The 144,179-nt window shown below is 41.6% G+C and overlaps 1 protein-coding gene and 1 long non-coding RNA gene across 2 annotated transcripts; one reads left to right on the forward strand and one right to left on the reverse strand.

The window, feature by feature from the left end:
- Nucleotides 1-11,638: 11,638 nt before the first annotated feature.
- On the reverse strand, nt 11,639-27,176 carry sall3a (spalt-like transcription factor 3a). Its single transcript, XM_086218960.1, has 4 exons — nt 25,722-27,176; nt 14,205-17,399; nt 13,538-13,875; nt 11,639-13,274 (listed from the first exon to the last, which is right to left on the reverse strand). Exons 1-4 carry the CDS (start codon nt 25,801-25,803, stop codon nt 12,843-12,845), a joined length of 4,047 nt encoding a protein of 1,348 aa, XP_086075086.1. The 5' UTR covers nt 25,804-27,176; the 3' UTR covers nt 11,639-12,842.
- A 1,873-nt stretch (nt 27,177-29,049) lies between these two features.
- On the forward strand, nt 29,050-105,917 carry LOC147253702 (uncharacterized). Its single transcript, XR_015118581.1, has 4 exons — nt 29,050-29,123; nt 80,084-80,131; nt 91,790-91,887; nt 104,663-105,917. It is a non-coding gene; the product is annotated as an uncharacterized LOC147253702 (long non-coding RNA).
- Nucleotides 105,918-144,179: the final 38,262 nt, after the last annotated feature.

The following is a 144,179-nucleotide window of genomic DNA, read 5'->3' on the forward strand; positions in this document are numbered from 1 at the left end:
TCGAATCTCAGAGTGTATAAATGTCAAGATTAGGCGTATAATGCATGAATTGAGAGTACTAACTAACGCACGTGTACTTTTCATGTTAACAAAACCTCCCATACTTCATTAAACATCTCATGATACTCAATTATAGGTCTGTATACATCTTGTAGATTAGAGGACCGTACCAAATGACGGAAAAAAAGAAGGGGGGTTAGGCTGCTGCAGAACGTCTAGCTGATTTTACTTTGTAGTCGACTACTAAACTGCTGTAAAGGCACACATGCTAAAACCCCTCTGTTTTCCATCAAGCTGCTGTGTAGTGGCTATGTTAAATGTAGGTGGTAAGCTCATATATCTAATTATACAATAGCCAAACATTTTTTGTTAATGAAATGGAAGGAGCGTAATTGAAAACTTCGGTATAATTATTGCTTGGCGAGTGGCTGGCTTTGGAAAATTGCACGTGTAGGAAGAGGTCTCAGCAGGGGTACCCATGACTTATGAATCAAGCCATTTCAAAAAACTTTTTTTTTACAGATTGGCACATGAACACTCATACTCACACGCCCTCACACGTTATTATTGTTATTGTCATTCTTTAAAAAAGGCAAACCAAAACCAGTACCTTCACTTACAGCATTTAAATTATATATATATATGTATATATAATCTTTAATTTGAGCACGATTAAAGATTATAGAAAAATCATGGTTTCTTCTTGGGTTTAATTGCTACTGCTGCTTCAAAAGGTAAAAACACATTCATAACAGGAGATCCAGTCTTCCTCGGAGCTGAACTGGAATCTTTCTACAAGCAGAGTATGTCATGGGTTAAAAAAGGTGAGGATATGGATAACTTGGGACATCACCTCATGGAGTTCTTGGATGGAGAAACCAGAGCAGCCAAGACACATCAAGCTGGGTCAGAACGGCTTGGCAGTAGTGGTAACAATGTTTGTCACAACCAGCCTCTTTCCATCCCAAGCTTAAATGAGAGAAGTCAGTAAAATATGGGATTACCATGACTTATTTATGACGCTGAAACCCAAGAGGCCCCTTTATGAAATCATCTCTGCTGATTGGCTGTTCTGGCGCTCTGCAGCATCTGATATGATTTCAAATGGTTTAACATCAAAGTCATTTGTGTGAAGTATGAGTAGTTTTACACACATTCAATCAAAATACAGATCTTTATCAGCATCATACTGATTGACATGAGCGGACTGTTGTGAAACAGATACTGTGGCTGTCACAGGCATTATGGATTTTTTTTTCTACTTAAAGATACAGCATTGAGTGTGTTTGTGCGTGTATGTATGTGTGTGTTTGTGTGTGGGGTGGGGTGGGGTGGGGTGGGGTGGGGGTTCTATTCACTGAAATGCTCTTCAGCCAGTAAGAGTGTGGGATTCAGTAACCAGTCCCCATGAGAGCTACGGATAAAAAGCAGTCAATTGAATGGTTACCCTCACAATTTCATGTGATATCAAACCATGAGCGCATACGTCCATTAAAGTGAAGACTTCTGGAACTGTCAGACTCAGGCTCTGAATAAAGCTGCAAGCAGTGAGGAGCGGACTCTCGCCCTCCCCTGAGCCCATCGAAATATGATACTGTTCCACGAAGCGAGAGCGTGGGAAAGCAAATAATATTTGTATTTTGCATGAAGGTGCAGACCATTCTGTGCACTGTGGTGTAAATACCCCTTCCTGCATCCACTAGGTGGTGCTAAAGAACCCTCACTCACAATGTCTTATGTTACTGTACATCAAATAAAGACAGCGTCATGTAATTTTGATGTAAATCGAATATTTGTCATTTCAGGTTTGCCTCCTTTAACTCCTAGGTAGTGCTTAGACTTTTACTTAAATTCAGCTAGTGCTCATCTTCAGACCAGAACTAGCAAATGTATGAAATTTGAAACAACTTTTACCCTGAGTCCGGTTACGAACGCTTCCAGCTCGATGGCAGAACTTGCTGCCTCGCACGGTAACACCGCTCAACAAAACCCTCAGTATTCGCAGTACCCCATCATCAAGTTCTTGTGGCATTTCAGTCCAAATTTGAGATGTGCTTGGTACATCAAAGTCCAATTTTTTTCATTGTGTGTTGACCTGATGGTGCAGTTATTACCCAAAAATGTAATGGATTGTTCCTTGGCCCATACACAGCTCCTGCTAAATCAGCCTCATTATTTTTTCTTAACCCTGCTACCGCCACCAAAAACATAGCCTCCTTGATGGAAGAAATAAAACTGTTTTTTCAAAGACAAAAATCACTCACCATTTACATTATATTCATGTCTGTAGCAACAGTGTTGAGAGCATGCATACATCGAGCAGAGAAATGCACAAGAATGCTTTCGGCCCATAGTTAATTAACTTTCTGACCTTTAGAAAGATGTACACTGCTTAACCAGATTCTGTGTATTTAATAATTCATTTAGCGAGTAAGAGAAGTGAATGGATGAACATCTCTCACACAATATAGTCTGGAATATAATTTTGTCCTGTCTTGGACATGTTATTGCCCTGGCCCAGTGAAGAAACAACTTGTTATGGAGCCGTCTGTTTGTGTAGGTTTTAATAAGAAATGACAGAATGAATCTTGGGCATTTGGCTAATGGTAAAATCCCCAAATGAGGGTTCTGGACAGTTGAAGTCATTAGTGTGGAGAATGTGGTCAGTAAAGTGCCTTTTCGTGTATCGATATTTCTGTTAAGAATGTACGTGGGAGAAGTGGAGGCGGCTAGAGAGGAGTAGCTTGATCTGCCATTGAGATCTTCTGAATGGGATATCATAGGTACATTATTGATGAGTCTCAGTTTGAGTTTCAACTCCAGAGGAAATGATAAGGTGTAATGCAATGGTCTGCTGTGATCATCGACAGTTTTGTCCTACATAATGTATTGCAGGCGTCTAAGGTGGCAACTTGCTCACGCACCAAATCTTTTTTATCACAGTTTAGGCACTTATTAGCCACCCTATAACAAGCCATGTAATGGCTATTCTCACTCCCGTCTTAATAGCCACAATCATTTCCAGGTCCTCAACCTTTCACAAAGACAAAGGGGGACAGACATTATTTCCCAGTAGACTTAATTGACTAATTTGAAAGAAGTGCATGTGAAGTATAAATGTAAAGGCCTATGCATTGGCTGATTGCATCGGAAGTTAGCCCAGTGGTCCCGTTGTCCAGGATGTATTGGAGCATCGGAGTCTTCCCAGGTTGACCAATGTGCATGCGAACTCTTCAGCAATAAGTAGCTGAGCACCTTTGATAAGGGTGATCAAATGTAAACCTGTAAAAAGCAACTCTAAATTGCGTAGCGTTGCGCAATAATTCTGCGGCACTCCAACTTCCCTTTCTCTATTTACATGTTTAATTTGCCTTTTGTTCTTCATGTTCCTGCAATTTACAGATTAACTTCTAGGACAAGGGATGGGCAGAGGTTTTTGTATTCACATTCATAGGAAATTTAGGCAGCAGAAGTATTTGTATTCCAATAAAAGTTGAAATAGGCCTATCATTTATATTTTAACTGAAACGAGCTCATGCATTAACAGTGATAATACGTGGGTGTGTAGCTCCTTATCTTTAATGTAATGAGCACAGTATGTAAAACTTATCTTTTATGTACTTTACTGTAATAACAGAAACTTAGCTGGTGTTTGATGAAGCTCTGAAGCGCTGAAACTGACTCAGCTTCTGAGAATAGCGCCCCTGCAGGTACAAGTGAGCACACAGCCATCAGCAAAGACACTTTCTTGGAGGATAATATGGGTGTAAAATATTTTGACAACGTGGAGCTGAAAGACGTAAGCGTTTATTTATTTGTTTTTTCCAGATTTCTGACTTCGTATAACATCAAGCTCGTTTTAAACATCAGTGATGCACATTTTGCTCAAGGCCCTTTCTGGTTATTGTCAGTCCATGCCTTAGGCCACAGGTGGAGTCTGGTTCGCTGGTGGTCCTTGTTCTTGAACAGTGCTCATTTGCGTGTTGAACATTTCATTGAAGTTTTCAACTGCATCATCTGCCTGTTGGCGGCATGGCTCAGGGGTAGAGTGGCCGTCTAGCAACCGAAGGGTCGCTGGTTCGATTCTCAACCCTGTTGACCATGTTGAAGTGTCCTTGAGCAAGATACTGGGCACATAGTTGCTCCTGATGAGTAGGTTGGTGCCTTGCATGGCAGCCTCCACCGTGAATGCGGTGACACTGTACAGCGCTTTGAGTGCCGCTAAGGTAGAAAAGTGCTATATAAAATTGAGTCCATTTGTTTAGTCATCACCTATCACTGTGTTTTATTTATTGCCATTCTATTTTAATTCATGACGATATCATGCAGGATGTAATATAATACATTTTATTCCTCATTTTGTTTAATGAAAATAAATGAGGTAACATTATCACACTCATAAGCCATAGAATGTTCTTATGTGACAAAAGAAAATAATCAGTATTAATTGTCACTAAGGACAACGGTTACAGATCTGATGAATGTTCCACAGCAGAAAGTTTGACTTTAATTCTTAATTTCACTTATGAATGTAAAAGAATCCTTACAGTTGGAATCCAGATTACTGACCTGAGTGGTCCCATTGATACCGTGGCAACTGGCCTTCCATACTCTGTCTCGCTAACACTCCTTCCTAGCAGCTAGCATCTCTTCCTACTCTTACTACTGGTCGCAAAAAACACATCATCAAATAAACGCCAGTTGTGAGGGAACGTAGGTGTGTTACTAAGTGAACTGAACCCGCCCTCCCAAATCCATAGGGTGGCGGTATTTTGCCAGCTGCTATTAAAGCTCTGACAACAGGAAGAAGATTCTCAACTCCTGACACCTACTCTTTCCTTCCTTTCCCTTCCTCCAACTCCAAAAAAGGGACTCAACCCAAAGGAAGGTGACTGCTAAAGATGTTTGTCAGCAAGCCAGACAACAGCAATCAGTCTCTCTGTGTTGCTCAGGGAACAGCAGAATACTGCATGGTAAACCAGAATGAAGTACTTCTTCCCTTGAGCATCTTACTTCTGCAATTGGCTCATGTGATTGGCTGCCATAATGTGATGTCAGGTTGATTTTTTTTTTTTTTTAACCCTGGTGCAACTTTTCTGGACCAGTCAAGTGCAGCACCACAGCAGTCTCAACCATTTCCCATTCAAACGAAGGTGACAGCACACCTCTTCACTGCAGCACCTGATCTGGTCTGAAATCAGCTTCAGCCAGCCTGCCAAACCTTTTGCAGCAGGAGTGGCCAATGAATATTTGTGTAATGCAAAACATATATGACATCAGGAATTTGCAATACCAAAGAGGAAAGTAGGAGAGAAAAAAAAAACAACAACGCAGTTTCCTAAGGCCACTTGGCTGTTGCTACAGTGTGCTTACTGTGTTTTCTGGGTCTGCAATCAATATCTCCAGGCAATTTTAGTGTGATCCGTTTGGATGGGTTATTGCTTGGCAGGAAGGCTTTTACATTGATCGTCATCATGTCAGTCACTGACTGACAACTCTGAAATCTTCAAATTCCATACATCAGCAAGAGCTGCTTGCATTCTAGCTGCATCAGGGACCACATGAGTAGAGAAGATATCGCAGGATCTGCTGAGGCTTGGTTTCTTACGTTTTAATGCACGCAGTAATGTACTCCACGAAACAATGCAATTTCAGAGCTCTGCATCATTCATTCTTCTTTGGTTCCCCCTCCACCACAACATAAATCATTCTACACTCACTTTAATAGCTTACGTGAGGAATTCCAATCCGCCAATCAAAGATTAACTATGATGTCAACTTGTGATCTCTTGCTGAGAAATTTGAAAAAAAAAAAAAAAACCTGGAGAGCACCAAGCTGAGTAGCTGAAATACAAGAAGACACACATGAAGCTACATATGTTCATGTATAATTTCAGTAGCAAGAGAACCAGCCCCCCCCCCCCCCCCCCCCCGCCGCCACATTTGCCAAGTACTTCTCCTGTAGTAGTTTTACAAGTCTTGTCTTCATTCATCTTGCAGCTACTAGCATGGCTGAAATCACGTCTAATGAACAACAGATAGGAGAGACTGGTTCAAATCAGTGTAAGGAAACTGGGGCTGGCCGGTGAAACACAGAGTGAGTTGTAATATCCTCAACTTCTCCTTGCTGGAGGAGGCCAGGAGCATGTAACTGATAGTGGCCGCATGCATATTTTACACCACAGTCCAGGTGTAAAATTTCAGCTCTTGGCATGGAACTGAACAGATTTGACAAAGGTTTGACTGAGAAATGCAGAATTACCGTATACACAGTGAAACGGCAGCAAGCTTGTGTCTGAAATGAAACTGTTGCTGAGCATTTTGACAGTGATCCGCTTTAGCAACAGAATGCTAGTTTCTTTTTTGTGAGGGCTGCCAGGTGAGTTCTATTTTAGTAAACCATTGTCCATACAGTTTACACTAGCTGTGTATTATTCATATGGAGGAGCATTGATATCAAAGAGGCTCATGGTGCATATGACAACACAACAATTACTGGCAATGCTATAGGCTCCATACACCAATAGCACACTTAAACTAGCCGATTAAAGCTGAAATAAGTCAATGTTTATCACTGTATAACTCAATTTTCTCATAATGGCCTCTGATAATGAGGAAGCTCTCTATGACCATGTGACTGAAGTGGAGCCTAATCATTGGACTGTTACAGTAAGTCATGACAGTTTATTGGCACAGAATTCCATAATGGTCCAGATCAATAGCAGCCCAGGAGGCTCTCCTCTCAGCTGGATTTGACACATTTGAATAAGTACTGCTCAGGGGCAGCAGACTTGTGTTGAGAGGGTTCAATCCCTCACTAGGCAAAGACATGTTAACCAGAGTGATATTCATGTGGCAAGGAACAATCTGTGGATGAAACAAGCAGGTACAAAACCTGATAAAAGCCTCAAAACTTTCACCGCTTCGGGAAATCATCAACAGGCATGGAACCAGTTAGAACAAACAATGCCCATATGCTGCAAGAATAAAAAATACAATCAGGCTCATGCCCGTCTCACCCTTCCTCCTCCTTGGAGATCTCTGTGTTGGGAATAATATAGGGCTTGAGGGAGCAGGTTGTGAGATAAAAGGCCACATCACAATGATGATCTCTATCGATCTGCAACCTTGGGCACACAGAGGAGGTCCAGCATTTGTCACGTCGAAGCTGAGCCCAATAGCTGATGCACGCAAGTCTCTGATGAATTGGCCCTGTTTGCCAAGTTTGTTTAATTGATGACGTGTTCTCTTTCAGGTGGACCACCACTGCGTTCCACAAATTGATTGATTTTCCAAAATGCCCCCACCTTCCCTGTGCTGTTTTTTTTTTTTTTTACAACTTTTATTAAGGAACCAAGATGCAGCCATCTCCATCTCAATTAGACCTCAGCAGTAAAAGAAAGAGGTGTCCTCAATGTTTTCCCACTGCACAAATGCCACCTGGTAATGTGACAAGTTCAAGGTCACAAAAAGTAGAAATTAGCACGGAGCATAGTCACCGTCTCCGTCTGGTTACTATGTTACTTTTCAAATTCAACAATGTCAGACATGTTAGAAGTGTTTGATCGCTGGCTGGGTGAATTTGTGGCTAAATAAAGATGAATTCAGATGGCAAAATGTTGCATGAATTATTGTCAGAAATGAGCAGTGAATTGATATGTTCACCCAGATTTAACGAAAAATGTCTTACTGATGTTGATAAGAGCCAGAGCTAATAAATCCACTCCAGGACATTTGATACGGAACTGACAACCGGTTAAAACCTTTCCAACTGAAGACAAAAACAAATTTTGGTGGGTGTTTGAGGGTAAGAACATTTAAAAAAAAAAAAAATTATTCAGATTTAAATGAATTTACAGCGCCTTTGTTAAGAACGAGTGTATCACCTGAAAAGAAGCTTGAGTGGGGGTCGATTTAACGAAACACTTCAACAACAAGGTGCGCGTATGTCTGATCAGTCTAAGTTGTACCGGCTTGCAAAGACTTTTAAATCAATTATTTGCATCAAATTTTACCTACTTTTTGGAACTCTCTGTCCACTAGTAGTAGAACACAAACAGGAATTGATGTCAGCTGATACCCACAGGTGTTTTATTTATTTAGCGACACTAAACTCCATCAAAATGCCACCGTTTCACCAGCGCTCACGTAGCTGAAGTGCACCGCGCTTCAGCAACTCTCAACAATCCATACAGGAAAGAATTTGAATTTGTAAACGACACAGTCCTATTCCAGGAGATCTGGAGTGCGTAACTTTGTCATCTTGAAAGCCTCCATGAAAACTAACACTTAGTGAAGCAGCCAAGCAACCAGTCAAGCGCTAGGTAGGCAGCTTTTGGCCATCAAAGGGAAATTCCTGCCTAATGGGGTTCCAGACTTTCCAGTGTATCCTTCTACCATCCGCTGCAATCACCTGAGGAGCATTATCACACACACACACACACACACACACACACACACACACACACACACACACACACTCTGTGCCAACACACCTTTCACACTCTCTTAAGTTTGGAGTTAGTACTTAAGGTGGATGCAAAGGCTTTAGAGCAGCAAAAATTAGTTTGGGATAGAATTTGTGGCAGCATCATTACAGGCTTTTGACTTTAACCAGAATAAAGAATAGGTCGCGAAGCGCCTCAGCAAGCTATGGATCGACTCTAGCGCTGAGACATGGAAGGAAAAACAACACAAGCAGCACAGGGAGGCAGAGAAATTGTGCAAAAAAGACACACTTTTGGATTTAAAGCACCTATCTCCGATCCCAGAGCCTTGAGAATGGGATTGGATTACTGTCGGTTAGATTTACTCCTGTGGCTCTTCGCCACTACATCATCATAGGGCCCCCTGCCTCTGGATCAATGGGGATATTTACTGCTCCTGTTTCAGAGAGACTTTCACAGTAGGCAGGGCATTAAACAAACAGCCCCGACAGCCCCGTCCCAATGATGGCCTGTCTGTTCACACTGTGCTATGCCCAAATGCAACACATACTCACTTCAAACAGGTAGCTCACGAACTTCAGTGGGCTGCAGATGAGGAAGAAAAACAAACAAACAAGCAAATTGCTCTGTTTCTCTCTCTGCTCTCAACAAAGAGAAAAGTTGACACCTTTCAAGGAGGATGTCCACAAAAGTTATTTTTACTTTCAGAAAATTACCTTGTTTTTGTTGACTAAAATTCTCCTTAAGTGCAAACAAATTTGTCTGCCTTCATTCCCCCGGTTCCTGTTTTGTTGTTGTTGTTTTTTTTAACGTGAAATAAAAATATCTTGCATTGCATGATGGGAAAAATATATCAACGACAACAACAACAACAAAATCTCATAGTCTGAAATTCTGTTACAGAAATAACAATCCTGCAGTGTTGCACTATATAACCTCATTTAACCTCCTGTTACGTCGGAGACGGCTCATAATTGAAATCACTTGGTATAACAGCCCTCCCTCACAATGTATTGAAGCTCCAGGAACAGCCCATTGAATTATATTATAAATTTGAGAAGAATTGCCATTTAGATTCACAGACAAGAGTCCAAACATGAATGTATACTGGCTGCCTGCAAAATTGTTTGCTAAATGCAAGCACATGAGTTGAAGAATGAACGGAATGCATTTTGTTTCCACTCAAATATGAGCAAAATGAGAGCCTTCATGGTGGCAAACAGTCGGTATGAAATTTCTTCATTACTTGACAATTCCACAAGCCTGTGCAATCAGCTGACGGTGCAATGGAAGACAATGGGCTCATACGATAAGCAGCACCGTGCACTACTGGATCCACCCCAAGAGCTCCGGCAGACGAACGTCAGCTTCATCAGCAGATTATCACTGCTTTTACAAGAAGGCAGTACATCGGCGCAGTGATTCTGGATTTTTCTCCTCATGTAAATTATTTCATTGTGTTGCCTTGAGGTTGGTAAAGCTCAGATAATTCCCATTTCGATTAGATGGAACCGCTCAGGAACACCTGTCAGAGATCATGCTGGCAAATAATGTAATTGGATTTGATGCAATTCAGGATTTTCAACGAATTTTCTAGAAAATCTTCAAACTGTCAGGAAAATGAGTTTAAAATTATAGCAATTGTACATAATCCTAGTCAGGATCAAGGCTTGAGTCACATGTGTTGGTCCAGTTCCTATAGATAAGGACTGAAAACAAGTTTTGGTTTCCAGTGATGAAAGTCAGCATTAACTTTCATCTTGCACCTGCATGTGTTTTTTCACCACAAGGATATATGTTCTTCATTTAGTGAATTCGTTCATTTTTTTTAATGGAAAAACATAGATTGTCTCATACATTCACATGTGATATTTACTTTGTGTGATCAGCAGCCATCACCAGTTTGTTAAGTAAGTTTGAAAAATTGAAATATTCATTTAAAGACCAATGCTGTGTATGGTTTGTTTTTGTTATGCTGAATATTTCCCTAAATAATAAATACTATGCTGTAGTTGTGGCATTTGTAGATGGACTATTTATAAAAGATAAGATTTTTTTTTAGCTGCACTATACATTTATTCCCCCCTAATGTATAGACTGAACTATATACAGAACACAACCCACACACACGCTATGCTATAGTCATAGTGTTTACGATGAATATATTTGATTATTTTTTTGTATTCTAGTTTGCTTTTCACAAACCAATAGAACTTAATGCAGCAACAGCCAGAAAAGTTTTCCAACCAAAATCTGGGAATTATGTTGAAACTTCCAGCAATATTGACACGTTTAAAAAATAAACTGACCTTAACTTAATTCAAACCCTGTAATTTTACTTGGAAGTGTAAACATTTGAATTCAGGGGAAACAATTTCCCATCCGTCCATCCATTTTCTACTGCTTAGCCCATTAAGGGTGGTGGGGGGTGGGGGCTGGAGTCTATCCCAGCAGCCTGAGAGGTGGGATCACCAGTCCATCACAGGACCTACCCATATAGACAGACAACCATTCACACTCACAGTCACACCTACAGTCAATTTAGAGTATCAATCAGCCTCGTCCCCTCTTGATGTCTTTGGACTGTGGGAGGAAGCTGGAGTACCAGAGAGAACCCACACAGGAACAGGGAGAACATGCAGACTCACACAGAAAGACCCCTTTCTTGCTGTGAGGCGACAGTTCTAACCACTGCACGCCTGGAAACAATTTGATTTTACAAATTAATTGAGTGTATTAACAGTGGGGGGGAAAAGTTAAATAACGATTATCAAAACAATAATAACATTTCCAAAGAAAGACATTTCCAGACTTTTCCTCTCCCTTAATCCATCCATCCATCCATCCATCCATCCATATTCTTCGCCTTATCCTGTTAAGGGTCGTGGGGGGGCTGGAGCCTATCCCAGCAGCCTTCAGGTGAGAGGCAGGGTTCACCCTGGACAGGTCACCAGTCCATCACAGGGCCAACACATAGAGACAGACAACCATTCACACTCACAGTCACACCTACAGTCAATTTAGAGTATCAATCAGTCTAGTTCTCCCTTAATCTTGCACCTCAAACACATTGACTACATTTTTGGAATAAGACATAGATGTATTTCACGTTTAATTCATGTAAATTGAAGTGTGACAGAGACAGGGAAAACAGGATGCAGATAAGGAAACCATTCAAGCACACACCTGTTCTCTTTTTTTTATTTACGAAGGTTTTGATTGAGTGATGAGTTTGCAAGAGTAGCACAGATGCAATAACAGAGAACCAACTCTGCAAATTGTAGGAGTGGAACGCTGGAAACAATGAAAACAGCACGTGATAGATAGCTCAGTCAAAAGGTTAACGGTAACTCACAGACAAAACGTCTTGTTTTTAAAAAGTGCATTCACAAACATGACAAATACTCTCAACTCATGATGTCTATCTTTATGTGATACAAAATATGCATACCTGTTTTAGATTTGTCTGTATTTCTATACATAGATATTTCTTCAAAAGGATCACTTCTTTTTTCTTTTTACAAAGGTTAAAAGCAGGGTTGTGGTCATAGCAGCTTCAGATATCTCCAGCCTCTTGTGAATGTAGCCTACATGTACAGAGATACACATAGTCTCAACAGATACCCAAATAAAACCTACCATTTCTCAGGTGTTCAACTCAAATGACATATTGTCTTTATTGAAAGAGATATTCATCATTGAAGCCTGTTTAGAAAAAGAAAAAAAAATCAATAAAATGCTTGGGCCATTAAATATATTTTTGTATACCCGCTTTTTTGTCAATATCATAAATACTAAAGACACAGGACAATATTATAAGACAATGCTGGGAGACTAAATGTAAAGATTAAAATAGTTCAAACATTATTTTTTTCAAGTTTTCTAGTTCATGAGAAACAAAATATCAGGCGAGCACAGAAACACTATACTTCGGTCTATCCATGGGCCCTTTTAATATTTAAAAGAGCACTCATAAACAAGGTTGCCAGTCAAAGGCCAGACTGTCTTTAAACAAATCTCAGTGTCTTTTCTGTTTAGTCCTGTCCAAGATGCTTGCCGTTCCTAAATGAGGCAGAATCCTGGTTTTCAAATGAATTCATAAAAGCAGTCAAACATACTGATAAAAAAAACGTAAGTACCATGCAAATCTTGCAAGACGACGTATTCTCAAACAAGAGACAAATTATTCCTCGTATAGGCGAAATATCAAGTGAACAGGGAATGGGTGAAAGGCAAAGACCTCTAATCAACACTAAATACTATATTTCCAAAACCAAAAATATTCAATCTGTACATAATATAGTATGTATGAGTTTTAGACTGGATCAGCAGTTTCTTTCTTTGTCCTCGGAATCTTAGTCTTTGCTAAACGCCTAAATTGGAGTATTTGCGTTTTTAATTGATCCCAATCTCTTTGTTTTCCTCCATGAATCTGGAGAAGGGGCGGCTGGCCCCGACCTCCATCGCAGCTTTCTCCATACCAGTCATAGGAGGGCTGCTGCCTGTGTGGAGACGGTCTATTCCACCAGGCATGGCTCCCAATGACGTGATTCCTGCACCACCAAGGCTGACGGGCAACTGGGTGATACCTCCATTCTGGATCACAGAGATCTCATTGTTTTTCATTGCCAGGCCATTAGTGATGGCGGCTGCATACTGGTTCCAAAAGCCCGGGTCGACATTCATGGCCCGAGCTGCGAGATCCTTCTGGAACATCTCACTGAACTTCATGGCATCCCCTCCCAGCAAGGCCATTGGGTTCTCCACAGACAGTCGCCTACCCCTTCGGGCTGGTGCATTGTTCCACATGTGTGTTCCCATGTGAACCTAAAATAAGTAAATAAAAGAAAGAAAAATAATTCTAAAAACTGAGCTCAAATCTCTGTTTTTATGCAAAAAATAACTTTAACATGATGTGTTATTAAAAATTACATTTTTTAAATTTGAAGTTCCCAATGTTGTGAGTTTGTTGGGTGGCATACAGTACACAAAAGCTGTTTTTCAGCCAGAATTGATCCCAGCGTTACTTGAAATATCCCATTTAGAAACAGCACTATTGTGTTGTTATATCTACCGTAGTTGGCACATACCTTCAGGTTGCCTTTTGTGGTAAAAGCCCTTCCACAAATTGAGCAGGCAAAAGGCTTTTCTCCAGTGTGTGTGCGCTCATGGATTTGCAAAGCACTCGCTGAAGAAAAATTCTTCCCACAAGAGTGGCAGTTGTGCTGCTTAGGAGTGCGACGTGGGGGTGGGGGAGCCAACATAGGGTTAGTGCTGGGGCTCAGGGTGGTCTGGGGAGCTGCAGCAGCAACCTGGATGCCCATCGACAGGTGGGAATTTTCGCTCAGAGACACTGACTTGCTGTGTCCATTCATTTCCATTTTAATCATGTTTGATGCAGTGCTGGCCAAATTAGGAGTGTTAAGCCCTGAAACAGAAAAAAAAAAAAAGTCAAATTAATAATATTAGAACATTGGAACGTAAAAACTGAAATGTATAATTTTGCAAAGACTTTTAAAATCATATGCTCCCATATGTTAATTTGGTACTATGTTTGTGAAATAAAAAAAATAATTTCCACTGTATAATTCTTTTTTGATTATCAAAGACATCGCTCAAAGCGCTTATGATGACAGTTTCATCTTGTCTCTAAGTATGTTATTTTTAGAAATAACTCCACATTGAACCTGTTCACTGTACATTTCAAATTCACTTTATATAATTCATTCAGTACAAGTGCATTTTGCACATACACACCTCGATCTCTATTTAGAAACAGCATATTGAAGTGGCTCTCCTCCTTGATAAAGTGCCTGCCAGGTTGAGTGGCGGTCAGGTCAAGGGCCCCATTGCCCTCTGTTGCAGAAAGCGGAGATGGGGTCTCTGATTTTTCCGACTTCACTGTTGCCAAGCCAGCTGTATTGTTCTCCTGGCCCTCTTCTGCTGTCATGGCACTGCTGTTGTTGTTATTGTTGTGTGTGGCTGGGGACTTGGATTGCTGGCTCTCAGAATGGCTGTGAGCTGGGGACAAATGCTGCAGAGAGCCAGAGGACTCTGACAAAGCGGGACTCCCCAAGCTTCGACATTCTGCATCTGCTACTGCAGACAGACAATCCGTGGTAAAGCATTCATTCTCGCCTCCAAAGCTACTGCCATTTTGCGTGGGCTTTTGACCAAATGAACGGGTCATATTGGCAGTGGAGTCAATCATCTTCATCTGGTTCTCCATCGCAGCAATGCTGGAGATGATGGATGTTGGTGGGGAGCTCCCAGGTGAATAAGGTTTTGATGGGTCCATTTCTCCCTCTTTTAAATCAATTTCATCATCCATAGCCTGCTCCATTTCATCCAGAAGATCATCATCATAATTACTCATTGCATCTAAGCTCTTCTCATCAATGGACAGATCAGTGTCCATCTCCTGGAGGCTTTCAGGGACTGGGGTGTTGGGGATCTGCCCTCCCATGTGCATACGGATGTGCTGCTGCAGAACAACAGCGTTAGTGAACTTCTTCTGACATATAGGGCATGAGTGCTGGACTCGGAGTGGGGGTTTAGACCTATGAACACCAAAATGTGTTTTCAGATTTCCCTTTGTGGTGAATGCCCGCCCACATATCTTGCATTTGAAAGGCCTCTCGCCAGTGTGGATGCGGTAGTGCATCTTGAGGGCACTCTGGCAACTCAGAACACGATGGCAGATAACACACTGGTTGGGATCAGTCATTTTCTTGTCTATGTTCTCAACAAGCTGCTGCAACTTTGATGTCTCTGAAGTTTGCATAGAGTCTAGGAGGCCACCAAAGGGAAACTTGGCCTTAAATTGGTCTGACAGCATGGGGAGGACAGGATGGGAGACTGGGTTAGACATAGAGTTTGGGCTAGTGATGGGTTCAGTAACCTGGGCACTGCTCGACGATGTGGTGGAGGTGACAGAAGTGGAAAGCACCATTTGAGTTACTGTAGTTGTGGTGGTGGTGTTTTCTCCTGGACGGGTAGAGCAGGTTGGAGGCAGGAGGACACCTTCGGGCTTTAGGAGAGGAGGTGCATCACTCCCTAGACTAGGTTTTGGGGATGGTGAAGTAGTGGTCATGCCAGAGTCAATAATAATATTCGGGGACAAAGATGCACACTCGCTTGATGGTGGAGATGGCCTCTGTGGGGATCTGTTCAGTGGGGTGAGGCTTGGAGACTCACCAAAACCCCCCATCATACTCGGTAGCGTGGGAGGTAGCTGGAGCCCAACTGAGGTGGGTACAGTGGGGAGGACAGGTTTGCTGTCAAGCCATGTGGTGACAGGTTTTTCTGGAGGCAATGACATACCATATGGGATGCCTGAGCTTGTGGGCACGTTGTCCAGGTACTCTGGCACAGGGTAGGGGTTCATTTGAATATGGGGGTATTTCTCTTTGTGCCTCTGGAAGTGGACTTTCAGATTTCCCTTGGTGGAGAATCGGTTGCCACATATGTTGCATTTGTAGGGCCTCTCTCCAGTGTGGGAGCGCAGGTGGATTTGTAGTGCACTGTCACTGCCAAACACCTTGGCACAGAACCGACACTTATGCTTGAAAAAGGGGTCCTCAGAGCTAGGCTTAGTGTCAAACACAGACACGTTCGGGGGCTTCCCCTTGCGATGCTTCATCAGAGCAGAGAGGGGGTCAAGCGCATTGGCTGTGGCTGCTATGCTGGCCAGTGGGTTGGGGAAGATAACGCTGCTTGAAGAGCTGTGAGGTATCAGCGGTAGACTGGAGGCCGAGCTCAGGAGGCTGCTGTGGCTGAGTGACGGAGGGGTGGTGGAGTTCCTGGGAAGAGTTGAGCTGCTGCTGATGCCACCACTTCCTGTAACACTACTACTCGTGCTTATGTTCGTGACTGAGGATGAGCAGGAGGGAAGTAGAGATGACAATCCAGAGCCAGTTGGAGGGGGAAACACTGAATTATTTGAGGATGTGTTGGGGAGCGAAGGGTTAGACTGCTGACTTCTACTCTGTTGTGTCTGAGAGAGGGGCCCTTCCATTGTTGAGGTCAGAGGTGAAGGACCTTGGCTATTGAGAGTGGCTGGCAGCCTAACTGGCAGCTGGTGAACAGGGGGAGTGATGAAGTTGTGTAGCTGAAGCTGGCTTGCAACTGGAGGGACACATGAGGACGCAGGCCCCTGGTTTCCAACAGCAGCAGCAGCAGCAGCGGCAGCGGCAGCAGCAGCAGCAGCAGCAGCAGCAGCACTGTGATGGTGGTTGAGTGCAGGCTGTGTGGCAGACTGTCTGTTCATCAGAGCCACTTGACTGCGTATTTGTTCTATCAGCTGCAGCTGGTGTATCTGCTGCTGCTGAAGAGCCATCAGCTGGTCCAGGATCATGGGAATAGCCATGGTGGAAACCCCACTGCCGGCTGCCGCCCGTATGCTCTGTGAAAACTGGGCAACTGCAACTCTGGTCCCATGCAGAGTCTCCAAGGTAACATTAGTGCTTGGCATAGCGTAGCTCGAAACACTGGGGGGGCCAACATCACTGAGCTGTTGTAGGGAGCCGTCTGGCTCAGGGGATGTCACATCTCTCTCTTCAGGATCCATGTTTTTTTCCGGAGAAAGCTCCATCTCCATCTCTTCATCCTCTTTTTCTAAGACGACCCCATTTGAGGTTGCTGTATCAGGGACATCATCCCCCTCACCAGCAGGACTGTGGTTACCCTCCCTGGGGTCCTCGCTGTCAGCCTGCTCACTGGGACAGCTGGGTACAGGGGAGGGTTCTGATGTGTACTCCTGGGAGTGGTTAGGCGTGTCCTCATTGTCATTCACTATAAGCACCAGGGGGTTCTTGGTGCAGCTCTTTAAATGTTCACAGAAGTCTGACCACTTGAAGAACTCAGCACAACACTTCTCGCATACGTGGGTCTCTTCACTGCCACTGCGGCTTTCATTCCCACTGTCGGCATCATCCAGCACATCACCTCGGCCTGAGGGGAGGCAGTCAGGGAAGGAAGAAAATAGAAGGAGGGAGGGGGAGGAGAAAAAAGAAGAATTAATGAATAAATAATCAATAAAGAATCCTCACATAGTTTGCAATGCAGTGCTGCAAAGATTTAACCTTTGATTTTTTTTCTTCTCTTTTAACATAACAAAAATCAATATATTTTTCTTTTTTTAAACTCTCTGCAAATTGCCCTAGTTCACCAATCCTCAAGACCCAGGTTTGTGCATTCGCACCCTGTCCATAGAGCCAGCTAATAATTTTCTTTGTGCAATCCATCAAATTATGAGGGCCTATCAATTGTGGATACTGCCGCTTAATGAAATTCCATAGAACCTATTGATTTCCAATATTTCATACAATTCACAGCTGCCTCATCTGTTGGGTACAAATCAGGACTTTGATGGCCCTATTAGGATTCCCCTCTGCTATCAAGCGCGGTCATTTCCACCTGAATTTCAAATGCCTGGGCCTTTTCATTTAGCATTGCAAAGGTAATTCTTTAGCTCTGCATCCAAGCAAGGGATTGTAATGATATCTGGATAGTAGTTTTTTTTGTTAAAAAGACCATAAATCTGTTTTATTAGTTGCCCTTCCTGCACTTTTCATTGTTAAAATGAGTCATTTAGCAGCCAATACATGTATATTTTCTTTTAAATCTGCACCTTTTTTGAAGTCGAAATAATAAAGAAAAAGATTTTTCTTCAGTCAATAAATTCATAGTGTGACTTTCTGTCTCTCTGCCTCCTTCTCGCATGCTCTCTGAAATACGACTCAACAAATTACATGCTAGTGCAAAGGCAGCAAAGTCTCTGATTAGTTACACATGTTTAATCACAGTTGTAGGAAGCCACTTCCTCTTCGTCATGTAACCATCAGAGTCAACCAAGCCGACGCGTGCTTTGAACATTGACCTAATTCACACCTGATCAAAACCATGTCAAAATGGCCTTCCCTTTTGTATTTATTTAGTTTTTATTTCCTCTGTATGTTTGAGTATTGGTGTGTGACGTGTCCTGGCTGATTCAGACGCCCTTTTCATTACTACTAGCGCTGGGCTCAATCATTTGCCATAGCATGTGACACAGTTAATTTCACCCTTTTGTTTATTCACTTTACCCTGGAAGACCCGGCGTGTATTTGGTAACATGAGAATGAATCTTTACATTTAAACAATTTAGTTTACATTTTCAAAATTTTTTTTTCAAAATTACATGAGCATTGCTGCAAATGAAAAAAAAAAAAAAACGTTTTCACAAACAGAAAAAAATGCAATAAAATTAAAATCAAAACAGGGTAATTTTAGATTTAGATCTAAAAAGGGAGTCAAAATGTGCTAAAACTGGAGAAATTATTGTATATAAATATATGACTTTATAATTAAACGCTAACAAGAAATGTGCCTGAATAAAAACCATTGCTTAGGTTTTTCATTACTGGCTGCACTAATCATAGGAGTGCAGCTCACCCAGGTTGGGCCAGCCTTAGCTACGAATTAAAACGGATAAAAAGAGATGCTGAGGGTGGCATTACCTCTAAACTCCCAGAAAATACTGCACATTACAGACTGCACATGTTTAGTCAACATTAAAGGTCTGACTGTGTTTTGTTTGCATAAAAATTCACAAAGTGCTTACGCTGATCTTGAAGGTTAAAGTGGAGTGAGCCGTGGTGAGGCAGACATGGAGTATTTGGGCAATTACAATGATTCATTAGCAGAGAAATTCGTCACCCCTCCTATAATTTTTGGCCAACGGGGCCATAAGCTATCAAGGTCTGGTGTTTATAACTTAATGAATTGTCAACAGCAAGGCTTTGGACAGGCACCTTGTTTTCATCCTCACTTTAGGGTCGGGCTGACAAAAAAATATATTATTTTACTTCATCACGCATGTTACAGAAAACGCTGCACATTTTCATTCAAGGAGGTTGACTTTGCTATATCAACATCACCTCCCTCCACTGTTTTCTTACCAGCTTTAAATATCAGTATAAAGTCACCACTAAAACATTTTCAGAACTGGTCATTTTATAAATTACAGTAATATACCACTTACTACAAAAAAAGTAAAAAAGATGTCATTCAAAAAAATTGACAAATGAAAAAGGGTGCGAGTGAGTGGAAAAGTCAGCGACACGTGACAGCAGGTTGGAAATCTCCTTAGCCCAGCAGCGGACAGCAGAATCCATTTCCATAATTGAGGGTTGAAAGGTCAACGCAAATGAGTAGGCATTGTGCTGAGCTGATTAGTTATTAGAATGGTATTACTGTCAATCTCTTTTATTCATTCATACAATTACAAGTGGAAGCCTTTGTATGCCTGTGACCTCACAAACACACGCCCACACACACACACACACACACACACACACTCACACACACGCCTGCACTCACACACACTCACACACACACGCCTGCACTCACACACACATGCACACACACACGTACACACACACACACACACACACACACATTTACTGGCACACATCTACTCACAAATTAGGTGCATTTGAATAAATAATTACCTAAAAAATTCCACATTCACACCACTACACACTGCTTTTCCTATCAGCTACAAAGTGTGTGTGTGTGTGACTGTATATATATATATAGAGAGAGAGAGAGAATGCATGTGTGTCTGTATATAAATAAATATATATATATATATATATATATATATTTATATACAGACACACATGCATTCTCTCTCTCTCTCTCTCTCTCTCTCTATATATATATATACAGTACATAGTCTCTATATATACATATATTTATATATGTGCATTCATACATTGTAAAATCTAATTTAGAAAAAATACTGTATGTTTTTAAAAAACTGTATTAAGAATATATTTTAATATGAATGTTTCTGAGTCATTTGATATGTTTACAGTGTAGGAAGAACAGTCTTTGTAAGCATAGTCAAAGTTAAATCGTATTTTTCTTAATAGTCCTAATAGTTTGTAACTTTCAGAATTCACCAATGTAAATGTTGACTCCCATTTTAAACATCCACCAAATCAGAAGCAGATTTGCTGCCTTTTTCGACGGCTTACATATCAATGTTAGTATCACAAAATAATCCACAATAGTGTGCCAAATTATTTTTGTATGCTTCGTATGGAAACATTACTGTGCATGCTCATGATTTCCAATAACAACAAAAACATTCCCAACAACCTTGAAACAAGCAATGTGGTGTGAAGATGTGTGAACGTGATATTTTGTGGTTGTGTTTGCAAGACAGTGTAAAAGAAAATGTGTGTGTGCAAAGCAAAGGGGGGGGGGGTGGTGGTGGTGGTGGTGTTGGTATTGATTTCCCTATAGCATGAAAAAGGAAGGGATAGAAGAAAAAAGAAAAGAATCCAATACGTTTTTCATTCCTTTAAGAGTCTTCATTTACTCAGATGCAAATATTAAGCTGCACACACTCAATAGAGGGATTGTGGACACTGAATCAGTGTGTGTCCACTATCATGCTCTACAATCTTTGGCATGCTAACTGAAACCGCTAATCTGACATATTATATCAGATGAGCTATTCATGCTTTCCACTGATTCTGTGAAAGCCACAGAGCCGTGCGTTGAATAGAGCACCGGACAATTACAAATTCTCTTATTCTTAAGCTTTTCCAGATTCACTTAATGAATAAACACACAGACATTGACACTGGCAACATGGGTTCCATGTTAAGGTAAAGCTATAGATTCATTTTAAATGTATCGTATTCTACTTTTTGGACCTGAAAATCTGCTCACAGTACCACGACGCTCTAGATTTAATTTACATAGAGGCACAGAGTAAGACGTGTAATCTATAAAACCACCTCCTCCTTTTGCTAATTTAGAATTCATTCCTCTCCAGCACCTATAGGCTGATTAACCAGAGATGCATCACTGTAGGTCCAGACCAAGCTGAAGTGTAGGAAAAAGGAAGCCTGCGTTGGAATTTTTGTGCCACTTACATCTAATTATTTCATTGCTCCTCCGATTCTGTCTTGGAAATTAAAAAAAGAAAACCCCAAATAAAAACAATCTATTTCTTATTTTTACCATTCGCACTGGTGTGGGGTTTTTTTTTTCTCATTTTTGCTGTGTTTTACATTTTTATTTCTTTGCGATTGCAGGCAAAGATGAAAAGCTCTACTTTGTGCATATTATTGTGATATTTTTTTTTCAAATGAGATTCGAGATTTACTATCGGTGTGTTTTTATTTCACTGTTCTTTGCTATTCGTGCTCCTTCACACTCGCGTACAGTAAAGTCTCTGTTTCTATAAACGCACATCTCCTCGAATGATTCCACGCATCCCTGCGGAGGCTTGAGTGTCCTCAGCACAGCTCCGAGTGTGTCATCAGCCTGCTCAGCCCCACTGCAGAGTGGTACAGTCATATCTGCGCTGACAGAGAGGCCTTTGTCATAGCCTGCAGATGTGGAGCAGCCAAAACATTAACGATTTGTTTGTGGAAGCATTTGCAATACAGTATTCAATGACAGCATTCTGTCAAGATGCCTGTCTCACTCGTCAAGATGGCTCTCAGTCACCCTGGATCTGAATTTACCAGAGAGCTGGAGATGAGGACGAGGCTTTAGACGCTGGCTCAGGCCAGACCCATAGTTTCAGTGCATTTACAGGCACATTTTTGATGGTTTTGGTTTAGAGGTTTCTTGATTTTTTTTTTTTAATTCTAAAATCAATGAAAGCCAAGCACAATCAATATGCTCTTCTCCTGCAAAGTCTTCCTTGTCGTTCATCTAAAGAGACAAGTTATCTTCAGTTGATGGCTTGTCAGCTTTCTCCTGAAATCTGCTGTCTTGTCTGATATCATAAACACTCCCTCTCCCTTGTTGAGTCCCTCCTCTCAATCAGAATCTGCCTTGTTCGTGTGTGTTTTCAGTGCTGAGTAGTAATTAAGACACGGTCATATTTGAGTGCCTTCTTGAAGACATCTTTGCCACAACTATGTGGGTGGTCCACAGGCCTGCACCCAATGGTAAGAGGGGGATTAAAACAAAAGTCAAACAAAGCCCTACTGCAGAGGAAGTGGCCAACAACCACATTGACACCATCAGCAGGGACCCTCTGGCTTTATTATGTATGTTTTATACATAACCTCATTCAAGCCTCGTTATTCTAGAGAAAGTTCAGTGTTGGCATTCAACTCCGAAAGCCTAAAAAACACCTAAATCTATGAACCGTTCACAGCACCATACAGGGACACTTCCATACATCACGAGGATGCAGGAATTTAACCAGCAACCCTCCGATTTAAAGCCTGAGACACACCTGCCCTCCTGACCCTTTACAGAAATATCAGGACCAGTGTGTGTGACAACGATCAATATCATTTTATGTTACAGTAACATTCAGGATGTAGTTTTGGTTGAAGTAACGCCTACAGATCTCTGTCTATAACTTCCTATAAGCACCAGACCAAGATGGAATCTGAGTGTGTTTGCATGTCGTCGCCCTCTCCACGTGCACATCTTGAGGATGCAGAGGAAGTGCTGCAAAAATGTAAAGGCTGCTCACACCAGTAAGACGTGCTGGCAAGGTCAACGGCATACATGTTCTAATTGTTCCAGGATCTTGACATCTAGTGGTGGGACCTGGCTGGCTGGGCTACACAAAGGTTAAGTCAGCAAGCTTTATAAAAGCACTCCTAAGCAGACCCCCTGCCCCCCCTTCCAAATCCTAACACACACACACACACACACACACACACACACACACACACACACACACACACACACACACACATAACCCCCTTCCCTCCTCTTTGCCTCTAGGGTGGTGTTGGGGGGGGGGGGGGGGGCAACATCCAAAAGGCCTGAGGGGCAGATGATATGCCAGACAAGAGCTTGTTGGCACATGATTTTATTTTTTTTATCTTGTCAGGGATGCAGCACACAGAGGTCATCGCTGAGCTGCAGTGGACAGAGCCAAGGAAGATCGCACACACAAACAATTGGATCAAATTCACAATTCAGAATAAAACCCTGCAGCGTCCTACTGTAAGATCAGAGCTTCCACCTCATGATATTTTCTTGGGTGATGTCTTTATTCACCGCGCTACAGAAAGAGAGCATTTGTCCTTGAGCATAATCTCAGTACCAGTTGGTCGCTTGACTTGTTTTTTTCCCTCTTTATCTCAAACACGAGCCTGCAAAAAAAAAAAAAAAAAAAATCACTTACGACTGGAACTTTTAAATTCCTTTACGCTACGATTTGTCAAGCCAGCGATCAATAGTGTCGTCACGAGCTGCAGCGGAGAATCTGATCACGCTGCAATGATACACTGACAGTCTGACATTGGTGAGGTAGCTTTGGATAAGACATGGTATTATTAGGTTTATCTAAGTGTGTGAGGGCTCACTGTGCTCTGCCAAAGGCTTGGAATTGTTTTGCTGCATGTCTGTCCTGCAAGAAAACAAGTGAGCCACTATAACGCTCCTACAAGGAAGATCATTCCACTGCCACTTTCAGTCTTAAAAAACAATGGCGTACGAACTGCAGGTTACCCAGTGTGTGTGTGTGTGTGTGTGTGTGTGTGTGTGTGTGTGTGTGTGTGTGTGTGTGAGAGAGAGTTTTTACTTTACACCAGGCCCACCTCTATACGTATGTTGGAGGGTGTTAAGATGGAGAAAACACTTCTCCAAAAGAGTGTTTGGGTTAGTCACAATTCTACGCTTATTCCCACATCGTGGGTTCGTCTTCCGAGCGCTTGACGTTTCACAAATTCGCTGTAACATTCGTAAAAGAGCAAAAAACCTACGAGTAAATCTTCCTAGTGGGACGTTTAACGACAGTCCCTCTATAAAGGAAAGGTTCCTTTTCACTGAGTGATCCTACAGGCGAGCAACCTGATGGAAGTTTTACTCCTCTGACCAGTCGCTGCGACCTTTCTGTTTTAAAAAAAAAAATCGCTGCAGAATCAGAAGTCTACAAACCCAAGGGTCATCAGTGTGACCTCCTCTTATGACACACAACACACACACACACCCACACACACATACACTTGTGCAAGCATGCGCACACACACACACACACACACACACACACACACACACACACACACACACCGTTTTTCCCAAAGCAAAGAGAGTTGCTCCCAAGAGATTACACCAGGCATTTCTATTGTAAAAAAAAAAGCCCTGCAAAATGTGTGTGTGTGTGTGCGCGTGGGTGTGTGTGTGTGTGTGTGTGTGTGTGTGTGTGTTGAAACATGACATATTACTCTTCATTTTTAAATCATAGTTGTACATTGAGTGCATGTTTAAATCACATAAAAAGACTAAGTTAATTCATCTCAGAACTCTAGAAAATATGACTGGTCCCACATTCAAACGGTTAACATCTAATAGGCTGATGATGCTGTAGAAATATGAAAACGACGGAAAACAATAAATAATTCTGATTCTATTTCACAGCATTGCACCGAGATTAAAATCTGACTTTACTTAAATTCAATCTAATGCGTTTAAGACTAAAGGATGAATGACTTTTTTTTCTCCCTCCCCACATGGCGAGGACGAGCTGTGACACCCGGGCTTGTCGACACTGTGAGCGAAAGGGAACAAATCAAGTGTGCTAAATTTATGTGAGGGGGGTAAACAAAACCATTTCCATAACAAAACAAGGCTTCGACTTGCAACAGAATTCGCGTTTTACTCCCTCCGGAAAGCAGACAGGCGCTGAGGGACAATCACGCAAATTAAAATAAAACACAAAAGTGATATTTAAATGTAAAACAAAAAATTACATCGTTTGCTTATTTATATCTGTGGAATTAAGAATTTGATTCTTAGCGAGAAAATAAATTACTTTAACTGATCAAACCGTTCGTGTGTGCAGCTTTGAACACGTATTTTATTGCGCGCGTTGGCAGAGTCAATGAGATAAAATTACAAATATGCGTCTCTTATTTCCCTAAAAAAGAAGAAGAAGAGTTTAATCATTTTTTAGTTTGAACCGGGCCTTTCTAAAGGCCTCCAGCACAGGCATGCAAGTATGAAGTGTATTAGATTATTGCCATCAACCTAACATTCACCTCAAAAGCCGTGAAAGTGGGATTTTCTTAGGTGGAATAAAACACGCACACCTCCGAGACCGACTTTTAACTTACTGACATAATAAATTCAATTATGGCGTCCACATATGAGGGATTCAGTTTAAACAGCAAGCTGAAAATAGTTCGAATTAATCCCCAAAAAATATATTAGCTGGAAAGGTCCTGAGAGAAGGTGACGTGAAGGAATACGGCGGAGAGGAGAAGTTTGAACCTGCAGCCGGTTAGGTCTACTCACCGTGCTCGGAGATGACTCCGGTTAGTGCGGGATCCTCATCCGACTTGAGGTGTTGCGGCTTGGCTTGCTTGCGTCGGGACATGCTGCTGCTGCTGCTGGTTGAGACGATGCTGCTGCTGCTGCTGCTGCTGCTGCTTTTGCGCTCCGGGATGTGTCTGCGTTTTGCAGATACATCAGCGACGAGCGAAGGAATCAACACACAAAAAGTTCTCAAACAGTCTGGTAGCGGAGAGGAGGGAGGCAGAAAAAAACAACAACAAAAAAAAAAGGGAAAAAAAGTGAAATTAGCCGGTCGTGCTGTTGCTGTGCGTTGGATTGCGCATGTCGGTGTAATAATTATGATCGTGAATAATGCCTCGCGATTAATGGCAGCGTGTGAAGGTGGGGATGATTGGCTGCAGTCCAGCGGACGCGCATTGGATATGGTAATGAGGGACGGACTAAGCAATTAGCCGCTTCACTCTCAGACTTTACCCGTCTCTTTTTCTCTTTACTATCCAGCCTCCCCCCAACAACACAACACACAAATCTCTTGTTATGCCCAGAACTTCAGAGGAGGGGGTGGCGGTGGTGTTGGGGTCTCTTTTCCTCCCTCCTTCCACGAAGCGCACCGACTCACAAGCGCTGGGGATTCGCTGCTCCTCGCTTCCAAGTCATCTTCATCGCCTTGACTTTTTTTTTTTTTAATGATTTTACCCCAGAACTTCACAAAGCTCATAAAGTCTATATATCTCGAGATCTTGGCTCAGTTCTCGCACTTTCTCTCTCAGTAACTTTTTTGCTGTTGTTGTTGTTTCTCGTCTCGTGTGCGGCTTCAATATCGGATGTTTACAGTCTCTGAGAAGTTTTCTCTCGAGGGACGTCTTTCCAGGGGCTTTTGTGTTGATACTCGGACATCTGAAGCAGCAACTGGACGAGTAAAGTTCTTGACAAAAGCGATAAATTGTTACAAGGGCTGTTGTTTTCTACCGGCGCAGCTCCGCTCTCCAAACTTTGACGCGCGTGTTGCGAGAAAACGCTGCCACGAATAACACTCCTCCTCTCGGTAACAGCATTGTGACCAAAAAAAAAAAAAAAAAAAAAGAAACAAAAACTAACTTGTCCCGAACAAGAGGAGTCGCTTCAGTGTGGCTGATCGCAACGAAGTTCCCATCGTCCTTCTCTCTCTCGCAGTGTTTATCTCCCGGTTGCGCCTCGACGCGCTTCTTCTCCAAAAGTCTGAATATTAGTTGGCCAAACAGCGCTTCTGCTCCAAGCGAAAGCGTCGGTCAAGCTCTTCCATTCAGCCGGGCTGTGAGCTGAAACCGAGGCCAACTTCGAAGTTGTCTTCTGGCAGCTCGCTGGTGTCGCTCTCGCGGTGCAGGGCACGGCTCTGTGTGTGTGGGGAATTGCGCTGTGAGTGAGAGTTAACCCCCAAGCAGAGGTTCAGCCCATTGCTTTCAGCCACCACTAGGATGTACCACCACGTTGCTGTTGAATGGATCGTCCTCTGACTCCTGTGTGAACACCCAGATTTGACCTCCCCATCATATAATATCTCGATGCCAAGTCGCCGCCTATGAGGGGACAGCCTGTCATATTAATCTTGCATTTTTTCGGGTGGTTTTTTTCTTTTCTTTTTTTGGTGGTGGTGGTGGGGGAGCTTTCACTTCTCAGTCTCCGTGGAACGCTGTATGAAAATTTTGCATGTTGCCAACCACCGAGTGTGTATTTTTTCTGCTTTGTGCTCAAAGAAAATGGTCATCCATAGTTCAAAGTAAGAAAATATACATTTAACACAACACTCCGTAAAATGTCTGTTACTGCCTCCACGATGTTGCGCATTAAAGCCAGGTCGGATGAGTATAATAATGAGCTTTTATTTATTTATTTTTTGCAAATTATTTACAGTAAAATCTCAGTAAAACGCTTGCATCTGTACGGAAATACACGCGTTTGAAAGAAACTGACAATCTATCTGGCTTTTTTACGATTCTTTGCATTAAAGAAAACCGATTTCTTTAAAGCTGCATCCTGAGCTTTCTCTAAGAGCAGATCTGTTTCACCCCCCCCTCCCTCCTCCCTCTTGTCTGTTTGACTTGTCTACCCCCCCCATACACACACACACACACACATACACACACACACACACACACACACACACACACACACACACACCAGTTTCCACCTTATATGAGAAATCTGTTGACAACAAGGAAGGTCGTCCTGTGTGCAAACTTTTCTTCATTTTCTTCCTCTCCTTCCATCATCCCCTCTAAGAAGTTACGTCCAAACGGCTGTTATTATCTGGTATTAATAGATGCAGCCCCTGGAAGACAAAATCAGCTATTGATAATTGCAAGGAGTATACGGCAGCTACTGTATCGATCGGCGTGTCCTCCACTCCCCTGCTGCTGAGAGATAAGGAGACACACTCTTTAGAGCAATATAATTTCTTTTGACCTATCTGCTTGCTACAGACTTATGATGAATAGCCAGAGTGGCTGAAGTCCTTTATCACCAAAGTTACCCCCTTGATATAATATTGATTCTTTATAACTAGTTCGCCGCACCAAAAATCAAACTGTCCACTTGGCCATCATCATCATCAATATCATCACAAAGGCGGAGGAATGAAGATCCTCGCACCTTTTTTTCTAAAAGAAAAAAAAAGAGGAGTGAAGACGCGCCGGTACAATCTCCTCTGTAGGCCTAATCCTTATTTTGCTGATGATGAAAGGATGAGGGGGGTGGGGTGTACACGAGGCGAGGTGTCATTTTAAAACGAGATGCCATTCAATCCGGTAGACAGACACACAGAAGAGAGAGAGAGAGAGAGAGAGAGAGAGGTGTGTGTGAGAGATACAGTGTAGGAAACAGCTTGAACTTGATGAATTTGGAGTGAAAATGTAGTGATTGACAGACTGTTGCGGAAGCACACATGAAAAAAAAATTGAAGAAGAAATGCCAACGACAACATGAACTTGTTCAAAAGCTAAATAGGAAATATAACAAAAAAAGGAGGAAAAAAAACGCTTTACGGCATCGTGGATACTCCAGAGGACTGTTTTGCAGCAGCCCCACCACACTGGCTGTTCAAACGGTGCCACTGAGAAAGGGGGTGGTGGTGGAGGGGGGGGGGGGCGCAAGAGGGATGGAGGAAGGGAATGAGGGAGGGAGGGAGGGAGAGCAGAAACGCGTCTAATCACCCAAACAAGCATTTTTACCCGTTTCAGCCCCTCTGGAAGGGTAAGAAAAGACTACTTGGGTTCTCTACTGGCCTTCTCTGCATCCTTAAGTGCCTCGGCTGACTTTCTCCTCTACTCCTCTTCCTCTCTTCCTCTGCAGCCTGCGTGAGTCTGCCTGTGTCTCACTGCGGATACACCGCGAAGGGAAACCGGGCAGCGAAGACAACATCAAAAGGTAAAATAAATAAATAAATAAATAAACAAAATAAATCACGCTTTATTTTTTTTTCGTTTTATGTGTTTGTGAAAGAGGGCGCGACCATCTGCAGGCAAGTTGTGTATTTAATGTCTTTATGAGTGTGTATTTTTGAAGCGTGCGCTCACGCCGCTAAAGCGTCCTCAGTGGCCAATCAGGCATCTCTGCGCCGCCGCAACTGGTGTTAGAATGCATACACGCACGCACGCACGCACACACACACACGCACACACACACACACCCCTCAGGCGGCTGCAGCAGCCTATGGCATACTACTGAGTCTTCAACCTGTACCAATCAGAGAGGAGATGCAACTTTTTTGTTGTTACTACTGAAAAAAAAACCCCACATTTCCATCACTTCAAGACTCCTAAAATATTTGACTCATAACTTGGTTTAAAGTGACATTGCCTGGACTTTATATTTCCCCTTGATCATGAAAATGTGTGTGCAACTTGATACTGAAATCAAGTGACCTATATCTTTAGATAATGTTCTTGCCAGCTTTGCAGTAATTTGTGGATATTTTAGAAGCTCTTGCTGCAGCTTATTTTGTTGACTGTCAGGTGATATGAAAGTGGTCAGATATTGTTTTTTATCCAGTGGTGGTCGATCATGATCATATTTCTGTATATTTATTCCGCTTTTGTCATGTTAACATACAGAATACCTGGAAAATGTCCTGATAAACATTATGATGGCTCTGATTACTCGGTGCATCCTGAGAGGGATGCAAGAACCACACACAAATTGTCACATAATTATGTACATCTCGCATAAGTAATGATTATTGTAGACTATTGTAATGTTGTGTTTTATGCTCACATTTCAGTCTGCTTTTATATATATATATATATATATATATATATATATATATATATCAATATATATATATTATATATATATATATATATATATATATATAGACATTGATATATATCAGGGAACTCAACTGTACATTTTTCAGTCATCATATCATGGGCTGCTTATCTGCTCTCGAATGAGGCGAGCTGAGATCAAATGTGACAGACAGGATCGTACCTGAGATGAGCAAAATTTGATCTGACTGCTCAGATCTCAGCTAATTGAAATGAATTGAATCAACCCATTTCTTCTGCTACTGTAATTAAATTAGTAGCTCGAGGTGTAATTGGACGTCGAGTTGGCGCCGGGGAGGAGATGACAAAATGCTCATTGCTGCCACCGAAGGAGCATGTGTCAGATTCGGTGTGAAAGGCAGCACACCAAATGCTGAGTGACACATTGACGAGGTTTGTGCTTGGCTATAGAAGTGTCTGCAAACAGAACACAGTCTGAAACACAGCCTCGCATGAAACGCCAGCACTGAGTCCAAATATATCACCGACGTTGAAATACGAATCTTGAAAACGATTGAGTTTACAGTTTTTCTCAGGAGTGTATTTCAGGAAGAAACCTCTATCATGTTAGCAGTGAGCTGAACATCAGATATTTAATAAATCTTGAAAACTACCAGAGCCTAACCTAACCCCCCTCAGTTATCTGGAAGACCATTCTTTGACGCCTGTATCAAACATAACACATATCAACTTGGCCCACGTGTGATGGGAAGAGGTTTTACTGCTCCCAGGCCTCGGTCATCTGTGGCTTTAATGCCATTTCCAAGAACAATGAGTAGAAAAGGGCTAAAGCCGCACTGATGACACTTAATCTCATTGGAATTCCTTGTCAGGTTTGACCTTGGAAAGATATTAGCCACTCGACAAGTGACTATGCGTGTGCCTGTGTGTGCGCCTGTGTGAGTGTGTGTGTGTGTGTGTGTGTGTGTGTGTGTGTGTGAGAGAGAGAGAGAGAGGGAGAGAGAGAGTGAAAAGGGGAAAGAGGTGCCTGTGGGTGTCTCTTTAGTGCATGTGTGGTTTATTAGAATAGAGCATTTTTAAGTTTGTACCACAGTTAGTGCAGGATTCTCTGTCTGATTCTGAATGTTGGGATGAATGGGTGTGGGGGTGGCTGTGCATGTTCGAGAGAGCAGTTCAACCAGTGGACTGCAGGGATATGTGTGTGTGTATGTGTGTGTGTGTGCGCCACATTGTTCCATAGAGGCCTTTGAATTTTTAAACAGCATCAGTTTCATACTGTCATTGTTTTGGCACCATTTGCTTTGCTTAATCCTGGTAAGTGCATATCTCCACTGTCTCACTGGCAGTGTTCAAGTCTGTATGTGTCACGAACGAGGAAGTGGACTCGTGCTGTAAGCCGCATCTTGATTGGCTACTGGTGGTTAGCATAAGTGAATGAGCAGGAAGTAGTGCTGCGTGTGTTTTGTTATTAGGAATGTGTGTGCCCTGACGTGTCTGTGCAAGTGTGTGTAAAACTGAACACACAAAACCGTAGATGAGCAGAGTAATGATGTGCATTTATCATTATAAGAAAATAAAGACATGCTTCGTCTGACCAATACCATCAAGGTGAGGTCGACTGCAAAAGGTTAACTTTTGGGGGGGGGGGGGGGGGGGGTAAAATGCTTGAGCAAACCTTTGGAATTTTGGGAAACACCTTCCAAACACCCAAAAGGTTTCCTGAAAAACCTCAAGAATTGTTAACGTCTATGAAAATCTTTATTTCTCTGCCTCCGTAGCAGATAGAAATAGGAACTATATGTTTAAAAATAAACAGACACAGTTGGCTTCAAAGAAATTACTTGCCTTTTTTCCCTGTTCGTGAAATATTTATTTAAAAAAAAATGTTTTGGGAAGCTCACCTGGTCTTAAATGTAGGACAAACTATATTTTGCATCTGGTAAGAGTGACACTGACGCTTGTTATCGGAGTTGATGTGAAGGAATTATTTAAAAAGATTGCAATAGAAAAGGGAGACTAGATTTAATCAAACTAGTTATGACGATTTAATCATTAAAATATAATTTGCCAAGTCGTAAGATGGAAGGAAATGCTTCATCTTCAGCAAATAATCATTAAACATAACATGAAGTAAATACTAAGTTCTGTTTTCCTATCTGTCCATCTACTAAGAGAACAAAGCAAAACGACATGCAGTTTTTCACAGTGGCGACAAAAGAATTAAGAAAACAAACTTCCGACAGAGTCCATGTGAAGAGTAACCAAGATGAAGACGTGAAGTTTTTTTTTTTTAAGCTTATGTTCTTTCATTTAGTCAACAAAGCCACAGCCAAAGATTTGACATTCCTCCATTTACTGTACTGGAAGTGCTGGTCGCTCTAGAGTCCTTCCCTCTTTCTTTCTCCTTGCTCTCCGTCTCCAGGGAGAAATATTTGCACAGTGAATCCTTCTCTGTATAGTTTCTATCCTCCTCCCTCGTTTTCCCTCCTCTGACTTATTTATGGTAACCTGCTAATGAGCTATACGGCCCTTTTGTAGCGGGAGACAGCATGTGTAAACATTTAGATTTTTTCCTTCAAGTACATGCCGAGATCCACCAAATTAAAAGGCGGCAAGGTGAAATGAAATCAAGGAGCAACCTAATACCTGATCAAACACAAGGTTAGCTGTGCAGTGTTTTGTGTTTTGCCGTGTTAATGCCCCATGTTGCTATCAGTGGCGTGTGTTTTGGAGGACTGCCAGCCAGTGGAGGAAGAGCACCTATTTTGTGGAGAGGTAATTGCTACACAGTAGCTTCTGATTGCCAGGATCTTTCACTGGGAACGGCCCCGGCTCCCTTTTCACTTGCACCAACAGCCTGATTACAAATCATCTTATTGATTTGATGAGTGCAAGATGTTTGCTAATAACTGTTCTCATACCATCTGTTAATCTTTGTTGTGATTAAAGAGGTAATCCCAATACCCATTATTCCCAATGACAGGAGCGGGATCGTTCTCTTACACAAGCTTTAGCCTCTCGCAGGCCAGGCGGGGGGGGGGGGGGGGGGGTTCAGGAGGGGAGGGGGTTCAGCAGTAGCAAGGATATCACTGATCTCCGAATGCAATTGAGGAATCGGCTCCACCTCACACACATAACAAACACAATACAAAAAAAAAAAGAAAAAAAAGAATTACACCTCTCGCTAAAAATCCATTACTTCGTATAATCACGCAAAATGATTTTCCTTAAATATGATAATAAATCACAGGCCGGATCAATAGCCTGTGGAGCAACTGCTATGGCCTGATAACGTATCAATCAATATTTAGTATTTAGATTTTAATTAATACCTCGGCGGGGCTTTGAGGCTGTTAACACCGGGAGAAATATAATCGGTGATAAAAATGGAGCAAAACAAAGCAAAGCCGTTAGCATGCCGCAGTTGTTCCTCATATCTGCCATTGATCAGTCAATTGCTTAGTTGTGATTAAGGACCCTTCAAAATCAAGCTCGGTGTGTGTGTATGTGCACACAGGAGGTATGCACGTGTGTGTGTGTGTGTGTGTGTGTGTGTGTGTGTGTGTGTGTGTGTGTGTGTTTACATGGCAACATACTCATCGATCATGCTGGATAGGGGATGAGTTGAGCTTCAGAGGCTGTAAATATAGATGATCAGGGTGTAAAATCAAGCGTTGCGTTACCAATAAAGCGTATCGCAAAAGACTCGCTTCTTGATCATAAACTGACATTTATTAATAAAATATTTCACATTTATTTGGCTTTATACGGCTCTACGGCTGTTTTTCCTCAACTTTAACTACAGTAATCCTAATCTTCACTATTCTGTATACAGGCTGCTTACTTAGCTTTAGGGGGGTTTATAGCAGATTCCCATGCACCATATTGTAAAGACCTGCGATTAATCAGGTGCTGCGAATCTCTGACAGAAACACTTAGGCAAATAGTTTTGGAGTGATGCATTTAAGTCATTGCATCTCGAATATGCACGCAACGGCCCATCTGTAATCTTTTCTTAAGGTTTTAAGCGTTAAACACGGGACTGCCAACTGTTTTTCAATTGGATTGACTCTTGTGGCATTTGTAATTGGAATCCTTTTGCTTTATAAAGAGATTAAAATAGATAAATATTGAAAGAGACAGGCGGAGTTGGAGCATCAAGATCCGCATGGCTGACATAAGATTAATAGTCCACTGATTAATAGGATTTTGAGTTTATCCTCAGTTAAACTGGAGGGTTTGACTCGTTGACTCATCCCCTTCTGCAGTTTTGCTTTGTCAAATAAACAAACACATAATGACATACACGTTTGCCGGATGTCATAAAAGTGACAGAGTAGACTGCAAGGTACACTGAATTTTAACAGTCGTACGTGATGTAGAGATGTTGAATATAACGCTTTAGCCATGTCAAGACACTGGTATCATTGTTGGGATATTGGTGCACTGAGAGGAGGGACTGTGGAGGCGTTTGGCTGAAGGTTCCTGGTACCTGCAAAACATGGAGCCAACCCTGTGAGGACATATGTGTGTTTGTGTGTGTGTGTGTGTGTGTGTGTGTGTGTGTGTGTGTGCTGCTCAGGGTTACGGCAGGATTTAAGTGTCTCAAGGCTGTCTGCTGCTGCTGTCTAACCCAGGTCAACAGGATGTTAGGCCACAGCGAGTGCTGGCCCAGGTGGTTAGTTTCTCTTAAGCTGATCCCTGACACACACACATCCAACATCACATTGGCATGAACAGGAAGGCGCACACATAAACACACAGTGGAGGTCAGCTGAGGCCGTCTGGGTGTTTATTTGGGCTGTGTAACACCCTTTTATTTCGAGGTTAATTATTGTTTTTAATATAATTTATGCTGAATTAAATTTCTTATTAATAATCTTTTCTAACATACTTTAAGTGAACATGTCCAACGCCTAGTAATCATAGTCACTTCCAACGAGAGAAAAGAGAGAAAGAGAAAGAAATGAACAACACACACCAAAAAAACAACTTTCGACCTAAACTAATGTATTACAATATTCAAATAATTGTTGATTGTAATGGTCAGAAATCTTAGTGCTTCTTTGATTGTCCTGCTACCAACTGTGAAGAGAAAATCATGTCATATATCAGTAAACATATTTACAGGAAACCCCTCACTGTCACAGTGGTGATATAAAAAGACATAAAACAAAATGTGGAACATTTTTTCCCACAGTACAACCATCAAATTGCAGTTATCAGTAGCGAGCTGCTACATCAGCTTAGCTCTGTGGTAACACTCACACACCATGAGACTGGACTGGATTTGCCAATCCCTATTAATCCCTTCTTACTGTTAGGTGGACAAGGTGCCAAGAGGCCCTGTGTGGGGCTGGCATGGGGTGTGTGAGCTGGGTGAGTCAGCTGCTGCCGGTATTACTGTAATTGAATTAGTGTGTGTGTGTGTGTGTGTGTGTGTGTGTGTGTGTGTGTGTGTGTGTGTGTGTGTGCGTGTGTGTGTGGTCGGGCACACAGTAGGTGAAGGCCTACATGAGGAATACGGGCAGCACATCCTGTTGTGTCATTCTGGTTCACAAGATTGGAGTTAGCTAATAATTGGACTTTTTGACTTTCTATGAGTTGAGTTGAATTTGACCATTGTGTTGCGCAGCACACGGTTTTAGAAGACTTCACACAAGGAGGGGCCGGATTAACAAAACTATTTTAAGAAAACATTTCCTCTTAAATGTGTAATTATATTGTAAATCTAAATTTAAGAAAAGCTGCATTCACACAAAAGATACTCTTAACTATTCACTTTAAAGTACAAGAATAAGATCTTCATTTTTATCTTAAATGCCTCCCAAATTTTAAGCTTGATCGAGTGATGGCAAATACTACATTTCACTCTCATTTTCCTTAAATCAGTTGAAGATTAAAAGAAAAAAAAAAGTCTTAAGGTTGTGTAAGGAAAACGGACAGTTCTGTGTCGTTAGTCCACTTCAACTGCAGTCTCCCAATCACAACTCCCAAGCGCTAGCATGATTTCAACACTAGCATTAGCAGACTATCTTAAAGCCTCTTTTGTTGCCAAGATTTCATCAGGCGTTTGCTCAAAATTTCTAGGGGGGGAGCCTGCAAGTAAATTAATTGTATCAAGTGATGAAATGATTCTGTACAAATTAAGTTTAAAATGATATGTGAGGAGTTCTTAAGATGATTTTTAAGAAGTTCTTAAGTTGATTTTTAAGAAGATTTTAAATTAGATTTTTTTTCAAAGCGCACTTAAGAATACTCCTACCTTTTGTCTTTTATAATTATTCTACTTCAAGTTTTATCACACGCATTTAAAAAAAAATAGTTTTCCCCTGCCCCAGGTTCATAGTACAGTGTGTACATTTTAAGAATTTCAAGAAAGAACATTAAAAACATCTTCATTTGACTACTGTTGAGTCAGAAAGAAATCATAAGCTTCCAGTGTTACACAAAAATCAAAATAAACATTAATTAAACATGATTTCTTCTTCATTTTCCCAGTTTTCACCCAAAGCTTAACACGGCCTTTACAATCTAAAAACCTCTCCGGTCACTTGATTTATCTTTACACTGCAGAAGAAAATTAATATTTCTTTGTTATTCAGCCCAGTAACAAAACTCACACATCAGTTTTCCTTTGGATGAATCAACCAGTGTGAACGGCCAGAGGAAGAATACAAGCCCTCTCAGCAACCAAACATCTCTGGCTTTGAGACAAATGAGGTATAACGAATGATTCAGAGACAAAATTCTGTTTTATAGGCATGGATATAAAATTCCCTAAAATTTCAGTAAAAAGGTCATGGATTCCCATTACAGCACAGATTATTATACATCATATCCCCTTGTAGTACTTTTCCTAGGCAGAGCTGTGTATCCTCCTGTGTATAAATACTCTCATGTATTTTACCCTCTGTCACTTGATCTGACGAATCTGTAATCGGATCATTTGACATTTCTGTTGTGTGTTATGACGAGCACTCAAAGGTCAGCGATGCATGTCTGCTGTGAAATATAGGGAACTCTCAATCAAGTCAGTGAGCACAAGAGTAGCAGTAGTAACCACCTCACGGAGTGACACTGCTGCCGGCTGGCGCTGTAATCCGCCTCTGTACTATGGAGTAATTTGTTGTTGGGTTGTTGTCTGCACTTCACCAGTTTAGCAGGAAAAACAGCGTTCAGATTCTTGTATTTTTACGCGTACTCAACTCATTTCAAAGAGAGAAATTCATTCTGTTCTTGTGGTAATTAGTGCAGACTTTTTACATCACTATGCTACAGTGGACGAAAAAAAAAAAAAAACTCCAACAGAAAAGGTCAGCTAAATGGTGAGGAACGAATGAAATAAAGCTGAAGGAGAGAATGAAGATAGTGGCTGCAGGAGGATGACGGACAGTTGTGGAGACAGGGTTGTTAGTTTGCGTAGGCTGTAGGCTGAGTCGACTGGAAAATTTTTGATCACTTTAATTCACTATATCCAGCATTGCCTCTCTCCCTGTCCAGCACTTTTATCAAGCCCTGTGAGCCCGTATTGATTTTTTTATTTTCTACCCAGGATAAGAAGACAGAGAGTTAGGGAGCTCTGGTGAATGGAGAACTTTCCTCAGATTGCTGCTATTCTCCAGCTTATTGCATCCTGTCGTTTGTAGTTTCAGATGATGTCCAGTACGCCACGGCTGCTCCAGCCAATAAACAAGGTGACTAACAATGGAAGAGGGCCAGGAATGAAGAGAGGGAGACAGAATCTGCGCCACACACACCACACGCACAGATAGAAAAAAGAGGACATTTTACAAGAAGGAGTTGCCTTTGTTATACAGCCACGGTGAAAGACACCTTTTTGGAGAAGTAGACACTTGTGTGTGGATGAAGAGCTGGTAGTACTTGTTTGTATTTAATATACTTCTAAAGTACCTGTTATGATATCATAGAACCTCAGTTATGAGAAGAAATGTCAGAATTCAAAAGAGTTTGAGGTCGGTGCTCCTTTACAATGTGCTTATTTGGAATGGATTCACACACACACACACACACACACACACACACACACACACACACACACACACACACACACATTCATCTGTTGCACTACGCATTGTTTCAGGGGTGGAGCCATGGGTTGTGTGACATCACAAAACGTCTCCTACAATATCTGACTTGGATCTCTGACTTTTCTCTGTCATCTCAGTGTTTCATCTCCTTAGACCATTAGGACCCCACACGCTTAAACTCGGCACACTCGTTCTCAGGACGCATGTCGATCAGATAAACCGTTGAATTAATCGAGCCAAAGACACACAGACAGACAAGCAGAGTTCTCGTGTTTTTAGTAAGATGATTGGATGCGAGGTTGGGCTCCAGGAGACAGCGAACGTGACACGTTATTGCAGCAAATTTGGAGCACATTGTGCTTCCAGTGTCCAGGTTTAGTGAACCACAATGCAGACTTGAATCCAGACTAGTTTGGTTTGCCTCAGAGGGGTCTGGGTGAGTTTAAAGTGCTCACATATGTACAAAAATTCTGACTAATCGCCTTGAATTCCTTTTTTGAGGGCTTGAAGGGACCAAGTGTGAAAACACTCTTAATCTCTGACTTTACTCTCAGAATACAGACCGGTGCTCAGCAGGCGACATAACTCATCTAATTCAGGACAGGACTGTTGGTTTCATCTCCCATCTTTGTGTGGAATCCCGCCTGTCACCTCAGTCCCACCCTTGACCCTTTCACAAAGCCATCCAATCACAACGAACCCTAAGAAAAAAATAACACAAACATTTTTGGCAAAAAATGAGAACTGCATCCAAACGACTTCCTTGATGCATCAGCAGAGCGCACGCTAGGTTTGATCGACTAAACGCTTGTTGAAATAATCAAGAGAAACCAAGAGGTTCCTTGTTTTATTAGGAAGATAAATTAATGCACAAATATATACTTTTCGACAATATCAACTGAACGTGCCTTTCAAATGGTGAAACAAAGTTGATGTTCTCAAAATTACACCGTGTATTTTATGTTTGGCACTTTAGCAGAAATAGTGCAGTCATCCAAACTCTGTATTTGCAAGAAATCCACTAGAACCCGACACGATTGTCTTTCTTTTTCTCTTAATGTTGTTTAAAGTCAAAATAAGCGGAGACTTGTATTCCAGGTATGATGGATGATTTCCTTTTTCCCCTGTCCTGCAGTATGCCAGAGTTACCATGCCAAAATTGAAATAGTTCTTCTGGGACTGAAGGCAAGACTACTATTTTAACATTTTTAGTTTATGTGTGCCCCCCTGAGCAAAATTAATTATCACCTTTGCCCCAAAGAAAATGCAATTAAAAAGTAGAGGTAATGGTTGTTCTCCAAAATGAAATGCAACAATGGTTTTGTCCCCAATTCATTGCTTCTTTTTTGATAATGTGTGTATCAGACAAATTGTTGTACTATTTTTCTTAATTTTTTTTTATGTGTGTGGGTGAGAGAGATTAGTGACAGTCTGATAAAAAAAAAAAAAAATCTTCAAAACCCTAATTAAAACAGAAGAGCCCTGCAAATGCAACATGCAATCTGCAGGTATTTCATTTGGAGCAACTATCTCAGTGTGAGGCTGCTTTATTATTATTATTATTATTACATATATATATATATATATATATATATATATATATATATATATATATACAGTATATATATGTATGTATTTTTTTGGTCTTTCTTTATCACACAAATAGCAGCATCCCTTTTGTTTTATTTTTCACATTTCCTCATCTGCAGCTGTCGAAGCCACAAGTTTGCCCCTCTCTCCCTCCTTTGATGTCAGACACAATGAGAAAATCAAACCAAACCGAGGAACCCGTTGTGTCTCCTTTGTTTCTAAAACACTTTCAAGGTTTAGCTCATTAAACCGCTGAAAAAAATAGAGCTTTCAATGCAACCGTGAGCCCAGTCACGATGCTGTAAGAGTAAGAATAAACCCTCTTAATTTCTTAACAGATACTCACACCTGTTTCCTGATTATTAGATAATTAGTACTACTTACAGAGAGTAGTTGCCTGGAGTGAAAAGTCATATCAACTCCTGACTTTGTGGAGTGTACATTTGCACATTTTTTTGAATTATTCTTGTTTCTCCCCTGCCAGATATTGAAATGTGTGTTTTCACAGTTCTACCTCTGCACTTTTGGGGTAAAGTGAGAAGGGTGATTGCTGTACAGCGGAAAACCATGTTGAGATCTAACCTGTGTTGTGGGTGCAGTTGCACTTTCACTTCCTACTGTCTGGAATCAGTCTGTCGGCCATGTGATCGTACTACACACACACACACACACACACACACACACACACACACACACACACACACACACACACACATTTAGCTCATATCAGCTCCATTCACACAAGTACAAAAATACAAATCAGTTTGGAGCTTTGTCTTATAATACCAGATTGAAATATTTCCTCTGTTACATATTACTGTTGTTATATTACATTTAAACTTGCCGTATTTGTTTTTGCATTTTTTTTGTATTTTTTTAGAATATCGTGATTTAATCTTTCATTGGACGATTTAAAGTAAGCGTGTTTAGTGAATGATTCAATCAATTATTGTAAAATTCAATCTAAATGACTGTTGGACCTCTAAATTAATAATATGATACTAAGACTTGATGCCAAAGACATTCATTTTAAATCAGAATGTGAATGTGTGTGTAATATTGCAGAAAACGCACTGAAGATTCAATGGGGATTGCATCAGAGTTTTGACAACTCCAAAGTTTGGAAAAGTAAGATACGGGTCCCTTAAGAAGATTGTAACTGCATATATAGACATCCTTTTACGCAGGGGACCAAATTTGCAGGGGTTGTCGATCTCAACAAAAATGAAAGTGATTTCTCCACATTACACACCAAAATAAGCAAACTGTACCAAAGCATGTAATATTTGTGAGGGGTGGCGAATCATTTTATTTCAGATGAAACAGTAGCTTCAGTGCTAATTTGGTTTAATCAAAAATCTGTTTGCAAATTAACTGATAATCTATGATTAGCAAGTCTCAGTTAGCGACCTCTCTGCTCATCCAAACATGGAGGAGGAGGGTTTATGGGAAATGTAGTCCCGCCATGAGAACAAGGCCACCGATATGGCTGCCTACAACATTTCCCACAAATGCCCATCGCTGTACGTGCCTCAGTCTGCCTCACCATAGCCAACAAATGTGACAGTCATGCATTAGCATTGCTCTAATTCAGATGAAAACACAATGAAGAAGTATGAGTGCAAGTGATTACGTATTACTTTTTTCATTCATCATAACAATCTCTATTTAGACTTGGAAATTCCTCGTATTCCAGGTGAAAAATGGACAAACTTTGCGGTTCGAAATTTCAGAGAAAACCTGTAAAATTGAGCATTTTTGGATCGCAGCAATCACAGAAGACCTCATGATCCTGGAGTGACTGGTGATTTATATTTAAACATCAAAAGCGTTTATGTCTTCAGAAACAGTAACACACTTCTCTTTGCTCTCTCTCTCTGTAAAAATACTAGAAGCAGGAGTAGTCGTGGCTGTCAAAAGCCCATATTTGTAGAGGCTTCGTCAAAGCTCACACTATAATCATTTTTACTTGGCTGCCTGCAGAAAATGAAGAGGAAATTGCTCTGGCTTAAGCTGCCGTTTAGTCATACGGATATGGTCAATTTGGTCCACTGCCAAAGCCATGCCAGTGAGTCATTTTACTGTATGTATTTTTTTGTCAACCATTCCCAGAACACCAGTTGAATCATACAGCCAAATAAATAATCTCCAGTGCAGGGAAAGCACTAAACATGCACCACAAACGTCTTTGTTTTGTTCTGAAATGCCTTTTAGAGAAAAAAAAACAAACAACAACAAGCCTTTTTTACGACCCTCAGTTGTTAACATTACAGATGATATATTGCTATGTTGAATATTGATTATTCTCATGGAGGATCTTGAAAGTTTGGTCGTATCTGCGAGGTGTGACAGACTCATGTGTTAAAGACATGTGTTTGCCTCACTCTAGAATCAATAGACGCTGTGAGGCTCCATGATGAAGTAAAGACCCTCACCAGCCTTATCGATGTACTATGTATGACATTATGAAATATACGTCGGAGGAAGCTTGCTGCGAGATTAAGGAGCCCTCAGAGATCAATGGAGAGTATGAGCATTAATATAGTGCTGCTACGTCCCTCCGCTGGACACCCTGCGTTAGTTTATCTCTCAGGCTGATGCACGCAAACGTGCTTTCACGTGAACTAGGAGAATTATTTTGTCTGATGGTTTCACAGTCCAATATCAATGAAAGATTGTTACAGAGGCCACCGCGGCAGCCAAAAAAATCGTTGCTATTGTTTTTGAAAATATGTACTAAGTGTGTTTGAAAAATCTCTGTTTCATTCATGATAGTGTGTCAACAATCTGAACCCTGAGATTGAGAAAAGTGTGCGTCTGTCTCAAGTTTTCAGGAAACCTTAAGTAATCACGCAGTTTCCTCTTCATTCAGAGCTTGGTAGTAACCCTTCACGGAGCTCTATTTACCCAGACATGATAAGCGTCTTCCTTCTGCCAGCTCAGTTTACGATTCCTCTCTTTTGACTTTTTGTGTGACTGGTTCTCTTTCCGACCACATCCAGCTTACATCATCAACACTACACAAGCTGAACTCATAATCTTAACTTCCCACAATGCCCCTGTAGTCTGCACAAGCTTCTCATCTGAATGTATCCCCACTGTGGGGGACAACAGAGGGGTGTTGTCATTCAGCTGACCCTTGAAGTGGCCAGATGAAGGACAGGGAGGAGGGGGGGGGGGGGGGGGGCGAAGGGTGGAAGGGAAACTTGGGCCAAGGTCAAGAAAGCTAATTTGTTTCCTGCATCCCCTGCGGTCCCTGAGAGGCAGACCACACACTGCCCATACAAGAGGGGCTTTAATGTGGTTAAGGGGACACATAGCACGGGGTTGAGGTCTTCAGCTACCAAGGCCTGCAGCAAATATTAAGAAAACAAATTATGACGCAAATTTTGTGAAAAAAAAGACATTTGTATACTGAGCCTTCAAAGACATGTCTGGAGGAAAGCACGCCAGATTGAAATCTGCGTGCTGATATTTCTGTTGAAGTAGATGAATGATATCATACATCTGAATGTATTTTGCACTGCATAACAAAATAATAACTTGACCTACTATTGAAAACATGTGTAAGTTATCTGTCCATTCAATGCGTGTTATCAGATCTGATCACTACAGCTAGAATGCCTCAGACGACAGGCTGGAGGGCCGACATCATCTTGTACTATCAGTGATGAACGAAGTCAACTTAAAAAAATAACGTTTTGTGACACATCATTGTGTTTCACGTCTGATTCGGATTAGGTACTAGAAAAAATTGGTTGCACTATGCTAGATTGCAGTATGCTACATTACAGTATGCTACATTATAGTATGCTAGATTGCAGTATGCTACATTACAGTATGCTACATTATAGTATGCTTGATTGCAGTATGCTACATTACAGTATGCTACATCGCAGTATCCTTCATTACAGTATGCTAAATCGCAGTATGCTACATTACAGTATGCTACATTGCAGTATGCTACATCGCAGTATGCTAAGTTGTGCACACTGCATACCGTGTTGCATGCCATTGTGTTACATTTTAGTGGACCAGGGGTGGACAACTTTTTCCATATTTTGCAGAGGGCCTTACCAATTTATAAAAAAGTAAGCATCCATTAACTGTTTGAACTGAAGCATGGGTTTGTTTTCTCTGTTTGGTGAGCTTGTATGATAGCACGTAGCTAACTTTCATTGCATTCTTTGATGGTCTACTGCTCTGTAAAGATATTCAGCCTGGCAATGAAGTCAGATGACAATGTAAGTTTCTTCCCCTCTTTGTCTGTAATGAGCCTGTGGCCTGCTAGCTGGCTGAATGTCCCTCGGTGTTCTATTCTTGAACATTGCATAATCCCCTGACGTATGAGACATACTTTTGAATGGACATTTGATAAAATAGTTACACGTTACGCTAGATACTGTTACGCTAGGTAGTGTTACGCTAGGTAGTGTTACGCTAGGTAGTATTACGCTAGGTAGTGTTACCCTACGTGGAATTACACTGTGTTGTACCATGCTAGGTTGCGTTACACAATTATATATTATGTTAACGATGTGTCATGTTGTGTTATGTCACATTATATTATATTACATTACATGATAACGGCCATTCAGTGGACTGATAACATACAAATCTGCCTGGTTTAAAAGTTAAAAGTTTTAACAAATATTTAATTACACATGATATGCGTCAGCATCATTTTTCTCAGTACTTGATTTTTGCTTCTGAATTGCTTCAATATAATCCGTCATATACACCACTATTGATAGATCATCCATCAAATACTTTTATTTTGTAAGATAATTTCAGGTTTTTCATGTAAAATCTAATTACAGATAACTACAGCTGTCAGATGCATGTGTTGTAGTGGCATCAAACAGTAAAGTTCTGTGCAGTGAAAGTAAAATACTAACAATAATGTACTCAAAAAAGAAACTTGAGTGCAGTAGGTAAATGTTCCACTCGTATATATGTGTGATAAATTACTATCAGTCATGGATGTTATTATTATTATTTTCAAATATTAACTGTAAAACTATCAGCTCATTTACTCATGTTTTTTGATATTGAAATAACTGAAATTAGCAGTGTATGTAATGTGAGAGAAATCATTTCTGATGTTTTAGTTCATCATGAAACGGGCCACCTCCGGCTGTCTGTCAAACACTCACTGGATCCACTGACATAAAACACTGTTTTGGCAGAGCGGCTTGGCGCTGGCTCCTCTTAACAGTCGGAGAGGAAATGAATGTATTTGCCACCTCAAGGGCACACATGGTGCCTCTGTCGATCCTGTAAAGCAGTGGTTAATCACTGTCTGCATAAACCTGTAGCCTTGAGTGGGAACAAGCCGTCAGCCATGGAGGAAAAAACTTTATATTATTAAGCTCCAGACCCTGTAATTCACTGTTAATATGTATGTATGTTCAGGCAATAAAGTTGTAGTTGTTAATTAAGTTAAAAATATTGGCAAAAGTAATTTGATTTCATCAGGCTTAGCACATGTAATCATATGTGTTTGCCAAGTTTTTGATGATGAATACCTAGATAAACGGACTCAAAGTTACCGAATAATCTTTTTTTTTGTGTCTTTTTAATTAGCACCTGTGAGCTGTTTCCCATTAACACTGTGCACATTAAAAAAAACTCTGTTTTTTACTAATTAAGTAAAGTGGAAACAGATTAGATGGTTTCTTTGAACAAAGGTCAGTGATTGCACTTTGTCTCGCCCCTCTGTTTGTTTGTTTGCTTGTTTGTTTGTTTAGATGGCAGCAGGAGAGAGGCTGCCACTTCCTCCCAGAAATGTCACTTGACAATGATTGTTTGTTGTATGGCACATCGTCTTCTTACCCCCTCATCTTCGTCTCCTCTCAGTGACTCCCCTGACTACTGTTAGCTTTGTCAGGTGTTTTATAAAAGTATATTCTGCTCCACAGGTGAGGGCAGTGGACGGGAGGCTGAGGGGACTCATGGATTTTTCTCTGATCTGATCATAAAACACGAGGCATGTCAGATTAAAGCTGAACTGATGAAAGACAGGCATCATCAGTCTCCTCTCTGGAGAGGCTGCAAGGCATGACATGGTTGTCAAGACTGTGGAATATGATGACTCATTCTTCCCTAATCTCTGTTTCCTGGAAGACTGATTGAACTTGAATATGTGACCAGATCAGACTATAGACACTTGTCTCTTAGACAACAGCCTAATGAATAACAGAGGGGCTGTTCACACATGAGGATTTTTTCAAGAAGATATTCTTGAAATTGCTGGAAATACTCCACACCAAGGATTTCATGATATGAAATCATCTGATATGTGTATTTCTGGAAGTGGACTGTAGTATTTCTATCATATCTTTCTACTTCAGTGGTACTCAAAGCACTTAACGATGTACCAACCTACTCATCTGTATCTTGCACAAAGACAATGCAAAACGGTCTCCGGGGTAAATGGAGATCAAACCTGTGACCCTTTGGTTACGAGACAAGTCCATTTACCTCCTGCTGCCATGCCCTCCCTGTAGAAACAGGGCAGTGTTACACGTCGGGCTCCATGGGAGGTAGATATGAAGGGCTCATTCTACACTGACAAAGACACGCTTGTTCTTAGTTTTAGGTGATTAGCACATTTCCTCAGACACCAGTCAGTAGTCAATTAAAAGCTGTCTAATATGGTGGCCAGAGGCAGGATCCATTTGAGCAAATAAAAGCTGGTCAAAGGAGAGACAACTAAAGTGGGAATTAACCGTGTGAGAGTTGGAAAAATAAATGAAATGAATGCCAGAAAGCTTTGGCATCCACACTGTTAAGCTTCTGTTAAACTTTCTGTGTCGGTGCAAGGGTCCGTGTGATGTCAGTTTCATCATCGGAAGGTTGACACGGAGGCAGTCGTCTGCAAACTGGGAAAATTTGTTGTAACGGCGTGCACTTGTTGATGCTAGGAAATCAGATGCCAGCTTCTCTCTTTGGTCCTCATACACCACTTTATATCTTCAATACTAAAATATAGAAGAGCAGCTCGTCCTCTTGCAAGTACGTCATCATTATTATAATGGGACGTATAGTGTGAATACACCCGATACATCCTCTTGATGCAAATCCCCTGCGCATGTGTGGAGTGTTTCTTCCACCTAGCTATTAGGAAGTAGTATAACTGGTGGATACAGCTGTTCATGTATGTATACAAGTAATGACATCATTTAATTCAGGTTCTGATTAGTCATTCTCTAAATCTTACACGCAGTCCCTTTAATTTTCCATTCGGGAATGCTTAGATTTTTTTCCCCTTTTTCTTCCACGCATGTGAAGCTCACTGCATGTTTTTTGTTGATCGATTCCTGGTAAGAATTAACTAAATAACTGAAAAGTATTGTACTTGAGTCATTATCACATAAGAAACATTAGCAATAATGCCAATGGTAAACCACCCAGTTCCATCAGAGCCAAATTATAGGTCAAAACTCCTCGGGAGGTTGTACTATAAATATGAGGGCTCACAGGATAATTATGGTAATACTGGCGTATATTTATGCTAAAATCTTATGAAATTATAGTAATATATTAACATAGCTTGCATGATTGGCATTTCATTATATTTGCCCTTTTAGGAAATGGAAAGTTACTCGATCAGTTTTTTTCATTCAGGCACCAAAAAAAGCAATGAAGAAAACAAAAGCAGTCAGTATTCGCTTGTTGTGAAAAAAATATCTAAATTGATGCCTTTCATAATGAAATATTTTAAAAAGACACTGGAGAGACCAAACTTGACGGAGTGTAGTTTTACATCCGATTTGTAATTCACCACGGTAACGGATACAGAGCAATTCTTGCATTTTTCCACCTATCTGGATATAGCAAAATAATATAAAGGTTCTTCTGGACACCAAGCTGTCAACATGTATATTTCCCTCCCTCCAGATTTGTCACCATGATTCATCTCAGCTGGATTCTTATTGCTGCACTGTGGTATGATCATCACCAACACATTCTTTCAGCCTGAGTGCCCTCCACCACACCAAAAATCAGAGTCACGCATGAGAAGAAGCTGACAAAGGCAGCCAGACGGGAAGTAGAGAACGACAGAATTTAATAAAGTTCAACAAGGCAGAAAGGATTGCACAAGCACTGAATAGCGAATCTGCTTTTTTTTTTCTCTTCCTTTACAACTTCTGCCTACTTAAACACTTTTACACCCCCGTCCCTTTATCTGCGTCTGCATTGACTGAGCAAGAGGGGAATAGCTGGACACCGAGGGAGACGCTCATTTCGCTTTTTATTTGAGTGTGGACCAAGGATGGCCACCATCTGTGCAAACTGTCTGACTTCATGACTCCCCTGCATGCCCAGCCATGAATATCAGACTCGCTTCTCAGATAATTCACACATTGCAGTTTATCATTTCGACTCCTCTATTTGGGCTTTTAGACTCTTAAGTCGACGCAAACACGAGCGATACGTCATTTTCACCCAGTGATTTCTGTTTAACATCATCTCACACCCTCTCGTCTTATTTACTGTGACATCTGCTGCTTTTGTTTTCCGTATTCCCCGTCATAAAGAAAACCTCTTCAGTCTTTCCAGAAATCCAGCCTACACTTATCTTTTTGCTTGGTACTTTTTTCTTTTCTTTTCTTTTTTTTTTTTTTTTCCTGGTCACTGAAAAGCATTCCACTAAGCTCAAACACACAAGGGGGAGTAACAGAAATGGGCTAGATGACATTGTTTTCAGTGATATGGATGTATGGCTTAAAGACAAAAGTGTCGGTTGAATGTTGTCATGTCAATAAGCCATCAGTCGCGCCGCTAACAATAAGTTAATGATTCCCCAGCAGTAATACATTTATGAATAGAGAAGTGTCTTCTTCAGCCCGGCGGGGGTGCCCATTAAAACAGAGCATGAACAAAATAATTGTGATTTGCAGATAAAATCCACTTTAAAATGGGATCCCGACTGAGGAATTGTTGAAAGAGCTGTAATTTTCCACTAAAACATGGCACACACTCACAGGAGCGCTGCTAATCAACTTGAGAGTGTGCGTGTGTGTGTGTGTGTGTGTGTGTGTGTGTGTGTGTGTGTGTGTGTGTGTGTCTGTTTTGAAGTCATGTTTGCGTGAGATCAAATGATAGCAAATGCATCGTCTGAGGTGCTACTTTTTCACTTATAGTGATATTTTGCTCATTTTTTTTCAATCGTAAATTGTTTATCTTCTTCTCAGACAAAATACACAAGACATTTCATCCAAACCCTTTACATTTCATATTCCAAATACCAATGAGTAAAACATGTAAGCCTTTCTCTAATCTACTTGAAAGTGTTGTTTTTTTTTTCTATTTTCTTTTAGGAAAACATTTCAAGCAACAACACAATTTCTTCATCGCTTTGTTCAGTTCAGATCCCAAACTGTCTCAAAACAGCAGTTTGTGTGAGAGTCTGAAAAGGTAATTTAATGACGTGAGAAAGCAGACACAATAAAAATAATCAGTAAGCCTTTCACACGGGTACATTTCTGTCGGAAGTGTGACTTTTTCATGCTTGCAACATGCGTTTTTTTTTAATGTGTTAGAACGTCAGTGTGGGCAAGCAAAATCCCTCCAGACATTATAACGCTCTGGACGGTGGATAACAATGTTTTGTAATTCACAAAACATCATTTTATTTATTCTCCAACAACAACTTCTTGAAATGAAACACACTGTTGGAAAATAATATTTTATGTTGTGTCATGACTTTTTAGGTTTGGTCAGGTTTAGGAACACACACAAACACACACACACACACACACACACACACACACACACACACACACACACACACACAAAACACCACTCAATTAACAAAAGTTCCATTGATTGTGTGACATTTTTGAACCAGGGATGTGATGCAGGCAGGAAATACACTATACTACTAATTACAGCGCAGTAATTCATTACTTTTATTTCATGTGTTAACACGGTGCGAGGTGTCACTGATCTTTGCTGTCAGCTTTTGTTGAAATTTCTGCCTCGAAACCTTTTTTTTGTTTCATATTGACCCCCCCCTCCACACACACACACACACACACACACACACACACACACACACACACACACACACACACACACACAAAAGAGAGATGAGAACTTCATATAAGCTGTGAACTAAATAAAAAGACTATTTTAGGTATTTGCATAGCTGGAAATAAAACAACGCTCAAGGTTCCACCTGCTTGTTGTTGTTCATAATTATCTTGACTTAATGTGTAAAACTTTCAACCCGCTTGCCCACATGAGTTCTTTTGCTCCAACTCTAAAGTTTCACGGTCATGATTCATCAGGACAGTTGGTTTTACCACACGTTATTTATAGTCATATCCTGAAATAACAAAAGAGAGAAAACTGGTGATATGTACTTCCATTTGGAGCCAAACAAACATTAAAAAAATGCCCCAAAATAGTTGAGCATTATTCTTGAAAATGTTTGTTTCTTTTCAGATTGGTCATTGACATATGAGGTTATTCCTGAACATGGAAGAGAGGCCCCATGCATGGCTTCATCCCCCGCCAACTGTCCTCATGTCTTCTGCTGTTTGGACTGACAGATGTCATGTTGCCAGGACGTGTCCCTTTAAGTGGGCACTGAGTCTTTGAAGAGGTCCATTCGTTGGTGCTTTGGCCAAGTAATAAAACGTCTAGACACCAACTAACATGAATTTCCCTGAAGAATTAGTGTCATCAGTGGGAGAGCAGTGCTCGCTGCTCTTGGGTGCAGTTTGAAATACTGTCTTTTAAATCAATGCTCACCTCTGCTCTCTTCCTTTAATTGAACTTTGTGGCTGTGCTGTCAAGACCTTTTGTCTGAGAAAGCAGTCAAGTCCTTAGCTCTAACAAAGGTAAATTAAACTTTTACAAAGTACTTTCTATCACGGTAAATATCAGCGTGCTTGGTTTTGACTGAGGTATGTGAACACCAGCTTCTGTCCATATGCTTTCATCAACGACACTTGCATGGAAGGATATTCTCTGCTACCTTTCTTTACACGACACACCTCCACGAAGAACCAGACTGATTCATGACCTGAGACTGTTTGGCCCAATGTCAAGAATATTTAGATTAAAACCATCTTGTCCTCTATGAACAAATGGCAAGTGAAATCGTATTTCTTCAAGAACATATTTTCAAATGTATGTTTAGCATCATTCTCCGCTATTTCATCTGCACTGACTTATATCATCAAGAGATGACGTGTGCCTGCAAATCTCATATCCTCCATCTGCTGACCTCAATCGATCAAGTGGCAGATGCTAGTATGTCATATTAGCCTTGTTAGCAGTGCTGATTTATACATATTTAATTTGACATCACATACTAGACTGTCCTCATCTCAACGACGTTATCCATAACTGCTCCTGTGGTACTCTCGACATGATTTTTACTCTTTACTTGCTCTTTTAGTTTCAGCAGTCTGTGTTGCAACAATGACCAGGCTTCTCCTCGCAGTGGGAATGTACGGGGGCTTAACAATGTCACGCAAAGAAAAATTTCAGTGCTCTTAACACACAAATTTATTTGATGGATTCTTCCTCCTTTACGTGCTGCTGTGTACTATAAGGTATGAGGGGGCGCATAGATAGACCCGGTGTGGTTTGAGGGTCACCCTAGGGTCTCTGTGACCGCAGGTACGTCGCAGCTTAAGCCAAGTGTCATATGAAAATTGTGATTTTTAAATAGAAAAAAGTCCGCGTTTAGCATGTTCCTCAGCAGGGGACTTGCATCCATGATAAAGCCACAAATGCTGGAGTTCAACTCTCCAAACTGAAGTCACCAGTAAAGTTTAACAGCTGCGTCCTCTTACCAAATACAATGAAATGCGAGTATTTTAATGTTCAAGTCAGTAATCAAATCACAGCACAAAAAAAGAGAATATTTAAAAGTGCTGCGTCAATAATGCCACCTCTTGAAATCACGCTGCCATGACGAGAATATTGATCCCTCATAAATGACACCAGCCTCTAAAAGATCAACAACCACATGCAATGACCCTTTTTTAAAAAAAATGTCTCTCCCCCCCTCCCTCCCACCCTCCTCCTTGTCCTTTGAAGAATTGGCACTTCGGAGGGAAGTCCATGTAAAATGTCGACATCTATCATGTTGGCTGTTTCCACTGCCGTGTTATTGACATTGTAAATTCAAGGAGGCAAACATCAGGTAGCTGACGGAGCGGCCGAGGCATCAACGCCAAACTTATAATCTCACAGCTCCACCACAGTGGGTGAGTCCCCCCTGTCACCCCCCTGTCACCCCCCGCCTTTCTTTTTTTTTTACACCCATACTTCTCATTTACTTCTTCATCTACATTCTGTCATTCCAGCTCCATTTTCTTTTATGTACATCTAAAAAAAAAAGTCCTATTTTATAGGGCAGATATATAAAACCCTCCCATTTACCTGTTTGTGTACCCAAAACACCTTTTTTTGTCTATGTATGTGTTCTCTTTCATTCTATTTGATGATAAATCAGTGCATTGATAAAAAAAAAAAAGACAAGGGATTTAATGACAGATTTAGAATATTGTTTTGTTGATTTAGAAAATGTTTGCGAATTTTAAAGACGACACAAACGGACGCTGACTTGTATTTCATATTTCAGGATTTTATTTCTTCATCTTGAATTATGCTACCAAAAAAAAAAAACCCCAAACAAACACATCACAGTTACAAATTTAATTTTGCTACGAAAATGGAACCTTTAAGTTGAAAATATGGTTGGTAAAATAGAGCAAATCCCGTCACTCTGCATGTCAGTATTTGACTTTCCTGTGTATTAGCACTTTTTTGTAGAGAAAAAAAAAATGTAGTTTTTCTTTCATAAAGTCAAAATGGAAAAAAAAAATCAATATGAAGTAATCCGTACTAGCCAGACTGTGTATGAGATCACTAAAACTAGGGGTGAGTTTCAGGAATGTATATTCTGCTATTATCAGCATACAGATAATCACCTTTCGTACGTACTGAAAAACACATACAAACAAGCACTTTCTCTATTTCTGAAAGATTTGGAAAACCCATAAATCACATTCATTGTTGCTTTCACGATTGATGGAGTGAAGAAGAAGACTTTTGAGCAAAACTGGGTCAATTTAAATATCTGCCGTTGGACTGATATATTAGGGTATATTAAAATGATGACCTATATGTGCCAATACCAATGACATGCTGACGTTATTGATTGTCCTAAAAACAATCACGTGCATTAAATCCAATACTGTTTTGCTTAAGAGGTATTATGAGGTGTTTCTATGTGCACTCACGCCCGTCATTTGGATTACGTATGAAATAAAAGTCTCAAAAAGTTCCCGAGGAGAATTTACAGCCGAGTGTTTTTGCATCGGCGTTCTCCTGTTCTGTCTTGATGGAAGTGTTTGGCCTGCAGACTTGTTAAAACCTTCACAGTTTTTAAGCTGAACAGATCATGCATCCGTGTGAAAACGCTACTTCTATGTCAGCGCCTGGATCCTTTAAATGGCATGGCAAACTGCCCTGGTTACCATGGCTATGAGAGGGTTCAAGAGCACATTAATCACCGGGATTTAGGTTTTCTTTCCTCTTTTATTTTTCGGGAAAAAAAGACTGAATCTCCCAGACATCCTTTATGAAGCTGATTTATGATGTTTAATATCTGTGTGTGTGGATCATGGGAAAGTGCTCTGATGGTAGCAGTTTATGAGCGAGGCGAGATAGTAGCACAGTCAGTCAGAGGGGTTTTATGTGTGTTTTTGGTGAAGTTTAGTCAAGACTGAAAAGGAATGTACAGCTGAAATAGGCTGAATGTGAAAATGTTTGCTAAATTATGAGAAAGGTTTGTGTTGTGTCATAAGAGGAAGTTTTGTGTGAAAATGGCCGCCGGGCTTCAGCTTAATGAAGATTAAATGATGTAAAAGCTTCGGTGTATTCATTTGCCACAAAGGTCACATTTGGCTCTCCACCAGACTCTGGTTAATCGAGCAATCTGGAAGCGCTAGATGACGTTTGATGTGACAACTCCCAAACGCTGTGGAGTAAATGGAGCTCTTTGTGCCATTTTATCTATGACAGGCAGCTGATGAAAATAAGATCATGCATAAAGAAGAATCACTCTTGTTGGCCTGCTTTTCACTAGTGATTGTTTCCCTTTTCGTCTTCGGTCCGAGACAGCAGATTGATGGCAGTGTGACAGAGTGACATTGCATTCTGGGAACAAGGACTATGGCCATAAATCCATGGCGATTCAGCTTTACAATGGCCTACTGTTTAGCCATCAGAGGGCAGGAGGTTGTTACTGCAACACCCTAGTGAGCAGCAAGGGTATCACCACTCTCCTGTCTGGAGGTGGTGGTGGTGGTGGGCGGGCAATTACATCGCCAAGATGGTGATGAATTATGAAAAACTAATGATAAAAAAATATGAAGGCAAAAGAGTAAATGTGGAAAATTCCCATGCCCTTTAGACGTTCGAGCGCTATGATTCTTTTCATGTCGATCTGTCAAATCAGTGCCTCTGCTGTATTAGAAAATAAATAAAACACACAGACAAATAAACACTCCACGTTTCTTATTGACCTTGGAGGAACAGCTGTGTTGTGAGTGCAGCTCAACTTGGCTCTCAGCTCTGGTGTGTGTGTGTGTGTGTGTGTGTGTGTGTGTTACAAGTACTGACCTTATTCCATATTCTGGTATTATTTTCTATTTGGCCATGTGCAGCTGGGACTGCACACTCTTGAGATAGAACATTTTTAAGGTCAAAAAGGTTGTTGTTATAAATACAAAAGCAATTACTCAAAATAAAATAACAAAGTTATACTTTGATGACATGGAAATAGTACGTTTTTAGACGTAGTCAATATATGCCTGACAAAAATGTTCAGTATTTGTCTGCTTTACAGAGACCATCAAGTCCCAAAATAACAGGGTGAAGTATTTTTTTTTTTTTTAGAATGTAATCTGATAGTAGGGATTAGGGATGCATCAGTGACAGGTTTAGTTCACCTAAATTTAAAAACAACTCATTTGTTAGTTTTTGACCAGGTAGTGTCACCTTTTCATATTTCTTAAAAAAAAAAAAAAAGATTAAATAGAGCCCTGCGGAGAGAGAAAGAGCGAGAGAAAAGAATCATATTTTAAGGTCACATGATGATATTTTCCCTTTATGTTTACGTCATCGCAACTTAATAAATTAAGAGAACAATTTATTAATAACGGCTGCAAAAAAAAAAACAACTTTCAAGTCTACGAAAAATAAATTGAAGAAGTCTGTCAACAGCTGCTTCCTAACTTTTACATTTAACACTGACCTGCAGAACTATGAATGAGTTTGGATGGGTTTCAAATAGACTTCACTTCACTTTGAGGCATCACCAGTTAAAGAGGTTGTAATCCGCTGCTCAGTGTTGAGTCACTGAGTTTATTCCAGCGTTATCAACCACAATTCTGATGAGTAAAGCCGTGAAAAATGGCACGAAAGAGAAAAAAATATATATATATATTTGATTTGCTTGTCAAGAATAAAGTTGAAATGACAAGATTAAAGTCAAAATGTCAAGATGAATTTGATGATAAACTCATCGGGTCAACTCATCTTGATTAGAGCAACTAACCACCGGGGAGACCAGGCCGCCACCGCCCTGCACGAGTGTGTCGCCTGAGCCTCCATCTTTGGTGTGCTGATTGTATTCTTAACAGGTAACCATATCACTCATGTTGGACAATATTGAAGCTTAATTCTGGACATTTCTACTCCCTTCCTGACGGGTAGGGAAAAAAATTCTCCTATGGGGCAGCACTGATCTTAATTTTTAATATTTCAAATCTTAAAAGGAAAAATTATAATTCCAGGGGAAAGTGTCAGGTTGCTGTTGATGTATCAGAGATTAACGTACTACATTTGTTAACCCTGGAGAGTAGAATAAAATAGTCACTGCTACAGCCAAAACAGTCTGGATGATAAATTTGAGATTATGTTCATGGGGTGATCTGGATGAGCCAACACTTAAAACACGAGTGAAACTGAAATTATAGCTCACCAAAATGTCCATCACCTGAATACCTTTGTATGATTGAGTGGTAAATCTATGACTCCTCCATCTGATCACCTGAACAGGAGCCACATCTCATCTAGCAGCCCTCCCAACCTCCCCGAGTGAGCTGGAGCTGGAAGCAGCTCTACAGTACGTCCTCCTCTTCCTCCTCTGCCTGCAGGCGTGATCAGGCCTGCAGCACCCGTCGCCCCCCTTGTGGCAGCTTAGATTCTCCAATTTTTAGGTTAATTAATCAAAAATGATTTCTTTTCTCATTAGCCATGCAGTTGGTTTGCAATCTGCAAAATCAATGTTTTACAGATGTTTCCCTGGGTTTTGTTTTTCAGGACAGCGCTGATTTTTATTGGGTATAGATTTAAGAGGTTGCTGAGGGATTCTGAGTCTACGCAGCCACACACAATCTCATACACACACACACACACACACACACACACACACACACACACACACACACACACACACAGAGCCACACTAAATGTGTATTATATACAGTCACATGATCAAATAAACATGAAGTCAGAGCAGCCACAAACACACAACCTGGGTACTCCAACTTACTTTCAGTACTCGGTCCAGACCGTTGTGCTGAATGGAATCGAACTGATAGGGACATCAGTTCTGCTCCGTTTCTCCATCTTGGTTTGCCTGTATTGAGCTGATTGTTGACAAACCCAGGGGGTTGAGCCACACACACACTCTCACTCTGGGTAGAAGTCTTTAATCACGTAACAGCTTCTGGTTCTAGTTCCTGTTGGCTGTAAACAAATGTAATGTTGCATTTCCTGCAGTCTAGACATAACAACAAACCTGGCACAACCAGAAAGGGGAGTGATTGCTGCTGCCAAGCAGCAGCTGGCACAAGTCGGCACCAAACCAGGTTATAGAGAAGAGAACATGTATACAGTAAAGGTGTGGTGCCTCTGCTTCAATCACTATAAGAGCGAACCCTCCGAAAAGATACTTTCATGGTGTTCAACCACTTTAAGTGGACTTTCTTTATCTATGAATCCCATCATGTAAACTTTTTGGAACCTGTAAAGTGATGATGCCATCTGCTGTGCAGTTGTTCTGCTGTTTGTGTGTGTGTGCGTGTGTTTGTGTGGTAGTTGTGCGCCTGTGTGTGTACTACACCAGTCTCCACCCCACCGTTCTGCTCAAGTACACAGGAAAAAGAAGATGAAGCAGAGGAGCAAAGGAGCACAAACAGAAATTATTATTGATTTAATCACATAATCAGCCGCAAACACTTGAGGCCAAGATAGCAAATCCATAATAGCCTCCCCACATAACCACCCTTACAAATTTACCATCAAAGCCCCACGCGCACACACTGCAAACACAGGAACCTCGGGGTCACCTTCAGTTGCTGACACAATATTGACGTTCCTAATGCTTCTATATGTTTTTGAGTTAAGCGTTATCAATCACTGATAAGAGCCTGATGTTTCTAAAACATAACTCCTATAGCAGAGGGATTACAGCATCGCTTTTCTTGTCATAATCTAAGCATATCTTCTCAGACAAAGGGAGAGGATGGTAAAATCAATGTTGTCAGAGACAGACGTTTCCCACAGAGGCTGATGCAGTCTGGCTGTGGAGGAGATACAGGAGCACGACTCAGACGTCTAAGATTCAAGATCTGGCGCGCTTGCTCTTTACGATGAATGATAATTTGCATCAATAATTTGGGTTCTGATTTATGAAATTTGAAAACAAAACAAAAGACCAAAAGCCTCCTTTATCTCACTGTATTTTGTTTAAGGACCAGTGTGTAGTACCTAGTGATATTTTCTCTCCTTTCAAGAGCACAACTACATCAGAATAAAGTTGAGGTCAACTTCATGGTAATGAGCAGTGGCAGCCAATTAGGTGTCGACGTTCATGATGTAGTATCTTAATGGTGCTAGGATAGCTTTGTACTTCTGACAGTCGCATTAATGTTTCAGAAATCGGAGAAGTTGCGATCCTTCCTGGAGATTATATTATTGAACAAAAAATGGTGGTCTTTACTTGTATTTGTTGCAGAGCTCATTTACAAGAATGATCAAAATACAAAGCTCTTTGGCTCTTTAGTAGCGGTGACTGCATCTGTCCCTCTAGCTGGCCCAGGAACATTATATACTTGTGTTTCATACCAAGTTGCAACTTCTCATTGTTTTCTTTCCATCTTGCTGATATCACCGGCTGACATTTGCTCCATATGCATTTGGTTCCAGGAAACATGCATAAATATTAAATAAATGCATAAAGAGTATGTGACAGATGGATGCGTCTGTATCTGTATTACATGTTGAGGATAAACCAACTTTAAATCAACAACATATTCCAGGTTTCTGTGGTCAGACAATCAGCAAGTGACAAAGATCTCGCCAATTTTATCAATATTCTCCCTTTTTAAAATTTTCCCCACTTTCCATGTGTTTCATCGGTAATTATCAAATTTTGCACGTGGACCAGGGGTGTAACGGCTCTGCAGGCTTAGGCAAGGCAAGGCAAGGCAAGGCAAGGCAATTTTATTTGTATAGCCCGTTTTCACAAACAGTTTGTCTCAAAGGGCTTCACATGGCATCATAACAACATCCTCTGCCCTCAGACCCTCACATCGACTGAGGAAAAACTCCATAGAAACCCTTTTAACAGGGAAAAATCTGAGAAACCTCAGGGTGAGCAACAGAGGAGGGATCCCTCACCCAGGACGGACAGACGTGCAGTAGATGTTGTTACAGACAAGAAAACAGTTTACAATACAAAATGTGGGAAACACGGAAATTTTAATAACAGCTGAAGAAGGAAGCTTCTGGTAGGGGAGGCAGGGAGAGCAAGCCAGCTTGATGGGGGACTGGATGGGAGACTGGTTCATGGAAGGGGAGCGCAGGCCAGTGTAACAGTAGGGAATAAGGGGGGGGGGCGATGCAGGCGGCGGTTGGGGCTCTGATGGATCTGTGGAAACACAGGGTTTGGTTTATTTAGATTTTTATAGGGTGAATATTTAGGTTTTGTTTGTTTTGATGTGGACACGATAGAGAAGACAAACCAGACAGTCACAGCTGGAATGACGCAATGTCTCGTGAGTCACTAAAATCGCTTGTGCATGCACTATTCTGATTATGTACAGAAGACAAATATGTTGTCAATATCATCCACACTGGATGTATGTTTTTTCTTCCTTGGCCTGCGATGCAGTGGACCTGACCAATCGTTGCTTGCTCACTTATATCACCGTTCGCCCACAATTTTCAATAACCTTTCATTAAGTCAAGTCCATATTTATTATAGCCCCAATTTCACAAAACATGCCTCAAAGGGATGAAGTTAAGAATACATAAATAATTAAATAACAAATAAATTACCCACTTCAACTATTCAGCAGTACTCGCATACTCGCTTGCTGTACTATGATAAGAATAAGAGTCAAATAGAAGCAAAATGAATTTGGAGTGATTCGTTTCTAAGTAGTCAAAAAGAAAATGAACCATATTATGATCATGTGACAACACAATATCTGATATTTAATGAGAGCTGAGTATCAACATCATAATATTCGCCCGACTCGTCTGTTCAGCACGTGAAGAAAAATGATTTGTCTAATGGTGAACAATGAGTGGGAGTCAGATTCAAAGAGTCGCTCCACATCCATCTCTCCAGCAATCTCTCCAGTCACTTGCCTATCCTTGTCCATCTAGCCCGCGGCTATAGAAGCCTAATTGTTTACCAAAGGGTTGCGGCTCATTTGCTTCTGGAGATTGGGCCTAATTAACACTAACTTGTCTGAACACCGAGGAGCGCTGTCCACTCCACTTTAATCTAATCTGTACTCTTTCAAAAATAATGAGATCATTTACACCTCATTAACAAGCAATGTAATGTCTGGGCATTAATCATAATGATTGCTTATCATTTCACTTTGCAATATTATCTCCTCTAATGAAACTGTTCACACAACTGCCAAGAGGGCCTTAATTGGTCGTGTGAAATCACAGAGCGCCCGGCAGATTGTCACGACGTGTGAAGTTCTAATTTGCATAGATGGGGGGGGGGGGTATAGTGGGTGGGTTGGTGTGAGAGGGGCTCGATGGATGGCATCAATGAGGAGTAAGAAACACGAACATACACGGCAACTCACACTGATGGATAGGGTGCATAGAAATGGAGGGGAGTTGTTTGAGAATATGAATGGAGGTGCATCGCCAAGAATCGTCTTTTACCTCTCAAGTACTCAATAATAATAATGTTTTTTACCCTCCTTTATCAAGCCTTTGTTACTCCAAAATGCAGAAAGAGCCAGCCACGGATAGTTAGCTCAGAGCTAGTGGAGACTGACGGCTAACAGCATAAAATAACATTTCCAGTTTGGCGCTTGTTCAGGGTAGTTCTGAGTGTGATATGTGGGATATTTGTAGTTGGTTTTAGCTCAAATTAAAGTATTTGTGGATTTCTTAACATATGGCTGGATATAGAAGACATGAATTATACCAGATGATGCGCTTAAGAGTTAGCCGACTGACATTTGTAGACATTATTACTGCTATTTGTAGCTGTAGCAGTTGTTAGCTGTCAGTGGCCATTAGCTTCAAGCTAAATATTTGTAGCTTGCTCCTTCTACTTTCTGGAAGTCACAAGAAGTATTGCAGGAAGGACAACATATTTGTGAGCTCAAAAAACCTGAGAGGCAGGGTTCACCCTGGACAAGTCACCAGTCCATCACAGGGCCAACACATAGAGACAGACAACCATTCACACTCACAGTCACACCTACAGTCAATTTAGAGTATCAATCAGCCTCATCCCCTCTGGATGTCTTTGGACTGTGGGAGGAAGCTGGAGTACCAGAGAGAACCCACACAGGAACAGGGAGAACATGGAGACTCCACACAGAAAGATCCCGTGCTGGAGCAGGGACTCGACTTTCTAAACTTGTATACTGTATATCAACCATCTCCAGCAGGCCTGAAGGGAGAGTAAACAGTGCTAATACCAGCTAAAATATACCATCACCTCCCTGTGTGTGGGCCACCTAAAGAGGCCATGCTCGACTGGAGGGAGGAGAGCACTGGCACTGCTCGGTGCCCTGGCTCCTCTGGCTTAGGAGGGCTTAGGCGCAGATGTCATTTGCTCTTTCTCCCTGGTCAGACTGGCTAGCTGCTAATTGTGGTGCCTGGTCTGTGAGTTGAGCTTGTGTAGCTGTGGAGAGAAGGCTTGCCTAAATTGAAATCTAGTAGCGTGTCTGAGAATCAGAACGACTTTCACTCCATCGAGCAGTTTTAAGACACAGCTTGGAAAGGTGTAAGGATTTATGACTAATTTCGTCACCCATAGAAACATTATTCTGTCTTTTGACTGCACCAAACTCTTCCTCTTATTTTATTCCATTTCACTGTTCACTGGATCATCCTTGCAGCTAGTCAAGCACAATCGTGGCGTCAAGAAATCATAAGTCAGGATCAAATATTGGTAGTCTCATCCAAGTACATACCCTTCATGACAGATTTTTTTTTTAAGTCAGTGTTTAAGACGTTTTCTGAAGAGTCAGCTCTATGGTTGTCAGGTTAGATTTAGGCAATAAAATGCTTTAAGCTTACGCTCAAAGTCATGTCTAAATACATAGCTCAAAGAGTGAGGACATTCTCCAAGGTTAATTGATAGAACTTTTTTAGAAATAATTTAAGAGTTTGAAAAAACAGCTAATTCAGATGAGCGTGTACCGATAGACACTGTCCTATCAGCGGCTCATGGAGGACAGGTAGCAGCTGCAACGAGTGTCAAAAGAGCCGTCTGCCCTCACCACAGACACATTATCTCACTCTATATTGAAATGATCTGATTCTCTACTTTTCTGCATCACCAATTTTACAGTTGCCTGAGGGAATTTAAACATCAAAATATAGGTCACTTTCAACACAAGTTTTTGTCCGTCGGTCTCAAAATGAAGAGGATTTGCTTCGAGATCTGAATCAAGATCCAAAGGAGGCCAAGAAAAAGTCTGGGAAGTGTTTATGAATTTATTTTTACATAAGCTCTGCCTCTAACAGTTGCATCATAACCACTTGTCCCCCTTTCTGTTTCTCCATGTGCGAACTGTCACCTCCTCCCCAGTTTAACATTCGCTGTATGACAGAGTCAAACGGCTGCGCTGCCATAACCACGTGCTGATATGATTTATTCTCTCCCCGAGGACCTTTCTAATGAACAGAGATGTATGCTCAGCAGCCCTGTACATGTAACCTCTGTGTGCTTAGCGCGCGGCTGCGCTGTAATATGATAAGTGCCTTGTCGATACCTTGTATGATATGCTAATCATACTAAAACACTGTGCCTGCAGGCTCTCTCCTTGTTTATTTATGAAGGCTTGACCTGAGGGAGAGGAATAATCGGCTTTTCTCTGAACTCTCTAACCCTGGGAGCCAGGGGAAATGCCAATCACACACATCTGAGTCCTATAATTCCCCACCTCCCCTTTCTAACTCTCCCTGTTCCCTGTGAAATGGTAGATTTATGCAAACAGCACTGTGTGTGCATTTTTCCTGCCCAGTGCATGTCAAGCACTCAAATCATTAAAGTAATTATTAATTGGGACTGACATAAACAAGTTGTCAGCAGCCTGCCAGTTTGACTGCTCTCTCAGCTCAGCAAGTGTAATGCATCGGCTCGAAATGAACATATTACAAAGCCATCGCTTGGACATCAAAATGTGTGACTTCCACTGATGAAAATACAGTTTACAAATGAAAAGAATTAATGGAAAAAAATCCCACAGGATATTTTTACCTGCTGTTTTGTTACCCCCCTCTGAAACAAAACCAGTTATTTCCTGCCACTGACTCATATGTGATGGGAGCTCCAACACCTAAGAAATTATTCATGTCAATCAGCGACATCGGTAATATTATCAGAACGTAAACTATAGCAGGTGTCATGACTCTAAATCTGTCAACAGACACCAGAGTGAGAAATAATACCCGTTAACTAACGGCTTGGCTGTTGTCATCTTTCTGAAGCTACTAGTCTGTCCTGATCAAATAACTAACAGAGCAACATCTGATATAACCAACCTGAGTTAAGGGGAAGTGCAGCTCTTGTACATATTTGGATATTTAAGCATTCAAAGTAGTCAGTTTCTAAGAAGATTAAAGTGAATTTAGGCTACTTTGGCTAGCTAGCAGTTGCTGGCTAGCCAAAGCCAGGTGTGTGTAGCTAGCTAGCTAAAAGGTACTGTAGTTCAGATACCAGATCAGAATAAGGTGATAAGAATGCTGTTGTTTTTTTTAAGACAGTATGATTTCAGTTGAGGATGAACTGCTCTGTATGTAACTTTTATACCAAAGACTTTGTTGAAAGAAAAATGTCAGTAGATGTTGTTTGGTTTTAAAACTGATCTTTTGAGCTTTACAAATCCAGACTTCTTCTATCTAAGCATGGACAGTAAAGTAAATGGACTCAATTGTATACAGCGCTTCTCTACCTTAGCAGCACTCAAAGCGTCTTACAGTGTCACCTCATTCACACACACACTCACACACACACTGATGGTGAAGGCTGCCATGCAAGGCGCCAACCGACTCATCAGGAGCACTTCAACATGGTCACTGGGGTCGAGGATCGAACCAGCGACCCTTTGGTTGCTAGACGGCCACTCTACCCTTGAGCCATGCCGCCCATATAGTAAATAAAGAAGTAGTATAATAAAGTAATAAATCAATTTAAGTCGAATCAAATCAAGGATTTGGAAAACGGTTACATACCTTGTTGAACATGCATATTTACATTTATCAGGTACTTGCACAGTAATCAGATTTTAACTATCAACCACCTATTTTGAATCAAATACACACACACACACACACACATATAAAATCAACAAATCTAACTTAACTAGCCAACTTACTCTAACTGAATTTACTTCAACTACTTTTTTTTTTACTTTTTTGAATGTGGAGTTATAATTTGGTATACTTTCATTGTAAAATACTAATTTTATTAATGAAGATTTCTTCTTCTACTTCTCTGCTGGAGAAAGTTCCAGTGCTGCAGTTTACCCCCAGAATCCTAAATCCACCCCTGCAGGGAAGGAACTGTCCATCAGCTCCTTTGCCTTTTTGCTTGTCATGATGACCGCGCTCCAGCCACTGCAAATATAAGGCTGCACAAACATTTGTATGAGCACGACTGGCTGGTTGGAATAGCTAGTGTATATGTAATAGTGTGTACATATGTTTAGGATTAGGATTAAATATATATTTTTAAAAAATCATACAGTGTGCCAGTTGTCATTGTATAATAGTTGTTATCAACATTTCCATTATATCAGCCCGTTCTTACAGACTTTGTTTTAGAGTATTTTCAAAAGTGCAAATGTGTCGTGGGGTGTGGTGTAAAAATTGGAGCTCAGGCCTTGCATCTGTGAGCTGAGAAACAAAGGTTTGTTTGTGTGCCTCAATCACTCTTGCTCATGAAAGCAGACACTTACTTGAAAAAAAATCCTTCTCTCTCCCTCTCCCTCTCTCTCTCTCTCCCTCTCTCTCTCCCTTCTTTTTTTCAGGGAAACACTCTAAACCAACATCCTGGGTATAAATTTGCAAAACGCAATACTGGCCTGATTGTGTGTTGAGTGGATGTGGGGTGCATACGAATAGACCCCTGTACCCCTTCCCCTCTTCCCCTCCTCCTCCTCCTCCAAATAGTACTACTCATTCCCTCCACCTCCCCTTCGTCTTCTCATGCAACCCAGTAAGTAAAGTACAAAATACGCCTCTCCAGCTCCATTGTTTTCCATGTTACACTCCTGAACTCTGAGCTCTCCTCTTTGTTCCCACCTGTAAATTCAAAAATAATCTGAATGATGAGATAATCTTCCCTCCGTTCATGTTTACACACGTGCTTCCCCAAATCCGATGTCGCTGTACCACCTGCCTCTGATTATTAAAATCTATGTAAAAGGGATAACAATAAAACTTCGCTACCACCGGTTTGTCTTTATCAACACTCCAAGTTTCAGTCTTATCTGACTCAGCTGCCTCCCTCAGGTTCCTCTTTTTACCATTTCAGGCATTAAGTTACATGTGCATTGCAGTATCAGAACACCGACTGTGACTGTGTGAGTGTGAATGTCTGGGAACAAGTGAAGTCTTGGCACTGACACCAGGTCAGCTCACAAGCCCCCTCACCACCCAGCCCTCAGCACCAGGTGTTCCCTGCATTCAGATGATACTCTTATTCATAGACTGCCCCAACTGGAGTATTAAAACTCAAAATTTGCAAGTGAATGCTGATATAATCCTGGAAATATATGTCTCCATTAAAAAGTAGCCCATTTAAAGGAACAAGGCAGTCTTTGTGTGAGGCTTTATGTATATTTATCAAGGCGCTAAAAAGGAACCAGGAGAGGGGGGGGGGAGGGGGGGGGGGTTAAGGAGAAGGGGATAGGGGGCAGCAGGGCAGACTTTCCAACTGTTTACATGTTAATTCCAAACTTAACAGCCCTTGTCCTGGAACTATTTATACACCAAATGTAAATCGATTTTTTTTCTCCTTTTGTTATTGTCTTTTTTGAACACTTGACTGTTGAGGGGAAAATGCAAATGTATGTGTATGGAAAGTTTAGTGGGCTGTGTGAATGTATTTCGTTGATGTCATCCCGTCTGTTTGACTGCAAGCAGCAGCTAAAAGCCATTTTCTGGTTTGACTACAACAGGTGTCAGTTACAGACCGCTCCACAACAGGTTCTCAGAACACAAAGGCCTCACAGGCAGAACTTCTCTGGGCATAGAAATCATTCTTTTTTGTTGAATTAAACTTCATTGGGTGGAAAAAAAGCACAGAGTTTGTCGTCTGGCTTAAATAAACCAATTTTTACAAGGGACAAAAAAAAAAAAAAAAAGCTAAATCTGAACACAAACCAGCATCTGGCAACTGAGAAATGCTACAATCTGCATTCAGCTCACACGACTATGCGGTAGTTACATTTATTTATTGGTTCCACAATCAAGAGTGATTAAAACAAGATACCCAGTGGGACATGCTTATATTTATCCCTTCACCTCCTGACGTGCAAACATAAACACACCTGTCACCTGCTCAGGACAGACATGGCGGCTAGCAGCTAGTTATCATGACCATGTCTCAGCCCCCTGGCAGGCTATGAAGGTATTCCAGATGGGCCATGAGGCCAATTAGCAAAGGAAATGTAAAAAAATGAATTTGAGGTTGAAATTACTTCTTAATGTAGCGCAAGGAGATTGTAACAAATATTGAGAAATCTTACATAAAAGTGTTTTGTTGTGTATTTGCACCGTTTTGAAATGTTTCATGTATGTTTTTGGATTATTAATCGTAGTCTGTTTTGCCACAGGCCACAATCACCCAGAATATTTGTGGTTATAGACAAGAAAATTAGAAGAACAAGCTGCGCCTGTGACCTTGACCTTTGAGGACCAAAATATTTTTTTTTGTTTCTCCCTGAGTCCCAGGGGACATTTGTGTGAAATTTGAAGATGTTTCCACAATCCAATGAGAATAAAATACAGAACAAACAAAAAATCATAAACAAAGACATAATGCTGCATTCTACTACTGTCACCAGGGCCAAGTCACAAGAAATGCTTCATTGACATCAGGTTTGGACAGCTTTCTTTTTTGTTACTGTTTGGGCTGTAAAACAGTGAATGAATTATTAAGAGTGTCACAGAACCCCTGCCAAATGACAGAATTTGGTCCATTTAGTCCATTATGTCTTTGTTTATGATCCACATTCGCTAGTGGGAAGAAGCTATTCTGTACTCCATAGTTGCTAGTAGCTGTATGACTGAGTGTAACACAACCTCTGAATAATGATTCATAACACCATCAGAATGTGGTCCATTTAATCTGCTAATATTTGTGTGTAGAAGACCTGAGGAATGATAGATAGATAGATAGATAGATAGATAGATAGAGAGAGAGAGAGAGAGAGAGAGAGGGATGGATGGATGGATGGATGGATGGATGGATGGATGGATGGATGATAGATAGATAGATAGATAGATAGATAGATAGATAGATAGATAGATAGATAGATAGATAGATAGATAGATAGATAGAGTAGGAAGATAATGAGTCCCAATGAGAGAGAGGTTGATATGAAAATGTGGTCAGCTAAAATGCCATGGCAACTGGTCAAGAGTCCACAGAGAAGGAATGTGTCTAATGAAATGTAACGACCCCCACCCCACCCACCCACCCACACCCACACACACCCACACACACACACACACACACACACACACACACACACACACACACACACACCTTCCTCTCATGAGTGAATGAGTGAGTATGCTTTATGGCTTCAGCTCAGAGGCTCCACTGCAATTTTGTTTAGATGGGATGTTTGGCTCATTATGTTAAGGTTTTGCTGATTGACAGAAGCATTTGATTGAATAAACAATTGTCATTACTTTAGCACCGTCCCTTTTTCAATGGCTTTTTATTCCCGAGTCGATAAGTGATGAAACATCTTTTCAGCACGAGGCCTTTCTCCTCTCTTGATATTTTATGAGACAAAGGAAAAGACAAGGTCTCTCGGAGTGACTAGGACATGAATTGATTGTCACAAACCGTGTAATGTGACTTTAAGGTGCAATTCTCTTTATGGTAAAACAATTTAGGAAAACAACCATGCCATGAGCCATGAGAGTGTTTCTTCAAAAACTGGATTTAAATCGTGAAAAAAAGCCCTTTCTAAAAGTTTGAAATGGGTCAAAGTGTAGGAGAGTAAAAGTTTAAAATAGTGCACTTATCAGATGCAAATGCACAGTAGATGCAGTTTGATTTTCTCTTGACACAACACCAAGAATAAATCAACCGACGCTTCTTTTTCCCGTCTGATTATGATGCTAATATCACCACTCCAAACAAAGAAACAATCCCAATGACAGGAATGAGAGACATAATACTCTCGTTTACAAAAGAGGGAAACTATAGACGTATTATGTGGACCACAAGACTGCGAGGCAGAGGGGTAATGCCTACGGAGAGGTTGCATCACCCTGCTAATGTGTTCACCTGAATTATGCACAATCCATTGTGTTCAAATATCATAAATTGGCACGTGAACATCCCGCCCCCCTCCAGCATGGGCCAAAATTATTATTTATGTGGTTGCAGAGCTGCAGAGAGACAATTAGTCATATTCGTATGCTGAAATTAATTGAGAGAGATGCGGGAGATAAAGAGAGAGAACAAAGACGGCTTTGTGTCACTTCCTTTCCATCTGACAGGGATAATTAGATATATGAAATTGAAATTCCTCACTGGGGGTCCTGTTGACAACACGATTTTCTGTTTCGTTCCTCGCCCCTTTTTCTTTTGTGATCCTGTTTATGCTAATGTGGACCCAGTGTTTTTCCCCTGACTGCTAAAAGCAGTATCCTCTCATCTTCTTATTCAATTCAGTGCACAGCAAAGAGCAGCCCCTCAGCCTATTCATGCCTCCTTTTACTGTGACACAAAGATTGGAAGAAGCAATTCATTTTTTATCACTTTTAATCAATAGAATACAACAGTATGTTCATCTTTGTCTATACGGTGTTCAATATTAAAGCTCATCTTATTTTAGGCCACTTTTTATATCACAACTCACTTTTCCTAAAAGCTCTCACCAGGCACCGCCCCCTTTACATTTCAGCCAATCGCATGCTCCTTGCGTCACAATCAACAGCAAAATAAAGTACATTTTCACTCACAGTAATCCAGTCGTTTATCATTTGTGACTGCTTTATTCCATGTGAACCAGCCTCCCAGTTTTAGAGTGGAACATCTGATCAAAGAACGTTGCGGTTAGAGTGGAATTATGGGTTATGTCACCTTTCACCACGAAAGAAGAAGGGGCCTCTCATAGTTTTCCTCTTTCATGAGAAACAAGTGCTGTCATGTTTCTCACAACTGACAGAAGATAAAGTGGCACATGTCACGGCATCAACACAACCCTTCACACTCATTTTGTGTCATAACTTCAGTGCCTGTGGTTTCTAGTTAATACTGACATTAAAAACAAGAGCATAGTCGTATTAATGAACGGTTTCATGCAGATCGCTTCAGCTGCGCTCCACATTTTGCTGAGCAGCTTGTCTGTATTTAAAGTGAAGCTGCATCTTATACCTTTTAAAGCTGGTTGCTATTTTGATTGCATCGTGTTTGTGCGTTTTGTGCAGTTCCATAATGGCGTAGATGATCATATCAGGCAGGCGACGTTTTTGGTCAGTCAGCAAAATTATGCAAAAACTATGAGGTCGATTTTTAACAAACTATATTCTGGAGTCGCACAGAAATAACGCAGAACAAAAAAAACAAAACATCATTTGATTTATGATAAGTTACCCTGTGTTGTGTTCATATGATATACAGCAACATAATGACAAGTGTGTGTTCTCTGAACCACCTGTTAGGTGTGGGAAGTTGTCCTTCGTGCTTTTATGAGGACCCGAGCACAAAGTGCCGGGGCTGAAAGTTTGCCTTGGAGGAGGTATATGCACTCTCTGAGTGCTTAGTAGTTTTATCTGTTATTTTCTTATTTATTTATTTGATTTTTTTTTTTCTGTTAAAATGTGTGCTGCTGAGTAATTGGATTAGTGGAGTGATGAGTGTTGGCCGGAATCATCCAGTCTCCAAATTGTCCCTTTGTTTTCCCACGAACAGGCTCCCATTTTCAAAATCACACAAATGGCTTGATATTATTGTTTTCTACCGTTTGACTGGCAGCTTTTTGTCTTTCTCTGAAATTGTCAACTTTTACTTAAAAAACAAGCCAAAGTCTAGATATTAGCTTCAGATTAGGGATCATCCAAGAATGGAAAATAGGAGCAGAGTGGGAGAAGCAATGGCGGAGGATGGTTGTTAGGAGGGGAAGGAAGGAAGCCAGTATGGCGATATGAATTGAACCGGAAAGAGCCTTGTGTCTAATGCTTGCCACATTCATTCTTGAATGAAAGTCTAATTACCCGTCGGTATTTGGTGCCAGTGTTCCCAGGTCCCAGCAGCCCCTGGGCCCGAGCAGGCACTGAGCGTCCACAGCCAGTTGCCTCCCAAACACTGGCAGGTATACAGTCTGGGCTAATAGTTGTACCACAAGGGAGCCAGATGAAAGAGCAGGAAACTACTGCCAGAAGCCCTGAAAGAATTTATGTAAAGACAGGACAGAGTTTTGAGGATGTGGTGGTGCCTAAACTTGGGTTACCTGTCTGTTTATGTGCTGAATTCTGTCAAATCACTCAGATACATTGTTTTTACTGCATCAGAAACACAGTTTAATCATTTATGGGCCTGAAAAGCTTCAGAGCAACAACAAAAAAGGGGGGAGTCCAACTGAAAAACAGTCTGTATCTTTGCACCAGTATGAATACACTAACCTGCTGTTTATGACTGTGAAAACAGCGACTGCCCACATCTTCCTCTGCCAGGTCATGAGTCTAAGTCGAGGGATACTGAGGAATTGTCTTTCTGTGTGGGATATGTGATTTCCATGAAAGAGCCCGGCAGGGTGGGACGGGAACATCGCCAATCGTGACGACTCCAGATCCATCCTGAGGAACAGGAATTCCCACAAGCTGGATAAACACGCAGTTTGGTGGGGGAGTCGGGGTGCTTGATAGTCTCTCTCTCATCTTTGAACATGGACTCTAATCGTTTGCTGATATCTTGCCTTAGAAATGGGCTAATCTCCAGAGTGAGTACAGTAGGTGTCTGTGTGTGCATTCGCCTCACATCACAGAGGGGGTTTGAGAGATAACGTGTTCCTTCTGCGTTGTAAATGTATTATGTGAGAGCAGCTGGTATTTTAAAAATGCTGTATTATTTTAAATGTAGGATTCTGCACATGCTCGGCCTCTTGTTAAAGGCCTGGGACTTCAGAGTACTCTTTGTCTCTGTATATTTAGGTGTTTCTGATTCAGTCATGAAGCTGGCGCGGGACTCATCGTGGATATTGACAAATCCACCGCCCAACTCGTGAGCTGGCTGAAATAGCTACTTCTGATTAGCGTTGCGCTAACGGATGTCGTTAACTACTTCTCTGGGCGTTCCAGCTGTTATCAGACTAAATGAATCAAACTGTGATAGTGTAATGTGATATTCATGAGGTTGAGTAATCTTTCAGATCATAAGTCTATCAGATACATCTTTTAGGGCTGAAGTGCATCAAGTGAAGAGCGTGGGAGGGGCATAAAATCAGTGAAAGCGTTTTCAAAAATGAAATGAAAATCAGATATCCCACATCAAATCTTAAGTTTTTCACGAAGGAACCTTGAAGTGGCCCAGAACTCTGGGTTAGACTCAGTTAGAACGGCTTTGACAAAAGCAACAAACACGTTTTACTTAATTGCACCGAGATGCTTTACAAAGCAAATCATGACTTAGAAGCTTGCAGTTAATCATGTGACAAATGTGGGCGGGGAATGAAAATCAAAGAAAGCATTTTGATTGGACACAAAATTAGTACACGCCCCAGTGCAGGATGAGTCAGATACAGGCGGAGAAAATACAGGGATTTTTACTTCGAAATATTTTAATTTTTCAAACCTAAATTTGGTTTATATCAAAAGATGAATAAATAAATCACAGAAACTATACATAAATATATATATATATATATATATATATATATATATATATATATTTCATGGGATATCATGAGGAAGGCACTGCCACTGCTACAACAAAACAGAGTAAGCTGATAAAACAAAGGGGAGGAAGGATAAAGTAAAAGGAGGGAAGGGTCTGGCAATCTTATAGCCCTCAGCATTAATTAAAACTGTTTTCTCACACAGACGTGTAACAGAGGAGAAATCACTCTGCAGGCTGTGAGAAGACAAACTGTACTCACTGATGTACGTGCAGCTAAGTCAAACAACCAAACATTTGATTCTGCTTCCTCTTGGGATTCGTATGTGTTTTGGTTCCTCTTGTGGGTGTAAAGTCTTCGTTGTTGCACATGAGGCTCCAGCTACGTTTTTCTGTCAGCAGAAGAATATCTATGTGTCTCTCAGCGAGTTTGAACTGCTCATATATACATCGGCGTTAGTGTTTTCATATGTAATTACTCAGAATCAACCCTCTGTGCTTGCTTCGAGTCATAAAACAAGAGAGAAAGAACGTCGTTATGCTAGCTGGGCACCTCACTAAAACGCTCCAGTGACAGAAAATGAAAACCTGTAATTCCTCCTGTGAAGTGAAGTCTGACTTGTCGGAGTAAAGCACTTCCTATCCTTTTGTTCGGATCTCAAAGGGAATTATAGGGGAGAGAGTTAGATATGGCTGTTAATAAGACCACCGAGGCCTGGCCAGACGAATGTCTAAGTGACTTAGACCATGACATTTGTATTTAACGGATAAAAATGTGCCTCCTTGAACCTGGATATTCATATGTGGGAATGAAAAGCATTTTTGGGGGGATTAAAGGCCTTTGCTTTATTATTTTTTGCTGTGACTGTTGAGCTAATTTTGAGGGATAATTATTAAAAAAATCATAAATATGACTCTTCCTACCCTTTGCAGTCCATCGGTTTCCAGCCAATGAAGGTTTTTTTTTTTGTTTGTTTGTTTTTTTTTCTCTTTTTAGAAATCAGCTCTCATATCGATAAGCAAAGAGGAAGCAGAGCTTGTGAGGTGGAGGGCAATGGAGGAGGGGGGTGAGGGTAGGTGCATGGAGATCAATGGGCTAATAAAACAAATCGATGGAATGAAACCACAGAAAAAAGTGAAGTCATTAATTTGCAGAGACAGGATGATCCCACCAACCACATGCATTGATTAGAAATGAGGTCTGTGGAGAACCTTCGGGGGGTATCATATTAGTGGAGGGAAACAATGGATGGGCGGGCTGGAGGGAGGGGCGGCGGGGGGGGGGGGGTGGCGGCTGCTGTACTGATGCAGGAGAATAGGTTAACTGGTGGATCAATGGCTCCTCCATAACTCCAGAAGAGCCTGTTTGCTCTCCAATGCTCCGTCAACACAATGTCTGCAGGTGTGATGTTTTCTGATTGATTTTTTTTTTCTTCTGCAACCGAGTGTGTACTCAAGCATGATTATGATATTGAATACATCATAGAGTACAAAAAGGTCTGCAAATAAGGTCAGAGGTGAGGGCTAATGTTCCATTTTTATCAATATCATTATTGTTAATCATGATTTGTAATCAATAATATTGGGCTGAGTTATATACACACAGGCCTATTGCACGTGGTGGAGGTTGCAGAGGAAGTAGAATGTGTTTGAGAAATGACAGGAGCGCACAAACGGCTTTGATCTTTAAGTAACAAAACCTTTCTGAGCTTATTTGACTAATATGAGGGACTGAATTCCATCAAAGAAGCTGAAGATCTTTGACACCTTCTATCAGTCAAGGTGCTTCTTCTGATCTGCAGACACAGCTAAAGCGTTTCTGCAGCCATTCGGAGGGTGGTGGGGGCAGGTTGGCGGTGGGGGGGGTGGGGGGAAGAAAAGCAGGTGATGTGAGATTGACGACTTAAATACTTCATCAATCAATGCTGCAGCCGATGTGTTGTTTGGTGATTGGTGGAGAATTCAGGCAATCCATCTTTCCTACCAGCAACTGGCGTTCAAGATTCTCCTCAGGTTCTCCATGTAATGCCTTTATTTCTTTATTTTTGTGGGGTTAACCTATGCTGCAGAAATGTATGTGTCAGGGCGGGCGGGTGGGGGTGGGGGTCTATGCGAGCCCTTCACCTGTTATTAGAGTTTATTATGCTGCAGCAAAATATGCACCATATGCAGTGGAGCACACTGAATAACGCAAACCACAGAATCTTGAAAGCATTAATTTAATTACTCCTATGAGTCAATGGTATTTAAACAGCCACTTCACTGTATGTCCCATTGTTGGAATCAGCAAGAAATCTCCTGGAATGTTTTGTATTTTCTTGGCGCCCTAAATCAGAAATTCCACATCAAATCCTTCAGTTTTCCATTCTAAGGAACTGAAGGAACTTTTGGCCCCAAACCTCTGAGGGACTAAAATGGCTTTGAGCAGAACTAGTAAGCATCCATCCATCCATCCATCCATCCATCCATCCATCCATTTTCTATAGTGCTTATCTGTTAAGGATCATGGGGGGGGGGGGTGATTTATAGCACAAAACATGAAGCAGAAGCTTCAGGGGAGTTCCAATTTTTGGTATTCTGCGGCAGAAAGCGATTGGAGGAGGTACAAAAATAACTTCAAAGAAGTCTATTGTATGACGAACACTTTTATTTTGTCATCAGATCCCACTTGAGGATCAAGTTCTTCTCTCGATACTCTCCTGTGGCAGATGCAGCTCTTCAAACCTGAATCACACTGGAAATAAAAATGTTGGAAAAATTTATTAAAACTGGATTTTGGGGAGATTTCAGCTATGTATTTAACTCAGTTCTCCCTATGGCATTTTATTGATTTTTTTTTTGGACAAAATATTTGTTAGCAATAGAGCAAAAGGAATCAGTTTATATTCAAGTTAATGGGATAATTCATTTTATTATTTTCATTTATGTAATGAATGTTGTTGGTTTGTTTTTTTTGAGGCGAATAAAAGTTTTAGCTGACATTGACAAATTTGATTGTATTTCCCAAAAACCCTCGGGATTTTATTGACAAAAAAATTCCGTCTTTGAAATGCCGAATTAGATCTTAATTTAAGGGATCAATTATACAAACTATATTCTGAAATCTTTGGGAGATTATGTAGTTGATATCTTTAAAACTAGAAGATACTGTTCCAGCAGAATTATATTTAAACGCAAAACATCTGCATCATCATTACACAAAGCTTCTGTCCTAGTGTCACATCAAACCATCAGAACAAGCATTATTTTGTTTGCCGGAGGCTCAGCGGCGGGTGATTTGAAAAATTACAATTTCTCCCCATGCAGTCTAATCCCTGTTCTTTCTTTTCTTCATCGCAGTGTCCCCACCTCCATGTGGTTATAGTAATACTGAAGCCCCTGGGTTTTGCTTAATTAAAATACATCCTTTTTTGTGTTCCCCTTCGGATTCCAGTGATAGAATAACTATGCAATGGGGTTGGCTGTATTTAGCTCCTTGAGGAGTTAGCCAATGTTGTGTCAGGCAGCCACTCACAGCTAAATCAACAAAACACAGCAGAGAGGGAAAGAGAGGGAGAGGAATGGCGAGGGAGCTGCGTCGGAGGGAGGTGGTGGTGGGTATTGGAGGGTGGTGGTGGTGGTGGTGGGTGGGTGGGGGGGGGTTGAGGAGGGGGATCCCACATTGTGTAAACCCTTAGCTTTTCACACTGAGCGGCATTTTCATGCTAAGCTCCGAGCTTGAACTGAAATCCTCTCACTTATCCTCAAATCCAAGATGAAATACTGTCAGATGTACTGTGATCCAGGGAATTTGGTGGGAGACTGACAGTCAGGGCAGAGAGACGTATGAGTGACTGATACAGAGAGGCACAAGTGTGTGAGTGTGTGCGTGTGTGTGTGTGTGTGTGCGTGTGTGTGTGTGTGCATGCGTCCGCGTGTGTGTATGTGTGTGTGGAGGAGGAGCAGGGAGAGAGTGGAAGATACTGTGAGGGGAGGAGATTTAATACAATGATTTGTCAGAGGCAGAGTTAGTGACTCATGTCGATTTAATGCCCAGTAACCAGGATGCAGCAGAGAATAAAGCCAATACTTCTCTCTATATTCCCTCAATATGTTCAGATTTTAAAAGCAGATGAAAAAAGTACTGTACGTGGCAACGATAGACTCCTATCCTCTGTGATTTGGGGGGCTGCATATGTTATATTATGGGTGTCTTGCGTGGAGGTGATATTTGGAGGGTGCGCAGGTCCCTCATCTCCGAATAGCTGTAAGGCACAGCCAGGAAATGGAGTCCTGGCATTTTGTTTTGCATCAGTGCTTCTCTTTATTAGTGAGGAACAGAATCGGCATAGAATAATAATTGGAAAATAGTAAGCTTGCTTTCATTATAATTAGCGAGATCACAGGATGCAATAATCCAATTATTTTACTTAAAAACAACTTTCCTCATCCCTCTGCAGCGTGTTGCAGGACGTGTAACCTCGTCCCACATACGCCCACTCCATCCCCCTCTCTCACATGTAAACACCAGCATGCTTGAGTGTGCTCCGACAGCTGAACATACACTGACATATGAACGCCATTTAGTGCCACCAGCACATAAACATACACGTGCGCACACCTCAACAACATACAAATAATTGAGTAAGATTTGCTGGTACATTAAGTTTAATGTGTTTGACATTCGGAGGGAGGAAATGCGAGGCAAATGGTGGAGTAGCCGCGCTGCGTCTTTCTTCAATCAGAGCACTGCAGGGCTTCATTTTACAGCCCAGACGCAAAGCGAGGCCCCGTCAAAGCTAATTAGCGCTGTTGCAAATGGATGCAGGTCATGGTTTTCAGCAGATTGGTCCACAGAGAGGTCACTATAGGTCAAACCTCCAGTATGGAATGAAATAAACAATCATCTATAGACCACAGACCAATCAATCCCTTTTAACACTATCCACTTCCTAGTTGGCTGCTCTCAGAGGTCAGAGGTCAACATACAAAAAGACAACTGAGCCACCAGGTTTGGGATTGGGTTTCATTTGTATTTTTGTTGAGAAATAAACCCACAAGTTTAATTCTTTCGAATGCAAAATAACTCATGTCATGTTATGTATTAGTATCTTAATTTACCACTAATCTGTTGAATTCAGTTTCCACAAAAAAAAATAAAAGAGGAAAAACATAATGAGCTGTAAACATTTTCTTTTTTTCACTGTGAGAATCATACCAAAGTGTTTTCCTGCACACTGAATAAAGCCACTTCACCATCAATATGAAGTTCTGCAATTAGCCGAGCGGAGAGAGAGAAAGGGAAAGAAAGCGTGTGTGTGGTGGGGGAGAAGGGGGGGGGGGAGAAAGATGAAAACCAACGCTTGAGGAATTGAATTACCGGGGCCTTTTCTCATTATCATTTAGCCGTCTTTTATGGCCCACCAGTAAGAGATGATGTTCCCATGACCCCACACAATACACAGACATATTATTCAATCCTGCCTCGATGAAATTCCTGCAAATAAAACCTTTGTGCCGGGCAACAGCTAATTATTTGACAGATTGGCCCCCTTCTGGCTCACGTTACAGTGTGGAGTCGCCATGTTTTAGCCCCCTCCCTTCCTCCTCTATCCCTCCATCCCTCCCCACATCACCGGCACTCTGCCTCTCTACAGAGAGGGGCCACTTTGAGAAAATCCCAGAGGGCCTCATTCTTTTCAGGAGATTATATATTTCACCCCCCCCCCTTCTTCCTCCGTCCAAACCATCTATCCATCCAAAATCAGGGACCGTGGAGTGTGTGTGCAGGGGTAGGGGTGTCAGTTGTCATTTCATAGTTTAAAGGGGGTTTTCAAGCAGAAATATTTAATCTTCCCACAAAAATAAAGTTTGACTGAGGAGGGCAATAGAGAGAATGAGGGATATATGTGTGTGTGCTACACTGTATTTATACTCCTTTTTAGTGTTTTCGGTCCATTGTATCTTGTGTGTGTGTGTGTGTGTGTGTGTGTGTGTGTGTGTGTGTGTGTGTGTGTGTGTGTGTGTGTGTGTGTGTGTGTGTGTGTGTGATACCAAATTAGAGAGAAGGAAACATTAACGGATTAAAGTTTTGGGTGGGCATGCCTTTGGCTCTGGTTCAGTCCACTAATAACCAGAGTTTGTCATTAGTGTTCGGACATGGACCACCAAGATAAATGCCAACACATGTTTAAATTATCTGGAGAGTAATGGCATTTTCCCTCAGCCCTTTCCCTCCTATTAGGGTCGCTTGTTGACTCAACGATGCAGATGTCCTGAGCTATCAGCACAGGTTTAATCTGCTGCTTATTTTCAGATGTTAGTGTAAATCAACTCAGACAAAAAAAATTATATATTTAGAAGAAATTTTTATAAGCAAACTCTGTCGGAGGAAAAATAACAGTTTACTTTTATAGGCTACCATAAAAGAGGTATTTTACAGTAAAACTTGAAGTTTAGATAAAGATTATCATCTTGAATCATGTTTGGGATTTATTATTAGTATTTATCTTAATTTTTTTGGAGGATGGACCTAAATTCAAAAGTTTTAAAATATTGTCCCAAATTTTTTGCTGGAATTTTGAATATGCCAGCTTTTGTTTAATCATCATTTGGCCCTGATTCTGATCTTTAAAATGTTCAAACCACAATAATTCTCATTACGGCATCAAATGCATGTAAAGGGGCCTCGGTGTGCACTTTTGTCTGCAAGCCGAGAGAACTAAAACAGGGAACTGTTTGTTCCTGCTGCAGCGCTCTTGGAAAGAGCCTTTTACCAGATATTTCTCAATAAAGAATGAACATCAAATAATGAGACAAAAAAATGGATGTCATGCATTGTAATGTAAAGGAAATAAACAGGGTAATTTGTGCAGTATGTTTTGATTGCGCGATAATATCGGCATGCTATCAGATTCATCACGTATTTCTTATTGATTTCATTTACTGGCATCCACACTACTGCTGATATTCAGATTGCCCAGCTTTGCTATTGTCTCTTCTTATCCACTCTGTTATAAACATTTTTTTCATGTGTAAAAAATGTAAATATACTACAAGAGGACTCTCGCACTTGTTTTTTTTTTATACAAATTATATTCACACAGCTAAATATCATTGATCGGCCAGAATCAGTTATAAAATATTGGCATATCTGATGTCACCACAAAAAAGAGGAAAAAAACTCCAGTGTCATCCCCTCTACAAATTCTACTTGAGTCCGAACCAAAACCTATTATATGACAGCAAAATACCCGTAGAATCTGCTGAGACTCTTTCTATTTGTTGCATATTGTCCCCTGAAACTTTTTGTCTCGTTTTTAATGCCATGTGAAGGACAGTGTGATGGCCCTCTGCAGGTTTTAGGAAATACTACCACCCATAAAAGCCTTTCAACACCATTTTGGACAAACTCATTGACCATGTAGTTAAAAACTAATTAGGTTTTCTCTTAAAAAGTTTCCCACTCTGTGTCTCCTGTGTGTCGGCACCCCCACACGCATGCTGCTTGCATGGCTGGGATGCTCCACTACTGTTTTCACCTGGCATGAACCCAAGTGAGCCGAGCCTGGAGTATTCATTGCTCAACCTGGGTGAAGGTTATGGAGTCCTGCTCTTCCCTGCTCCGCTCCCCAATGAGCAAACATATGGTCACGGAGCACCTTGAACATGTTTGGGTGACCAGGACTACTTGGCCTGAGCTGCGCCAGCAAAGAGACAGAGGAGCTGATCAGAAGGAAGTTCAGGCCCACCTTTTTAAAGCAGGAGGGGTAGTTGCTCTCTCCTTCTCCCTCTGTCCCTCTCTCTCTCTCTCTCCCTCTCTGTCTCTCTCTCTCTCTCACACACACACACACACACACACACACACACACACACACACACACACACACACACAGGAGAAGTCACCCGATATCGTAGGAGCTGTGAAACATGACAGACCGTGTGGCTTACTTCCTCTCTTACCCTGTTTCTGTTCTTATAAATGCATGCATGGTACAATATCATCACCCTGTTGTTCAAACAGCCTACCCTGGTCTAATCGCTTCCATGTTTCCTCAGTGTTAAGCTCATTAGTGGGTGACCTAAAGGCATAAAGGAAAAAAAAAAACAAGAGAGACAAAAAAAAAAAAATCTTTGGATAATGGATGCTTGCTGTTTTGAGACAGTAAAAATAAACAAGTCTGCGGCTTTGATAATGAATATGCTGTAAACATTGGCCCGGAGTGTGAGTCTTTCACAAACGTCCAGGTAATAACCCAAATTATGTGTGTACATTCTCGTCTATAGTATAAGTATATGTGAGCCATTGAATGCTTGTCTTCAAGCCGACTGCAGGAGGTGGGGGGTTGGGGGGTTGTGATGACTCGCTGTTGGACTTTGTGAATGGGGATGTGAGAGTATCTCTAGTGTCTGAGAGTCCAGCAGCCTGGGGTGGCAAGTGGAAGGCCGACTTCATTAGCCTCAAAGAGGAAACAAAGGAAGATTCGTGTGTAGAAAGTGCCATCCCTCATCTGTGAGGCCACCACCTGACACATTAGGAATCTGTATGCTCAATTAAGCACTGGCAGGCTCATTTTTCCTCTCCCTCTCTCTCCCACTCTCTCGCTTCGGATCAAAATAGAGCAAGCAAGCGACGATAGAACCGGATAGAAGCGAGAGTTGAAACATGGCTCACTCAGCAAGTTTTAGCCTATTATTGTTATGTTCAATTTGTTGGAAACACTTAAAAATGCAAAAATAGTCAATCTTTGTGTTGCGCATGTGATTTTATTCACACGCAGCAAAACTTGCAGGCTACTGAAAATGCTTTCATCCTGTTCTCTATCAATTCAACTGCCTACATTTTTTTTTTCCTTACAGAGGGAAGATGAACATGGCGCACCGCTGAAAAAAAGAACCCTTTTGCATGTGAGTACGGTTGTTAGGAGTTCTGTTTCATTAAAAGCTGGTAGGTAATCAGCTTGGGGATGTTTAGACACATTATAAATGTTGCAGATTCACTTGAGTGTAAAATTACAGTTATTTGCTTGTTTATTTCAAAACATAAATCTGGCACAGCTATTATACCTTGTGGTGCATATAATGCCTATTAGATGTTTCGTATCGGTGCTTCTATAACTGGACTGATATAATGCATGATTAAGCTGCCTTCCCGTAGTGCAGTGGAGGACCTCGGTGGTAGCTAGAAGCTCTCGTGCTCGAGCCCTGAATAAAGCAGGGATGAGAGGGTTTTTAAACCTCCACACACAAGTCTGTGTGCTGTGGTTTGAGTAGCACTTCCTGTATCCTATAGGGAGTGCTAGGGAAAACACACGTGTTCATCACAGGAAGATACTGTAATTTTGATGTAAATCAAATGCTGAGTTCCTGTAACCACTAGTTGGTGCTATGACTTAAATCCAGCGTGTCAATGTCTTCAGACCAGGGCCGTCATTGTGTGAAACATGAAATTTGGAAAAGATCTGACCATGTGGAGTCCAGTTTCCTGTTTTATGGTGTAACACGATGATTGGCCGCCTCACCAGTTAACACAGTTACACTCGCAGTCTTTACAGCGACGGATCAACAACTTCTTGCGGTGTTTCTGATCACATTAGAGATGATCTGGTTGACCCACTAGGTGAAGCACATCAAAGTGTTCAAAAACACATCATTTCCTGTTGCAGCATGGCGGCGCTAGAGCTAATCTGCCTCAAAATATAACGCGTCCTTCCTTGGTTCATTTTACACTCCTCCACCAATTTTGGTGAAAATTTACAACATGGTTTCTGTAATCCTACACACATTTGATAAATGCCACCAAACATTGCCTCCTTGGTGGTTATCATTTCTGAGTAAATGCTCTTTTTTTAAAATCTGCTTTTGTGTTTATCTTGTAATGAATGTTGGAAAATTTGTCAAATAAATCTATCTTTCTAAGAATTATGTCTCATGAATATGAAAGTCACAGTGTTGCAAAATCGTATCTAGATATGGAGGGTGGTTTTTGACCCTTTTCATTCATACAAATATTTGGATACACACACACACACTCACACAAACACAGAATGACATCATCTTCTTAACATTTCTTGGGTGGCAACCTGAGGATCCTTATCTTCCTGTGAACCACCTGTGGAAAAAATGACAAAATATACTATGTGAGTGTGTGTGTGTGTGTGTGTGTGTGTGTGTGTGTGTGTGTTTGTGTGTGTCACTGTGATATGCATCAGCCTTTGATTAACGAGGTGAGGTGGACGGTCTTTAAAATGGCGGGGGGCATGGCTTAGGAGGCCTCCATCCAACACTTCGCCACACTTCACAGGACCAACTTCTTTTTATTATTGCACCCCCCCCAGTCTTTTTTTCACTCTCTGCTTTGCACCCCCCCCCCCGCTCTCCCTCACCCCCTACTTCTCTTTAGAGGTGTACCACAGAGATGAAAAATGGCGTGCAGCTGGCCCAGCACTTCCTTCCCCTTGTCAGGGTCAGCAGTTCACTATGCTGATAGAGACCCTCACACCTCCATTAATAAGAGCTGGCCTGCACTCACACAGGTCGCCTCGCTACATCGCTGGATGGTCATCGCTCCTACGTTTGTCTGGACTTTCCATCATTATGTTCCTCCAACGCCCCAAGTCATTTATTTTTGTGATGTCATACAGCTGCTGTCTTAAGCTTAGCGCAGAGGACGAAGGGCCTCATTTGTTCTTACACACTAGAGATTTTTCAGCCTCAGTTTAGTCTTTCAGGCAGGAATCACAACTTGATGATTCGTACGTCCTTGTTCCTGGCGTCTTTATGTTGATCAAGCTTTGCTTCCTGTCCGTTCAAAGACATTTAGTGTTAAAAAAATCCCGTAGCAAGTAACAGATTTTTGCATAAGAACATTTGATGTGCTTGTAGTGAAGAAAAGATGGCTTTGTTTAATAATTTCAAATGAATATAATACATTAGTTGCAAATGTCGATTCTGGGGAGTTGTGGGTTTGTTCAGTAATGTTGTTCGCTATGTTTCAAAGTAACTCTCAGTTAAGTTTTTTGTGTTTATGCCAAAATATTTTGAAGACATCCGAACTTTCATTTTCAGCATCAGCCTGAAAGGGTGAAATTTTGAGTCTTGTGGCTTGTCACTGTCAGCGGTATCAGTTTGGACTGAGGAAGCAACGTATCCTCTTGAGGCACCAAATGGTACTTTTAGAATCTTGGGTTTATAAGAAAGTTAAAATAAGTAAGTTATACTGTTGTAAATTAAACTTTGTGATAACAGCTTTGTGGGTGTGTTAGTGTGTATGTGTGTGTGTGTGTGTAGAGTGGATTGGCAACAGAGGCCAGGCTGGTCAAATCTGAGTGTGTTCAAGAAGAAGTGCTAATCATAATGCTGAGCTAGCCTTGTTGAGCTGCTAATTACCTCTATTATAAAGATGCAGAGTACCTGATCAGAGGCGCCGCAGTGTATCTGTGTGAGTGTGTGTCTGTGTATGTTCGTGTGTGTGTGCTGGTGTGGTGAGGATTAGCTGTCCATCTTGAAGAGGTAGGAAGCAAAGGGGTACGGGGGGGTGGCTGATGGTGTGGTGGAAGAGAGAGAGAGGAAGGGTGTGTGTGTGTGTGTGTGTGTGGGGGGGGGGGTTGTCCCACTCCTGGAGAAGAGCCCTGACCTTCTCATTTCATCCTCATTAGTATCTCATGTCAACAGAGCAGCCACTCCTTAATCATCTGCTATCATCCCAGTCCGACACACACACACACACACACACAAATGTGCCTGCATGCGTGTGCACACACACACACAAATAAAGACATAGATAAACACTAAATTGCACACAAGGCTACATTTACATACAAGCTGACGTGTTCTACTTATTCTATGAAAGAAGTGCACCAAATCCCACTGTTACATGAAGAACACGTAACCCACTTCCACATTATTTAGTGCAACTTCTAAAAACTCTGGTAATCCAACAGTTGCAGTGTTCAACACTGTACAACTGTTTTCCAGTTTTTTTTATTAGTTTCCATAAATTACACAACAAATCCAATAATGTATGTGTTAGCGTTGTCTTTGCTACTGGGATCTGGCGTTGGACAGCAGCATGCCAAAGGGTGGGCTCGTCTGTCTGTGTCGCCCTCGGTGCCATGAAGGCCCCAGCAGGGTCGCGGGTGTGTGGGGGCTGGTAGCAGGGGCTCAGGGTGCCAGCACAAATGAGCTCCATTCATTTCCCCACTTTGGCATATGGTGGCCCATTGTCCTCGGCCACAGAGGCAGAAGTGATGCAATTTGTTGGCATGTCCTGTCATTTCACAAACTGCCCGTCCCACTGAGACCCTGCTGGCCTGCAGAAGACAAGCAAGGGCAGTTTGTTGTTTCACCACACATGACACGTGTTTGTGTGTTTACAATAATAGCACTGCAAGATACACGCGGTGGAAGCATATGCAGTCATTTGCACAAATATTTTGAAGAGCGGAAGACAGAATAAATCTGCAGAATAATCTGAAGATCATAATCTACAGTATGTGTGTCAATCCTTGTTGTCTGTGTTCTAACAACAGCCTATCCTTATTTACAGAATAACATTAATCTGATTTAGGATTTACGACACGATCGCCTCCTCGTTACTTTAGCAAAAACACTGGGTGTGTGGCAATATTCATTGAACAAAAGACTGACAATGAAATGAGAAGCAGAGAATTACAGAACAGTGAAAACTCAGATTTATGAGTTTGAGTGGTCTGTTCCTGCTTTCACTATGCCAAGCGTACTACTGTCTAGCTACTGTCTGACAGCAGAGGGGAAGGAGTCTTGGTTAACTTCCTAAAAAAGCCAACTTTTTTACATGAGGTGCACAATATAGTCATGCAGCAGCAGAAAGAAGCGTCTAGACATGATTGCATTTAGCGCAGACAGAGGAAAACATATGATCACACAGTCATGCACAAACCCATGGTATACGATGTTGACAGGCACACGGATGGCCGGGGTCAAAGGTCACTGAACCCATTTCGACACTAACATTTGGGAGTGTGTGCTTGTGCAGAGCACCCTGGCTTCATGGTGTTGTTGCACTCAATAGAGGCCGTGTCAGTTGGAGGTTTGGCTCTCATTGTCCACACAGCGTGCAGCCACACCTCGCCCTCTCTCTCTCTCTCGCGCTCGCTCTCTCTCTCTCGTGCACCCGATGTGTAACAGGAGCTTCCACTGGGCTCCTAAGATGAAATCAAAAGAGGGGAGCACTCTCAGACGGAAGATGCTGTCTGAAGATTGATGACGTTGGTTCTCATTTCAGCAGGTTTAAGGAACAAGTGGCCCTAAGAGACTCATTACATCTCAGCAAGATTTGGACAATGGAGTGAAACTCCTCCTGATTACCAGATGTATCATTTCTATTGGGTTGAGTAAAATGTCAGCTGAAGAACTGTGCCAAAGGAAGAGATGTGTTTTTATTGGCTTTACAGTAAAGATGTTGGTGTAAGGATGAAAAATAAATGTTTACTTTTGTTATTGACACACATAAGAGATACAAAAAACAGATAATCCATCTTTGTCCCCAACAACAACAACAACATTTAACTAAGCTATCTAAGTCTCCAATACCCCAATCATACATCTCTGACCTCAATCCTGGACACTCTTTTCTCCCTCCCCCTCTTCTTCTTCCAGCAATCATGTTGCAGGAACCAGGATCCCTCTTCAGGTCCTATCCTTAACCCCATTTGTACCCTGCACCCCGCCCACCTCCCCACCATCCTGTCAGGGACTGGCTTCCCATGTCCATCATCGGGTGATGGATGAGGTGGAAGGTCGTCACCCCACTCTCCAGAGTTCACTGATCCCATCAGCCATGCAGACACCTCCAAATCATAGTGGGGGACTGAAATCATACATTTAGACACAGCAAGCTGGAACAGCTGTGTGCTGCCTTGCAACATTTGCTATTCAAGAGATGCAGTAAGTCATTCTTTAACAGTCACACTGGCTGGCATGTGTTTCTGACCTTTCTTGAAGCACAACACACATGAAGGACATTTCAAATCATCGTACAAGATAATCCCGGTTTCAAGAGGTGGCAAAAGTACGCCATGGTTTACTTCAGTAGAGGAAGGTACTTGTGATAAACTACGTGCATTATTAGTGCTGATTCAGATGCTTCTCGTTATCACTCAGTTAATTGGGTTTGGGATCAGTCTTGATATTAAGAAGGTGTGCAGTAATGCAAAATAAACATTATCAGCAGAGTAGAAAGTACTGATATTTGGTATAAAATAAATGTGACAAGTAAAGGGTTTAAAAAATGAATGGTAAAGGTCATATACCAAAAAAACAAGTACTTAAACAAGTACTTAAACTGACATTTCACCTAAACGGATAGTTTGCATTTCAAGTAATCAAAAATAGGTGTCTTGAACTCAGGGTTACTTCTTTTTTTTTTTACCACTGCATCACTTCTTCTTGAGTCTAGAATCAATCACATATATTTAGCTTAAAGCAAATAAAACGCTAAAGTATGATGGAGTATTAAGATTGGAGATGAGAAACTAAGGAGGATTTTCCTTTTTTCTTCGTCACGCATGAGAAAAAGTGGGAATGTTAAGTACAAAGTCAGAAGTACTCATATGTTCCCTGACAGTAAAAAACAAACAAAGAGCTATCAAACACCAATTCGATGACTTTCCCCAAATAGGAGGTCCAGGCCCTCTCTCGCTATGACCCTTGACATAAATTGATTACTCTCCAAAAAAAGTTTTAAAAGAAAAAAATAACTTTTTCCCACTTTCCAACCATCACTCCAAACCTTGTGCTAAGCTAACAAGTTACCACGAAGAATTCTGAGTTAATCAGACTAAAAGAGAGAAAATGGGGAAATGTCAGTCTTTTAAATTTGAATTATTATTACTTTCATTGTTCATGGACGCTGTTTTATACTCTTTAGTTCCTTATTTTCCTCAGCGCGTCTGTTAAAATTCTCCCTACGTTCTGACCAAACCCTGCTGCAGCTGCTGCTGCTGCTTCTGGGTCCGCCTGCCTCCATCAAACATTACAGCTACACAAGTAAAGGGTTGTTAGTGTTAGAATAGTGTGGTTGAAGATTTGTTAGATTTTCTTATTAAAGCTTCCTTTTTATCACAGAGAGTCCTAGCACTCAGTAGAAATGATTTGCTGGAAGTGATTTTTCTTTTAAAATGCTGTAAATTTTTATTTGCACTCAGTTATAAAGTACAGCGAAATGTCTCACCTCTGGCTGACCTGAAATTGCCTCTTATGGCTATACGGCGCTGCAGGAAAAAACACACCTATTGGTTGATGTCAGATATGGCTTGGAAAAAAACAGGGCTAAACAATATAATTGGTCTTTCATTTGCTGAAGAGGCAAACTCAGGTCCTGCACACGTCTTTTCCCAGTTTTCCTGCAACGGTGTGTAGGGCAGCCAAGAGAGGCAGGGTTTGTCCTCACCCTCATTGGGAGAGAGACTGATAAACTATAAATAGACATGAAAAATAAACAATACACAATGGCATCAAGCCTCACCCCTGACAGGAACATAGATCAATGTTATTTGCCACTTTTGCAAAAATACCTAATTCTCCTTATTTAATCAAGCGTCTTCTTTCTGGAGCCCCTCTGGCTGATTTATGACACCTGCGTCCTTTATGAGTACCTGTTTCATTTTCTTGTCTCTGCTCTGACACCTAAAGTGATAGGAATTTTATGCTTTTGATAACAATATGAGTTTCACTTTGGCTCAGAATTCATGACCCTGTCAGCCGCCAATAAATAACACAAGCGCGGCGCAAACATTCACAAGCCTCTATGACAAAACATCCACCTAATGGGATTTACCTCAGGATGGAAGCAGGAAGCTAATTTATATATATATATATATATAAAAAAAGAGCAGCACAGGAGGGGACATCTATCGAAGGAACGCAGGATCATAGTAAAAGGTCATGTCAGAGAGAGTGGAAGAGCAAAATGTTTTCCAGTGGTGTCTCCTCAGGATTCATAATTGGTGTGCTGTCATATGAGCATTTTGATAATGTCACATGAACATAAATGCCACGCTGTCACCCACTGTTCTTCGGCTATCAGACGTATGTACAGCAGGAGGGGGGAACTCTCAAACATTTTCATGTCACGCACCCTCAAGTTAAAAATCATTACAGGTCATGAACCTCCATTTGACTTTAACGTCAAGGGATTTTTGTTGTTTTTGTCAGAGTTTTGAATTTTACTGTCCGTAAATTGGCATCCAGCTGGTTGGAATCTAAGTGCCTTTTCACACGTGAAAGGTCACACCAAGTCCAACCAAAGTTCATGTTTATCACGTCTGGTTTTTGGATTAATCACATAATTGTAATGGAAAATCAAAAGAACTCCACATGACAAACTCAAGTTCTGCGGGTATCTTCCATATGGGCTGCATCACTCTTCCCTTGACACTGATTTTCATGCATCTGGTGTCAGAGTTTGATGATAATTAACTGTGAGGAAAAAATCAGTCATTGACTTTGTTATATCAGCATCATGTAATAATAATATTAACACAGGAGGAGTGAACGGAGGATACGACAAAGACCGACATGAGTAACCAAACCTAAACACAAACTCCCAAATGACGGAATAAAGAAGAGGTGCGAGAAAAGGGGAGCAGGGAGGGAGCTGATGGTTGTGAGACACTGGGCTGCTGAGGCTGATTAGGACTGATAGACAGACAAGACACAGGTGATTCACTTCTTTTTTTTTTAAAGTGGGAAATAGACAAAAACACATACACATGAAAAAGTAGTTCACACAAGGGAAGTACATTTCAAAATAAAACAGGAACTAGATACACAAGAGAAACCAAAACACAACTCAAGGGAACATGGGGATCACGAGCAAAATTAGTCAATAATACAAACTAGAGAGCCCAAAACACAAGTCCACTACTAAATTATACAAGAGCCAGATGGGGCAGAGGCAGGTTCAAATTCTCCAAATGAAGTCTCTCCTAATTCACAAATTGAAGCGTCACTGGCGGGAAAGGAAAAGAAAATGGCGGGCAACACTGCGAGCTCTTGCAACTATGTTTCTCTCTTCATCTTCTCTTGGGTGGTACCTGCTATGGATTAAACCATCAAAACATTTGTTAATGGTTCTCAAGTTTCACACAAACCAAACCACTGCATCCAGACAGAGACCAACTATTGTAGCAGGACCATATCTCAGCTGAGAGGTCTTGGGGAGGTTTCACACCTGGATTTTTGGTTTGGATCAAATGATAAATCCTTACAGATCAAAGTGAAAAGATGCAAAAGGGTCCTAAATGTCATTCTATATCCCATTATGAGAACCATGAGAGCATCCATCCTGAGAAGCTTTAAATATGTACTGTAATGTACTGTGTTCATCCATCTGATGGGTACCGTAATTCTCAGTGCAAACCAGCTCCTCACTTTCACCCCCTCCGTCCCAAACCCCTCCTGTCTCCTGTCGTGGAGCCTCATTCCAGTTGATCACTGGTTGTAAAAGTGTGAGAAAGTCATACAACAAAACTTCTCATATGAAAAATTATCTCCTGAATGGGGGGCCAGAGGGCCTGATAGATTTATATTGACACTTCACACATTCCATGACAAATTGGCTGTTTCTGCGTTGTTGCCAAAAACCTGCTGGTTACCTAGGCGATGACATTAAACTGCTCTTAGCATGTGATAAAGTCAAATAAAGATGACGCACTATACACGCAGACTATATTTACGAAATGGAAAGTAAAATGTCAAGCATGTCAAAAGAAAGCTGTTGTAAACTGTGGTTATGGAGACTATAATGAATCCTTGCCCAAACCCAACGGTCTCTTTGTTCCAACCCCCACAACCCCACCACCACCCCCCACCCGGCCCTCGCTAAGTGAATATTATGGGTCTGAGTAAAAAGAAAATGAGAGCGAATCTTTTTGTGTATCACTCAGCCCTGTATGTGTTTTGCACAGGGGCCTCAAAAAAGCTCAAGGAAAAGAAAAGGCAGGGTCACGACAACTATGTGGTGCAATGGGGGTGTGAACTGGCAAGAGCTCTTGGCATGGTCACAATGAATGGTTGGATGGCAGTGCCCAGAACCCTCCTAACAGAGACAGAAGCTGCTTGGGGTCTAAATCAGTGCCACGGCATGGTGGGGCCACAGAGGAAGAAGGGAGGGAGACGAGATCAGAAGCAGAGGGGAAAATTGAGACAGATTTTCTTGCAGGTGTTGAGATAATAGATGGGCAAATGATCTAATTGTTAGGGCATTTTAGGGGAGGGGGGGTGGGGAGGGTGTTGAAGTGGGGGGGGGGCTTAGATGGGGTTGGGGTGGAGGTGGAGGATCAGACATCACACAGAAGCAGAATTTGAATTACAAAGACGCGCAACTTGACATATGCAAACCTGAAAACCATGGCAGACACAGGAAGGGTCTCGTTTCTGCGACTCATTATTGTATCACTTTGTCACAGAGAAGGCCTCGTGTGCACCGGCCAGTCGCACACCCAGTATCTCAGACCAAAAGCTGGTTTATACTGGTACTTCGGGTCTATGTGGTAGCCTGTGCAAGCATCACATCTCTGCTTGAGCATGTGTGCTGAGGCGTCTGCGTTGCTCTGTGATTTCCCCACCAAAAACATGGTCGGTGGCGGGGTTTTGTCTGACTTCTTTGTGTTCTTCTAACAACGACAACTGAGTAGATGATTTTGGAGTTGGATCAAATAAATCTTGAACTGTAGTTCGTTTTTTTAGTTAAATGCCAAAAAGAAACAGAAAGTGACAAGTTTTGTGCTGAATCACTCAAGGCCAGGTGAGATGTAGATGATGAAATGTGTCTTTGGGGGGACGAGGGGTGAAGTTATCTGAACGCATCGTGATTCATTTTGTTCAAACTTGATTTGATAAAGTAGCAGACTTGTCCTATTGCCATGATATCACGAAATATCCCGCTTAATTTGGTGTCCTGCAAACTTTAAGCTAGAGTCCCTCAGTTTCTCAGTGAAATGTCCTGACAACTGTTGCAGAATGGCTGCACAACTGCACCAAGTGCACCTCCTGATGATCGCCTCACTGATGAACTTTACCCTTTTATTCAATTCAGTGTTTAAATATTTTAAACTTTTAATATAGAGAACAATCACAAATTCAGGAATTATTTCACCATTTTGTTTTATGGCCAAATGAGAGCCGATGCACCGACACACTGAACGTCATAAACGCTGTACAGCAGGCTACCTGATAAACACCAACATTTTATCATTGTTAGCATGTTAGCACACTAGCGTGCATTTACCCCAAAACAGTGTCACGGTGCCACAGTTTCTGCTTCACACGGCAGGACTTGTTATGAATAGCTACTGTATATAATGTGAGAGGCTTTAATGAGGAAGTTATACAAATCTTTTTTCAGTTGCACATTGGCAGGATTATTAAAATAAGCCCCCCTTTCTTTTTTTGCTCATATTTCATTTGGACACCCTAAATACTAAATCACCTCTACGCATACAAAACTCATTCAGCGGTGTATCAGTACATACAGTAAACATATTTAATCACATCCTAATCAACAAGCTCCACAAATTATTCAGAAACGCAGCTATCGCCCTATCCATATTCTCTGGTGAGAGCAGCTCGGATATATTTGGAACATCACACTTTTAAGAGCGTGAGCTTCAACTCCCCTGGGTCATTTTCTGCTCTGGTCTTAATTGAGAGTGTTCTGGAAAAATCATTACTATATTAATGATTTAACACAAAGTAACTACCTGCGTTTTCCAGGAGGAAAGGGAGATTTGCTTCGAATCAATACCCATGCACGCTCATTATACGGGGGGTAAAGTTATAGTAATTAGGCAGACACCAATAACTTTTTAATGATCTTTGTTTTTAATTGCATATTATCGGGTTGCACAGTCTGTGTGTTTATAACCAAATATAAGATAATGGTGAAGGGAAAAATAGATTAAAGAGTGGAGGCACCTGCAAGGTTTTCACAACAAAAGCACTAAGCAAGTCTGCAGCATGTACGGGAGAGGATGAACGCTTCCAGTAATGCGCTGATAATGGCACACTGGGGTTTGGAAATATTTGTGAAATAACACTTCCCTCCTGCTGGCAATTAGGATGAGGATGTGAAAGGACTTTTGTAAAAAAAAAAAAAAAAAAAAAACAGGTCGTGAGGAAGTTCCACAGAACACCTTAATGTCTGAGTTTAATCCTAGAATGTTACAATTGTAAAAAGAATTAACTTGCTGGAGCAGTTTAAAGAATTAACACTCTTATACAATGTTTTCCTTGTGTCAACACAGGCCTACAAAAATTTACTTGGATTGAAATCATTGAAAATAAGCAAATAATAACATAAATGAATATGACGATAAAATGTAAAAGCAATGGGAAACCATCTGTTTGCTCTTAAAGGGGAAGTGGTCTACTGAAAGTAGCAGAGGGGTGCGCGTCAAAGAGTAAGGAGGGAGGGAGCAGGGTTAATGTGGTGATAGAAAGAGCCCAGGAATGCCAGCCTGGCAATCCAGGACTGCTCTGAATAAGTGAGTCAGCCAACAGATTTTTTTTTTCTTTCTTCTGCAGCATGATGCCCGCGCCCTCCTCCCCTCCCCAGCCGGTTCAACGTGGCCCACTCCCAGAAACACCTCGGCAGATTGTCAGTTCAATGACTCCCCTGTCAGGTGATTATCTAGCAACTTTAATGTAATCTTCCATTCACACTTACCATATTTCAATTACCACCACCGTTGTGAAAAAAGCTGCATATTCAACTCAGCAATCGCCCCGCTGCCGCCGCCTCAACAATGTCAACTGTAAAAGAATGCCAGCTGAAGGCAATTACGCATGTTTTCAGAGCCAATTATGATCACTCTCACGGCGGCAGTTATGCCACGAGCTAGGGAGTGTTCAGAAATTTTCAATTTAATTACAATATGCTCATGGTAGGATTCAGCATGGCACCCCCCACTCCCAGACCTGCTATTTCGGCATCCACAGAGGGAGCCATTAAGGCAGATAGGAGAAGATTATGGCCTCTCTCAAGGGCCACAGTGGGAGCATGGAGAGGGTCTCAGCAGTACGCCGTAGATGGCATCCACTCATCCTCTCTGCGTGATCACAGCTGGCAGGGCTGCGTCCAAGCTAGAGAGGCAGCCTGGTTAGCTCATTTTCCAGTTTGGACTATGCCTGCAGAGGGAGCATAAACTCACACTTTCCCACAGCAGGCCGCAGACTGAGAGAAGCTACAGAGGGATCAAAGTCTGCTCTGCAGGGCTTCACTCCTCCGCTTTTCTAAGATGCAGACTTGACATCATTCCCTCTGAAATGTTTAGGCAAATGATTCGTTTTAAAGGTTTTTGTTACACGTTGTTAAACCAAATTTAAAAAAAAAAGGTTTAATCGTTGAATCAATTGATAATTGCTTCCACTGATTCAAGAAGAAGATGCTGAAGTCATTTTTGGATATTAATCTTTTTTTCCTTGAATGTAAATTTATTCGTAGTAACTTGTTGACTGAACTTTATCCTTTGACAGCTATTTATTTATTTCATCCTCTCTGTTCAGTGACACATTGACAATTCACTCCAGCAAGTTGTTCTTCCCCTTCATTGGCTCTGAGGAGCACTGCAGCTACCACAAGACTCCTGCATTGCATGTGGAGTCATTGGCAGCATTGTTTCACCTGGAAATAGTGTTTGGGGGATTCACCCCGTTTGAAACTCCTTCCAGAAACATCCAGCAGTACCAGTTGTGTCAATACGGATACTCAGCTGGAGCCAATGGGGACCAAACCAGTAGGCTCCACCAAAGACCACTGCAATACCTTCATACCCACGATTTTATTGTCAAAATACATTTAGCTGATACTTTTCATTTCATTCAAGACTTGTAAAAGAATAAGAATGCTTGTTATGATTATTTACCGGCTGCCATCAGCTAGATTACCCAGATTTGTATCGTAGCAGCAACAGCATATTGATGTAGTTGCAGTGATGTTCTATGGTTTAGGGAAACAAATTTAAAAGCTCCATTGTTGAAATAAGAGAATGCAGGTTAGAGCTGACGCTCCCTCCTGCTCCCACATGGGATGTTTGTATCAAAGCCAGTCAGTTCTCAGGGGTAGAGGTTGACAGGAGAAGACATCGGCCCAGTCCCCGGGAGATTGGCGAACACAACACATATATTAATGCATTAAATGTGTTGACTGTGTTCAGCCCAGGGATGTAGGAGAGAGAGAAGTGTGTGGGTTGGGGTGGGGTGGTGGGGTTAGGGGAAGGATGGGGGGTGGGAGCTGTTGTAATGTATGGTGTTGTCTTGTATTGCGTATTTGGCAGCGGGGGGGGGGGGGGGGGGGGGGGGGTTGTCGGCCAGATTATAAGGCCTGTGGTGAGAGATGAGGGATGGCCGACTTGTAAACAAGTGACAAACGTCTTGGATGACAATTCCTAATCCATCATAGTCCTGTCAGCGGTGACCGGTGGGGTGACGGACAGGACCCTGGAGAGGGGACAGCTGCTGCACGTCAATCCACATCATAATTTGAAAAGCTTTTCCGCATGAGCTGAAAATGCAAAAGGAAAAAAAAAAGGCAAGGAATGACACAAACTAAAGTATGCATCCACTTCCAGCTACCTCCTTCTCACTCAGCTGCCATAACTGCTGAGGACAGAAACTGTATTGGGAAGTGTATTCCACGTGGAAGTGGAACATCTGGGTTATATCCAGTGGTCAGCAGGGGGTGACTCCACTGGTTGCAAAATCCAGTCAGATAGTAGAATCATTGAAAAAATTACTCTTCTGCTCCCTTGATTTATGGCCTTTGTAAACTTTCCAAATGAGGACAGTGTGACAAAGCAGGAAATGCTTTAAGATTTGGCGACCTGATGATTGACACACTTAACCACAGCTTCACCTGTTCCTCCTGATATGGTCAAATAGTCTCCATCCATCCATCCATTTTCTTCCACTTATCCTGTTAAGGGTCGCGCGGTGGCTGGAGCCTACCCCAGCAGCCCTGAGAGACAGGTCCATCCTGGACGGGTCACCAGTCCATCTCAGGACCAACACATAGAGACAGACAACCATTCACACTCACAGTCACACCTACGGTCAATTTAGAGTATCAATCAGCCTCGTCCTCTCTTGATGTCTTTGGACTGTGGGAGGAAGCTGGAGTACCAGAGAGAACCCACGCAGGAACAGGGAGAACATGGAGACTCACACAGGAAGATCCTGTGCTCGACTCAAAACCAGAACATTCTTGCTGTGAGGTGACAACGATAACCACTGCACCACCATGCCACCCTGGTAACCCCACCCCCCCCCCCCCCCAAAAAAATGGTGACAGCAACAAGTTTCTACAATTGTCTTGGAGAAGAACTCCCTATGGCTGTTAAAAAAATGTTCATAATAGTTCATTGTCATTTCCTCAATTGTGTTGACTGTCAAGCGACCCTTGCAAAATGATTCATTTCCCTATCAGACGTTTCGTCCATTTGTCTATAGCTGTGTTTCTGATGTGCCTTCTACCTTTTGTGCATATTTTTCTTTTGTATGGAAACAGAAGAATTTTTTAAAAATTCAGAAAAAAGAGTAAATGTGCAAAAAAGGAGATGGAAACACCTAATTTGAATAAAAACTAACTCACGTCAATGACCAGCTGTCTGCGCTGCTGTCATCTTCCCAGTTATCCCCAAACTTTGCGTTCATCTCCAGACAAGCAGTAACATGGCTGATAATTGCTGGCACAAGAGAACAATTACAACTTGTGCAGCTGCAGTCGCTGGTAAACGTGCGTAGACGGCCAGAAGAATTGGCTGACCTGCTGTTTTTCCAGGTTTGTTTCTTCTTTCCAGAAGTGCACGCTCTGTGTCCTGCTTTACTCATGTCATTTCTTCTTTTAAGTCATTAATAGGTTTGCTTATAACACGCAGTATTTGTCCTCCTTGCAGTGCAAGAGCGTCAACGCACATTGACGAATGCCATCAGGCAGAGAGATTAACGTGACAGCGATGAGCTTCCTGAGCATTGTGTGAACTGATTTGATGATATGTGTGTGTGTGTGTGTGTGTGTGTGTGTGTGTGTGTGTGTGTGTGTGTGTGTGTGTGTGTGTGTGTGTGTGAAACTCTGATGCACTGTAGCTTTAAGATTATGTCTCACTATTCAGGCAGGAGCAACCCCACGGTAGTTAATGAGGTCCAATCAGACCCAAAATCTGCCCAATTATCCTCCAGTGTGATAAAATGTGATTAAATACTTGGACCAGAGGACCCGAGGACATAAAAAGAAGTAAATGTGTTCTCTTCTATTCAGCAGAGTTCTGCACCAGCTAGAACTGATTCATAAGGGTTTTTGGGTGGACCAGATAGGAAGCATTGGTATAGTCTCGCCTGCAGGATATGAAAGTGTGCATTTGTCTATCGGTGTCACTCAGAGAGAGAGATGGCCACTCCTTGGCTATATTTCTAAGATAATAAAAACAGATTTGGTGACATACCCCACACAAGCTATAAAGTTTAGATTTAAGTGAGAGAAGGCACCCAAGTTTCCTGCCTGCTGGCTCGGGGTAAGTCCTGCAGAACTCAATTTTGTCACCAGTTTCTGTCTCAGAGCGTTTGTTTGAACACTTCAGTTTATCACCGGCTTAGTGGGAAAACACTTGGAAAAGTTACGAGACATAATTAAGTTAGTTTTATAAAAAAAAATAACTTCTGAAACTTTTTTTCAGAATTTTTTTTTTTCATTCACTGAGATCTACTTTGTTCTCAGCATTAAAAACTCTTGGAACCAAAGTATTATTTACATAAATGTGGTGTTTGTTTGGACTACCCCCTGACTTTTCCCCTGAATGTGACTTTCTTTTCTTCTGACCGCATCCAAATCAAACCTTGAGAACTTTTTTTTTTTTTTCGATATATTTTATTACAAACACATTATTTGAACGTGGGCGATGCACAGAAATAGACTGTAAGGATTCCTTTTATTCTCTAAAAAGGAGTTTGTTGAAAAAGAAATGCATGCGATGACGACCTGTCATCGCATCAGCAAACAAACTTGGTAAATGGATGTTGAAAGGAACAAAACTAAAAACAATCAACAGAAAAAGACAAGATGCACATCCTCCATCTTTTTAACAGAGAGAAAATGTCGATATTTGTTTAAACCATAGAAGCGTTGTAAGTCAGGACTAACTAGTCTCAGTGTAGATATGAGAGGTATGTTAAAGCCAGGTGTAAAGAGGCCCTATGAGTATTAATCTTCTTCCTGGCTGTCGGCAGGCTGATTTAATCCCCATGTTGGGTCAAGGCCCTCATTCTTTTCCTAAAGACCTCGCTTCCCTGCCAAACCGGGATTTCCGATTGAGGGGCCTCAATAACAACTTTGATGTGGACAGCATCCTAGCGGGTGAGGAGAGAGGCGAGAGGGAAGAGGGCCACACAATGGCCTGACCTTCCTACTGCATCTGCACAGATCGCACTCTAAATGGTCACATTGATGCTGCTGCGTAGCTCTTTGCTGGGAGTCCTGATGGAGCCAACACTGGGGAACGGGACACAGCAAAGCTTGGGCACCTGCCAACAGACAGGGACAAATTGATTGAGATCAAGCCAGCTCTCATTGCACTTAACCCTTTGCACTTACCAGTTAGTTTTCCTTAAGCAATGCATAAGTAATGGAAAGGAAACAGGTTGCTCTTTAAAATACACACCAATATTACCATCACCGAGGCTTGGTTCACATTATTTATTTGCTTTTTTTTAAACTCTAATTCTCTTAAATCCAGCAATACTTCACACAATAATTGAAATTTTTGGCCTTCAGTCTTTTTGGCTCAGCTTGCAGAGACACTTGTGAGTAAATACACACTCAGAAGGGGTGGCTTGCCAAGTGCCAAAGGTATTGTCACTCTTAATGATGAAGCTAAATTAGAAATCCCTGCAATTTGCGTTTTCTTTTACTTGAACAACTTGATGAGAACAACTCGTCAAAACAATTATTTCTATGAAAGTATACGTAGCCAACACTACGTGTTACGAGTAAACGGAGAGGCTTATTTTCTTTCTGAGAGCCACAAAGTAAGCTGAGGAGATGATGTGATTCACCTTCACTGAGATGTTTGAAAACCAGAAGGCTTTATTTTAGACACTGCAGACAAATTAGTGCGTATATGTTTGCATACTTAAATGCAGGTAAAGTTTTAATTAGTGAGAAATTGAGCATTCCACTTTCTTGAAATGCCACTGCAGGGCCAAAATAGGTTGAACTTAAAGATTTTTGAGATTAAAGTCTTACATTCACAAGAAATACAAAGATTTATTGCCAAAAAAAACTCTGAAAATAGTTTTTTTTGTCGTGTAATCACAATGCTTGACTTTGCTGGATTGCCCTCTGACAGCAACAGTGCCTCAGGTACTTTGAGTGGCAAAAACAGGACATAATATACAATTCTATAATTATGGAACAAATGTTCATCTGTGCGCTCGGCTCCTCCGATAATGCTAATCTCCCTCAGTGGAGTTTAAATAAAGGCTTTAGATGAAGTGAAATGATCTTGCATTAGACCAAAAGGCTTATTCTTGAAATTGTAGGTGTTACAGTAATCGTGTCTTGTATCCACAGTTTCATCAGATGAAGTAGTAAGGTACATAATCATCAAGCTGGGACGTGCACGCTATAATAAAGTCATTTATGTTGCAACGTCTGAAGTGAAGTAGAATTGCTGAACTGCAAGTGTCATCCTTTTTGGTCGCTCCGAGCAACTGTGGCGCTTTCGCCATATGAGCACAAATAGACGAACCTCAAACTAAAACGAGTCGGACAGATTTTTCACCAGCGACGGGTCACAGGGTGACAGTTATTTTCCAAGTTTCAAATGAAATCTCAGAGAGTAGCTGAGTATTTCCTTGTAAAATCATAACATTGATCTCAAAACATATCAAGGATTTTTTTTTCTCGTAAATTTACAAACTTTAACCTCAGAGATTCTGTTTTTCTCCCCCCAGCATATCCCCCTGTCTCCCAGCTGCGTATTTAGTTTTTATGAATTTGTTTTTTGATGTTTTTTTTTATATATATCTCTGGTTATACCTTGTCATTTGGCATTAGACTGAAATGACACCCCCCCCCCCCACACACACACACACAGGCACACACACACACACACACACTCAAATGCTCTTACATTTCATCTCTCTGTCTTGCTCATACACGTAAGGTCACAAGAGTGGGAAGAATGGAGGAGCAAAAGGCAAAATGGTTTGTGTCGATTTAAGCAAGAGGGTAATAAGAGGAGGACAAAAATCAATAACAACATAAACCTGATTTAGTGCGTGTCATAAAACATAAGTAAGTGCTGCGGGATGGAGAAAACTGGAGTCTCCATTTAATCTGCTCAAAAGCGACACTGTAGATGAAGTGATGTGAAGGAGTGAGAGAGAGATAGCAAGAGAAAAAGCAGAGTGGGTTGAAGGTACAAAAAAAAAGCAGAGGGAGGACAGACTCGCCCACGAGATAGAGAGAACGATTCAATAAAATGTAAAAGACAGACACTTAATTGTCATATTAAAGACTCTCTCCGGTGCTCGGCAGAGTGGAAGGTTAGCTCCCATTCATCATCCAGCTAACAGCCACTTGAAAGAAATCACAATTAAAATCTGCTCAATATTGTCCCTGGGATGTTTTGTGGGCATTAATTTTTTCCCATTGATTCTCAACCCCCCATAAATCAGAAATGTTGCAGTGCATGTAATGTTTTATGGAGAAAGGATTATGGTGTTATGAAGCTAATGTAGCAGAACCGTCTCATTTACACACAAACCTCCCCGGCCGTCTTACAGGGGACAGAATTATTACACTATTACACAGCCTATCACAAACACAACACAGACGCTGTTTAAAAGATACGTGTAATTGGACAATACTGTAGATTTACAGCGTTTATGAACATAATAAGAGTGTGTGAAAGGAGTCCGTTTATTGCTACTACTTTCGTAAATCTAAATGAAAGATACAAGCTCAAAGGGTCAGTCCAGCAAATGTTTTTTTTAGTTTTTTTCCGGCGAGAACATCGTCTTAGTAGTACTCGCCAAGATTTTGAAATATCTGACTGATGAGCTCTTTTTAATTCTCAGCATGCAGACATCAAATGCTTCACGCCGTCAGAAACGTAGGTTTCTTGCAGTCGTGACGCAGCTCGCCACAGAAGCTGACAGCGCGTCTCCAAGCAATGTTTGACTTTAAACTGTCAGCAGCTGCTGAGGCCAACGCCAGCCTGTACTGTACATGTCCCACTGTCCCCCGACACGAATGAGTTTCTTTCCTCAAACATGTTAAAAAAAGACCAATCTGTAAAATAGCTGAAATGATGCAGTTTATATTTCTAGTTTAAGAAAAAACATTTTTTTTTTTAAATTCTATTTCAAGTCTCAGCTCTTTCCTTAACAATGAGGGTATTTTAGTTTTTTGTTGTTGTTTTTTTAAATAGAAGCGGGTACATTTTTCTGCAGATCAATTTATAGACTCTGAAGAAAATTCATCACTTTCTTTATTTCATTTTATTTAGATAAGGACCAAGTAGACGAGTCAGTGAATTGAAAGCAGAATATTTGATGAATCCAAGTGTAATATTTGAATGCAGCAGGAAGGTGATTTGTCATTGCGCTTCACAGCTGAGGGACTCATGGGTGAGCAGCTCCGTGATCCCGGCTCTGACTATCATAGCTCAATCTGAGCCGGGGAGAAGGAGACCTGGTGCCCAGGCATCAAATCATCATCACATAAACTGGTCCTGACACCAGCTAAAAAGGGAGATGGATCATGTGGCTTTGTGGTGTGACTGAAGTTTGTCCCTTGATAGACCCCTTAACTCAAAGCTAGGACACTCCTCCTCCTCCTCCTCCTCCTAACACACACACACACACACACACACACACACACACACACACACACACACGCATGTGGGCAACGCCTGTTTCCTAACAGAGGCAATTTTTGCTCTTCAGGGTTAACAACTTAACAAGGCCAAATCATAGCGAACACCTTTTGGCTCAAGTGTCCATATAGTGAGTGCGTGTGAGTGTTTGTGTGAGTGTTTGTGTTAGTTTTTGTGCGTCGCAGGAATCCAACAAACACGAATGATAAAGCAAACTCTGTCCCTGTATTTCAATATGAAGATGAAAAGCGGTAAGTCATCTTGACAGCCCTCTGCTTCCAGTGAGAACATGTAAAAATGATGTATGTAAAGAGAAATATCCATAAGTGCCCCATGGCCTGCAGCGTTTCCCATACATGACTTTTACAGAGGGAGACAACATGATGGAGGCTCCGTATGCACAGACATAAATGACAGCTTTACAGTGCGCGCATAAAAATCCCTACATAGAGAGAGCATTTACTTATATTACTGTGTTTCTACCTCTCAACTAAACTGCATCGGGGAGCTTTTGGTGCTACGACGACGAGCAGATTGGAGAATATTTGCATTTCACATGAGTGTTTTAATGTCCCGTTTTGATTCCATTTCTACGCACATATTCCACTGCATTTATCAACACAGCTGGATGGATTGTTTGACGCTCCAGCTATGTCATCGGAGGAGGTCAAGCCACTCATGACTGTAAAATGTTGCACCTCAACCAGATTTTAAAAAACTGCTCCATGTGCCAGTAATAAACTTAAACATTCGTATGACATCCTATGAATGTCCAGGAGCACGAGCAGCTACTATGAAACAGGATGAATACTTTGCTTGTACTTCAGATGGACTAAAGTGCTGCTCTACCACCTGATGAAATTATAAAGACAAGAAATGCAGGGTTTTTTTTCTGATCCTAAATATTTAAATAAAATGTTAACCAAACACAAAAATAGAACAAAAAGCGATTTACTGTACAGAATTTTAAAAAAAAGTGTAGGTATGAATGTTTCCTTTTGTTTTTCTTCCTAATGGCGTCCGCTGGGTCCCATTTATATCGTTATGATTGGAGTATCGCAGCTTTGCGTCCCGACACTACGGACGGTAATGAAATGGATGTGCCACAGCACTGAAGTGGATTTTTTGAGTATCTGTACTTCATCTGAGTATTTGATTCTTCTTTTCGCTCCATTATGTGTCAAAAAAGAGATATTGTGCTTCTGACTCACGTCGTTACTCGTTACATTTAATAGGAACCTTTGAATTTGGCTGTTGATCTTTTTGTTTTCTTCTCCCCAAAAGAAATTGGCCATAATCTGTGCGCATCACTGGAGAAAAACAATTTTATACCCGATTCCATTCACTTCGATTTGATTGAACTGCACTTCAATGCTGTTGATTTAAAGCCGTTTCTATCAATTTTGTTTAGCATCGTTGTTCTACAGGGAAGTCGTTCTGTAAAACCTTGTCGGTGCAGGTTTCTTCAGCATTTTTCACGGAGGCGGAGGGTCATTTTAAAATGACCCCATCTCCAAGAACTGTGAAGTACTATTATTAGTAAAAGGAGATGACTAAAGTGATGAATTCAGCAGGGATGATACTGATATGTCCTCAAACGCTGTGTACCAACACTACAAAATAGAACTGAAAGTAATGAAACCTGTATGATTTCTTATTTTGAAACCGCGTTTGCTTCCTCTTGCTTTGGTTTACTGGAAAAGGGAACTCATCTTTCACTGACTTCACAAACTACCATCACCAGAAACTTTGAGACCAAATTCAACCCTCGACGTGATTTCAGAAGACCGGCCTTCAGTTGTTAAACAGTGAGTAATTACCATGTATGGCTGTTTAATGTGGTAATAATTTATTGTTGTTTCAAAGCTGCATGTTACACTCGAATAAGAATTGCCAAACCCCTGCAGTATCAATCTGTTATTGCCTTTACTTTGTCCTCAGTTCTCTCAGGACTGGAGTCTATTGAGGAGCCTGAAGAAAGCTCAGGGGTAACCTAACAGACAAGCAAATCATGTGGATGTTATCAAAATAATGATATCAACATGAATAATATGATCTGAGCGACAATAAATGGCTGCTTGATAAGAGGACTTGGGATTTACAGTGTCTGCAGGGACAAACATGATAGTAGTGAAATAAATGTAGTCGAAAGCACGATGTTGTAATTCAATCTTTAGCTAAGATCTTTACGATACAGCCAGGGCTCCCGCCATCAGTTGCAGACTGCCATAGAGCGCCACATCACCCAGATAAATTCTCATGACAGTCCGCGAAATGCTCCCATAACCAGTGACACGGGATGATTTCCCGCCTCTGACAAGCCCGGGTATTGAGTATGATAACACTTACTTTGTCTTCATCCTTGGCTGGAGTATAATATCAATCCGTTTGATGATCCAACAAACCGAGTCGAGCACTTGTGTATCAATCTTCATACATCGCTGCCTAGTGTCTAACAAAGAGCCCAGAATGGGATCATTCAATCACTCCTGAGCTGCGCCGCTCGCCGTACGCTCGGCCTTCTCCACAGCTCAAGCGTTTCATTCCTTGTCAGCATCTCTCCTATTTTTCATCCCCTTCTTTCTGCTGTCTCCTTCTCTTACTTGTGAGAAGGGTGGGGGTTAAAGACAAATTACAAATGATCATATCACCGCGTGCCCATCATAACTAACTGTGTCACGGTCAAATGGAACCTGGAAAACATACAGAGGGCATATTTCCACCTACACTCATCGTCCAGGTCTTTTAACCTTTCTCATGACCCGCACACCTTCACTCTGCCTTTTCTTTTCTTTGCCTCATAAATCATCACTGCTTTTCCTTGCACTGCACAGGTTTATCTTCACTCTTCCTGTATCTGAATCCAAACTGATGCGCAAGGTTGACCTGTATTCTTTATTTGAATCTAACCGAGCATACTTTACAACCCTGAACCAAACTGGTAAAGTAATAATCTGATATTATTGGTAAAACACTTATTTTCTGTCTTGCAGTGACGTAAAAACAACAACTGGCTTTTTACAACTGTATTAAAGTGATGCATACGTACACTTTTAACTTTTTTATCGCGGACGTTTATTCTTGCAGGGTTTTCTATCTGTCGTCACTCTTGCCTATAAATACATTTGCTATAGAGCTGACCTGGTCCGGGTGATTGTACTTGCATGGATACTCCTTAATGACAAAAGATACATTCTGAAGATATTATCAGAGTACTACAGGCAGCCCTGTGTTTACTATCCTTTCCACTTTCTAAGATCTTGATTGTGACTCAACTCTACAGAGTATAAAATGTAGTATATTTAAGATGAAAGGGACAGAAGGGGGCGGCACGGTGGTGCAGTGGTTAGCACTGCCGCCTCACAGCAAGAAGGTTCCGGGTTCGAGCACGGGGTCTTTCTGTGTGGAGTCTCCATGTTCTCCCTAGACATCAAGAGGGGATGAGGCTGATTGATACTCTAAATTGACTGTAGGTGTGACTGTGACTGTGAGTGTCTGTATGGTTGTCTGTCTCTATGTGTTGGCCCTGAGACGGCGGTACCTGGCCTCTTGCCCCAAGTCACCTGGGATAGGCTCCAGCCCCCCGGATCCCTAATGGATACGTGGAATACAAAATAGATGGATGGATGGATGGATGGACAGAAGAGCCGGACTGAGAGGTGCCACTACAAATCTGTCTGCTACTTCAGCACCACAGACAGTGTCAATGATCTATCAATACACAGCATAGATATATACAAGTCTAACCCCTGATTATTTGTCTTTTTGGTGCTTACATTCAGCAGTGCAACATGCATGTCATTTTTTTACCACTGTAAATGTCTTTATAGGGATGCAAACCATCAACATCCATTAATAGATAAAGCAAAAAACACATTGTTTCAGCTGTTAACCGTACAAACAAATAAACGTGTGGAAATCCATAAACACATCAGCAACAGCGTTTAGTTCTGCATTCACCTCCCACATCAGTGCCAGGTTAAACATATATGAACCATGTGATACGAGTGACCACACACTCACCGAACTTAACTCTTACTGTACGTACATGTTACTAGAATAAATAATGACAATAATAAAAGTTACCAACTGTAGCGTATGTGAATTGTCCATTTTTTTCCCCTGCAAGGTTTCCACTAAACGTGGCTCTGCAGCAGGCTTCTGTGAAGACAACTATGAGGCTGTGCTCTCCCAATGAAATATAGCTCAATCAATAGACACTCAGCAATCAACTTTTACTTGTCAGTTTTGATTTATCCAATCATAGCTTTGGGTTGTTTTCTGATGTCTAATGTTCTGTGAAGATGGCCTTTTCATATTCTTTATTGTCTCTCCCGTTGTTGTTGTTGTTTTTTTCTTTTGCCCCCATCAACAAAAAAATGTGTCCACACTTTTGTGAAATAAAACCTCAGAGGGAGAGAAGGTGGAGGGTGGAGGTATTGGTGTGTGGGTGAGGGGGGAGCAATGAAGGAAACAACGAAATTTAACCCATTTAAAACTGTATCATTTTCTGACCATACCTCAGGGCGCTGGGTGTTTATCGGTGGGACTGGAGAAGCAGAGATCACCGGACTGGTAATTGTTTCCTCTAAATCTGCTGAGCTGAGGAACACCAAGTGCAGTTTTTCATCAGACAGAGAATGAGAGGGTAAAAGGACAATACTAAGAAAAGCAAAAATGCTTTAGTCCATCATGTTGGTTTTTATCACTTCACCTAACAAGTGAGTAAGGCCAATAGCCCTCCACACAACATAATTACAAACACAGCTTTGGCCACTGCTATGTTCACCAGAGAACTGAGCCACGTTCAAACATTTCTGGGGGTGGAGGTGGAGGTGAGAAAGAGTAAATTACATATATATATATATATGTGTATATATGTGTATATATATATATATATATGTATATATATATATATGTTAAATTTGATAAAGAGAATGCGATGTTTTGAAAAGCATCTTTGTAATAACTTCATTTGACATTTTCCTATTGAGTCAAAGCTCAGCAAAAGGGCCTGATATCTCATTTAGCTGTAAAGTGATGTGCTCTCCGCACCGCCACGAAAAGACATCAGAAAGGCGAAGTACTGCCATGTTCCACTCGGACCAATTTGTCTCCATCACTCCATTCATATAAACACTGAATGATTTAGCTAAAATTGTGCCGAGAATCTGAAGGGGGATTTTTCTTCCCCCCACTTTATTTTCATTATTCTTGTGGGTATGTTAGGGGTTTCGATTCTATGCGTGCATTTGGCTTTGAAAGTCTCAGATTTAGTGCGGTGGTATTGGCTCATTTTTCATATCCATTGTTGGCTTGTCAGGGTGTCATAGCTGTTCCACAGAGCTGTTAGATCAGTCCAAATGTATAAATCATCCAGGATCTGACACACTCATTTAATTTGGGGGGCCCTGGTGCAGCAGCGGGCCTATTAATGAAAAATCCCTGCCCTGTTTGCTGAGTGGTAACATTCAGCCATTTTTATTTTATCTTTTATTAACATGGATATTCTGTATGGATTTCCCCCAGTAGCCTGTTGGCTGCCAACCTGGAAATTTGTCATTTATCATCATATGTTCTGTTTGTCAATCCACTGAATTCTTTCACTTCCCAGAAATCACTTTGCATATGACGAAAAAGGGGCAAACTCTGAGGGCACTGGGTGGGCCAAAGCTCTCGCATTCCTCAGTGCAGCAGTGGTTCCAACCCCGGAGCCTGTGTTATTGTTTTCCATCTGTGAAATAAAGTAACAGGTACTTAATGTACCAAAAACAATTTGTACAGCAGTTTTTTTCTCCCCATCGAAGGCGTGCATGGCTCGCTGAGAGCTCCCCTTATCTCAGCAAGGCTAATCCATTTTCACACTGCGCTCCGGTGCTCTCATTTTACAGCTGAGGAGCTCTCCGGCTCCATGCTGGGCCTGAAATGGGACCCCAGTCACTGTGGCCCCTTGGAGTTTGCGTAGGTAAGTGTGCAGAACAAATGCTGAAAAGTCTTTAAAAAGTTAAAGGGACTAGTTTGGCTCTTTTTTTTTTCCCTCCCTTCACTCTTCCCGCAGGTCCTACCTGATCACTTACATTTTTCTTGCATTTCACAGTGTGAGCAGTGGCTGAGCGCCGTCACGGGAGAGTGTAAGTGAATGCAGAAAGTCAAAAGAGGTCCTTCTCTCAGCCTGTGCTGCTGTGTACTAATAACGTTTCGTTCTGCATTATAAAAATCCATTATTAAACCCGTCTGACTGATACAAAGCTATTTGTTTCAATATTTTTACAAATGCGCAAACTGTATGTCAAGTCATTTCCGCATTATGAGGTGAAAATCATTAATTAGGCGAAAGCATCATTCAACATTCATTATTTAAAATAGCAGAGACAAATCAAACGTGCAGATCACATGATAAATCGTGTTTTTCCCTCTCAAAGTCAGTGAAGTCAAAGAATCTGCCGCGCCAGAATGTGGCACAAACAAAAAGCTGGCAGGTCTGTTGCATGATAATGATATTGGAGTCCCACAGCTTCCACATGAATTACCTTCTAATGGGGGCCCTTCTGTTAGTGTGGTATCATGGGTGCTTGATTCAAGAGCAGGTTGGAAGCCCTTCCTGCGTCTTTGTTTGAGACGGCCAGTCAAGTCGAACTGGGATCGCTGTGGTTCGAAAGGTGAGAAGGAAAAAAAATCCAGTTAAATGATTAAAACCGTTATTTTCCTCTCAATATCTGTTTCTTAAAAAAGATCTGTAACTGCATAGGGTGATCTTTTATCAAAGAAAAGTGTAATTTCTATTAATTGGAAACCTTTATCACGATTAAAAAGTGCATGTTTGAGCTTCCATATTTTAAACATATATTTTGCTCCACCAAAGCACACGTTCCCAACTCACTCTGACTTTTCCGCCATGCCTCACGTTTGCGCTACGGCATCCCGACACCCGCTCACATATCACTGAAAAACTGTTTTGATTTACTTGCGATCCGTGCTCCTAACCCTTCACCATCCCAACATGCCAAGTCATTTAAGGCATCTGTGGCCTCTCTGGCCCTGCCTCAGCTAGTCCCATCAACCCCCCACTGCAGCCTACAACAGCGCATGCCCACTTGGTTGGACCAGCCGGGAGGGCAGCCGGGCCAGGACTCCCAGGACTCCCAAGCATCCAGAGCAGCTGGAAGTCACATCTTCCCATCCTGCTTCTCAGAAACACAATCAAAACAAGGAAAATCTATAATAAATCAGTCTCAGGCCCAATGTGGGAAAAGAAAAAAATGTGAGAAATCACTGCAAGGAGAACTGAAAACAATGTTTCTTTGTAAAAAAAAGAAAAAAGAAAAAAAAGAAACAGGTTGGATAAATTGGTCAGCTATGTATACGTGGGTAAAAGTGAAGCTCATCTCTTCATCGGTAAATACGGTAATGTGATTACCTGGATTGTACATTTGCAACTGTGCATAAGTGAATGCACAAGTCTGCTGCTGTGATTCACAGTTCAAACTTACTTAGCCTCATTGAGTTAACCCCTCTAACCCAAACAACGGTAATGGAGAACATGAAAAATCCCCCCTCTCTCTCTTTTCTTGCACCCCCAGCGCGTGCATGCACACACACACACACACACACACACACACACACACACACACACACACACACACACAGAGTCTGTAGTCTGACCACCCCAAAGCTAATGCAGTTGACTCAGAAGGTCATCTGTAGTTCACTCTGAGGTTAAAGATAAAGAATTCTCTCTTTGTGTTTACACACTTCTCTTCAGGAGATGAAAAGAGGGAAAACCAAACACAAAAAGGCACAAAAAAGAAGAGCCAGTTCATATGTTCATTTTATCCTGATTGGGGTTTTTTTTTGTTTTGTTCTTTATATTGCCGAGATATTTTAAAGACGCCTCCAGATGCTTCAATTCATTTAGTCTGACTCCTATAAGTGAAATCTGATTACAAGATCTCGTCAGAACCCTCTCTCCATGGCAGCGTCTATTTTGGTGGGCTCACCACTGGGCCCGGGTGTTTACAATAAGATGAGCTGGATTCTTTCTCTTCCTCTCACTCAGTTGGAGTGATTTGAAGTTTGCTCTCTCATCCATGTAACTAATGCTGAGCGAGGCCAAGCTAGACTGCATCTGAATGGGCCAGCGAGCCGCCGGAGGAAGAGATTCATAATCACCGGCGAGATGACAAGTGGATCAAATTTCTAAACTTTTTGTGCGAGCGGTGACAGGCCATCAGTCAGCGGCAAAGATGGTGTTTTCTTAACCCTAGAGTTGCATTAAGTTGACATCCTGCTGTAGCGGAACAAGGTGACATATTGATGTGGAGGAAATATAACAGGCGGGAAGCTTTAAGACTTAAGGGCTTGTCTGGGGGGGGGGGCAGCAAGGGAGAGAGGTTTGGAGTTTTATGTGTAATAGTCAAACAACACCACTGTTTTTATGGTGTGTCTGTGAATGCTTCAGCTCTGATTTTAATGCTTGCTATAAGAAAAAAAAGTGCTTATAGAAAAGTTTATTTCCCATGAAGAAAAAGACTTCACAATCAGGCCGCATTAATAATAGTTAATGTTTAGTTAACAGTTAACTCGCTAGTCCAATGATCATTCATTCATCGTGTTTATATTTACTTCATGAGTTACCTCAAAGATGGACGCACTACTAAAAGAGATACATGTTTACAATAAGGGTACATTAATGATAGTTAATGCTAAATTAACTCTTACTTACACTTAGTTAACTGTTAAGTCATAATGTTATCTTCATGAGTTATACCAAAGATGGGTTTAGGGTGAAAGCATTACACCTAAAAATATAAATAAATGTTCATTTCAAAGTGCCTATTCAAAACTATCTTGCTGTACCATAACTATAACTAACATATCTTTATTGTAAAGTGCCATTTTTATTGATTAATACACAGGGAACACTAATTAGACACCCTAGAGCAGTTTTTCAATTAAGACCATGAGCGGTGACGCCCGCGGTGTGTTGGCGAGGTGGGCTAAAACCCATGCACTGAATCAGAGTGGAGAGTGTTACCATAAGCATGAAGACAAACTACTCTCACGTTTCTAAGTACAGAAGTCTACGTTCAGTTACTTTGTCACAAATCACTGCAAGGCTTCCCTCCCAATCCGTCATTTTGGGATTACCGTGGGGTTTGCGTACAAGCCTGTCACCTGCTCAGTGGGGGTAATAATTGCTATGAAATAGTGTTATGGACAGCTGAGAGGTAAGAGCTCTGATTGACTGGGAATCCACTCCGAGGATTCCTGTTTCACACTGTGTCAGGGTTCTCAGTTCTTCTTAATTCTTCATGCTTTTTCTTCTCTCCAACTTGCTTTTTTTTTTCTTTCCTCTCTTTAGTGCTATGGATTTGTTGTCATGGAGGCCTGACAATCTTGCTGACACCTCTGTCAGAAAATGAATTTTTTTCACCCGGCCCTTGATTGACTCCATTTGTGGGGTGTAACTCTATCAGAAAACGCCAGTCTCCTGCTCATTCAGTCATCCTCTCTCCGGCTACTGAAGTGGAGACAGAGGAAGAAGAAGTGAAGTCGAGATGAGGGAAACAGAGGTTGGGGGGAGAGAGAGAGAGACAGAGAGAGAGAGACAGAGAGAGAGAAAAGCTCTCATTGAAATATCAGGTAGATATGAGGCACAAGGTTTTCAGTCATGCAATGTTTCCTTTTTCTATCTTATGTCAGTCCCTGAATATATCACACACTGACAAGAGTGACGATGGGAATCCACGGGGGTGTGTGTGGTCATGCCGCACGGCTCTACAGAACAAACAGGCGTAGAAATCTGTACTAGATCACGACGTGCATTGCAAATCACACACTACATGACACGCAGCTGACAGAGAACAAGAGGAATTTGTTTCGCTCTGATACTTGACTCCACGAATCAAGAGAGGAGAAAAGACATGCTGGGGGTTACCTCTGTGTCGTGAAGAACGGCAAAGAAAGAAATACTAATCATAAAAAGAAACATGCTTTAAAGATGGGGGATTTAGGTGGCTGCATGGTAGGTGGTACAAAAGAAATGAAGGATGAAAGTGAGCTGTTGTTATTTGAGCCTTGATGCAGCAGCTGTTCTTAGACTGTGTGAGGCAGCAGCAGTGGCCTCACATATTCCTCCCTATAGCTTATCAGTTGCGAAACCAGAGGAGCTGTCCAGTCTCATTCTCTCATTGGAGAGAACATGTCAAGACCTATTTGCCACTAGTTACTTTGAGAGTGACATCAGTGATGACCTCTTGACCCCCCCGGCTGACGGAGAAATGCTTCTGCAATAGTGTTCTATTACAGAGGCGAGAGAGCACGGACACCAGACGGATATGTTGAAATGGAAAAATAGGAAAACTGGGAAAGGCAGTTGGACCTGTATTTGACCTATCATGTTTCCGTTTTCTGGAAGAGGCTTTTTATGAAAGAAGAATGTGACACATAATCGAAGTTATCTCTCCTGTGTTTTTGAGGCTTTGACTGAAACTGAGGGTAATTACACCAACTCACAGAGCCATGCTGTTCTTTTCGTTGTCATCCAACACACTAGATAATCTGAATAGAGCGTCTGAGTTAGGGAACAGAACACTGTCCCCCAGAACCTGCCCCTCGACTGTGACAGCCCACCTGTACTCCAGGTGATCAGGGTTTAGCTCAAGCCATTCCACTGCCTGCCTGTCGTTGTCCTCGTTTTCCCAGAATGCAAGTTGCCTACAAGGAAACAACAGGCGATCCACCTGACATCCACTTCAACCTCATTACATATATACTTGCCTTTCCTGTTTTCATCTCCACATCAGGAACTAGAATTAGTAAAAAAAAAAAAACAGAAAAACAACTTGTTTTTGCTCGTCTGCCAGGACCCAGTTTCCCTCCTCCTGCAGACCATATCCTATACCATGTCTACCTGTAGTTGTATTTTATGTAGTAAGAAGCACTGACAATAGCCACAGTATTGATCATCTCACTCTGAGTTAGAAGACAACCAGCCAAAGAACTTCTTAATGCATCAAACTATTCCGTTATAATGTGTTTACTAGCAAGCGCACAGCTGTCAACTTGTTACGAGCGAACTCCTCACTACCTTCTTACATGAGAAACTGCCCTCGTCTGCAAATTGCTGTATTTTTAGCGCAACCACATTTTCACTGCACTTTCACTGACACCACATTTCTAACAGACAGACGCTACCCTTCAGTCCTGTCTCTGCCAATGTACTGTACAGATGACATGATACTCCATCAGCTCCTAATTTGCAACACTGCAGTACAGCCCGTGACTCGAATAAATCTATTATATGAATGTCATTAATGGCTAAAGTGTTGCTCCATCAAAGTGTGATTGACAGTGCTTTAAACCATGAAGAAAGCAAACTGTGCCCGTTTATAGCGCTGATTTATACAATATGACATGGGAGGTTTGATGGAGGTGGGGGGGCAATTTCTGCCTTATCACCTCCTCTGCCTCCTTACAGCTCATAAAGTCATATGTCAGGACATGAGAGCTCTGCAGGTCAGCCTAAAGAGACAGCGAGCGTGCTAGCTGGTCGGCTACCGGCGCTGGCCTTTGCCTTCCTGATAAATTACATTTATGAAAGCTGCAATTACCTGATTACCTCGCTGCTCTGGCTCCCGCTCACTAGCAGGATTCATCACGGCCCTATAATTTCATTCAAATTACCCATGAACCTTAGACCATAGTGTCAACAGTAAATGTCATTGTGACCCTATTGAGCGTAAGTAATGTCATCTGTGGCCATCACAGTAGTAAGTGAAATAATAAGCTGTTTCTTAAAAGGAACATCCCAGGTGAGAAGACAGACAGATATGCTAGAAGTGACATCCCCATCACTCCAGAGGATATGAAAGGTGTAGATTAAATGCTGGTTTATACTTGAGACATAGCCTCCTGGACCACCTTAACCATGGAAACTCCCAAAGGAAGCTAGCGGCAGATTATTATTTTCACCACCACCAGGTCAAACTGACCTCTCCAGGTAATATACAAAGCTCCTGTATTCTCCTAGCAGCTACACGCTGAGGATTCACAGAACACACTAGCTGCTGGGAAGCTATGAGCCCTCCTATGGTCCACCATCTCTGGCTCGGCATGGAGGCGGTACTCCTGATTCACACACTGAATCAAACAGAAAATTGTATATAGTTGCTAAAATTGCACATTCAAGGTGAACACCAATCTCCTGGATGTGTGGTGAAAGTTGCAGCGAGCATGTAAGTTGATTTCTTCACGCATTCATAAATTCATTAGTCTAAACTTTTCAGTGTATCAGTTACATTAAGCCTCATTAACTTCTTTTTTCCTGCTTTATATTAGCTAATTAGCTCAGGGGTGGCCACAAATTAATTACCATCTTCTACAGCCTCATGCAATTGCATTGTGTTTATTTAGTCTCTCCTATTAACTTTTAATCTTTTCCTACTCGTAAAAACAGGCAATTAGCATTTTTTGATAAACAAAAATGATGCTAGCTCAGGGATAATCAGGAGCTCTGCGTGTCGTCCTGACAAAATTACCCTGTCACTTAATTTGACCCCCGAAACCACCCCTCAGTCCAGACGTGGCTCCCAGGTTCTTTACATCAGTTTGAGTGCAATTGAAGAATAGCATGTGTCTAATCTTTTCTCCAGCACTTTGTTCCATGGACATCATACAGGAAAGTAAAAAAAAAAAAAAAAAAAAAATCCCCGCTGATGATAGGGTGTGAACAATATGAGGGCAGATCATTCTGCACGGAACTGCTGCAGAAGTCTTCAATTTACGTCAGTGTATTTCAATAAACTCACACAATGACTGCTTCATTAGCCAATTGATTCATTAATGTAGCCATCATTCTTCCTCATATTCACTCGGCACAAACACCAATGATACCAAAGGTAACAGTAATGATAACTCCAGCCACGGTCGAATTCCTGTTAAGGCACCAGGCGCCTATCCGCTTTGATAAAGAGGCCCATTTATACGCTGTCTCTGAGCACGGGGTCATCCTTCTCCATATTCTGTGTATTGACCCAGGTTGTTCCTTTTATTACAAGCAGGTTTTTTTATTGAAGGATGATTACATTGAATGATGTCAAGCGAGGGGAGAAAAGATCGACCAGAATAATGACGTTCCGGAGAGGAAGAAAGCGATGGGGGTGGGCGGAGGGGTCGATGGCTGCGCTTTGCCCTGTCTCTCTGTGCGGCCTCGCAAATTGAGTCGCATCCTTGCTCATCCATTATTTAAGGCCGATCGGACTCTCTTGACAACTATGGATTTGATAATCATTCCCATGTCCATATTAAATATGTGACATAAATATCACAGTAGGAGCTTGTCAATAAGAGAGCAGCAGTGTGAGACCGAGGTGTAAAACAGAGACGACGCACACGTGGCAGGAGGAGATGAGAGGCCGGAGCTGAGCTTTCCTGCTCCAGAGAGTCTGAAAATTGATGCAGTTGTAGCCGACAATGGATCTGTAAGTCTCCCTCCCTTTAGTCACCACATCACGAACACCGGCAGTGGGGTTATTTCTGTGTGTTCAGTTATACATTTGTCTGTTCACACTCATTTATTAGGTAGACGTTATCACACAACAGCCCAGGTCAGCTCTGACGTGTTGTGTGAAAGGAATCGTGCACTCACCTCTTTATTGGGTTAAATTGTCTCACTTTAGAATTAGAATGGTTTAGAAATATATCATGATTACGCAGGATTTATGCAATGTTATTGACGATGACACTATTCTACTCATCTCATAGCTCCAATATGACAGACCCCCACCCTTACCATCGTACTGGTCTCTTTCAAAAGTTGCAGCTTGAAATCATTTCACATGTGAACTGCTGTGCGTGAATTTTCCAGCTCACCAGTGAGTTGGTAGAGCCTCTCTTGTACACAACTAACAGCATTTAAGAAATATAGGCACAGTTTGCTTTGCAAGATAATAAATTGGCAGGTAAACCACAGATAGTAGCTTGTGACCTGAAATGGCATCCAGTCCATGAGCCAAGTGGCATAAGCTCATTGTATGTATGAGCACTATAGCACAGGTTATATGTGTATAATTTAAATAAAAAGCTGACTTCTATTTCGTACCTCCGGGTCAAGATGCTGCTTTGTTTGCGTCTCTTCCTTTAAGATTCTTAAAATTCTATCAGATCAATTTCACAAAATGTGGTGGGAACATGATTTAAAGAAGCCATTGCACTTGAGGGGCGGATGTGGACATTTGAATACATTCCTCAGGATGCGTGACATAAACACTGGTAGAGATCTACACCGATTTTCTTTCTCGGTCAAACCTGGTGTGGGCCGTTAAGAGTTGTGAAAGAGATGAAAGTGAACCTAAAAACATTCGTTTAATTGTCTCACACAGCTGCTGGCTGCACGTTCAGCGGCACCGTGTGTTGTCTCACCGTAGTCGCGCGTGTGTGAGACAGAGAGGAGGGACAGGTGAGATTTGTTTCAACTCTCACTAGAGCAAGTGCATGGTCATACATACAGCGCAACATGACGAGCACATGCTACGGTGTATACATGGTGTTTATGTGAAAGATCTTTGATATGACAACACACACAAAAGGAAAAAGTGGAGAATACAAACTGCGGGAGCTTTTGAGGTGGAAGATGAGGCAGTTAATAGCATAGATATCCAGCATAGCTGCACAGTCAGTGGTAGCTCACATTGTAAAGGGATGCTGGCATGATTGTAGAATCTTAGTTCCATTAAGTCTCTGTTGATGAAGTGTGATTGTAGGTGCTGAACGCTACAGTAACTACAGTTCTAAAACTTTGAGAGGACAAGATCTCATTTCCTTCCATGAACGTCAGAAACCTCCCATCCTTTGTGTTAGTAAAACAATCGATCTTGATGAAGCTATGACTGGTAGAATCGGGGTGGGAGTGAGAAAGCACAGGTTTATTCATATGAAAATGTGTTTGTGAGGGCAAAGGAGGAATGTGTGTGTGTGTGTGTGTGTGTGGGGGGGGGGGGGGTGTTGGTTGTAAGTCACCACATAAATAAGGTGGAGAGAGGGCTGATAACAAGAACCAGCATCTGCCAGGCAGGCAGGCAGGCAGGCAGTATGTCTCCTCTCTCCGTGGTGGACTCTTCGTCTCCTGTGATTTTCTCCAGCTGCTGGCCATGAATACTGGCCTATGCACTCTAGATTAAAGCACAACACATGTTTCTCTGCAGGCTAGACTATATATCATCCTCCTGATAACCCATGACAAACGCCCCTACATATTGTCTCAGAGCTAAGACAGAATACAGAGAAAAGATGTTTGGATGGGAGCTGTTGAGGATCTGTTACTCTGCACCAGACTGACCAAAAACTCTTCATTTATGTAGATGTATTCCCTGTGGTGTACCTGGACTGCATTTTTTTCACTCTATCGTTTTGAAATACTGTATATCTCTCTGGTGGACAGGTTTATTTATTTATTTCTGAGAGGGCAAACCTCCAGAGAGAAATGATTCTTTAACAGACAACAATAATGTTCTCCGGCTTCTGCTCTTGCAGGGCCCGCATAGTCGCCATGGTGCACACACAGTAATGCAGAACAATGCATTTATTGCTGCACACTGCTTTTATTGGTCAGGGTTTTTCTTTTCCTCAGATGTCTATGTGTGACGGTGTCTGTCACCCGTAGTGTACTGAGAAGGACCTCATTGGCCCAACACGCTTTGCTGAGCATGTTTTTTTGTTTGTTTTTTTCAGATAAAGATTATAAATTAAGTGTGCTTTGTGTCTTGATTTAAAAATTTTTTTGATTTATTAAATGACAAAAAGCAATTACAAGTCACGCGGGGGTCTTCAGCCCCCTCTGCCCGTGTGGAGCTTGATTCCCTCTTGAAAAAGCTCCAGCCAAGACACAACATGTGTGACATATTTCCATAATTAACCTTCATAGCGGTGAAATGCAAAACTAATTCACAGTTAGAGCTTCTTTTTTTTCTTTTTTTTTTTAAATCAACTGAAATTAAAGAAACAATGCGACGTCACCATTCATGTGCAAGTGTGTCGAAAACAGTACATGACGTCAGTCTTGCTTTGGGAGGTGCAGCACACACGGCGACGTAATTTCAGGGCTCAACAATGAGGTTTGGAAAAAGTGCACTAAGGTTTTTGTTGTCCAGGCATTGAAGTCACTTAAATTTATAAAACCACCAATAGGTGACTTGTGTTAGAGAGGAAGCATGAGCTCGTACGCCTGCTCACAATGACGGAAATCAATACAAACCAACGGTTCTGACAATTTCATTAATCAACCAGTGGTTGGGAACAAACATTTAAAGCTCTAAATACTGGTGCCACGCGTGACCCCCTCAGCCCCTGCGCGTGGTTGAAGTATGCACACACACTAAGGGGCGAATCAAAACATATCAAAATATTCATGTATTTTTGATTTATTGAACCACTGTTTTCATCTTCTATAGCCCTAATGGTGAAAATAGTCCATTTCTGATCATAAAAATGTGATTTCGCTTTCTGAGTGTCCAACTACGTTATGATTCATACTTACAGGAAGGTAGGAAGTAAGCTTTTTGTGTGTGTCGGGGGTCACCTGCCTGATCCACATAAACAGCGGGTTTCTTTACTTTTGAGTATCAAGGCATTTTAACCTCAGCCAAGAAGATATGCCTGTTAGCAGCATGACTAGAAAAGTTGTGGATGGGTTTGGAGGATGATTCAGGATGTGGAACCACTGATTTGATAATGGAATTGATCTAGAACCGGGTCAAGTCTCCGTAGTTATATTTGTATAGCACCAAATCACAACAAAGGTAAATGCATGACCCTTTACAAGTGGACCAGCTCCAGAATCCCACTCCTTCAATTAATTTACACCTAACAGTTCCTCCTGAGCAAGCACATCAGTGACAGTGGCGACGAAAACCTTCCTTGAAACAGGCAGGAACGTCAAGCAGCTCCAGGCTCAATGGGAACGGACGTCTGCTTTGACCGGTTGGAGGGAAAGAGAGCGGGAGAGCGGGGCAGAGGCAGACGGATAAGGAAAGGGACAGAGAAGGAAAGAGGGATGGAGACAAAAGGACAGATAGATGGGAGATGTGAACAGGAGAGAAGCAGAGAGAAAGACAGAGGGACGGGGAGAGTTGAGACACAACAAACAGTAACCATAACCACAGTAAGAAGAGTAAACTAGTTACCAATAACCTAGTTACCTAATACAAACATATGCTGATAGTGTTAGTGCAGTACTGAGAATACTAATATGAATACTGCTAGTACAAATACAACTACTAATACTAAGCTTGAGCCTCCTCAGGTCTGCAGCCTCCACCAGTAGCAGCATCAGTCAGGGATCTGGAAAGTGAGAAAGCACAAAGACCTGAACCTGTGCAGACTGGAGGAAAGAAAAAGCGGAGACACGGTAAAACCACTTCCATTCGTTGATTTGCTCACACTTACTGTGGGCGTGCAGTTTTCTGTTGTGTAGTAAATGAGATAAATGTGCATTCGGTAAAGACTTTCCCTGCCAATACATTCCAGACATATCTTTTTCTCCTTATTTATTCTGAGCACACAACTCTCGCGTTGGTTAAGTTGGTGAGAGCCAGCATGACACACCGACAGCTTGGGTTTCATCTGTTTTGTATTCAATCATGGCAGGAGAGCAGGTTTATCTTTATATCAGGATGATTTATGTCACGTCACTTTGTAAGACACAACAGAAGGCAAGTCTGTCTTTAAATCGCTCAGCAATTAAGTTGTATTATATTACATGCCTGACCATCTAATTTCAAGATTATGCATTTGATTTGAGTAATTTACCTTGATTTTCACTCATTCTTCACCTGCTCCTCAGCCTTGTCAGCTTGCTTATTTACAAGCACTTAAACGTTGTCTGGAGAACAAAAAAAAAAAGAAAGTAGCATAAAGAAGTTTCAAAGTACCTCAGAAACATCAAGTGAGTTATGACTCTGATTCTCTGTCCCACCCGAGAGTCATATTAATATTGACATAGCAATTTTACCTGTAGACAGCGTCTGAGTGCAGAGATGTTAAAGGAGTAAACATTCTGGTAGAAAAGCCACATCCTTGGGTTTAATGAGAGTGCCTGCTGTCATTGTTGCATCAGGATATAGGTAAGTATCAGTGAAGCAGGGAAAACAAATTCAATAATAATTAACTTGGGTCATCTACTCATCAGCTATGGCTCATAAACCCCCAGAACTTTTCCAAAGCATTTAAGTCCCCCTCTCTGCTGAAAGGGATGCTTTACATGAGCCAAACTCCCGTTTTAGGCCATCAAATCCCCGGTGCTTCCTCATACAGGGTGCTGCTGGGAACTGACACGTCCAAAATTCAGCTGTAATAAAGCAGCTGGACTTCTAACGATGTAACACGTTTACCCCACAGCAGTGAGGTTTCTGTTTTTTTTGCAGGAACGTTAGCTAGAACATGGTTCTACAGGTGTTAGTGCAAAGTTCCCGCTGAAGAACCCGAAACATTATGTATCCGGACTTGTTGGGCCTTCTGCTTCGTTTCATCTCTCAGCGAAGCTTCTCTACACCAACTTGTTGCACCGCGTCAGTCTCTGTTTTGCTGATGTTTAGGGGTCAGTGACTGACTGCTTCCCTTCCTTATACAAGCTTAGAATGACGACTTAAGTCGTCTGTTTGGATGTTGGAGTGGAGTATCATGGAAAGTGTATGCACCAAGTTTTAAAGTCCATGTTTTTCCAACACCACAATAATTACGGTCGCGCTGCAGACGTCTCAGCTGACCGCTGTCCTTCTCATCAATGCTTCAGCTTCTACTGGAAGTGGCACTGCACATTTAAGGCTGCTTCACAACGAATATGTGGTGATTCTAGTCTTGACAGACGGCGCATCCGACAGCACAAAGATAATCGAGCCACACAATGTAGTGAATCTGGTCAATCCCCCCCCCCCCCTAAAAAAAAAAAATCACGCGCAAATTCCAGATCAGTAAAACCTACAAGAAAGTACACGATTTGAGGAAATGCACATGATGGAAACACAAGAACCAGGAGACGGTGGGCAAAACACCACAGGGCTGAAGCTGTGGGGGAAATTGCAGGTGTGTTGAGGACAGACGCGATCAGGGTGACACCAGACCCTACAGAGTTTCAGCTATTAGCTGTTGTGGCCGTCTTTTAAATTCTTTCGACTTTGTTGAATGACCCCCAAAATTACTCATGACTCAATTCCTCGAAATAGTTTTAATTCTTATAACCCCTGTTGGATATACGTATCCCTGTATCGAGAGAACTTGTGCTGGGATTTGCGTGATGTCATTGTGACACAAAGCTTACAGATCGAGTTCATCTTTCCTGAACCCGTGATGCATCTAAACGTCTGTTATGAGACGCTGCCGCTGACTGACCACCGTTGTCGTTGAACAGATGTTGTTTAGTCTCAAAAAACATATCGCAAATAACAGAAGAGTCTAATTTTCTGCCCAGTCCTTTACAGTATGTGTTTATAACATGCAGCATTACAAACTGAGGGAATGAGTGGAGAGTGATGTGTTTCACTCTAGTCACTCCAACTACTTTTGGCTCTTGAAAGCCACTTTCTGGTATTTTACTTTTCTTCTGCTATCTTCTTCTACACTCCCCCCAGACAAAGTGCGGCCTCTCAGTGTGCCGGCTTTGTTGTTATGTGTCGTATCGCTGCTCTCTATGCCGGCTGTCAGCTGGCTGTAGAGCTAATATCAGGGCTGCCTCTCTGGCTGGCAGACCCAATCAGACTCTGGAAGCTGGGCTGATTGGACTGACATACTCCATCAAACCCAGCATCAAACCACCTCTGACCATACACTGGGGTCTGACTGCTTCGGACATCACAAAGTAGGCCGGTGCAGGCTTTTTTAAACAATCCTAATATAGATCACCGAGGTTTCTTTCTTACTGCCGCTCCCTGGAGTAGAGATGCCTTTTTTCAAGTCACCTGGGTGATTTCTTTACATCCCAGCATGAGTGGGAATTGTCTTGAGGATTTTATTCTGTTTTCAGAACAACAGAAGGTGCGAAGCATTCAACCGTCCTATTTATTATTTATTTTAATTGCAGGAGTTGATGTTGTGTTCTTGGTTCAGTGTCTCATGTGAAGCCATTTAGTTTTAAATGAGACTTTTGCGTCCATATTGAATTTAATATCAAAACATGTGGCACAAGGCTTGCAGGCTCTGAGCTGCTTTTAATCTGAGCATACCTATAACCGCACTTCCCAAATAAAACTCTTGCTAGTTTCATATAATTGGACTGACTTTAATCATTTTTAATCACCTAAATTTATTCTAAAATTGAAATGTTTATGAGAACGTTGAATTTTTGTGGGAATGATCACAACCTTGAAAGCGTTGGACAAACATGTTGAGCCTTCTAATTATCTAAGGATGCGAACGCACACACATACACAGCATATGTGTGAGTGTGTATGTTTCATTCATTTCAGCACGGAGAGGAAAGTAAGAAGTTGTGAAAATTTGTGCATGAGAGGCTTTACAATGCCAACAACATTAAATAGCATCATCGGAAAAAGTGTCAAAATGGAAAAATAAATGAACGTCTGGATGGAAACAGTAAAATGGCGCTCGGTACCATCAGGGGCCTTGATGCCTGTTAAAATCTAACAGAAATGGATGTACTTATTTAAGTACATACATGATACTCATGACAGGCTCATTAACGAGGCATTCGTAAATGAATGAATCAAATGCATCCACGGGTGAAGGTGGTGGATACATCACGCCACCAGGAAAGAAACAAACTGCTGTTTATCGTGTAGCTGGCTCGGTTTTCCTTCATCCACGTTTTGAAGTGTCTGAGAAATGTAGAAAAAACTCCTTCCATTACACGAAAGATTGCTGGATCTCATGTGACTTCCTCTGCCGGTTTCACCAATATTCTCAAACTTTGTCCAATTGTAGGTATTTCCTCAAATCCTCTCCTTTTACTCATTAGCTACAGCTCCAGCCATGCATAACATAACCTATACCGCCATCTTCTGGCGACAATACAGTACGTAGTCTGTTCGATTCGTACAGCTCCATGGACACTCTTTTCCTTTTTTTGCAACACATCCACAGTAAGCTGATAATTTGCTTGACGATTAAATAGAAACGCAATGACCTTCAATCAATGTCCCGTCTCATGTGCCAATCAACTCTGTTTTCATAAAAAAAGCAAGCAAAGATTGAAATGTGTGAGCGCTACTCAGCCAACATGTACCTCTCTACACCTGATCCTCTGTGTGGCCATTCAAACACCCAGGGGGAGTCTGACTCAGAACTGAGGACCCTTTGCTGAGCCACCGCAGGGGGTGATGTCAGCATCACTAACCTCCCTGCAATATGACTCCCATAGACACAGGTAATTAGCGGTGAAGATGCCATATTCAACAATCGGGGGCTGACCATCAGCTCCACCGGAGCACCATTGCATTCTTTGACTGACAGCACCAAACAAAAAGAGAGCTGCAGCATTCGATTGATTAGTCATTCGAAAAAGAAAAAAAAAATAGTCGCCAACCATTCTGATGGTCAATTCAGTCTTTCTTTTGAGTTAGAACATCAAACGATTGCAGGTTCCAGTAGCTAAAATATCATGATTTTGCTGCTTTTTTTGTTCACTTATGACAGAAAACAAAGAGTCTTTGGGTCTTCTTGCCCATCGGATGGACAAAATAAGGTGAACCAGCACGTCGCTTTGTGTTCTCATGAATATTGATGAGTGCATTTCAAATCTTTTGATCTAAACAATTTATTATAGATATAAACCGCAGATTCATCGAGGGTTAAAACAACTGTATAGCCACAGACCTACAGCATACAAACAATCTTTTTTTTTTTTATAAACTAAACATTTTAATGGCAACAACAGCGTTACATTTTCCACAAACCTGTCCAGGCTCTAATAAAAGATATAAAACGTGGAGGGTACACACAAACTATAAAAAAGGCTGAAACATCACGACATGGCGAAAAGTTTATTTAAGGAAATGATGATACAGCTGTGGTTGTAATTGCAAAGAACAAACAATCTCCGGTTTTAAATTCTCCCTATAATGAAAATCTGCTGTATTTATTTTATTATTTTTGTCACTTCAATCCAACAAACCAAAAAGGCCGGGGACCCAATTATGTTTTCATTCCTCCTGGTGACAATGGTGAATGAATCCACAGAGGGCGGGGTTGAATTAATGATACATTTATTCATTATCATTTTAATATAGCCACCATGCACAATCAGATGCAATACAGCGAGACCAAAAAACAAATTAGCAGAAGGCCTAAGGAATATTTTTTTTACCCTCGACTCTGCATCCTAGTGGCATATGGCTACCTATTTGCAACAAGAGTTCATTTGCAGATATATAAAGAAATCAGCGCAGGGACAAATAAAATTATGTAATAAAACTCAACCAAGAAGAAATATTGCCAGTGAAGCATATGGCACTGTCAAAAATGATCACTTTAGACGCTAAACACAAAATACTGGCGAGTACAATTTCAACACGTTCCAGCCTAAATGAATTAATTCACTTCATTATAGAGTGGAAAGGTAGGAGTTATAATCGCCTTAATTAGAGCAAAGCAATAAAGCGAAGATAATGTATATGTAATTCCTTTTAATTTAGCTACCATCTGTTTGTTGCAATTGAACGCACTGTAATATTTAGCTTTTCATTAGTTTGTTTTTCTCGCAGCAAGATAGATCATTGTATGACTGTTTGAATTCAGTGAAAGCAGGATGACGGATAACTTTTGAACGGAGCTGATAATCAGTATTATTCAAAACGCACCTACTTCAGACGTACTCATCCAAACCACAGAAAGAGACAGTTACTGTATGCAGCAGCGTATAAATACCACAGACCAGCTTTCATCTGCTTCAACTACTAAAACTCCCTCAATAGTTCTCCAGAAGCCTCTCAAGCATATGTCTCCTCATCTGCTTATCTTGGCAAACACTTGGCTCGCTAGATGAGGGGCGAATGGAGGCAAGTGAGAGTCGAGTCCTTTCCCTGATGGCCTCGCAGGCCCTGCTGCCTGGCTCGGCTGCTTCACACCGAGTGAGCGTTTTTCCCCCCACCCCACCCCCAACCTGCCATATGGGAGCCATAGCGCTTTTCTTTATCATCTCTTCTTTTTATGCCTACTGGTTGTGGCTGCCTTTGTTGTTCAGGAATAATCAAATGTTGATAGCATAGTTCAAATGGACCATTAAGTATGTGAGAATGCTCTATGGAGATGGAGCAGATAAGAGACCAGGAGCCAGGCAGTCTGCCACGTTCAATAGCCAGCCTAGTGGTGGTGCTAATTTGATTATAATATAGTCATCTCCGAAGATTAGAGCTATTCAATTAAATATTCTAATTAACCTGAAGTATTAGGCAAATGATGCTAATTACAAATATCCTCAAGAGAGCCGGCTGGATGAAAGGCTTGGCTCGCGACTGATACTTCAGACCACTGTCTCGTAACAAGATGTGCTATATCATAGACTCGGCGAATATTAAATTCCTGGCTAATTTGCCTAAATCCCATTTGTTTAATGGCATTTGCATTTTGTTTGAAATTGTAATAAACATGTGTACCCGGCTCTTAACTTCACAGAGAAAGTGCACTCTTGGGGTAGCTTAGTATTTCTGTTTACACAGCTCCCCAGAACATTCGCTCTGTTACACACACTCACACACACAGCCTGGCCCATTAAACTCAAAGTGCTTGTACTGACTGGGGATGCTGCAGCATTATTTTCAGGCTCATGCACAACATGAGATCAATTTTTCGAAAGTGTGCGTTTCTAATAATTAGGAATATATTGATTTACATGTGCTAATTTTGATGATTTTCGTTATTTTCATCACAAACTGAGGAGGCCATAGAGAGAGCGAGTGTGTGTGTGTGTGTGTGTGTGTGTGTGTGTGTGTGTGTGTTAGACGAGGACACATTTGCAAATCTGTAAGGTAGATGTGATTTTGGAAGCAGGCGGTTTGGACCCAAATGCTTTGTCTGAAATCATGAAATCATCATATTTGACAAAGGGTAGAGGAAAAGCAAAGCTATCATGGTAGAGAAACATGTAGGTGCCCTCAGTGATTACTTTATATTCATAGTTTTTCTACTCCAAGGTCCTGAATATGTCATGTGCATAATGCTGGCCCTCAGCGTGGCATTATAGTCACTCCCAGCAACGTGTTTCAATAAGGCAATTTTCTCGCTGCCTAAGAACATCAGCGGGGCGCCATTCTCAACAAAGACAGAGTATGACATGTTATCCAAACATACATCTGCAGGACAGAACTATACTTTATTAAAGGAAAATAGGATTTCACAAATGTTTTGACAAGCAGAGGGAGGAGAAGAGGGTGAGGGGGGGGGTCGGGGGAGGGAGCGAAGGCGGGAGGTGTTGACAGGGTGCAAGATGCAACTCAGAAAGAGGGTGAGGGTAAGTGTGTTATCAGAAATACACAAAGTAAGTCATGGTCATAGATTATCAGCGGTCATCAGCCTCAACGTGCCACTGAGGTTGTAAAATATTTAACAGGCTGAATTGTACGCAGGCATGGAGAGCAAGAGTCTGAGGCCCTGGGGGAAAACATCATGGAGACCCCCACCTCTTTCTTTAGAAACACCTGTTGTATCTATTTAGTTTGCAGGTACGGTGACCACATAGACCGAGCCCGCCAGGGACAGGAACCCGAGAACACAACATTGTTGCTGGACTTCTGACTGGATTTAGCATGCAAAGGTGTTTTGTTCCTCTGATTGGCTGAGGAGTCGTGCCTGTCAGGGTGAGAGCTCCGCCCTCCCGTAGAGGTTTCAGACCCGACTGAGGAGCTTAGCTTTAGAGCTCTTGAGATACAAACAGAAAATATTGTTTTCCTCTTACATTACAATAACATTCTTTGTTTAAATGTAGGTTTTGTTAAAAGGATTTTTGGATATTTCAGATTGTTTTATGTTTTAAACTTTGACTTTGTCCCATTAATGTATCAGTTTTTGTTTTAATTTGTATGAAATATGATTTATGAACTTCTCTCGTTCATCCTTTCTTGTTTTCTGTCCTGCTGAGCCAAAGTTTTGTCATTCAAATTTCAACTTAAACACTGTTTATTCGATATCGATAATTCAAATATGAAGCAGGCCATTGTAGTGACATGTACAGATGGAAGAAAAGAACTTCACATCAGTGCTTGTAGTTAATATGTGAGCTTGTGTACAGTAGGATCTTGCTTCTTGTCTTTCAGTGGAAGTGCAACAGAAAAAACTAAACGCTGAGGTGAGAGATTGGTTGGGATGCCTGAGAGTGTGTGAGAGTGGCGGACTATTCATCCGTCCTTATTTGTGTTGTTTCATTATTTTGCACTGTCCCTCACAAAGACTATTTTCAAGTAATTAATTAACAAGACACTTTTTTGCTTCATTAGGTTTCTCAAATGGTAATTTTTACTTGAGTAGTCTTTAATTGTAGTTTTACTCTAGCAGCTCATATATATACATAGGGGCAGCATGTTGGCCATCCGGTGACAATGTCCAAGTATCCTTGTGCAAGACACTGAGCCCCTTACTGCTCCCGATGGCCCTGCGACGGACAGGCGACCCGCCCAGGGTGAACCCCGCCTCTCACCCAGTGTACGCTGGCATAGGCTCCAGCCCCACGCGACTCTTAAGAGATAAGCGGTAAAATAAAAGTAGCTGTGTCTTCCTCTTGATATCCCACGAAATCAAATATATGAAACCTATTGTTTTCAGTCCTACACTGTAAATACAGTGATGAGACATACCAACTGTTGTTTTATATCATACAGGAATCGATACTCAGTAACAAACTTTCCAGCGTTGAGGAACAGTAATGTACAAAAGCGTCAGCTTCCCCTCACTCTCGCCTTCGGGCTCATCGTTGAATAACCTGAGTGAACCGTGTTATTATGCTTCTGGATTCCGACGTCTCCGTGATGTGAAACATTACATCAGTAATATCCATCTCTCTAACGCCACCAGTGTTCATCCTCCATTAACCATTGAGATTTATGCAAAATTTCTCCTCTTTTTAGATCTGCTGCAGTGCTTCCTGCTTGACCTGTACATCCAGCACGTGTGCCAGGACAGGGAGAGGAGAAGCAGCGAGGCAGCAGCTCCATCTGCGGCAAGATTTTTAGCTCATTGTTTTACTTCTTGGTTGCTTTAACCAACAAACAGCTGACAACTAGAGGGCCCTATACTGACTGACTCCATTTCAGTGAGGTGCCTGAGCCCCTGCATAAGTTGCTAGCCCTCGCCGTTGCTAAGCATTAGCATCCTCATCTGGTTCTTTGCCGATGTCCAGCCAATATTGGAAATGAATCACCACTGGAACAGCTCTGACTTCCTCCCCTCTTTTTAACCCACCTCTCTCCTGGCTTTTTAATTCACGTTCTACAACCGGTCTCCTTACCATCCAAATTCCCGCAATCACCTGCAACATAGACACACGTTAATTTAGCTTAAGATAAAGTAAATTAAAAAGCAAAACAGACACACACACAGTTTACAGAGAGCAGAATCATACTGCCTTGTGGTTAATCCCTGCTTTGAGTTCACCTGCTCTGAATATCCAACTACCTCCTGAATAAGCGTGTGTATTTTTGTTCTGACTGAATTGTTCCCCATTCTTCTTCACCTGCTGTGATTGTATTTCTGCCTTTGAAGGAGACAAAGGCAGAAATCCTCCTGAAATGTTTTATTTCTCATTTTTTTTAAATGGCCATTGGTATCCCAGTCCCCCTGCCGTGCGGTGTAGCCCAGATCACCTCTGCTGGATGTCTGCGTTAAGGTTGATACAGCGACTGTATTTACTACTGGGGGATATCATATGAGTCGGGCTAAGCCGAGAGGGATGATATCAGCTTTTGTTTGAGCCTCCTCTACGTGGAGAGACAGTCGTAAGTACTGTACACCTGTCTCATTAGGAGAACCATGCTGTTGACCCAGTGTATTAGCCTGGGTCTAATCCTGGCGGATCTGAACAGGCTTCACTAAGCCTCTCATATGGATAAGTCTTCCCCTGAGCCACCATGACAAGGCTACAGCACAATAGGAGAACCAGGCCACGCTAGCACATCATTATGCTCTCCCAAACAGATACAGATTATAAGTGAGGCAGGGTTTTGTTTCTTTATTGGCAACATTACTGTCAAATTATTGCTCTTACTGGCAGGCTCTGTAAGAAGCTATTCACACCCCCGACAATAACACACACAAGCACACACACACGCACAGTGACACAATACAATTGGACATAAAAACAGCAATGAACACGTTTATTAAAACTGCTTCAAATAGATTCGTTCATGCATCCTGATGCTTTTGGAGTTGTGTGTTTGAAAAGATAGGGTGAAGTCTCTCACTACAGAAAGTCAAGTAAACATTTGGGGAAATACACTTTAATCAGGGATAAATATAAGTGAAGAGATTAAATGAACAGGTTAATCGATGCAGGTAGTTGGATTTACTTTAACTTTGCAATCACACTAGCTGTTTCCCACTGTTTCTGTTATTGGCCACTCACAGCTAGCTTCATGTTTACCATACGGGAAGTGTGGTGTACCGTTACTGCTACAACGCCTTTGTGAATGCCAAACAAGTACTTCATCTTCACAAATTGAGGCGTAATTGATTGAAGCTGTTTTTCCAAATCAAGTTCTGTTGTTGGGTATACGGACATTTCTGCCTGGAGAGAAGCAGTTCTGCTCCAATGGCGGTTAGACAGTTCGTTAAACGTATTACATTTGGTACTTAAACATTATTCCTATTTATGTGCTCAATAACTAGAATCAGTGAGGGGAAACTTTCCAGGATTCTTTAATACTACAAGGAATGGAAAAAAAAAAAGTTGGACAGGAAGTCTCCGAACAAATGGCGATGTGAAGCCAGTCTATTTTCATAATAAAACAACTGATCACAATCACCAGACAGAAAAGGACAAAATCTAACCACGTACTGCACAGGCGATAGAAACATAAATGTAGAGACAATGAACAAATCAGCAGAATCTAGGTAGGTTAGCAAACCCCAGCAGGGCTGAAATTTTGCAGGTTCTGCAGCTGTACAGAAGACAGACGTGAACAGTCGCAACGTGACATGTAGGTGAAAGAACGCCAGTTTTATCAGTATGGATGGTCCTTGTCATGTTGGCCATCATCATTATCATATTGAGAATCTCTCAATGAACAATAATGTCTGATTTAAACTGAAGGTAGAAATCAAAGCCAATCACGAAGCTCTCTCTCCACGTATTGACTCTTTCTGTAAACATCAAGAGGAGGAGATTGATTGTTGAGAGACGGTAAAACACTGTTGACTGCCTCTTTTCACATGACTTTGCTATGTCTGTTATTGTGCTCACATTTTCATTTCCCACAGCTATGGAGGACATGTTTTATCACAGGAAACCACCAGCTAAACATTACATGCATGCCGTCATGAACTGATGCGTTTTACAAATGTTCCATCATGTTCTGGGGTAATCTGAGTCATTGGAACAGCCTTTCCCTACAGTAGAAAACAATACCCAGCACGCCACAAAGGAATACACCCAATCTCATCATTGCCAATCTGCCACCATGACCCCGTTAAAGATGAGAGCCGGTGACTGAACAAAGCATTCGTTGCAAGGGAGCTGTCGAACTTCTGAACGCCTTGTGAATTGTGGCTCTGCCTGGCAAAATGCAAATGTCAAGTGACACTCGACAAGCCTGTGATTAAGATTTAATAGAGAAAAATGTGAGACAGGGATATTAGCCTAACTGAGATGCATCAGCTGGCTCTCCTCAGGGCGCCTCGGCCCGTCTCTACACATCCCTTGTTGCAGCAGGGGACCAATATGACCACAGCCTGGAGTCTGAAAGGAAGTGGGATTAGCCTGCATGTCTGAGGAGCAGATTTTTCTAGTGTTTGCAGGTTTAGTCCATGCGTTGGAGAACAAAAGGAAGATTAAAAAAAAATCACAGCAGCATCTTAAAATATCGTAAATCTCGGTATCCAGGCAGAACTGCAAAAGAAGGATTTTTCCCCAGCAAGTGATGATGCCATCAAACAAAAGAAGAAGGAAACATACTGAGAAATCTCATGAAAACACTCACATGCAGGCGAAGGTCAGCGCTGCCTCTATCAGCACTTCCCAAATAACCGCCATCACCAACCAATCTCTCTGCTGCAAATCTCCTCTGAAATTTAAAAAATTTAATTTGTCAACATGTTTCTATCATATGCTCCATCACTGTCTGAGGTGGTGGCAGGGGCCAGGGGCCCAGAGGGTGGGGGGATGTAAAGGAGGTGGCGAGCAGCAGGGCCAAGGCAGCTGCTCTCAAATGGGAAGACGGCGCTGTGATTAGGCCCTCACGTTGGCTGGAATTGTCCTGGACAGCCTAGAAATCAGATTATTAACTCTGATACCAGACACTCTGTCTCCTGGAAGGGATTAGCATGAAAATTTTGATATGGATCGATAAGCAATCTTTCCCCTTCTTCACAATCTCCCAGGGCTTCATTAATCTGTGTGTATGTTTATGTCAAGGAATTAAGACATCCCAGTTAACCCGTCATTCGTTTCCCCAACACACACTCATCACACATGCCCCCCACCCGCCACCCCCAGCTCCGTCCTCTCAGGATGTTAGATTGGAGCATCTCATAGAGATTTATTAAATCAAGCACTGACTCTACTTACCTCAAAGAAAATTGCCTGCCGTTCCCTCGCCCTCCTTCTCACGTGCCTGCATACGTCTGAATATCTTTGGTGAAATCCACTGACTTGTCAACCTTGGCCTCGTTACCATGAACGCATGGATCATGTAGATATGACCCCCCCCCATCCATGTTTACCAAGAAATACAGCCATATCCTGATGTGTCCACAGTTTGGTTACAGTTGCATTTGAACACAAGCTTTTTATATTCCAGGTCTACTTATTTTACAGACAACAACCTATCCAATTTAATTAGATGAATTAAGAGTTCAGTCAATACAACTCAAGTATACTAAGACTCCATAAACCATAATTATTCATAATACACACAATGTCATTTTTCATGTATGTATGCCAGAGTTCTTATATTTAAAAAAAAATACAACAACGAAAACATGGCAATTGTAATTGCATGCCTGAAAATGATGGTAGCAAAAATAAAGTAGTGGGGACAATGATTGCAAATGTGCAGGCTACCGTTACCCCCCCCCCCCCCCCCCGCAAGTGGATCAGTCCACATAGGGGTGTCAGAGGTCAAGCAGCAAATTAACAAATTAAATAAGACAGCTACTGCAGAAAAAAGCTTAAGATGTTATACAAATGAAAGTAAGAAGACTGCAAAAATTACAAACGTGTTATTCATGGGTGACATTGTTACCAAGCATATGGGTGATGATATCTGATATCAGATATCTGTGTTTGAGCTCTCCATTGTTGTTATTGCTGATTAAGTTACCATAGCAACGATGGAAATAAATGTCATAACTTAAGATGTAACTAGCCCGGCTGTTTTCTTTAAAAATGATAATTTCAAGATCACCAAATTGCACGACAGACTGCCGGGACCTCCTTTATGCTGTTGACAACTGGCTCCCTTTGTCTTGACATATTAATGGTTGTCTGCGGTGACGATGCCATTAGAACTTTACAGATCTGCTGAGTTTCAATCCCCTGAGTCATTGCAAGTTTCAACGTTTGCAAAAAACAGTTTTGGGCCCCCTTGCTCTATGCTTCTTTTTTTTTTCAAAAAGCTGGAAAATGCAAAATGGGATTTATTTTAATTTTCAGTTTTTAATTAATATTTCCAAAATTGACAAGCGATTCATCTGACAATAACATGTTAACACGACCGTGGTGATATTTTGTCTGCGGGATCTTACGCCTTCTCTCATTTGTTACCTGTATAAATATATAACTATGAGGCGGAATGAGAGGAGGAATATTTGAATGTGTTGATGGATGATGTGAAACTCAAGGCCCAGGAGGAGAGTGCCTGACCATCGCCAGTGGAAAGGATCAGTGCTCGTATAATTATGACCCATAGGCAGAGCATAATTAATCTTGCCTGCATCATTAGGAAACACGAGTCCAGCCATGTCATTAAAGTGCTTTTAGTCGTCCTACTGTCCTCCCTTTGCACCGATGCACTCTCTGTTTTACCAGCCCACTGCTGGTCATTTACAGAAAGAGCACTCATCTACGTGGCGGCACATATTGTCTTTATGTCCAATCATGGATAATAATGAAGATTTAGAGAGAAGGAAATGCATAAATGAAAGTCTAGGGGAAATATGGAGTCAACTTTGACACTGGTGAAGGATTTCTTCAAAGTTGGAAACATTATGAACTGATGAACTAAGTCGGTCGATGATGTGATTCAGGAAAAATGAATCGGGCTTCATTAAATCCTGCAGACTTTCCACTTTGAAGGAAGCGACAACAAAACATATTGTATTCTTGGGTGCACCAATATAGTTCAAATACAACATAATTAGCACAGTTGCCTTTGTGGGTTCTATTATTAGAGTCCTATTATTCACTAAAGTATGAATACGCTTCTCCCATGTCCATTAACAAAGTGAGGTATGTGTATAGGTAAGTGGATCCAATTGGCTAAGAGCTTGTGGTTTCAGCAGAGAGTGCTTTTAAGTCAGCACGCTCAAAAGTATCGGGCGAGGGGTCAGGTTCAAATTAATTAAAGGGCTATAAATGAAAGAGCCGGCTAATGACTGCAATCTTACCTACCCAATATTTAATATTTCATCATTAAACAGTAAAATGACCCAATATGATCCTAATACAGTCCCAATTATGCAGCATTGATCAAAGTGACCTTTTCATAGCGAGCGGTGGGAAAAAAATCAATCCAGCACCTCCTCCTTGTTCATTCTACCTTACTATTGCCTGCATGCTGAGGCTCTACTGGCTATACATTCATCTATAAATATATACAAAGCAAAACACTGCTTGTCAAATCAACTGACCCCAGCACAAAAGCAATCTCCCCATGCCTATACATCTAATTCTTTTGTTCACAAGCATGTTGGATTTCTCTTTGTGTTTGTTAGTTTGTTATTTTTTTCCCCCTTTTTGCCTGCCCGTGTCCCCCTCAACCCACCACCAGCACCTCGCCTTGTCTGCTGCCAGACACCCAGCCATGTTAAATCCCAGAAACCGAGACAGGTGACGAAAACGGGGCCAGACTTTTCTGCCCATCAGTCGAGGTGCCGGGCTAGGAGCCATCATAATGGCTAATTCCTCCGCGCCTGGCCCAGGGAGCAGGAAAAGAAGCGAGACGGGAAAAGTGAAATCGGTACAATGCCTAAACACATTTCGCTGCAGGATCTGTCTTGATTTGGTGTACTGCTTGACACTCTCCATTTTCTGTTTGACTGGTAACTGCTGATGTGCTTTTCCCTTGTCAACTCACCATGAAACAAGTTCAGTGCATTTCTAAAGATTGCTAGGTTTGGCTGCCGTTAGGCTCAAGAACAATGAAGCAGATCTATTTGATTGAAGGTTCAATGACTAAAAGGCATCCCCGCACAGGACAAACATTTATATATACAGTCTGCAAAAAAGCAGTGTTTATAGAAGGAAAACATACAAGCAACTGGAACAACTGAAGTTATGCAATAAAATCACAGCAGCAATGTATCCACAGTATTTTTTTCCACAATATTCAACCCTTCGTATGGATATCACACCACAACATATCATGATAAAATCCTTTCATGACCCGTGTATGGCAGCTGTTTTTCTATTGATGGCAGCTAAATTTTTGTGGCCATTAAACATTTTTAGTGTTGTGTAATTTTGCAAATGTCATTCTGAGAAATTGGAATGGAACTCTTCATTGAGATTGTTCTGAAATAGTTTGATCAGTTGAGGTCACGAAACAACGGGGCGCACCTTCGATTAGAACATCCAACACCGAGTTGTATTCTCAGCTCTACTTCGAAATGTTTAAGAAATTATGTCGAGTATGACGACGTTTCTCATGTCGCGACACATTCGTCACGCGGCAAAGCAGTCCCTCGAGGATACCGCAGTCTGGGTCAGGCATTCGCACCAAACTGAAAACAAAATCAAACAAGTTTTCATTCGTTTGTTATTTTTGCAAAATTGTTACGATAATATCCAAATCCAGATGGAGCTCGACAATATTAATGGAGTTGTTGGGGAACATAGTCAGCTGAATGATATTCATCAGTCACAAGACTCTTGATAATTCTGAACGAATCATTGTTCAATATCTTTGTGAATCATTTTCTTCTGATGAAATAATATCTCTCAATATCTTTGCGTGAAATTGGTTTAAATCCACAAGTCTGTTAAGACATGAGAATAACTCCTTACTTCCAACCGTCAAAAGTTAGAAACCTCTGCAGTTATCGAAACATGAAGAGGATTTATGGGAAATGTAGTCCCATCACGAGAATCGGCCCAGCAAAGTGGTTGGTTGCCTTCCTCCTCATTATAAAACCAAATCTCTAATAAACACCAATCATCTCACTTCCTGAAAAAAAATCTTAACAACATGACACGTCATCGCGTCGTTCTAACTCAGGTGAAAACACCTTGAAGACAGTCAATCCGCATTTGTTCTCACAAAAAAACCTACAATGTCCAATTTTTCTGCCAATTCCTACAGTTTCTGACCAAAAACAAAACAAACAAAAAAAACCACTCCAAACTTTCATCACAATTTCAAAGGAAAACCTGCCAAGTGATTACAAAAGAACAATGCAATATCATGTAGGAAGTGGCAAAGGAAGTCTATAATCTCGAGTTTAAAGCCAAAACTCCGAACACTTATTTGATCCTTCTTAATTAAAATATGAGGCCAGTCATATTACCCATCATCCTGCTTATGAATTCTGGGCTGATAAAACTGCACAGGCTTTAGCAGGAAGCTAAAAGATCACTTTTATTCTTTATGACTAGCCTGAGGACTCGCATCTAATAATCCACTGAGCACATCTTAATCAATGTTCCCCTCTGCCGTGGCGTGGCCTGTAAGGAGCAAAACAGAACATGATGGATATAATCTGTGTAAAGCCTCTCTCCCCGGAGCAGATTAATTATGATCTTTGTAAGTCATAAACACATCCTTTTAATTATTGATGGCTAACCCTTCGAAATGAAATTGAAAAGAAATCTGTCTGATTTACAGTTGCTGCCTCGCTCTCATCGGCTTCCACCAGAAAGGAAGGGGGGGGGGGGGGGTTAAGCCTGCAGTTGCATTAAACATTTCATCGGCTAAATGGAGAAGGATCATATGTTCACATCAGAATTAGTTTGGTTTTATTCGTGCCAGTCACAAGGTTTCAAGGTGAGCGGGTTGATGGTAAGAGTGTGTGTGTGTGTGTGTGTGTGTGTGTGTGTGTGTGTGTGTGTGTGTGTGTGTGTGTGTGCGTGCAGGGGAGGGACTTGCACTGACAGCTGTTCTAGAATCAAGTGTGGCACTCTCATATGAAGGAAAATAATGGAATCCTATATGTCTTTGAGCATGTCAGCATTTCAAAGCAGGTCCAAATGGAAAGTGACGCGTGGGCGCAGCTGAGGAGGATGACAACGATGCTGAAATGGGAATCAGGTGACCGTGACGCTAACCCTGCAGCTGACCTGCAGTCCGATCGAGCCGGGACTCACTGTCATCCAACATCAAGCTGCTAAAAAACTCCATCCCGCCTTTAGTTTCTGTCTTTGTTTACCTGTCTGGGAGCGTAGCAGCGCAGTCCACAGGCTACCTGTCTGTTTGTTAGCAGGATAGCTCGTGTCAATGTAATGATTTAAAATTTGAGCGTGTTTTAATGAAACTCGCCGAGACAACTGAGAAATGTTAGGTTCTAGGTGATGTATTTTTGATGATTGAGAAGGAAATGAGCATGTTCTACATCCATAAAATGCTACAGTCCTATTTTATATCCATGTGGACTTGAAGGAATGTCCTCTTCTGCAACTTTCTCGTTTACTCCAGAGAAAATACAGGGCAATCCTCAACCATGCGTGGCTTCGATGTTTCTTCGGTTCATTGCTGCGACGCATGGCTGCACGAAACTAACTGAACTAAAAACACTACAACTTTAATATTTGTCAAACATTTTGATATCATTTTGTACTAAATCACTGACGAATGCTCGAGAGAGGAGCGTGTAGCAACGGTCAGCTTATGTGACCTGATGAAATGACATGGTTGAAAATTGAAAAGGCTTCTAAAAACAGTGGTTTGCTTTCAATTGTAAGGAGCAGCTTTATACGCAATACTAGTCAGGAATATTCAGTTTCAAACTATCCTCACTGTTTTCCAAAAGTAAACTCTTTTTAAGGAAATCCCAAATCCAAAAATACATGCTAGTAATGGTGTGATACAATGAGTACGAATGGCCAGTAAACTTTTAGGGATCATGTTACCGCACATAAAATGCATTCATAAAGAAGTATCTTATTAGAAATTTAACAAATATGAATAAAACAAACACTGACATTCCTCACTGGCTTGTTATGTTCTATTAGCATTGCTCATGGCCGTGATAATGAAATGTACAAGTTTCTGTCGAGAAATATTCTCTGACTTACTATACTACGACTGTAAAACTACAACCGATAGTAGTACTTGTTAGAGGTTACACTGCTTTTATATGTTGGGATTGTTTTTGCATCAATTTAAAAGCCTTTGTTTAATCCTGCTGCAACAAATAGGTAGAAACATTTTATTGATTGCTGTAAATTACATGCTGAAATCCAAATATTTGTAATATTTCTGATATTTTATTCAAATTCAAATAATGAAAAGTGGGGAAATACGTCAAATGAATACAACAGTCAATTCGGTGTGTGTCCCCACCCACGTTCATCAATGTGTCACTTCTAACCAGATTTAATGAGAATGTGACAGCCAAATTGTTATCTTTATTTCCCTTTTCCTTATAACATGACTAAACATAAGAAATCATTTGAAACCCTGAGCCCAAGAGAGGAGACAGTGGCATACGGATGATTTAAAGCATCACTGAAGCTTCTGGAGTTTGTGGCTGAGGGCAACAAGGGGGGGGCGACTAACCTGGAACCACTTAGAACAGAGGATGTCCTTTTTCTTTCCTATCACCGGTTTCCTTCCACTGTAATACAAAAACAACAACACCCCCCACCCCCCACCCGATGCAATACAATGTGCCCCTAATCTGCCCCCCCTTCCCTTTTCCTCACATGACTAAACCATTATCCCTTTCCACCCCCCCTCCAGCACCAGCCATTCTAATCAAACATAGAGAGATGAAAAGGCTTTATTAATAAAAGTTCCCCTTCAGGAAGATGGGAACTAAATGATTGCTCAAATGTGCCCAATTTGAGGCAGATCTGCTGGCAGACTGGGCATCTGGACGGGGCGGGGCCAGCAGGAAACTCTTACATCTGGAAGCTGTTTACTTTGCAGAAATTAAGAGACGCACCACGCACAGATATACCACCCGCAGTCACCGACTCGGAGTGTAAGAGAGTGTATGTGTCTGCGCAAGTAACACATGTTCCTTTTTTTCTTTTTGTTTTTTTCAATATTCCTGCCTTCCTTTTTTTTGGGGGGGGGGGGGGTGGTTGTTTGGCGTCCCCATAATGCACATCTTTGTGAGACTGTGGTGGAAAAACACTTCTTAGTATCCAGATGTAGAGCACAATACTGTAGCTTCAGCCAGTTTAATGGATGCAGAGTGAAACAGATGCAACCGTGATGCTTCATAAAAATCCATTTGTTCACTACAAGCCATTACACTTCTGCAACAGCGAAGGACATCCAAAAACACTTTACAGAAGACAAAGTGGAATCTGTGTCTGTATCAGCCCCCCCCCACACACACACACACACACACACACACACACATCCCCACCCCGCATGACTTTTGTGCTGCTCGGAGGCTTTTCTCTGGTTGCTGTGGTGATGGAGGAATGTCACATTAGTCTGTGATTATCTCTATGAGGTCTGCATTCACTTTCCTACAACTTGAGTAATTGTGTTTTTCGTCTCCCTCTGTCTTCTTCCTCTTTTTTTTAATCAAACTCACAAACAATAAGCAAGCAGGCGCCGACAGAAAGTCAATGCAGCTCGGACAGCCGCTTGGTCTGAGAAGAAGGCCCGACACCGATGCCTTTCATGCCGGGGATGACGAGGCCAAGTGGGCCCCATCACATGGCCGCCAGGTTAAACAAAAAGCCTCTGAGCGATCGGCCTCAGAGGGCTGAAGTGAAATCCAGTGCAGCGGTGCGGACAGCCACCACTGTGCAATTCTAGTCGTCTGACAAAAGACTGATGCTATCTAATAAAAAGGGCTGCATCCATCTCGAGCCCACAAACATCACGACGACGTAGGAAGGCAGAAAAAAAGGAGAATGTGTGAGTGTGAGTGTCTGTGTGTGTACAGAGGAGCAAGGGTTGTTGACTCTACCACTGTCACTGTACTCTTTCAATTGGAAATGAAGGAAATAATGAGGGTGGTGGATTGCAGATGCAATAACAAGAGGTTAATTTTGGTCCTTTTGGAAAAATTTGCGGTGAGTGAGTGTAATCATCCGCTGCTGTAACTAACTAATACAACTAAATATGATTTGACAAAGATACTTGCAGGATTAAATGTGAACACAAGACTGGAAGAGGATGAGACATGACTGCTGTTATAATTGCATACTAGGTGAGAGAGCACTTTCACAGGAGGCCCGATGTCAGGCAACGTGGGATCACTGCTAACATATGCATAACACGGGCCGTGCTGAGATGTTTGCTAATTTCCCCTCCCATTTTTTTTTTAAATTCCATTTTATTTGTACTCATTGATTTTGCGTGTGGATGGGAATAGCCGGCCATCAGAGCTCCAGGAATAAAATGCTGGTGCTGACCTGTGCATAGATAATTCGCCATGAAAGACAATCAATAAATAACAAACACTCCCTAATCAGCCAAGGAGCTGACAGAATGACATTCCATTATCCCCATCTGGCCCAGTGCAGTCAGAAGAGCCAAACCTCAGGAGGGCCGGCTGCTCGGCACACGCTTTCTTACCAAAGCCTCTCCTGGCGTTGATGTCACATCAGACACACACACACACACACACACACACACACACACACACATCAGGAACAGACAAATTCATCTGTCATTGCTGCAGACCCCACCAACACCTGCCCATAACATCCGATGAAAGAGCTCTCCACAGCAACATGACTTCCATGGAGGCTGAATAAGTGTTTCCTTCAAGTTAGAGGATGCGAGCAGAGGAAAAGAGAACACGGTGGGATGTGGAGTGTATCAGTGACATTATCACTGGTTGCTTCAACAGTAACACAAACTTGGTTGCAGTCAAAAAAAGCACGAGTTGGATGATACATTAGAAATCAAAAATATAGTTCTACGTCTAAGCACTCACTTTATATATATATATATATATATATATATATATATATATATTTTTTTTTTTAAGCCACAAAAAGCAAAACACAAGATACCCTGCATCACACCTGATTAGCACGACTGCATTGAGCTAGCATATGTGTGAATAGCCACATACTGTTGCCTGCAGCGTATGATATACTGGAGCCTGACGAGCCTAGAAGTGCAGCCGCATGTCACAGCAATGCAGACCTTGAGAGCTGTGACATCACATTCTTACATCGCCCACGATCACAAGAGTGTAGCCATCTAGTACCCGCAGGGTCGCCAGTTTGATTCTTGAGTTCATGACCGTGTCAAAGTGTCCTTGAGCAAGAGACTGAACCCCACATCCCCAAAGGGGATGCATAAGTGCGGCCTTCGTGCTGCTCCCAAGGCCTGATAAATAGGGAGGGTTGTGTCAGGAGGGGCATCTGGTGTAAAAATTTATGATCAATGATCCACTGCCGAGATGCCAATGGGAAGAGCCAAAAGGCAGAGAAGAAGAAGAAATAAACTCCAAGAATTGGCCATTGCATAGATGAATTTTGTGTACTGTGTATGTTTGTTTCCATGTAACTGTCTGAGTTGTGTTATACAGAAACAAAAAAGGATTCCTCCACATTTCCATCAATTAGTTTGAAGTAAATAAAATGGGCTGCAGAATATGTAATCCCATAAGAAGATAAAAGAGGCTGCAAACCCAGGAACTAATGAAGTTGTGTCAGCACGTCTGTAGCCATTCAACAGTGAAAAACTGAGAGATGTCTACAGGAATTTCATTCAGGTCTGCAAGTTGTAATCGCGCTTTTGTTCCAGCTAGTGACAGCCATGTTGCGTGGAATCTGAGATACAGCTTATGAGTATCTGAAGACATCAGAGGTGGAAACAGACGATCAGTCAGGTGAATTTAAGGCTGGATATCCCTGCACTTTGAGCATCTACTCTTCTTTTTTTCTTCTTTTTTTTTTTAAAAAGGTGAAACCCCCCCAAAAACACTTAACTGAGGTGTTTACTTACTTTGAAACATGGTAGAAACACAACTGTTACATGAATCTCCCCATCAGTGAGGGCCTCTCATTCTCTACTGCTGACTTAGGAGAATTTGAGGCTGTACAGGCGCTAAAGCTCTGCATGTCTAAGCAGTTTACAGCCCCGTCCAGCTGGGAGGTAACCATACCAGTGGGTGATGCGTACATGTATTGTCACAGGTGTGTGTGTGTGTGTGTGTGTGTATGTATAAATATATATATATATATATATATATATATATATATATATATATATATATATATATATATATATATATATATATTCGTGTGTGTGTGTGTGTGTGTATGTGTGCGCATATTGGCATTTAACAAGGTAAAAGTGCCGCCAAACCTGGTAATCTCACATTGGTGTGAATCCCATTGAAAACATGAAAGGCGCTATGATAGACAAGGAGTAATTAACATTCTGTGTTTTGTAAAGGATGTCTTTAGCAGCATAAATAAGCCTCTTAGCATTCAGCTCTTGTATAGCTGAATACATTCATGCAGACACTCAGGCCTGATTATGCTGGAATAAAGGAATGAATAGCTACTATAACTACATTGTATGTCAACACACATGATGTGTAATCTCCTGCATTATGGGAATGTGTGTGTGTATGTGTGTGCGTTAGTGTGTGTGTGTGTGTGTGTGTGTGTACAGAGGCTCCAGTTTCAGCCACCTCATCATTCTTCAGCATGAGCAGCTAGTGTTCATAAAGTGCCAATACACTTGGAAAATTAGCGTGCTATCATGTTCCCACTTTGCATGCTAAACCATTAGATAGTTATTTTTTTATTTAAAGACAGGACGGAAGCTGTGAGTCATGTCTCATGCTCCATGTTAGAAATTAAACATTCTTAATTAATCTAATGGAGTTAATGTGGCGACACTTCCTGTCTGGGATCTTCTGCCTGGAATCCGTCTGTAACCTGAGAGGCACCTCACAAAACAAAGAGGTGCCGAAGGGCAAAGTGCTACAAGCCACAACTGGCGTTTTGGATGTGCTCTTCTGTGACATCATCACCCTGCTGGAAGAGAGCACTGATGAAGCATCAATAGCTGGCAACCGCTACGATGCTAATCACTTAAAAATGGTATCACAGTTCACAAAGAGAAAAAAAAACATGTCTGTCCAAGACAACCCCCAAGAACAATATTGCACAGACAGTATTCAGTGACCGCCGTAAAGTTTCCTATGAATACTTTAAAGAGTTGAGGTTTAATTATTCAGACGGCTCAATACTTCAAGTTTAGCGCTGCCATCTCTCAGTTTTCTCAACTGCATGTCTCACATTTTCTCTGAGCACTCAGGGCCAAAATGAGTTTCAGTCATGGATCATGGCGAGTAATGAAATAATCCCAAAATGACACTGTGAAATTGCCGGATGGGAGAAGGTGCCGCTTGTCAGCCAGCTGATTCTATTCCCCTCCATCTATCTCTGATCTGTTGAAGTCACATACTATCAAAGAGAACTGCCGCCACTGCCGCCGCCGCTGCTGTATATATTTGTTTGAGATGTGCCGGCTGGTGACAGCAGGTGAAATCAGCCGTGTGGGAGTTATCGGATGTTCCAGTTTGTGCCCCCAGAAAATCGACATGAGGCACCCAGCCCCTTACTTCTCCCACCCCTCCTCTGCGCTGGCGGATGGTTAAAGGTGGGGAGTTGAAAGAGCAAACAAGAATGTGACGGCCACTCGCTGACTTAACCTCTGTCATCAAAGTGCTCCCGTGTCAGCATGTGAATCAAATCAAGATGAATGGGGCCTATCCCGGCCACTGGAGGCTCGCCTCATTGGGCCCAATTTCATCAGCGCCAGTAACTGTTCATATAGAAAGATTAATAGAGCGTCCGACCGTGCCTCTGTGTGAGGAGGAAACACAGAAGCATACAAATAGGTTCCCAGTCGACGGGTGAGGGGGGAGTTATTACGGTGTTGCACGACAGGAAGAGCGCCTCGCACGGGGGCCTCTACTCTGATGCCTAATTGATAAGGTTCCATGGTGACATGTTCATTTGTGAGACTTTATTGTTTTAATTGTGTTTGTCTCAGAGCTATACTGTTCCAATCACTCTTTTATCCCTGCCGTAATCATGTGGACCAGGGGCCCCCACCCCAGGTGCATTACAACTCCTGGCATATTCTCCAGAAGCATACGGGTCATGTGCTGAGCTTCTAGATCTCTGTGAATGATGCATAAGTATATAAAAACATTTTGAAAAAAAAAGAAAACATGTAAAAATAGAATTCAAAGGCACAACACAGCCAGACACTAATTACAAAGCTCATCGTCTCCGTTTTATAAAGGTTAAACTAGCGGTTCCCCTCTAGCTATTATCCTGCCACGGCCATGTCGACAAGATTATGTTTATGCTGTTACAACATCCCTTTATGGTTGAGGATGTAATCTCGTTAATGGCGTAAGCTGGTCTGTTCCTGCGAGTGTGTGTGTGTGTGTGTGTGTGTGTGTGTGTGTGTGTGTGTGTGTGTGTGTGTGTGTGTGTGTGTGTGTTCTCATCTGTTCTCTCCTCCTCTTCCTCTCTCTCTGTTCTTTGGCCCACTTTGGAGCAGCAGTGAAATTCAATGTGCTCTTCTCCTGTTCACTTCTGGAAAAGTTGACACACCTCTCACCTTCTGTGTGTATTAAAATTTAAACTTCAGGAATCTACATTATTTTCTGGCCACTTGGAGGCAGTGCAAGTTATGCAGAGACATACTTTCAGTGAACATTTTTGCTTCTGCATCAGCCAACGTCGCATTATTTTTTGGGGTTGTCCATGCATCCATTGCATCCTCGTTGACAGAATATCCGTGGAAAACCTTGAGGGAATTCTTCAGGTTTGCGTCTTCAGATTTTCTCAAACATCCTTGGGGAATCCAGGGAGCTGTTTATAAATGCAGTTTTGTTTTTGTTGTTTTTAGGGCCTGAGCCCGAAGGTACTTCTACATTTTTTTTTTTTAATTGTTAGCTATGATGACATCCCATTAGATCTTTGTCAGGACGAATCAGGATAAATTTACGTTTATACAACAAAAGAAATGTGGTCAAATGAGTTCTAGACCACCTCAGCAAGTGGCTGGAGTGTTCAGTCTTGGAGTTTTTTTACACTTGTAATTAGTGATGCGTGTGTGATCCCAAAAAAGACTTTTTAATGCCCAGTGTAAACAGGGTGAAGGATGACCTGGGAAAAAAAAACAAAAAAACTGTAGTAGTCAAAGGTCCAGGTCACTATGACAGGCACACATTACAGAGACAAACAACCATAATTCAGAGTTCTAGCTGAACCAAAAGTGAAACTGTTACACATTAATTGCCCCGGTGCAGTTTTTGCTCTTCTTTGTTGTGGTTGCTATCACGGCCTGAGGGGAATAGCTGGCACTGTAACTGCTATGTTTTGTTCACTAGCTAACTGGATCTGTTGGCATTTGGTACTTAGCGGGTATAATGTACATTTTTAGAGCTTTTCCTCTGAAAACAGCAGGCTGCTGCCAAATAACTAAACAATGAGCAGAACTTCACTGTAGAGAGTCTGTTGATAATTCTCTGAGGGTTCATCTCTACCAGTAATTTGTTGTAAAGATATTGATTACAGACCTGCTGCACCTCCTCACATCCCAACCCTCCTTAACCTTTTTCTTTAAAACGAACTGGTGAACTCCACAGAGGAGAAAGTAAGAGCACAAACAATGTGTCCGTCTGCTGTTATCTTTCCCTGGTGTTTACCATATTAAAACACTTAATCTCAATCACTGAATAGGATATGGGATCACCTTTGTCACAGGGAATGTTCATCTACACCATTGTCTTCTAGTTCACTGTAAAACTAACTAAGTTATTGAGATGGTTGGAAACAGATAAGGTTTACCCGCAGAGCCAGAACTCCACCAGGGAAGAGTCGATTTATCGAAAGCATTTCTACCAACAAGGGCGGTACGGTGGTGCAGTGGTCAGCACTGTCGCCTCACAGCAAGAAGGTTCCAGGTTCAAGTCCCCGCTCAGGCATAGGATCTTTCTGTGTGGAGTCTCTATGTTCTCCCTGTTCCTGTGTGGGTTCTCTCTGGTACTCCAGCTTCCTCCCACAGTCCAAAGACATCAAGAGAGGACGAGGCTGATTGATACTCTAAATTGACTGTAGGTGTGACTGTGAGTGTGAATGGTTGTTTGTCTCTATGTGTTGGCCCTGTGATGGACTGGAGACCTGTCCAGGGTGAACCCTGCCTCTCACCCCACAGCTGCTGGGATAGGCTCCAGCCACTGTGACCCTTAACAGGATAAGTGGAAGAAAATGGATGGATGGACGAATATCCACCAACAGAACAGTAGGTGGCGGAATGCTCCTTACAGCCCATCACGTATCAAACAAGCTAATGAGCAGCAAATAGTGTGTGGGTTGAATGATGGTGAATGACTTGGGTTGATAGAACATAAACGTGTATTTTTTTTCTGTCGATCTTAACTGTGAAACATGAAATGCTGTATAAAATCTTTGAGGATAGATTTTTGAAGTATGCATTGATATTATGATTAACTTTTTTTCTTATTTGCACTTCTGTTGGTTCTCATCAGGATCAAGA

This window comes from Aulostomus chinensis, chromosome 11, assembly GCF_037954235.1.
Source record: "Aulostomus chinensis isolate RoL2024-O1b breed Wild chromosome 11, RoL_Achi_v1.0, whole genome shotgun sequence".
Lineage (NCBI taxonomy): Eukaryota > Metazoa > Chordata > Actinopteri > Syngnathiformes > Aulostomidae > Aulostomus > Aulostomus chinensis.

Coding starts and splice junctions, on each gene's coding strand:
- sall3a (XM_086218960.1), bottom strand. CDS start 25,803: ATGTCCCGACGCAAGCAAGCCAAGCCGCAACACCTCAAGTCGGATGAG. Junction 13,876..14,204: donor GTTTCTAAATAGAGATCGAG/GTGTGTATGTGC, acceptor TTTCTGTTTCAG/GGCTTAACACTCCTAATTTG. Junction 13,275..13,537: donor CCACAAAAGGCAACCTGAAG/GTATGTGCCAAC, acceptor TACTTATTTTAG/GTTCACATGGGAACACACAT.